We start from the raw sequence: 144179 nt of genomic DNA on the forward strand, positions 1-144179 counted from the left end.
AAAGGATTTAGAGGTAGAAGCTGAGATCTGTGATTATGTTTTTCCACTCTGCTTAGGATTATTTCCAGCCTTTCTTTAGAATGGGGCCTTTATTAGTGAAGGCATAGTAAGTTCTATTTTCATGGGGGACAGGTTCATGTGGGACTCATTCCCCCACCTGGTCCAGTCTACTTTGATTAATTCCATCCTCCTAAAACAGATTCATTTCTAGATATGAAGAAGAGAGTTACTAAAGGCCAAGTAAACCAATGGATAACTCAATCTATGAAAAGATCATTGAACATGAATTCACACATTTATGCATTTCTCAGAAGAAAGATTTGTAACCCGTAATGATATACTTTTAGTTTTTAGAGTTTTTATAAATGGCATATTTTACAAAGGGTATGTTCTGCAAACTTGAAAGAAATGGAGAGCAAATGTGTTCTTTATTCTTTATTATAAGATATTACAATAAAGAAATGGCTTGAGAGAAGACTGATCATGTGAATCAGATTCATAATTTCATAATTTTTAACAGGCATTTACAGGATGAGATAATGTCCATTCCCTTATATCCCGTGTAGCCCAAGGAATAAAAGAATGAAAACATAAAGAAAACTTAATATTGCTTTTAATACATGTATTTTAATTAACTTCAGTTAATTCTGAAGACTCTTATTTTTATGAATTATGTTGTTTCCTAAATAATTAAACAATCTAGAAAGCAGAACCTACATTATTCCCTTTTCTCCTCTTGCCCACAGCCGACATTCAGTTCCTTTAACAAATCCATCAATAAATGAAGTATGAAAACTTGGATGTGAAGTGGCAGCATTTTAGGACAATTTCCTAGTTGATATGGCTCATGATAGATAAACTTGTTCCTTCCCCAAACTATAAAACCTCTTCTTTACCAATCCCATATCACTTATCATATATATACATATTTCACTCAAATTAGAAATAAGGTCTATTTGTCTTTCTTTCTTGAAAGCATGGAATTTATGAGTTAATATCATCATACTCTTTACCTTAACATAAAAATCACAGTTGTTGAAAATACACACACAAGAATTTTAGAATTTGATGATGTAAGTGTATCTTATCCGTAAGATGAAAGTATTGACACTTTGGGGGAATATAGTATAATGAAGCATATTTAGGACAGCTAATTATGTCAACAAACAATTATGATTTTATTTAAGGATGTCCATAATTTTGCTTTAGATGCCTTAAACCAGAAAATGGACTACATTTATTTGGCAAAATTATACATCACTTTGGAATTTTCATGAAAATATCACTTAGGATGCCATTTTTATGTTGTTTTTATTAATCATGAAGAGCTAATAGACAATTTTTATTGCTATGTCAATAGAGAGCAAATATTGATTTTACATGTTTTGATTTTTCAGATATAGAATTAAAAAACACACTTTGTGCCCCTACAGGAGGTTCTTTTCTTTTCAGTTCTTCTTTGAGTAAACTTTTAGCTACTGGAACATCCCATTTGTACAGCACCCATTTGTTGAGTCATCATACCCACTCACCATTGAGTAGACTTGAGCAACAAAAATGTGACTGCTAAGCTACTGACTCACGTAGAATAAATATTATTCTTGTCCTTTAAGGACAAATCCTATAGCCTGCTTGGAAATCGTAGGCTACCCAAGAAGGGAAGCCCAAGTATTAGATGTCTGAAGTCCACGCTGCATGCTCGCAGCTCTATTCTTATAATAGGACAAAGAGATTATGTCCTTGATGCTATGATGATGGTAAGTGGAAAAACCTCACCCTGTTGAAAGCCCAGCAGCTATTTTAAGCATCTTCACTCACAGAATTTGGTCAAACGAACTAAGAGTATCAGAAAAGCTGATGTAGAAGAAGAGTTCATGGGCTTGTTACTTTTATGTGTTTGGCATTTGCCAATACTGGAAGGGCCTCAAAATAAAATCAGGGATATGTTTTCAGAAAAACGTAAATTATATATTTTTCGTAAACATTTTTATTAAGAGACACTTCTTTGAGCAATTTTATAGTCAATCTATCTAGTGTATGTATATATATATATATTTTTTTTTTCTGGACTTAAATTTTTCACTAACACTTTTCTTCTGTTTTCTGTGAATATGATCAAATTGTGACATCTACCTTAGACAAAATGTGTCACATTTTGTTTTTGGCTTTAACTTTATGTGTAATTCTCAATTTTCTGAACCATCTCCAGCAATGCCCCCTTTTAAACACACAGACTTGTAAACAAAATCAAGACACCTATAACTGATCTATGCAATGTTGAATGTTATTTCTGAAAAAGACCCTATAAGCTGAAATTGTTGCTTGACGTTAAATTACCTGGGTATGTGCCAAAGGAACACGCAAGTGACTGAGATTCTCATTTAGATTTGCTTTGCACTAAAAGAGATATACAATTTCTTAAATAGCAACACAAACTCATTATTTATGTAATTTTTATATCATGTATTCAGTTAGAGAGTTCCATTATAGTTTTTAAAGAGTGACCTTGGATGTGTATCAGAGTCGAGAATTTGAAGACAACTGGAGTAAATAAATTGGGGACAGCAGCCTTGGCTACACAGATGAATAAGAGGAAGAGGAAATATATAAGAAATCACAGAAATTGTATGTGTGTATGTTTTCACATATATGTACTTAGACATAGTGACTCTTAAAATCTATAAATAAGGATTAGGCTGAAATGAATATATGGCTGCTGCAGATCATACTTGCAATATTAATTTTGATAACAAGATGATGTTGGTCAGATTCTCTCTTTTGATGGGTTAGCAATGAGACCCTCACAAAATAAAAATAAGAAATAAGAATGGTAATAAACAGTTCATAATTGAGGTACCTATTAACTATGGTATTTCTACTATCTGTAAGGGAATGATTGATATGTGACAGATATGGTGGGAGCAACAGGGATAAGGGAATGTAGCACAATGGGAAGAGAAATGCCTGTCCTATGTATCCCATCCTTCCTTGCTGCATCGAAGATCTCCTTCTAGTCCTGCAATAATGTGCAAACTTCTTGGGTTGATATCAGTCAGGATCCAGTTAAGAAAATAGAAACTACTCTTTGTCTTTCACAAAAAGGATATTTATCACAAGTTGTTGATTACATAATTGGATTAGGTGTGTATGGTTTAATGCATTAGCACTTTCTTTTAAGAACATTGCATGATTCAATGCTATTTTACTGAAGTGGTGTTAGGAAGTTAAAGTTTGTCGTTGTCTTCCCTTGAGATATTTTAATACTATACGTTTGAGAATGATAACAAAACTTTTATTTATTTATTTTTTTGTGAGGAAGATCAGCTTTGAGCTAACATCCATGCTAATCCTCCTCTTTTTGCTGAGGAAGACCAGCTCTGAGCTAACATCTATTGCCCATCCCCCTCCTTTTGTTTCCCTTTTTCTACCCAAGGCCCCGGTAGATAGTTGTATGTCATAGTTGCACATCCTTCTAGTTGCTGTATGTGGGACGCGGCCTCAGCATGGCTGGACAAGCGGTGCATCGGTGCGCGCCTGGGATCTGAACCCCAGGCCGCCAGTTGCGGAGCAAGAGCACTTAACCACTAAGCCACGGGGCGGCCCCAACAAAACTTTTAAAGCCGATGCTTTTGTTGTTTCTTGAATGATCGACCACATATACTAATAATAAACACTGACAGCATGCATATAGACCTACTGTTACCAAAAATATTTTGTGGATATGTATATAATCTAAGAGCTTTCATGAATGAGGATGTTTTTATATATACTCACACATGAATTAGAAAGGCTCTAGAAATCAGTCAATCTTAAGAATCCCAATATAAAAATGAAGAAACTGAGAATTTCTTTTAAATATTTTAACCAATGTGTACTTTGATTTTTGTAATATCTGTCATCTCCTTGTCAAAATATATATGCATATTCACATACACATGTACATAGTCTTTGAGAGGACATAGAAATTTAAAAGCGTAAAACTAAAGCAAAAAATCTTCCCACTTTAAATCTCAAAAATCTCCAATATACTCTCTCTTCGTCATCAAATATAATCTATTTGAAATATATTCCAAAATATATATATTTGTATATAAACATAATTATATATAAATATGAATAAACAATATATTTCAATCTATAATATATATTTTGAAAGATTTAACAAATAACATCTAGAAAATATTTTAATTGTTATAATTTCAGAATGATAGCATACAATGTATATATCATGAATAAATAAGATACATAGCTAATTACAAGTATTTCACTTTTAATATAAGCAGGATTTCACAAGAAATTAAACTAATAACATAAGACATTTGATACTTCTCAATAACACATTGAACAATAAAGAAAAAAATTAAATTACTATCAAAATGTGTAAAATTCAAGTGATTTAAATGTCAAAACTTTTAAAAATATTTACTTTAGAATTCAGATATTTTCATTGTCTTAGACAAATAGTGTTATGAAATATTTAATGAAGTAAGAAAATCTTGTTCAAGGACCAAAATTTACACTCCTTTGCAAATATAATGAATGCTATTTTTCATTAGTCATATCTTTAATTTCTACTTTTCATTTGCCTCAATTTATTACTCTAAGTTTAGCTAGATTCTAACATTTTATATTTTTACTCAGTAGAAATACTTTTCTTTATCAATTCCTGGAACATAATAGTCAATCATCCTTGATTAAGTCTAATTTAGTGAGTTGATGTACTGTTTTTCTATATATGAAATAAGATCACTTATTTTTTCTTACAGAATAAATGGTATCATTGCTGATTTCCTACACATGTAAGAATTGAATTTCTTCAGATAAACCTTATGTTTCTTTTGTGCCCACAAAGACATCTGGATAGTCATCAGAAGTGTAAAAATCCCAACTAGAAGAAAAAAGAAATAGTTATCCTTTCTTTCTTATTTCTATGATGGTTATGGTAACTTATGTCAGAAAAAAAACTATCATATATAGCTCTTAAAATATTTTTCAAATGTTGCTTATTTCTCTATCAATTTTCTTTACTCATATTCATTGCCTAGCATAATATATGTTTAATCAATATTTGCCACATGGATGAATAAACACAGAAAACACATAGCAGAGATCAAAATAAATCCACATTTTTTATATCTCACTGCCACAAAATATTCCCAAATAAGGAATTTTTTAATCTCTTTGAATTTTTCAATAATAGTTTTCATATGCGTATAATATACCTGTACATACATGACAAACCTTATTAATTATTATTCAAAATTTTTGTACAGTGAAACAAAGATTGGATGAAATGGATATTATGCACATCCCTTCTAATACATTGAGTTCATTGCAATTCAACTTCCTTGTGTGTATTAAAATACCCAGCAGTCAAGACAGTACACTCATGCTCCCAGACTCCCTTTCACAGACACTCACGGACACTTGAAGACACAGCACACACACATGTCTATATACGTGCACAAGAGATAGATTTATTACCATTATTTATTAGCATTATTACTACTACTACTTCTGCAAAATCTTGTCGCTTAATAAATATATTCGGATGACATTTCCTAGCTGGAATTAAGTTGCAATTACATAGAGACATATAGTAAATAATGTTCCAATGTATGTTAATACTGCTAAAATATCCAAAATAAAAATAAAAATGAAAGCATAAAATCCTTTTGCAAACATGCAAAACTTACTACTATTGCAACTTGCTCTCAGAAACTACTTCTCCTAAAGGTGCATTTACTTCAATTAATTATCAACAAACCCAGATCTTACCTGGCAGTGTTTGTGTCATGACTGTGAAACTAATCCATGACCCAATCTGTTAGATTAAAACATAAATTAACAAATATCTATGGTTAATCTAGTAATTTGTTCATTCACCAATGAACGTTAAATAGGTAATTTGAAAGCTTACAACACAATGGAAAATTATAAGTAGAAATAAATTTCCCCAAAATAACAATTTTACTGTTAAACATGATAAAGGTATAAAAATCCCATAAAACAGTATCATAGTCATAGGAAAATGGAGAACAATGTTCCAAAAACTTTGATAAAAATTAAAATCCCGAAATATCTCAAGACATTTTATACGAAGATTATAAAAATGTCTTTAAATATAGATACATATATTTGCAAATATTTCCTTTTCTGCAGGGAAAATTGTGGTTAACATGTTCCAATTTCCTATGCCTATAACTTGAATTGAAATCTATATCATAATCTATATCTCTATCTATGCCTTTATCTACAGATAAAACCTATATATATATAAATCTATAATACATATAAAAACATAAACACATGCATGTAATACATCATCAAATAAAGTTCAATTATTTACAAGCATAAATAGTGTACCTCATAGGTGTAGTTAGGACATGAAACCAGGAAAAACATCCATGTGAAGGGATTATAATTTGGACTTGGAAAACAGGCATTATTTCCTTTTAGAAAGGAGAGCAGAATGTCAATGACACCACATATTGAAAATTTGATCATATACTTATTATATAATTTTAAATTCCCTAGAACAGTTATATACTGTATGAAATGTCATCATATATTTATAGAAACCTATTTCACAAATTTCTCAGAAGAGACCCAGTTTCAAACGTTATGACCTTTTGACTCAAATAGAATATCTGCCATTTTCTGACCATGTCTACAGCTATGTTGCTGTAAGATTACAGAATACATCATGATAATCATTTCCTTAAGATTTTAAATAACACAAAATATGTGTTATTTTGCATATCATAATATTTGCAGCAATATTGCATACTGAGATTAATAAATGCGTTTTAACAATTGCATGCCTCTTCCTATTCTCCTTTAGTGTCAAAGAAGATATTTTTGGTGGAGATTATTAAATACCTCACATGTCTCTTTCTATTAAACTAGTGAAAATCCAAAGGAAATTTTATAACAATGTCATTTATATCAAAAAAGTGTGAAAATCTCTCATAAAAGGATTACAATGAATATCAGTATAGTTAATATTTAGAAATACCACATAAATTATTTCTGCTCAGCAATCAGGATGGTTATTTACAGCTCTCATTATACTTAGCATATTGTCACTTGATTGTTGTTAATTTTCCAACTTTCAAATTTTTTCAAGAAATATTTAGATAAATTTACACTGATTTCAAGTTGCACTCTGAGCTGTGACATTTGTAAAAGTAAATACGAATTATAAAATTACTGTTTATTCTCTTTAGCAAGATTTAATCTGATAACACATCAACTAATCTCTTTTAGTTATAATTCTAAAGTCATAATGAAATGTCAATATGTTGTTTTCAACATTGTAACTATTGTTGAAATATCAAAGTAAAAAATATACTAGGTGTTGTGCAGATTTCATGCACTGCTCCTTTCAAGATAAGGATAAATATGTAAGCCATTTAATATTACCAATTCTCTTGGTAACATTTATGCAAACACCTCTGTGTAATCTTCATATATTCCTCAAAAGAAGGATAATTGAGGAACCAACCCACGTTATAGTAACAGAGGTGGAAGATGCACACAAGATAATCTGGGTTAAAGCCTCTGGTTTATAACTGTTCAGCCCCTGGAGGAAGTGGAATGATCAGGGCCCGCAAATACACATTTCTTCCAGATTCAGTTCGTAGATTAAATAGCCAATATGTCTGTGACACAGAAAAACATCTGCAGATAAATATTGTCTCAACTGTACATAGTTGCTGTTAATTGTAATAATATGTAAGTTTTGGTGTTACTAATTTAAGACTTACATTCCCATGATATGTTTTCTCAACCGATAGTTACTATTTATAATAGAGCTTCTATTAAAAAAAAGTCTGAAGGCTTTTTACATTACAATATTGTACCATCCAAATTCTACTTCATGCATAAAGTGTTTGTTCCACAGCTTCAAGGAGTACTGCTGGCAGAGAACCTTCGACCCTCAGCACCCCCCTATGAAGATTACTTGGCTGAAGGGAGCAACCATTTCCAAGGTCACACTCACTTTTTGGTTTAGCCTTAATGCAATATTTGATTAATATGGCAAATTGATGAGACTCAACTCAGAACAACAGTGATTGTTCATCCCAGCTTTCTTTCTTCCCACCTAAAAAGTCACTCCCAAACAAACTTCCTAAATGCTAATCTCTATCTCAGCATCTGCATCCCAGAAAACTGAACCTACAGTAGTTGACACCAAGAATGGCCCAAGAAGCAGATGCTGGAATGATATTTTAGAGTTGAATGAGCTCCTGAAGAGCCTGCCGTGAGTACCCATCATTGATGGTAGGTGCATAACAGATAGTTGCTGGTACAAGGTAGCAGTGCAAATGTAAAAGCTTTTACCAGTGGTGTACTGGTATGTTTTACTGGTGGAAGAGAATGCCTTATCAGGTTCAGTGGAATTAAGTGGTAATTACTATCAATGCTCTTGACAAAGACAGCTAAAACTGAAACTAATAATTGACAATTAAAGGCCAAGTGTGAAAACTAGAGGATCTCCTTGGTAGCATTCAAAGAAGTTCCTCCTGCAATGAGAGAAAGGCAGAGAAAGCTGAAGACCAGGCCCAGGACTTAATTGCAAGAGTAGCCAAGCTCCAAAGAATATACAACTCCAGTCTAAAGCAGATCTGCTAAGCCGAGGTCATTGTCTACAAAATCTTGGAATATATAGATTTTCATGAACTCCCTTAGCGTACAGAAGAGGCCTACTCCTCCTTATTTAAAGCTTAGCACATTTCCTCACTTAAAGGTAATACAGAGGCCTTTGTGTTCTAAGAAAATCCCCTCTAGGATCTTCCCAATGTCCCCTCTTAACCCCTATGCTATAGTTAAGATTATATCACAATATAAACTACCTGAGGTTGTTCTGGTCCTGAGAAGGAAAAAAGGAATTATGCCCCAATGAAGCTGTAGGACCCAGCCAACATGCACAAGAAAATTGTAGGAGAATATCTATGTGATGATTGGGTTCTGAGGCTGTTTGATAAGAGGGGCAAAATATAAAATTGGATAACAGTAGGTTTATGTTGTTGGAGCACTGTCCTGGATATAGAATTTAATGCCCTGCTAAGATAGTACAAACATACTAACATGTATCTGGAAGCATGAACAAGGCAATGGCCCACAGTGAGTGAGGAAGAAATGTTAGAATCCCTACAGCAGGCAGAGAAAGAAGGTATTAAATGGCTCAGATAAGTGGGGATCCTAGAGTAGACAGTCTATATGAGGCTGAAAAGGGAAGCCCCCTTTCCACGAGAGGAAATTTTTTCCGTGCTCCATATTTCCATGTTCTTTCCCATGTTACATGGAAGCATCTAGAGGATATACCATTTTCCAAAGCTTTAAGGAATGTGTTAATGAAAGGGCACCACCATCACTAAGATTAGTGTTGGCTGTCTGCAGTTCCAGGCTGACTGCTAAGTGATGTCATTTTAGAACTGGGATGACTAGCAGTGACTAGGATTAAAGGATCCCTCCCTCTCTCCCAAAGCAAAGCCAATTCCAGTTGCACTTAATTGTCATAAGCCAGAATGAGTGGTAAATTCAGAAGGGTTTCATCCACAGAAAAGCCGATCAAAAGAACACAATGTTTCTGGAGGCTAGATTGACACATACTCCACAATGCTATTTCTGAATTTAGGCAAACAAAATAAATTAGAAATGAATAGTGCAGAGACTTTGGGCAGCTAGCTCAATATAAAATTCACTATTCCTTTCCCAGTTTTTGGACTTGAACCAGTTGTAAGACACTAAACTCACTGACGGAAGAACAGTCTGGAACCCCAGGAAGAAATACCCTGAAACACCAAAGTAAGTAACATGATAATGATTCTCACATTCCTTTGCTAAAGAACTTCACTAAATGATATAAGGTCATTTGTTTGGAGAATTGTATACTAGTGGAAGTAGAATATCCCTACATTGCAAGGACTGTTAGACACAGTGCGTCCACCAGGTCCAAAGTGGTCATCTCCGCAGACACTGAATGAATAATTGGACTACACATACTTTGTAGTCTGCGCAACCTCCATGTTGATTTCTTGGCCTTTGGAGAAAGAGCTATTGCAGGTGGGACAGGCAAGTGGAAGTCTCTGAAATTTCACACGTTCTTCTGTAAATATAAGACAATACTATATCCCAGGGAGAGATTAGTGCCACACTTAAGATCTAAAGTATGCTTGGGTGATGTTCTCCATTATATCACCACTTAATCTAGGCCCTGCAAAAGCAAGATGTATTATGGAAGATGACAGTGAGACCTGCAAATTTGATCAAACATTATCCACCATTGCAATTGATTACCAGATATGGTATCTTTGCTAAAGCAGATTAACCCAGGCTGAGGTATATGGATATAGCCACTGAATGACAAATGTGTTATTTTCATCTCTATTGGAAAAGAATAGTTTACTTTTCCTTAAAATAGACAATGATATACATTTTCAATATTTTTCTAGGACTATTTTAATACTGAGCCTCTCTCATAAAATAGCTCAAGGAGACCCAGACTGGTTGGACATCTCGCTGAAAATCACACTTTTGCACCACATAACAACATTATGCTATTCATATTGGATGAGTAAGGAGTGACTAGCATGTTGGCAGCTTTATTAAGACACGCGTGGTGGGGCTAATATTAAGACACAGGAAGTGGTGGGGCTAATAAACACTACAAAGTTTTAGAGGCATCAGTAAAATGTTTTGAGGCCAAATGATTGTGGGCATCACCTTCAAAACAGGGGAAATGTATTGCAATTTGTACCTCTTACCATTAAGAAGAAAGCAAAATGCTTTGTAGGACTCTTCCGGTTAGAAAGGTATCACATTACACAGCAGAGAAATCTGCTTTGAACCATACACCACGTAGCACAAAAAGCTACAATAGTTTAGTAGGGCTTGAGGCAGAAACTTGCAGCAGGCTCAAGTTTTAGTGCAAGCACTCCTGCATTTGGGCCTTAAAATTAGGTAGACACTCTATATTAAACCTATCAGTGGTGGGAAAAAATGTGTAGAATTTATGGCAAGCCCCAGTGGGATAATCACAATGCTGAACCCTAGAATTCTGGTCAAGGCCAGACCATTTGTAGTGGAGAATTATATAGTTCTTTGAGAAAATAGTCCTGGCATGCTATTGAATCCTGATAAAGATTAAGACCCTATTCTAGGGACACCAATGACCATGTGCATCATAAGCTGAGTTCTGTTAGACATAGCAAGTCATAGGTCGAGTGAGACCAGCAATAGTCCATTGTAAGATGGAAGTGGTATATTCAGAATGAAACATAAGTAGGAAATAAGGTACAAGAAGCTGCATTAGCAGGTAGTCTAGAAAACCATGTTATCCGCCGTTGTTGAACCACTGTGTCTCCTTTGACTCACCCATATGGCCACTTCAGAGATCCATTAAGGCCAGCTGAAAAATGAGGAAGAGCCTGAGGATGGTTTAGAGATGAGTTGGCTAGTATGTTGGTATAAGCAAATGGCAGCTGCATTATAGTCACATTCAGGGGTCTCCTTAAAAGACAATAGTGGGGGGGGGCAGTGATTCTCCCAATGGGCAGAATTTTTGGAGTTGAAAGAGATGTATCCAAGTCTACAGTGTACACAGAATCACAGGCAGTGTCAAATGGACATACAAGTCAGGAATGTCCATGAATATAAGAGTGGACATGAAGTGTGAAGATCTTTGTATCACATTAATGCCCAACAAGGATTGTCTACGATGGAAGAGACAATAAACAACAGGTAGAAAAGATGACTCAATGTCAGCCAGCCTCTGTAATGGACTATTCCATTGCTGGAAAATGGGTGATTGAGGGGAGTATGGTGGCAGGAATGGAAGCTATGCTTGACTCCATAGCATGAACTCTCACTTACCAGGGCAGATCTACTACTGCTGTTGCCAAATGTTCAAACTGCTAGCAATAAAGAACAACAAGGAGACCATAACAAGGCACCATTGCTCATGGAGACTAACCAGTAACCTGATGGCAAGGTGATTTATTGGACTCCATCTGTTCTGAAAGGGGGCAGCAATTCATATTTGCAGGAAAAGACACATTGTGAATAGTTTTTCTGTTCTTTCCTTGGGGTCCTAAGTCAGTCCTATTATCCAAGGGCTTACATAATACATGATCAATTAACATATCCTCCATTACATACTGTTAGTTTAAGGAATCCACTTTTCAAAAAGGAGGTACAGGAGTGGGTCCATAACCATGGGAACTTCTCATATCAAATCCAACATCATCAAGAAGTTGCCAACCTGACAGATTGATGGACTGATCTGTTGAAAGTGATGGTGCTCAGGGCAAGCTACCCCAGGAGGCACCACCCTGGTATGTGGATTATTTCGAGCTGAAGACAATAAAGACTCAGAGAACTCAGGAAGAATATTTGAGTTTCCCCTCCCAAACTGCCTAAAGAATTTAAAACAAAAGATCTGTTTCAGGAAGGAGTTATTATCATGATGGCTGTAAAGATAATGTGGGATAAATGTTACAATAGGAAAGGCACCAAGCCCCTTTTATCAAAAAAAGCTCTGTCTCTCCCTGACCACATTATCTATAGATGACCCTGAAAAGAATTGTCTTCCTGGCCTCTGAAGTCCCAGACCACTACCCACCCCCAACACGTTCCTCGCCTTTAGCTGCAATACTTAAGCAAGCAGCTTAGACAGAGGGACGAGTTGCTCGTTTCTCCCATGTATACATGTTATTAAACTTGGTATTATTTTCTCCTGCTAACCTATCTTGTTAATTATTTGGCCAGCCATAAGAACCTTAAGGAAAAGGGCAGAGGGAGATTCTCCCTCTCTCTCGACAAAAGCATAGCTACAGTGCTGACTTAGGGGCAATGTACATCTTTAAATCAATGATAAACTGTAGCTCATAGTTGGATGGGGATCTTCCTGCATCCCATGACAGAACATTCCCCATTTAGGGACAAGGATCTTAAAACCTGAAGACCTTAGAGCTGTAAGGATGGAAGAACTACTGTTGACAGGGTAATTGACCCTGATCACGAAGAGAGGCACGCCTGCTGTTATGCAATGGGGTAAGGAGAATATATTTTGCCTCTAGTACTTGGATACCCCTTGGTACTCCTTTGACCCATGGACAAGGGCCACTTCCATGTCCTTATAAGGACATGGAGACAGAATCTCAGACTTTCAAGATGAAGGTCTATGTCATACCAACAGACAATCCCTGAGATGTTAAGTGTGCCAGTTGAGGGTGAAAGAAATCTAGAAATTGTGGAGGAGGAAAACAGTGCAAATCAGTTGTTATACCAAGACCACGTGCAGTGGTGACAGCTGTGTAATTTCCCACTAACATGTCTCTTTGAAATTTCCCCCAGAAAGAAAGGCCCAGTAGCATCCTGGTGGAGTTGCTCCCAGAAAGTACACAAAAAAATGGATCTGTGAACTAAAAGAGTGGACTGTGATGGATGCTGCAATATGCTGCCCAGATCACCATCAAGAATGATGGATTTCTTCCATAACCGCTGGGAGTGCTGGTAGCAGAAAGCTTTCAACTGCCAGACCTTCTGAGAGGATGGCCTTGACTGAAGAGAGCTCTCTTATCCCAGGCCATTCACATTTTTCAGGGAGACTCAAATCCAAATTACCGTTCCTCTAGTCATTCCAACTTAGGGCAACTCTAAAGAGTTACCCTAGCTTCAGATACCCCTGTAGAATTGACTGAGGCCACTCTTGAGACAACATCATAAACTCAATCTCCCACTCAGCACAATTCTCCTGCCTTCTTTCTTCTCCATACTTTGTAATAAGCTTCTTTTAAACTTATTCTATATCAAATTATGTCTCCTGGGGAACACATTTTGTGACACCTTGTTTAAACAATCTATTAAATGGTCTCCCTATGCATAACTCATGCCTAAAGTACAACTAAGAGACAGATATTACTACAGACGTCAATTAATATGTAAGTGGGGAGATAAAAATCCAAGAGTAGCAGAGACTCATTTAGAGCTGACACAGAAACTGATAGTTGGACAAGGATTTTACATAAGGAAAGAGAATGTACCGAGTGTGTAGGTATCTAGAATTCATGATCAAAAGAAGAGAGTCTACCTTGAGAAAAGGTCTGAGGCCTGATATGTCAGAACACTGGATGTGGAGAACTGAAATAAAACAATTTGAAAATAGTGAGGTCAGAGGTTTTTGTTCTAGAAGGCACTGCTTCTGAGAGAAAACAGTAGTATAGGAAGGCAGCTCAGATGGGGAAGACATTGCTTGGAGGCTTACAGGGGAAGAGAAAGAAGGAAGCGGTTCTGGGAATTAAGCCATTTAGAAAAACAAAAGAGTGTTTAGAGAGTCAAAAAACACAATGAAACCCCCATTCCTTCCAGAGCACACCTAATTTTTTAGAGACATCACTGTCACTTCAATCACCCCATCTGTAAAAACATTGGTTATTTTTCTTCAAGGACAATCTACGTACTTAAAAATGAAAATAAGTTGATCAGCATTCATATAAGGTTTCTATGTGAATAAAATAGAAAGTGAAAACCTTTTTTTGCTACTAATATAATTAACCGCCCAAAAAGGAAGCAGAAAAACAAGAGAAAAAATTTAATATAAGATGTCAAAGAACATAACCATTAGGAAATCCCTAAACTCAAAATAGATATGGACAAAACGGAAGAAAGAAACTGAGTGTTGGTTGTACTCAAGAAAGAAATTGTAGAAAAAGAAAAAATTATCTCAGTAACATGGAACATACTTCAATTTGCCTAAGGGTGGAATGTTCAATAGAATAGAGGATTTTAAGTCAATGAACAAAAACAGAAAAAAAAAAAAAGAAGAAAGAACAAACAGAGCTAAAAGTAGAGAGAAAGTGATAGATATATAAGATAGAGGCACATGTAACATATGTATAATTTAACCCCCTATCACTCTGCAATGTAATGAAATGAATTTTAAAACTGTAATAAAACTTTCTGGAACTAAAAAAGACATGAATCCACCTACTTGAAGATTACATCATGTCCCTGGGAAAATTGATCTGGGATTATCAACTCTAAGACATATGCTACAAAAAACAGACTTTAATGATGAAAAAGTCTTCTGAGTCTCCAGGCAAAAAGAGAAAAAAAAAGCCAATTAACAAAGGAGAGGAGTAGATTGTCATCTGATTTCTCAAGAGCACCATACAAAGCAAGATAAACACTGGAGTAAACACACACACACACACACACAGTATTTCTCACATGAATAATTTCAAAGTCATGTTTAACTTAAAATTTTCATTTTCAAAAAATGACACCTTCCAGATAAATAAATAAACTTGAGCAAGGTCATATTGTTAGAGGGTAAGAGTCAAGACTAAAATTTGTGACATTCATAACTTTGGCAATGTTAGTATTTTTATAGGATTGTATTGTGTTTTGCTTCTGCACTAAAAATAAATCAGACTGTCGGAAGTTTTTCATCCGGGGTTTCACATACCTCCAAAGAGAATTCAGTGGATCTGTGAATTTGGATCAGATAAAAATGGCATCCAATCTCTTAATGAAATGCATGTTTTACTTCAATACAAATGCAGACAACAAACCACAAAAGCATTTGATTAATCTGTTAACTTTTTTCAGCAAGAGAAAGTACAGATATTTTCAAATTATATTCCAGTTATTTCAGATATTGATATACATAGTTTATGGTCATCAGTACTCAAAAGTTTTAGTTATCACAGTGTTATTTAATAAGAAATATATTATTATATTACAACATTTTTCATATGTTCAAAAATATTCTAATATAATAAATTTCCTTTGTAATTCTATGTATTTTATTATAAGAAAAAATTATTCTGGAAAGTGTTTCATATGCTTCAGCAGCCTGCCAGAAATGTACAAGGCAAGAAAATGTTAAGAAATTCAGGTAGACATTAAAACACACTTGAAGAGACAAATGCACCTTTATATTTTCAACTGGATTGATAACAACATGAAGTCCAAATGTTGAACATTGCCTTTTGAAATGTATGATTAAAATATGTATCATTTATAATAATCAGCTATGAATCCCTACCTATAATTGAGCCTGAATGAGAAGATTGATTTACCTAAATATCTTTAAAAGATTTGGACACTAATTTTTTTCAAATACTTTTAACTAATGACCAAATTTCAAATGCTTTCCCAGGCATTGCTTGTATTAATTATTGTGCAAATTAGATCAAAATTGAGCACTAACCTAAGTAATTTGGATATTCATTGACGGATTTCATACTGCTTTACTTCCTAACCATATGTTTATTTTTTCACATATTTAAGTGAGATTGTTGTTTGGGGTATGTTGGAGGTGAGTGTGGGTGTGCACATGCATACCTCATTTTATAAAAACTATTATTAGGATATATGATTTGGTTTAAATATCTGGAAAGTTTAGGGATAAAAGGGTAAGGATTGGGGCATAGTTTCTTAAATGTTCTCAACTACGCTATTTCCCTTTTAAAAAATTTTTGACTTAAGGCTTTTTAAAATAATAATTAACATAATTCACTCTAGAGAAGATTAAAAGGAAAAGACTAACCTGTGTGATTGGGATGAGCCAATACGACATTGATGAAATGATTTCCAGCTTCACAAATCTGCAAAACATTTTAACCTTTTCAGTGTGATATACCTATGCCTGTTAAAAATGTATTCTGTATATAAATATCCATGTAATATATCAATTCCAAAGATTATAACTCAAATTGTAAGGAGAGGAAATTTTGTATGTAACAATGAAAGAAGCCATTTGTGGGCATATATAGAATCAAAATAATGAGTCATATTGAGCTAGAAATTCTGAAGATACTCCTGACCCCATTTGATAACTGGGTTCAAATTGCCTGGTTAATCAGGTTGTGCTGATTATCTGTTTTGTACTTGTTATAGTGGGTCAATTTTCATGCCATGAAGAGAAAAGTCATGTTGCTGTAGATAGACTTGGCATAGGTTTACATATTCTAAGTGTATTAACAGAGTAGCAACCCTTCTACTGCAAGGTTGGTAGTTTGGTTTCCAGCTGGTTTCTGCTCAGTTTAGAAAACCTATTGTAAGTAATACTGTCCCACATAGGCAATTGCTGCTTGTCCGTCATCTGACCCCTTGATCATGTACACTCCACTGGTTGTGCCTGTTAGCAGGCCGCTATGAACTTCTAAGAAGCTCAAGCCTTACCAGCATTTCCTGGGGCTGTTAATGCTCCCAATCTGCGACATGTGTCCTCAGAAGGTAGGACCTTTTAACCTTCGTCTGCCGTATATACCTTGTCTGGTTTAACACAAAGTATGTTTTCAACATATAAATACTATGCTATTAATGCTTATAATCATAAGATTAGGTTATCCAAAATCTTTACTGTTGAGAGTCATTCCATTTTTCACTATAATATATTCCCATAAGCTGAACACCCTTTTAATGTGGTGCCTTTAATGCTATTAATCTCTTAAAATATATTTTATTTTTTCTTTTCAACAAATTTGGTATGCATATAACAATATTCCTATAATTGTACAAGAGGGTCCTAGTTTCTCAAGTTATCATTAGGAATGCAAAGCTGAATTTTGCATTTTCAGATAATAATTTTACAGTTGAAATGATTTACATGTGAATGTGGTTAAGTGTGTCGGTTTTTGGTTGGATGGACTTGTGTTCAAATTCTGCATCTTTCACTTACTCCTTGTTACAGATTAAGTGTTTAGATACTTGGAATTTCATTTCTTCACCTAAATGCAAATATTAATTCCTACCTCATAAGTATTTTATGATGGTTAAATGAAATCAAGTGTCTGACATGAACTGCTCAATAATGTTATTATGATAATTTTAGTTACCAATGTCATCAATAAAAACTTCTCCAAAGAATTATCCTACATTGATCTCATTCCTCTAACTTTCTATCTCACACATGTCAACACTATACAACACTTAATTACCAAATTAATGATTTATTATATGTCTATTTGGTCTTCATATCTTCTGCTCATCTTTCAGTCCAGACACTTGTGTCCTACTTATTTCATCACTTACAGTGCCAAACACAAAATGGGATATATGATAAAAATATTTATCAATAAGCAAATTAACTTACCAAATCTTTGTGAATAAATCATATTTTAGAAATTATAGTTTTTCTTCTGGTAAAACATATTTACTTTGTGATTATCAGTATTTTTATACTTATTCAACCATAAAAATATTTTCTTTTCCCTACTTATCACAACAAAACTAAATATTAAAACATTGATCATCTACCCATAGTATGGACTATGAATCAAATGGCATTTTGGTTTCAGTTATACCAGAAGAGTAACCTTATACTAATGCCATAATTTTTCATTAGGTGTCCCTTCCCCAACCCAATACGCTGATGAAATGTTCATCTATATACATTCTGGGCGTGGGGAGAAAAAAATCACCAACTATATCTATGTGCTTAGAGATGCTTAGTTTATCGTCAACTAAGCAACCCCTAGTGGATTTTGAAGAGCAATTGTGACTGTCTGTAATTATCAGCTTAAGCTTTGGCTTTAAAACTCCAGGGAATAAGTGAATCCAATACAGTTTGCAGTAGTAATCGACCTAGATAAAAGTGGTTGATACAATCTCCTTTTGGGTCAGGGCTGAGTAAGATTAGAAAATTCCGTCAGTGCTATAAAACTCAATATACGGTTCTATCATTGATTAAAATTTCAGCGGCACATTAACTGAGAAACACTGGAACATTTCTCAGTATGATTTATACATTTCTTCTGGGTTGATTCTTATCCAAATTATTTGTCTTCATTTGGTATATTATATGTTAACAAAACAATTTAATACATAAAATTTGGGGCAGTTACTATCGTTAGATTTAATTTTACGTTACTTAAATTTTAAATTATTTTTGATAAAACATGTGGATGCTATCTACTACTAACTATGTATAGTCTCTATGTAACACAGATGGTAAAGACATTGTAGACAATAAGTATACAGAAATGTAAAACAAATACTAAGAAAATGTTGTCCAGATATCTTAAAAAAGAAATAATACTGAAATATTATATGTAATAACCATTTTTCTGCATTACTGTGGTGGAACAAATGGATTCGAAGTTATTTCATTTGGTTTGCTCATATACAAATTGATAGTTTCCAACAATTTCACTTTTTCCCCAAAAAGTTTAATCTAACAAAAAGGAGACTATACTTCCAAACACACTCACAGAGAGATAAGCAACTCTGAGACATTGCCAGAACAGCCTTAGTTGTAAAGAACAGCCTTAATTGTAAAGAACAAGATGGCTTAAATTTAAAAAGTCGCTAGGAGTCTGTTGCATTACAGTGTGAATGAACTTAACATTACTGACCTATACACTAAAAGTGGTTAAGACATATAATAACATACAAGAATAACATAAAGACACATCATAATAACATAAAATGCTAAATTTTATGTTGTTTTACAATTAAAAATAAAAAAATCACTAGGTATAACTGTTTTAAAGGAGAATGAGCTTTAGAATGGTAAATAATGAAAATTCAAATCGACTTCACATTTGAATGTATAGGTGTGGCTTAAACTAAATTTAAAAAAATATTCATTTGTGCTTCTTTTAGACAATCTTTATCGAATAATTTGACTACTTGTTGCCTCACACTGGCATTCATTTGAATAATATCAGGATGTTAATGATTGAGTAGTCCATTCTGGATTCCTCAATGTAATCATTATATGAATAAATAAGAAATACGAAATTGTCAGCTAATATAATTGAAAGAATCACAGTGTTTACATGCAAATATCATCTTTTCTTAAATGCTTTGATTTAGAAGGTAAATGGAACTACTCAGTTTTTTCAGCACCCTTTTTACTCTCAGTTCTCTGACATTTCAATTTTATTTTTAATCAGTACTACTAAATATTTAACAATGTACAGTGTAGAAAGTGTCAAATTAATAGCCTGCAAAGGACTTTAGTTAATATATTAGAAGTGATTTATCATACAACACATTGTGCTCTACAATTTTTACTGAAAATATCCCCCATTAAAGCCCACTGTACCCAGATTGAAAGATATGATTGGATCAGAATATACGGAATTTCAGTAGTAAAGATGCTTATTGTTAACTACTAGGTATATGCCTTGGTCAGTAGCACGTTGTCATGTGGCAAAGATGCCAATGACTAATGACCAAAACAAGAGATGGAGGGAAGCCAACCTAAAGAGATCCACTTTTACATAATTATTGTATTATTTTTCCTTACAAAATTTGTCAAGTTAAGCTTTCTCTCCTTTAAATAAGTGAAAGTGATGTTTCCATAGAACAACATTCAAACACCCTAATATGGAATTTGTAGCCATCAAGGCTCTATCATTTTGTCTTAGTGAAATCCTTTTGGTTTCCACAGGAAAAACAAGCAAGCTTTACTATATGATCTCATAATATTTTTACAGGAATGAAAATGATCTATCTGATTTCTGTATATATCTGTTCCCCCTGAGTTTTATATGCATTATTATTATTATTAATTATTGGCAGACCCAATATCTTATAATTTTATCATTTGAGAAATGTGATAATCATTTTATTAATTTCTTTGAAATATAGAATCTGCTATAATGTTTCTAACACTCATAATCTGGTTTGTTTTGAGTTTCCGCTACTTTTATTTTCTCTATTTATAATAATAATAACAACAATTATAACTTTTGTTTTATTTACTTTGCCTTAATCAATATTTCAAGAATAATGAAAATCCTGGCTAAGCACCTGAATACAGAAAGGTTCACCAGTGAAATGCATCAACTATGCTGATCTTGGGAAGTTAGTTTCTACTTTAAAGGATAAGGCGTATTCACCTACACTGATATAATATTTGATAATATAAGCCAATATTACACTGTATTAATATTCATAATTCTAACATAATTTATATTACCATGCTCATAAAATTATAGAACTTTATTCTATTCGTAATCTCTACTTATTTATTATGAAACCCACTTATATACGTTTCTATTAAAAAATAATAAGGATAACATGCATTCTGTTTCAGAATAAATATATTCAATATGTTAATAAAGGTTTAAGAGAAAATATATACACTAAACAGTACATTTTTTTCATTAAGACTTTATTTTTATATAGTTCAAAGCAAAATTGAGAGGAAGGTACAGAGATTTCCTGTATATCCTTTGCCACCATACATGCTTGGCCTCTCCCATTATCAAGATCTCCACCAGAGTGGTCCATTTGTTACATTTGATAAACCTACATTGACACATCATAATCACCCAAAGTCCTAGTTTGCATTATGGTTCACTCTTAGTATAGTACATTCTATGGGTTTGGACAAATATATAATGTGTATCTATCATTATGGTAGCATAGTATTTTCATTGCCCTAAAAATCCTCTGTGTTCCTCCTGTTCATCCCTCTTCCCTCAACCCGTAGCAATCATTGATTTTTTGTTTGAACTAACAGCTGTGCCAATCTTCCTCTACTTTGCATGTGGGACGCTGCCACAGCATGGCTTGATGAGTGGTGTGTAGTTCCGCTCCTGGGATCCAAACCTGTGAACCCCAGGCCGCTGAGGCAGAGCACACAAACTTAACCACTACACCACCTGGCTGGCCCTCACTGATATTTTTTACAGTCTCCACAGTTTTGCGTTTTCCAGAATGTGATATAGTTGGAATCATACAGTATGTAGCCTTGTCAGATTGGCTTATTTGACTTATTAATATACATTTAAAGTTCCTCCATATCTTCTCATGGCTCAATAGCTCATTTTTCTTTAGCACTGAGTCATATCCCATTGTCTGGATGTGCCACAGTTTATTTATCCATTCACCTACTAAAGGCCATCTTGGTTGCTTCCAGTTTGGGCCATTATGAATAAAGCTGCTATAAATATCCACATGCAGGATTTTGTGTAGACATAAGTTTTTAATTCCTTTGGGTAAATACCAAGGAGTGTGATTGCTGGACCATATGGTAAGAGTATGTTTAGTTCTGCAAGAAACCACCAAACTCCTTTCAAACTGACTATACCATTTTGCACTCCCACCAGCAATGAATGAGAGTTCCTGTTGCTCCACATCCTCTCCAGCATTTGGTGTTGTCAGTGTTCTGGATTTTGTCCATTCTAATTGGTGTGTAGAGGTATCTCATTGTTGTTTTAATTTTCATTTACCCGATGACTCATGATACAGAGCATCTTTCCATATGTTTATTTGCCATCTGCATATCTTCTTTGGTAAAATAGCTGATAAAGTCTTGGTCTATTTTTTAATGCAATTGTTTGTCTTCTTATTTTTGAGCTTTAAGAGTTCTTTATATATTTTGGATAACACTCCTTTATTAACTGTGTCTTTTGCAAATATTTTTTTCCCTTGTCTTCTCATTCTCTTGACATTGTCTTCCACAGGGCGATTTTTAATGTTAATGAAGAAGCTTATCAATTATTGCTTTCATGGATAGTGTCTTTGGTGTTGTATGCAAAAAGTCATTGCCATAACTGAAGTCATTAGGATTTCTCCTATGTTATCTTCTAACAGCTTTACAGTGTTGAGTTTTACATTTAGGCCTGTGATCCATTTTGTGTTAATTTTTGTGAAGGATGTAAGGTCTGTGTCTAGATTCCTTTTTTTTGAATGTGGATGTCTAGTCATTCCAGCACCATTTATTATGACGTTCTTTGCTCTATTTTATTGTCTTTGCTTTAACCAATACTTTTTACTTTTGAAAATGAGTAATTGTAGGATTTTAAGTAAAAGTTCAAATATTGCATTTACATTATCGCATGACATGAAAAATAAATTTTTAATAGTTCCTTTATGAATTTATTTGTTGCATAAAACTAATATTTTATTGTATAAACTTTGCTATAGGAGATGATATTTTCACTCAATAAATTGTAACTCAAACTATTTGCTTTTGGAATTGATTTAATGTTTAAAATAGTTTATCTTAAAAAATAAATAAATAAATAAAATTAAAAAAAAAAAGGGCCGGCCCCGTGGTTTTGTGGTTAAGTGCGTGCGCTCCACTGCTGGCGGCCTGGGTTCGGATCCCGGGCGCGGACAGACATACCACTTCTCCGGCCATGCTGAGGCCGCGTCCCACATACAGCAACTAGAAGGATGTGCAGCTATGCCATACAACTATCTACTGGGGCTTTGGGGGAAAAAATAAATAAATAAATAAAATTAAAATAGTTTATCTTTATATCTGTGGTCTACCTCATTACCACAATTTTGGAAATACCTGAATTATTTTTTTAATCCATAGATCTTTCATGAACTATTACATAATACAAGAATGTGCATTTACAGTGCAAAAATACAGTATAAGAATGGCACCAAACAATATAATTAAAAAATAAAGAAAAATACTTTACATATACTAATTCTGCAGTTATTATTAAAAAACACATTTGTAGTGATTGTCTTTCCAGCAATTATTTTTATATAAGCTTTGATATTATATATTTTAACAATGATAATTTCTTTGGTTATAATAGCTATTGATTTTAATTGAAAGCATCACTACATTAGTAGTAACTCAGTTTTAGCTGAAAAACCAATGATAATTATAACAAATTATAATAAAATAATAAAATATAATATCTGCATTAACTTTACATCATTGATTTTTTAAAATTAGTTTTCCAAATAAATTAAGAAGCAGTGACTCCAACCAAATTTAGGTATAAAAGTTAATTCTTATGTATATTATTATTTATAAGCAGATACTTCAGGGGATTTGAGAGGAAACTAAAATGGCAAATGATGAGAAAGCGAGTCCTAGATTTTAAGTTTTCAATGAAAAGTAAATGTAAATCTTTTTATTGGTGTCTATCAGTAGTAGGCGAAGGATCAGAAAAAAATTGTCACAGCCAAACCTGAGCAGACTGCTGAGAATGGAAACACTTAAATTTGGCACACTTCTCTTCCTTTGTTCATCTCATCCACAAATACCAAATATTCACAAGCATTTCCCTAGCCTTTCTGTGGTTTCCACAGCAGAGCCCCACTCTCCTCTACCTTTATTAAATGTTATAGTATATTGTCCCCAGCATCCTCTCCCTTAATCAAAAACAACTGTTCTATGCCCAAGATCCTTCTCAGCTAAATGTTACAAGAGAAGGTGTGACCACTTGATAAGAACATAATTTATTACTTTCCAAGAATATCTGCATTTTAGTAAAAAAATTTAACCTAAATGAGTGGATAACTAATGGTGAGACTGAAGACACAGAGGCAAAACCAGGGAGAAGAGTTATTTTCAGTACTTTGCAAATCATGTCTTACAAGTTATTATCTATTCCTCCCGTTTCCTACATTATTGTGGACAGTAAGAAAGTCAAGGAAAAAATTCTTTTTGGGTGAAATGCTCATTATACAGAGAAATGACAAACCATAATTGCTTCTGGAGAGTAAAAATAAGGTTGAGAGGAAGAGTAGATAAAGAAAACAGGATTGTTATTAATAAAATAACAAATTATTAAAAATTATATATTTGTTTTGCAATTGTGATGGTGTTTTTATTTGTTGCTTTGTGGGTGGAGTTGGGTTCAGAGGATGAAGAGGGGTCATAGAAATATGAAGAGGCTGGATTCTAGTGTGTCTCCACAATATTTACAGCAGAAAAACAAAGTTGTATGTAAAAGTTGTAGGGAAAGATATTCTGATGTCTTTATAAATTTGCCTACTATATTTAATTCTACTTGTTTGATTTTTTTCCTTGTAGATTTTGTGATACCAGAACATATTTGAGAGAATAGAGTTGTGTTTGAAGTCAGAAAGAATTTACAGAAAGGGAGAGGTGATACAATACTTTTCAGAATATAGTATAAACATGGCAAAACTCACCAAAAGAAAAGATTTTCCACAAGGAATTATTACCTAACTTTGGAATACATTAGGTATGCATTGTAAAGTGTATTGTTTTGCCTACAGGATATTTTGTTTAGAGTAGTAGGAAACTCAGAATAGCAGGAGAAAGAAAACACAGGGAGCAGAAGAGAAAATTATAATTGTTGACGGTTAGTCCAGAAAGTAGATGATTCATAAAAAATTAAGAGTTAACTATAATCACATTTGACATGGTTTAATATATAATCTTCTTACCAGGTGATAATCTCTCTCTACATAACAACTTTTTTTTTGGAGTAGGTCAGTTCTTTTCAATGGTAAGGATGAGAATGATGTTCCTTCCAACTCTGTGTCCCTTAATGAAAGGCAGAGGTGCTTCAGGAAGTGTGGTTTTCTGTGTAGTTTTTTTTTTTTTCAATGAAAAGAGAACCTTCTAACAAAGTACTCAACATAAATCAAAGGGGTAAAAAAACCAGAGTGCTGTAGATTAGGGTCCCAGCTGAATGCATTTTATGTTACACCAAAACACTCAAGTCTGAGGGTGAAATGTCTAGCAATTGCTTTGCTCAATTTAGAGAAACTCATGCCCATTGGGTTTGACGGTTGGATTAAATGCCACATACAACAAAAGAGTTTGCTCCTCTACAATGTTGAGAGGGGTCTCTCTGGAGCTCATTTCTTCTGCTTGAAGTAAATGAGATGTCCTTGTACAACAGATGTGCGCAGATCACCCCAAATGTGTCTGCTTCCTCAAAGGGCTTTTAGTGAGACTGGCTATCCCTTAGAAGTGATGAGAAAACACAGGGATAATTGTGCTATTTAATTCTCTACATTTTTTCATTTAACAAGCAACTCTAAAATTTTTACTTTGATTTTATTTTATGGTCCACATTTAAATAAAATTAAATTTATATGAGAAGGATGCTGATTGAATTGTTAATTATGATTGCCTCTACGGATGGAATTTTGCATTATTTAAAATTTGTATACCATTTTATGTTGCTTGGAATTTCTAGCTATTATTTCTATGATTAAAAAAGTAAATGGGCTAGCCTAGTGGTATAGTGGTTGGGTTTGCGGGTTCCGCTTTGGTGGCCCAGGTTTCACGGGTTCAGATCCCAGGCACGGACTATGCACCGCTTAGCAAGCCATGCGGTGGCAGATGTCCCACATATAAAGTAGAGGAAGATGGGCATGGATGTCGGCCTAGGGTTAATCTTACGCAGCAAAAAAAAAGAGGAGGATTGGAAACAGATGTTAGCTCAGGGCTAATCTTCCTAAGCAAAAAAAAAAAAAGAAAGAAAATTAAAAATTAAATAAAGCTATTTCATTATGGGAAAACAATCCAGTGCATCCTTTGAGGCCTACTTTATATGTACATTCTCCAGGAAACTTTCTTTGATTGACTCTCCATTCTACCCTCAGACAGGAATGGGAGCCCCGCCTCCTCTATAGCTCTTGCCATCTCACTATCTTTGTCATCCTCTTAAACTTCTGGTCTTTCTTTCTTTTTTTTTCTTTTGTTGGTCAGTAATTACTGAGCTAAACCAACTTTAAATGAATCATGCTTTTTCTTCTTATGCTGAGTACATAGATCAATAAATGAAGAGTAAGAAGCTTTGCAAACATAGCATTTTAATAGCAGAAAAATTAGCAGTTGCAATTAAAATAGACACTTTCTGGTTGAATTTTATATGATTGACTCATGAATTTCCCCTTTGTTCCCTCTATATAATAATTGATTCTACTATACACTGGTAATTTTGATATAAAATAATTGAAAATGCATTGGATTTAAAAGCAGGTTGCTTATTCTTTCCAAATCATTTGCACATGTATTATTTGTGGTAAACCTCAAAGGTAAACACTTATGAATTCAGCTATTATGAATGAAAAAAAATTAACCTTGAAATATAGGATGTTACGCTCACAAAGGTATGGTACGCATCTTCAATTTAGGTGATTATACACAAACTCGATCAACTCATTAGTTCTTAAATTCTGTATTAGGATCAATTCCCTAAAACTTATATCTTAATATCATTATTATTTGTAAAAATTGTGTGTTCTGCCTACATTGATTATTATTAAGGAATTCCAGGGCTAGCAGGCCTTTTTAATTTGTCATCACAATTTACAATTTTAAGAGTCACAGTGGCCCTTCTGTCTAATTTCTAAATTTCTATTTGCAATGGAATATAATTACATTCAAAATTTTGACTTTTAAATAAGCTTTTTCCATATATTCAATACTATTTATAATTAAAAGCACAGGTTATTCTTTTTATCTTAATTTAAGTCTATGACTGAAACAGACGATGTTTTTTATATGCTTAGAGATGTGGAATTAAAGTTATCACATTTCCCTACCATGTCTATATTGGACATAGTCTATGCTGCTATTTATCAGTATTTGCATAGTTTGGCATCTTGGCTCTTACAAGACAGCAACTGTGATAAAATTTTACTAGTCACTTAATTCTTCTTCTTCTTATTATTATTAATTTTTCCCCTGGGGACTGTATAAAATAGCATTAATTAATAAAGGCATGTGTGAAGAGGAGGCATTAGTAGCTGAATAAGAAGGCAGAGTTTTTAAAAGTCTTTGGGGGAAAAATATGTATTGCAAACTATTAGAATTTTGCTTGTTTCCAATTATGCTTCTTTTCACTTTTTAAGAAAAATATTATAGCTATTATGACACATAATGTTTTAAAAAGGTACAACTTTTCTTAAAATTTTTATTTTATTCTAGAGTCATGGATTCATAGCCATACGACATTTGACAAAATGAAAGAAATCAAGAATATTATATAAAACAGGAGCTGTGTAAATATTTACACAGAAATAAATAACAGTAAACAAGTTGCCAAAAAAGTAGTGGTTAATAAGTACGAGAAAAATGAGAGAAACAATCAGATATTAATCTAAAAATGTATCTAAATAAAGACCAAATATGTGGTTACTATTTTGTTAATCCATAAATTCATTTTTCCATGTGCTCAAATTAACTGAGTAGTTAATATACAGAGAACATTAGATTTGGTACAACATAAGTTAGCAATAAAGACACCAAAAGAAATAACTGCAGGCTTGCTGTCTATGAACAATATATCCATATGGAAAACTAAAATGTGGTGGTATATTTACAACATATTCGCTTAAAATATTCTAAATAAGGAAATGATTTTTGTTATTCATTCAAGTGAATAGTGAGCTCCTACTATGCACAAAACTAGGTGCTAAAAAAACTAAAGGATGACCTGCCCCCATCACAGCCAACACATAGACGATATTAAGTAAACTATTAAATATATATATATTTATATAAATATATATATACATTTATATATAATAATTATATATTATATATAATAATTATATATTAATTATATATTATATATAATATATAATTATTATATATAATAATTATATATTATATATAATAATTATATATTATATATTATATATAATAATTATATATTAATTATATATTATATATAATAATTATATATTAATTATATATTATATATAATAATTATATATTGTATAGTATAATATATTTATATATTAATATATTATATTTAGTAATATAATATTAATAATATATAATATATTTATATAATATATATAATATATATACACACACACGCACACATGCAAGAAAGGTTCATATGAGAGCTTTTTCAAAGAAGTGTGGTGTGTAATTTTGCCTTGTACGAAATTGTTCAATACAAACTTCACAAAGTATGTGGACTTGTTCATGAATCAGTGTATCAGGGGCAGGAATCATGGGACAGGAATGAGAGAAGAACATAAAGAATGAGAGCATGAAATTGTGTGGTGTATGAGGCTAAACATGTTTAATGAAATAATTCATGTATTTCAGAAATAACAAAGAATCTGTTGTACATAGTTTGATTTGGACCCAATTCAAACACTGCATATGTGAAGTTAAATAGAATCATCTAAAGAGCTGGACCGAGAACAATTAGGAAAGAGCCAGGTTTCATTAAAAAAATCAGACTTTGTTTTCACCCAGAATTAGTTAAATGAACAATTATGCAGAAGTGCTTTTTGGATGTCCATCTGTTAGACTTGTAAAACTTTTTGCTGTTAGAGGTTTGTAAGTTGGTAAATATGAACACAATAGGAAGAATTAGAGTATAATTTTTTCAAATTTTACTGTATTTCACATAACTCGAATCATCCTTTATAAAGGAGAACAGCATTTTGATTAAAATATTTAGAAAACTAATGACTTGATTATGGGAAGTTATTTGATTTATTTCATTAAATACCATTATGTATATGATATAAAAATAGATCATATTTTCTACATGGCAAATCCTCAAATGCAATCTGTCTTGCATTCTTAGTAATACCACAGAGCATGAATAACATAAATAATACATACCAGAAAATTGATAGCAGATACTATGACTTGCCTGTTTCCAAACGCTAGAAAGTAGGAAAAGAAGATGTTATGCAAACACTCATATTTTAGATTGTCACAGTAGAAATAATTTGTGCAAGGTTTATTGGATATCACTAGCCTCTAATCAAAAGTTCTATGTGGTATGTAATTGATCTTTTTGGGAAGATACTTTTGCGATCTAAAGAAATGAAAATATTTTTGCTTTCCCTATATACTTTTCTTTTAGTAACCTAATGATATTCAGAATACAAATGAAATCCATTTTTAGTTTGTATTATTAAACTCTTTGAAAGCAGATTTAATCTATTTTGTTTTTCACTTTAAAAGCACATTAATATGATGTAGCATATAATGGTACCCAATAATATCTTGTTTTTTAATATTTAAGAATAAAAAGAAAAATACTAATAATTTTTATTTCTGCATTGATGTTTTGTAACAGGTAATATTTTAAGTGTTTTATATTTTTTCATCATAAAAAAAAACATGAGGCAAGTATTATTGTTCTCATCTTAAAATAAAGAAAAATATAGGTTATATAATTTCCCAAATCTTATCAAGAGTAATAGACAAGGTAGAATTAAAAACAGTGTCCCAAAGTCATCTTGTTCCTGTTGGAGAAGCTGGAATATACAAAAGTATTCAAAAATAGAATTATCTGGTAAGCTCATCATCAGTATGAATAGTTCCATTCTTTTATTCTAGTTATATGTGTATGTACATGTAAACTGTATTTATTTATATAAACACATCTACAAATAAAAATTAATATAATGTCTCAGTTTGAATATTGCATTTTTATTTAAGAATATATTTAAAGACTTTTCCAATATTGTTAAGCATTCACTGTTAAAACTATAATAGAATCTGCATCATAATGTATGATGTGGTTGGTACTTGAAACGTTAAATATTATCCAGTTGCTGCAATTAGGATCACTTTAATTTTATGTATGATAAATAATACTGCCTCAAACATCTTTAAATCTTTTACTGAAGTTCTATTTCTATGGGCTAGAAATTTAAAAGTATAATTTAGTTAACAGTTACATAAGTATTTATGCTTATATATATGTATAAAGTACATGTATAAAACACGTGCTTGTATTGGAAGTTTTTCTTTTATAAAGTGCATTTATCTAATTGTAAAATAAAATACATTAATGGAGAAAATTTGATATATATATGAAAGTATAAAGGGAAAATAAAATGCCTTAAAAATCCCATCATCCATGGAAAACCAGTTAAAATTCAGATTTTGCCTTTGGAAATATACATTATTTGCTATATACTTTTTATAATATTTGATAGAACAATTTTATAATCATCTTTTCCCTTAACACTATGTTATACACATTTTGCCATATAATTAAACATTCTTCTCTAGCTAAATCATAATAATTAGGTGGTATTTATCCCTATCAACCATAATTTTTTTATTGGTGCCTACATCTGGACAAAACTTTACTCATTCAATGATAGTTATTAGGAATTTACATGACAGCACTACACGGTGTTCTTTTGATTAATTAATTACGAACAAAGCCAAATGCAACCCTTTATCTTAATAGAATTTACTTTCTGACAATGAAACAAATACTAATCACATGTTAACATATGGAAGTTTGCAACTTTGATAAGTGGTACTAAGAAGGATCTATGTAGTATTTAATGTAAGAGCGAAAAAGGATTTGTTGTAATCAGGAAGATCAGGGAGGGCTCTCTGAGTACATGATTGAGTTTTGATCTAAAAAATGAATAAATATTAACACAGAGAACAGAGAGGTTCAGAGCTTTTCTTGCAGCGGGATGGTGAAGATATGCCTTGTTTTCATTTTTTTAATGAGAATAAATAATGATGGGATAAAATAGGTACTGGGCCAAAGAGTACACTTTTGAAATATTTTTAATATTTATTTCTAAAAATCAAAGTTACAGATAATATAATTAAAAAAAAACTTTCTAGAAAAATATTAGCCATCATTAAAACTTGCTATAATATTTTTATAATTTGTATAATATTTCACATTTTGATGTGCTAAAAGAATAGGTCACTTTTCCTTGACTATTTTTGATACTAAACATTATGTATTAAGTTTTCTGAACATACTTACCCTGGTTTGTGGTTAATGGAATATTCCTGCCATAGGGAAGTTTTCAATTATGATAGAGTGTTTTGTTTATTTACTGTTAAGTGTTGGTCACTTAAATGACCTCCTTAATGGTATAAGTGTTGGAAATATACACCAATGTATTATTTTTCATTTGTGTAAATGTACATATGGTATTAATTTTGTGCATTCAAATCTGTTTCAAAGAGGATTATGAAAAAGATGAAACTGTTAGCATGGAGAATACAGAAAGAGGTGAAAAAAAAACAGTTGATGCAAAGGACAAAGAACAACAGTGTAAACTATGACAATATAAAAAGAACAGAAAAATAATAATCAGAGCTACAATGTAAGAAAAAATATCCTGAATTAAAGACTTGAGTATGTAAGTTGAAGGACCACATATAAAGTGACAGCACAGAAAAATGTGATGGAAAAATCAAACATACATAAAATCCAACCACTGTTAGTTTCCTTTTTCTAATTTTGAGGGTAAAATGAAGGAAAATTATGTTGTAAGCATGCAGATTTTAAAGAAAATTTTCAAAGGAAACAATGGAAAAAGTGGCTCAATTGTCTATTCTGCAACTCTAAGCACGTGAATTTAATACAGCACACTATTGGAGTAAAACATTTTAAAACAAAGGAATTTCTAAACTGTTTAATTAGTATGTTTGTTTCATTTTCCTTAAATATGATTATCTAATGAGATTATCACTATCTCACTGAAAACAGTTTTAATATGGACTGTTTCCTCTTTTGTCACTTTATCATGGTCTTCTGTAATATTATTTTTACTCTTAGATTCAATACTTATTTAGGAATGTGTTTTTAAGTATCTAGTTTAAAAGTTTTAGATTAAAAATAATTTTTTTGTATTTAACTATGCTTAAAGTTTATTTCATCACATCTAAAGATAATGTAGTTTGTACTATTTCTACTTCGGAGGGATAGCATTGAATATTTATGATCTAATATATGATCCATTTTTAAAAATAAAAACATTAAATCTATGAATTTTAATCAAAGAGTTATAAAGGGGAAGGAACAATTTTTAAAAATCTTAGGAAGAGATAAAAAATGCAAGCGAAGATCTTTTGGTAGCATAGCTACCAAAAAGAAAAGTGAAATTCTTAGAAAAAATAAAACCTAAGAAATGTCATAAGCATATGACATTAGATCTGTTGAATCCTATTATTTGCCTATAATATGGGATAATTGTCCTAGGCCCACATTACTATTGCTGTGTACTGAAAGGTGTCCCACAAAATTTATACGTTGAAGACCTAACCATCAACATGATGGTATTGGGAGATGGGGCCTTTAGGAAGTAATTAGGTTTAGATGAGGTCATGAGAATAGGGATCTCATGATGGGATTAGTGCCTTTATAAGGAGAGACACCAAAGATCTTGCTTCCTCTCTCTCTCCACCATGTGAGGACACAGTGAGGAGGCAGCCATGTGCAAGTCAGGAGGCGAGTCCTCACGAGGGAACAGAATCTGCCAGCATCTTGATCTTGGACTTCCCTACCTCCACAACTGTGAGAAATAAATTCCTCTTGTTTAAGCCACCCATTCTGTGGTATTTTGTTATAGCACCCAAAGCTGACTCAGACAGCTATCAATTTAAGAAATAGAAGTTTCTCCTGCTTAGATCAAAATGCAAGACCAAGTTGATGTGCTCTTTTTTTTTTTTTTTTTGGCTCCATGATAATGTCTATCCAGAATTTATTTGTTTGGCCAACTGGGAGATGGCTAGCCTTTTGCTCAGATTACTGCTTTCTGTGTCCAAACTGCAGATTCTGTTCGGTATTTGTTGGTTGTGAGTGAATTGAATAACGGGTGTGCAGTTACCAATCACCATCAGATGTCACTGATCACGACGTACACCTGTTATTTATAGAGTGCTATGTGGACAGAACAGCTAGCTGCAAAATTTGTACTTTATGCAATTGCAATTAACGTATGTGGTTACTGAGATTTGAAGCTTTGTTTTGGGGCTGGTACTATTGAACTAAACCGTGAAAATTGAGATCCATGCATATCAGACCATGTAAAGGGCAGACTGCCTATACAAGATATTTACTTTCCACTTGGTATCAGCTTTGAAATGCTATATATATTTTCACAGAAATTGAGTCGTACTTATATCTTATGCATTTAAAAGTCTTGAGCACAGTGAAATTAATTTTTAAGGCCTCATTTTCCTAATCTATAGTGGAGAATATTGACACCTACATAATGATGTTTATAATTATAAAAGAAATAGCAATTTTACAGTTCTTGACAAATATTGTTTTCAATAAATGTTTTGCATATATTAACACAATCAACCTTTATTATTTTGTATCAGATATGTGAATGTAGCATTTTTCAGAGGCTCTTCTTCTTAAACATACCATGGAGCAAAAATATCTATTCATTTGTTTATGTTCTGAAGTTAAAAAGTACATCTTCTGATAAAATATTTAAAAAATCAGTTAGAGTTATATGAGATAAAAACTTTTTTTCCTTCAATATTCTTAATTAATTCTTAGTATTTAGAAGAGTTAAAGCTTCGAACATTGCAGTTAGTTACTCTTAACCTAGCGTGCTTAACTAGATTCGCTGATCTTAGCAAAGACCTTGAACAACGTAATTCTCTGTATTGGTACTTCAGGTGAAAAACATTGTCAGTTTAAATTATTTTATAAAATCTAAAATAAAGCTTGAATATATCATTCATTTCCATTTATTTCAAACTTTATAAACACCAGAAATAGACCACAGAAAAGAATTGTCAATTAAATGTGAAGCCTCAACCTTTGCAGCCCTAGGGCTCTGCTGTGAGTGCCTTGTGGGCTGCAGCAAAAGCTGGAGAGAACAGTCCACAATGAATACAAGAAATGGAATTCTTTAATCAGGACAGGTGCTTTTTCCCCAAGATTAGGAAGTGAGGATTTAGGTTTGGTCCCGTGAGCTTTCCGCCAAATTGCTTCATTTGAGTCACTGGCCAAGGGCATTTAATAAAGTTATAAATAAGAAACAGTATGTCACAGAAAAAAAATGCCTCTATTTTTTCTCATGGAATCATATTTAAAAGAACAATTATTTATTGTTTATTTTTAAAATATCTGGTAGCTGATTGTATGTGATTATGTGATGATATAGAATTTTTCTTTTTGTTTCACTGTTTCATTTTACTATCTGTCATTTTGAAGGTTTACAAACAACTCATAGTTTTGCTGGGGCTCTTATAGAGAGAAAATAAGTCAAAATATGTCACTCAGATCTGGTTTTTTAAGCCTACAAAAAATGTAATGGAATATTATATGGAAACAATTTAAAATGGACATTTTTTCATTACTTGCTTATTCCTTTAAGTGTGCCATGTTGTTCATCATTTCTATGTAGTTTAGAAAGAGTTTTGTTGTTGGCAAATTAGTATGGAGTTAGTTAAGAAGAAATCTTACATACATGGTGGTGTATACCGTGGGTGATTAATATAGTAGGCCATCCAAGAAGTGAATCCCCAATAAAAGGCACAGCCCTACAAATAACACAAAATAAAAGTTAAGTAATATATATAATATATATCACATCATTTTAAACCACCCCATAGATTTATATGCCACACTGCAGTAGTTTTGTATAAAAAATGATATAAATTTTGTAAACTGGCTAAATGGAATGCTTCTTCACCCAGTAAAGTAGCATTTACTGGGTGAAGTTTTTGATATCACTAAAGAAATGCATTCCTTTACTCGACCCTCACTAATTTAATGGGTATTCAAGATATATAGCAAATGTAACACTGTTTTAGAAAGACTTTTCAAGAATGGTTTTTGAAAATCAGGTAAAAATATGAATGAATTAACAAATAATAAATTTTCTATTGCATTAAATGTACTAATAATCATTTTCCAACAGTAAATGAATAAGATGATGAATTATTTGCTCATCAGTAGTAATGTGTCTTAATTGATTAGAAAGAGCAATGGCCTGGTTTTAGAAGTCCTACTCTATAACGCTGATCTTGTACTGATCTGAAAAATTTTAATACCTTCCGTCAAAAGAGAAGCTAGCAAAATGATTTCTGAGTTTTCTCAGAGTTCTAGAGTTTACTGTTTCATTACAATGGCGATAGAATGGCTGCCTTGTTGAAATTTTTAGAAAACAAATATTTGCCAAAAAATCAGGAAAATTTTAGTAAGAAGATAGTTCCTATTGAAAATAAATTTTAAATTGAAAAGTAAATTTAAATAAATTTTAATTGGAATTGCAAAATTGAATTGCAGCATATTACCTAACATACATTTCCACTTCCATGTTTCAGAAAATTCCTCATTTTCTTAGTAGTTATTTGATGGCGAATAACTATTGCATTCACCATTTTTATGAAGAGCAAAGACACTGTCATCACACTGTCAATTGTCATAAATGTGGGGTATAGTATCATCTTTTTAATCACACAGATATTTATTTATAGGAGGGTTCATATATGAGATTCCTTCTCTTCAATTGGCACTTAAAGAATCTGAATTCTAAGTATTTTCATGCTAAGCATTTTCAAAATTAAAAGGTGCCTGAGCGTATCTAGCTTGTAACATTAAGAGCTTAGAAAATTTTTCTATGTAGAGTTATAGGTTGAGGGCAGCTCCAGTGAAATAGGTCACCCAGGAAATGGCATTTCAGGAACAGAATGTTTAAGACAGACTGATACAGTTGAACAGAAAAATCTAGGCTTGAGAGAAATAAACATAATTGAATTATTTTACAGATGATCCAATAAACAAAATTTCTCAGTAATAATTAAAATACAAAACATATCAATCCCCACCTTTATCAAATTTTTCAAAGGTGTATGTCCTGCAGAAACTTTGTGTACAAAGAAGGTTTCCAAAAGATATCGGATGTAGTGTATGCAGTGACAGAAGCAGGCCAAGCTAGAAGAAAATAAAATATGAACACATTACACTCCCTCCTAAAAACCTGGCTTGCCTTATGCATAAGATGTTTTATTTAATTTCTTTTTAGTTTACTGCAAGATTCTATTTATTAAGAAATATTGTTTTCAGTAAACAAAACACAAGTGTTTGTTTTAATATTTTTATTCTAGAAATTTTCTAAATTTATTTAATAACAAAAGTACTGTTACAACAGTCTCTGTAAATTTACTTCTGATGACACTAGAAATATTTCATAAATTATATGCTCACACCTGCTTCAAGAATATATATAAATATAATAATTGCAAATGTGCTCATATCAAAATGTCTCCAGATTGAAGCAGACAATTTAAAAATATCCAAAACCTACTTAGAATGCATTTGACATTTTATAATATTCAGAATAACTTTTTCATTGTCTACTTGTCCTTTAGCAAGTACCATAGACTGAAAAAGTTTGAATTTCATTTTCTATGGAATCAATACAGCTTTTGTTTTGTTTAGTCTTATGTTTGATTTTTGCCTACCTAGCATATTGCAATATTTTGTTTGTCTCTTTGTGTGTTTGTTTTTGTTGCTATTGTTCTAAGTTACCACCTCTTCTTGTCATTTATACAACTACTATCTCAAGCTCAATGTCAAATGTGATTTACAGAAGTATGTTTTCCTTTTATACTCAAGAAAAAATATTTTCCATTAAGATCTGTACCTATTTTGTTACAAATAAAAATGTAAAATTTCAAAAACTTTGGCTACTATTCAAGAAAATCAATATGAATCAAAGATTGCATAATTAAACCAATGAAGATTGAGCATAAAAATCAGCATGCGATTTACTCTACGTAAAATAAAACATTGAGTTTCCACTGGGAGTTTGTTTTAATAAAAGTGAATTAATGATTTCTGGTTTTAATAATAGTGACTTTAGGGAAGACAAACAAATAATCAAGCAAACACAAGGCAACCTGGCTAAATCATCAGGGAATTTAACATTATTCATTAATTCATAAATAAGTAATTGTGCACCTATTATGAGAGAGACATGTTCTGTTTGATGTATATATCTGTGAACAATAGACAATTTCTGAAAGATGTGAAAAAACAGAGTGTGGATATCTGGGGACAGAGCTTTCTAGACAATAAGACAAGCAAAAGTAAAGATCCTGATATAGGAGGTTGCCTTGGGGGTCAAAGAGCTGGTGATTGGTGTCTCTCCTAACTTGTTAGTTCTTTTGTAGAAGTGTTTATATAAATATCTGATTAATGAAATTTTCCATTTTGTAAGAAATCAGAAAAATTAGGTTATGTCCAGCAATGCAGCAGAGCCCTAAATGAGAAATTTTGGTTCAAGCTATGATACTTCCAAATTAGTTCACTTATTTATTTTATACCATACATAAGAGGGCATAGAGACCAGCATAGCATTTACTGCTATGCCTTAATATTTGGATATATGCCACTTTGCCCATTTTTGTTGTCACTTACCAAGTTTTATTTCATTTCAAAATATTCCTATTATATTTAATTTTGATTGACTTCTCTTCAAATACCAACTCTTGCTCTATCCTGTGCTAAACTGACTGAACATCCATAAACAAGCTTGTGCCCAATTCTTTTTCTAATCATGATATTTGAAAATATCTTTTTTCAAGTAAGTTTCAAGGTATGAGGGCTGTGGAAGAAGACACAGTCTCAACGTTACAGAACTGCAAGGGAGGCTGTGTATCAGGATTCTGTTGAGGAGGAAATTGAAGGCAATGTTCAGATGACAGGTTGGAGATTTAAGCGATTTTGCTAATTGCACAGGACACAGTTGAAGGATTCCAGGAGTTGGAGAGGACTCAGCGAAGGCAATATTGGAGGACTGTAGAGTTTATTAAGATGGAGTGTGTGAAATGAGGGATGACCTGAAAGTGTGGGGGTAATGAGGTTGGTGATCTAAATAGAGATATAGTGCCCAAATATCTAAATTAGTCTCTTCATTTAAGGCAGATAGTCAAACTGTGAATGTTGAGTGCAGGAAAGGTTTCTCTGGCTACTTTTCCATCCCTCATGATGCAGTTAGAAGCCCCAAGGAGATGTGGCCTTAGCCACAGTGCAGCTGGTTCACTGGATCCCTCTGGTGGGAGAGCCTGGGATACTTTTGAGTTATGTATGCTCTATCTTAAATACTGTTGATTGAATGAAGAACATCTGCATTACACCAAGCTGTGGACTGCCTTTTCGCTACTTGATGGGCATAGAGATCCTGCAGGAGATTCGGCCTTAGTCCTAGTGTGCAGAGGTTTCTAAGAGATTGAAAGAATTTCCTGGCAGGTCAGTCACATATAGATCTGAACCTCGCAGAAAAATACTTTCGACTCTGTGATGTGATTCAAAGCAGTTTTGGGCAATTAACATTGTAGTATGTGGCAAATGGATATGACATTTGAAAGTTGATCTTCTTAACTTGAACAATAACACCATCCATCCTGAAATTGAGTTGCCTTAGAAGCCTTGTGATTATTTTATAGATCTCTACTATGACACTTAAATTTCATAAGTCATTTGTGTGTATCTGCTCTGAAATGATTTCATATGAACTTAACATATTTGCTATTTTGGAATAATGTGGCACAAATACCTTTATCAGTGAGATGTTATAAAACATGTTTGAGTTTAAGAATAGTAACCATCTGTCAGTCAATTCCTTTGAGAATGTCACTAGGAAAAAAAGTGTTCTTTTTTCATGCTGTGCTATATATCTGGTACATGTTTTATGTTTGTTCTAAAAAATGAGTGCACTTACTTCCCTTATAAACTCTCCACCACCGACTCGTTCTAAATAAAATGGGCATTCCCTTCTCTTAAGAAAAAGGACGGATGTTAATGTTCCAAAAGACCCTGAACAACTTGCCCTATGCTGACCTGACCATCGTCCCCGAGAGCCAATCTCTGCTTCCTCTCTGTGCCTCTGCTCCACTAACTTTCTTTCTGCCCCTACAGAGCACCAAACTGCTTTGTACCAGAAACAATTTCCATATGAAGATTCCTCAAATTTACTAGTTAAGATCTGACTCATCTCTATAGAAAACAAAGAAAAAAGTTCAAATGCAACTTTAATCTTAGAGAAGCCATCTTGCAACTCCTATCCAGGTCAGGTTCCTTTCTTTTATACTCTAAAAGTGCCCAATGTCTAATAAATGTGCAATTGGTTCATCTATTAATTCATTCAAAACTTTTTTATTGAGTATGTCCTGTAAATCAGGTAATGTGTTACACAGTGAAGATGGACTGAACATCAAAGTACATCCATTATAGAACTTGAACTCTACAGAGGGAAAGACACAAACAAATGATTATGTGAATATATAATTTTAAAATAATAAGTTGTGTAAGGGAAAAATATTTTAGTACCATATTTATCATGGAAGGAATAAGAATGACTACCTCAGTAAGAAATATTGAGCTTCTAAGAGAAAGGTGACGAAGATGGAGGAAGAGAGATGGCATGTGTAAATGCCCCATGTGAAAGGGAACGTGTAGGCATCAGGGCAAGAAAGGAGGCCAGTGTGCTGGAGTACAGACATTAAGGAGAAGGGAAAGATTAATTTGAGATGAGAAAACCAGGAGTCAAATCATTCTCTATCTTCTAGTATCCATATGACCTAAATTTTGCTTCTTAATTCACTTAGAGTTTAGTCATATAATCAGGTTCTTTTTTAAAAAACAAAGTGCTAACCCTACATCTCAACGTAGCATCTTGAATAATTATTTTCTTTCTCCTTAATTTGTTATGCCGAGAGAGAGAGAGAGAGACAGAGAGAGACAGAGAGAGAGAGAGACATTATTTCCACAATATGCTACATACCATAGTTATATATTCTGCTGCGATAACTGTCCTGGTATTTTTTTTTTCCTGTCTTCAAAGGAAAATTTAATTTTGGATTTTGACTTACCAAAGATAACTTGTAAAAACTTTTTTATTAGTTAGGTCATTATGTCTTTCCCTTGCAATGTTACTCATGTTTTTAAAGAAGTGTTTGTATTTTGAGCCCTGTATATGGTGCTCAACTTGATAATTTTAAGATTCTTTTGATATTTTTAAATTTCCAGATTTCTCTTATTAATTAGGATCATTATTAAATTACCTCTACTCTAAAGTATATTTAACAGTTATTGTTTATAAATTTACAAGTTGGCATGTGTACGTTGTTTATGGTAACCTAAAATATATTTCCCTAAAATTGAATCCACTTTAATTAGGTTTATAAGCAAGCTTTATTAAGATAATATCTATGTACTAGTTCATCTTTTCCTTAATCTATAGGTACTGTGTGTATTACTTACTGTACCACTGGGTGGCGTAATCTTCTAGAGCTCTCTTTCACGTCATATATATATGGGATCCTCAAATAAAAGAGGAGATATATTAGCAGAGGTCCTGTGTATTCAGCCAAAAATACCTGAAAATAAGAAGGTGATTTAGATTAAGGAAATTTTTATAGATGTTACTAAGGTTTACTTGTGACTATAAGCATGTCCACAGACCTAGCCTACTGGAAGAACTGGTGAAATGGACAAGTGAGCATCTATTCTCCAAAAAGAATTACATTAGGTGCAAATAACAAGTCTTACTTGGAAGAACTATTCGAGAGTTAAGGAGAATGAAAATTATAAATAGTTAATTTAAAATAAATATGAAAATTGAACCTAATACAATGATTTTTTCATAAATAGTTCAAAGGAATTTTTATTTAACTAACCAAACTTTCCAAATAACCAAATATTTTTTTATGTCTCCCTAGCCCCATATACATTCCATCTTCTATATGAACTGTCCTTGTCACTAAATGGAATGGGCTATAGTGCCTATCTGTTTTTGTTTTTCTTTCGTATTTTTTCATGGCCACGTCATCTTAAACTCAATTGATTTGACCCTGATTCAAATTGAAATAACATAGTTCTCTCTTTTGGAAATTTTAGACTTTAATTCTAATGAGTCTGAGTGGGTAATTAAAAGGATTACCTTCTGAATTCTAGAGCTGAGGGACAACCACATATGTGGAGAGAGATATCCAATCTATAGAGAGACAATCTAAGATTTGGAAAAATAATTGGAAACAAGACCTTGTGATTGCAGAAAGATTAATTGGCTGATTGGTTTTCTGAATCTGGTGACTGTCCATTATTTGACTTTGTTTTGATACTAAAACCAGGTTAAAAGTCACACTGGAATTGTCAGACAGAAAGGGATAATAATTTTCCTCTAAGTGTTCAAAGAGAAGAGAAAGGATACAGACATGACAATGATAAATTCAACTGCCATTACTACTTTGCTTTGTTTTTGCCAATTTTCATCATTATCTAAGGAAGAAAACTTAAAGCTGCACATGTTTTACTCCAAGATGCAGGTGGGGACATTGATTAGAAATTGTGTTCTTATCTCTGGTGAGAATTTGGTATAGCTACATGCGTTAGAATATATGATATGCATGTTTTTATGTGTATATGCACATATAATAAATACATATACATATAAATATGTATACATACACTTATATATACATGCATATAATACACATATAAATAACTATTTATATATGTAGTTTTCTTCAGTTATAATTTTTCTTTTTAACAATTATTATCATCTCATGAGCCAAGAAAGACTTTTATGTGAAAGTAAAAACAATGCAACATCTGATAAATTCAATATAAAAGCAAGCTTTCTACTGAGAGACTATATTAATTTATGGCATACAACATGCCTGATTACTCAGATATAAAGAAAAAATATTTACCATTTTTGAATGTCTGATAATAGAGTCTAGTTAATACTCTAGAATAATGAGGAGAGTGATTGTCTTATTACAACAAAAAGTTTAAATTATTTATTTTAATGCCATCTGATCTAGTGAGGTCAAATTTGAGTAAATTCTCTACTAATATATCAGAAATGAAAACTGTTGTGAATAATAGTTAACCTGGACCAAATGTCACTCTTTATTAAATTAATAAAAAATCTACCACAAATATGAAGTTTCTTTGGATCAGAGGAAATTAAACTACAATCTTATCTCCATCATCTCCTAAAAATAAATTAGGAGAACCTGTTAGCTTATGGTAATATGTTCTAGGTGGCCCAATATTTTATCACAAATATCGTTCATGCTGAAACGTGGGAGTTAAAGCAATACCAACATATGAAAGATAGATCCTGAACTGACAGCAGCGGAGAATGATAAGAAATAACCTTTGTACAATGCATCTTTCAAAAAAAAAGTCTTTTTGTGTGCAAATAGAAGAAAGGAGGAGAAATGTTTTATTAAACTTAGAAAGTAATCAGAAAATAGTTTCAGAATAAATAAAAACTAGAGCCAGATCGATAAATACTAATAAGACAGCCTTCTGAAACAGGAATTGCTCTTCTTCTAAAAGGGAAAGAGTAAAGACAAAACTAAAACCAAAATAAACAAACAAATATGCACAGGTATACAGCCTAAGCAAATCAGATGAATTTACAAAGCCTAGGAACTCCACTGTAATCCAAAAGTTTAGTATTCTATATTCAAAATAGGTAGATATACTTTCTTTTTACTTTGAAGTTATATACTACTTTTAAATTCCAATATCAAACTATTTTCTTGCTTCTCTTTTATAAAAAGTTCTCTGTATTAAACTAATGTGTTGCTTTAAATGTAAAATGCACTACTTCTACTAGGCAAGCTAGGTAGTTGGGATTTTTTGGAACTTCTGTGGAGTATTCAACTTAGTATATATCTAAATTGAAAAGGGAAGAAGGCAATAAGCTGTTTTAGAAAATATAAGTGAAACACGTGGCTGCAATTGTTGTGAACTGATTAGGACCCTTGTGCTTAGAATGTGCGTAATACATTTCACCCTCTCTCAAAAAGAAAAAACAAAACTTTTTAGTCCTGTCGTTATTACTGTGGTGGCTTTACTTGTTTTTTAAAATTGCAATTGACAGTTGAAAACAAAACAAATTGCACATTTCACAGTTGTTGAAAATTACTGACAAAAATAAAGCAGTGCCAACTTTAATCTTCTAAAGATAGGAGAGCTACTATTTAAAATTTCGAGAGTCTTTCCCAGTAGTAATATCACTTTGTACTCAATGAGTGCTACTGAAGCTAATATGATACTAGAAGAAGCTGTTTTTTGTTTTTTGAATTTAACCATTATATGAATAACATATAATGGAGAATTCTATTCCAGGTTATTCAAACAAACAATCCTAATGAGATCAGCAAGAAAAATTGATTAAAATGTTTTTCAGGCTTCAAAGAGCTACTGAGTCATTGAAGAATTAGAAGGTCAAGATTTTTTTAAAAGGGGCTCCAGAGTAGTGATCGAATCTGGGATATGAAGCCTGATAAGAAGACCAAATCTTTTGAGGGTTCCTGAGAATAGAATGACAAAATTGTTGCTTGGTGTCTTTCAAGGATGAAGACTTTAGAAAACTTCCAGGATTTGGGTTAGTGACAGAGTTACACCCTATGAGTGTAGATGAGGCAGAAATAGATCTGTCCACACAGGTACTGAGGCTCAGCCTGAACTCATTTCTATCATTGATTGGATTAAACTGACCTGGACCCATTAGTGCTGCTAGTCCTCTGCAGAGTAATAAATTATCTTTGAAAGAAGATAACATCATCTTAGGCCTCAAGTTATCATAAAAATTTTTTCATGTTAAGTTTTTCTGCATTAAGTTATAAATATGCATGTATACAAGGAGTGACGATATTGTGACCAAAACCAAAAGAAACAGTAGACATTGACTACAGATAAACTGAAGATTCACATAACAGAATTATCAGATATATGCTTTTAAAAAACTATCTTTTAATGTTCAAAGAAATAAAAGACAAGGTTGAGAATTTCAGCAGATATTTGAAAACTCTAAAAAGAAAAATATGGAAATGCAATATGAATCCCAGAAGGAGACTAGAAAGAGAATAATGGAGAATCAAAGGATGAAGAGAGTATGCTAATTTTTCAAACTAAATATATATATCAAATCATAGACTCAGATAACACTATAAACTCAAAGCAGGATAAATAGAAACATAATCATAACTGTGAGCACCCAAGTCAAACTGCTGATAATCAAACAAAAGAAAAATTTAAAATAAGCCACAGAGAAAAGACATTAATTTCAAAGCAGTATAGATGACTTTTCAACAGAAACAGTGGGAGCCAGAAATCAAAATAATGAAATTTTGTGAAGTGAACACAAAAATAACTGCCAAGATGATATTATGTTTTTCAGCAAAAATATTCTTCAAGAATAAAAATTAAATAAATACACTTTAACATGAATAAGAATTGAGAGAATTCATTAATGATACAACTAGAATAGAGCACTAAAGGTGTTCTTCAGGAAGAAGAATAATGATACCAGATTAGCTCAGCATTAGAAAGAAGAACTAAATTGCAGTAGAAAGGATAAATCTAAATAAATATTGGCTGTATAAAATTATAGTAGTGGATTTTGGCTTTAAAATTTATAGACAATTAAAATGTACCACAACAATAGCAGATAAGTCAGAAGGAACTCAAATATCTTAATGTCATTTAACCATCTATGAAGTATCTTCACACTGGTAGACTTAAACAATTTATATCAGTGTTTAATATTTTAAAGACGTACATTGTAATCTCTTGAGTGACCACTAGAGTTAGTAAAAAAGAAGATATAACTACCAAAATAACAGAGAGGCTAATAGAAAAGAAAGTATGCCGATTAATCCAAAGGGAGCAAGAAAAAAACACAGACAATGAATTATAGAACACATGAAGCAAAATGAAACAAAATATTCCTTGCTGATAAAAAATAGATAATTCTCTATGATAAAAATAGACTATGATTAAAACGTAAAATGTAAACTATTGAACCATTAAAAGAAATCATAGGAAAAATACTCCTAGACTTAGAACTTGGCAGAGAGTTCTTACATATGACATATGACAGCGAAGGCGAGATCCTTAAAAGAAAACATTGAGAAATTAGGCTACATTAAAACTGAAAACTTTTTGCACAGCAAAAAAAAAAAAAAATCCTGTTAAGAAGATGAAAACACAAGTTAAAAACAGAGAGAAAATATTTGCAAACTACATATCAGAGAAAGTACTTATCTGGAATATAAAAGGTACTCTTAAAACTCAACCTTGTGTACTAGGTAAAAACTTATGTTCACATAAAAGCACAGATAGATAACAGCTTTATTTGTAATAGCAAAATTCTGAAAACCACCCAAATGTCTGACAATGGGTGAATGGGTAAACAAACTCTATTACATCCATACAAAGGAATACTACTAACCAATAAAAAGGGAACTGAGTATTGATGCATGCAACAACCAGGATGGATCCCAAAGCTACTATGCTTAGAGAAAAGTATATAACAATCTCAAAAAACTATTTGATTCTGTTTATATACCATTTGCCACATTTCAAAAATATAGAGATGAACAGATTGGTGGTGGTCCCAGAATAGGTGAGAGAGTATGTGGATATAGAGGGGTAACAGGAGGCAGTTCCTTTGTGGGAATGGACCGTTTCTGTATCTAATTTTGGTAGTAGATACATGAATCTACGCAAGAGATAAACTGCACAGAACTACAGGCACATACAGATGAATGTAAAAATGGTGAAAATGGAATATGATCTTCAGTCTAATTAATAGGATTTATATAATGAGGATTATTATGTTACTATATTAACCCTTTCTCCTAAGTCTTACAATAAGTTCAATGAGACAAGAATTTTCTCAATATTCTGTGACAATATAGTCTTACTTCATGAAAAATATTATTAAAACCTTAATTATGACCTTGCTAAATTAAAGAGATTATTATTTTTCTTTAAAACCTATGATAAAACTTTTATTATAAGAGCACATTTTAATATTTTATAAATGTACAAGAATGTTATGTGTGGTAAAATATTACTTTTATTGTATAATTTAGTTGATATAAAGTGAGTGTGATTGGAATATAATCTGTATATTTTAGCATTTAATAGAAGTGACTCATTCGGAGCAAAAGGGCGTTTGAACCATAGAGTTGATTTAAAAATATCCAGCCTATTTCCAGAGCTCTCTTTGTCACCTAAGTGACTTTCCTCTCAAACAAGCTACAATTTTCTAGTACAATTGTCATAGAATTCCACCTTAGCACTTTTTCTCCTCAGTGCTTATCCAAATGATGCAGCTGGAATTTCTAATGAACTCACAGTTAATGCCGCTCACCCTGACACAACTTCTGTAGACAGACTTCCCTTTTCACCATAAATGTGGACAAAGACTGAATATTTTAACCTTTGAAGATCAAAATCTGCTTGTCTAAAAATCTCTTTTAGCAAAGGTCTGTAGATATCACATTTAAGTATTAAACCCTTTACTTACACAATGCCCACATTAACAGGTTTTTTTATAAACATTATAATACACTTCACAAGGATTCAGAATATTCTAACCTCAGATTTTAGTGCAACAAATTAGTACTCAAAAGCTCAGCCAACTTTGGAAACTAAAGCAACTATTTAACCAAAAACACTAAAATATAAATAATTATCTAAATATGGGAAGATAATATATGTTAAAGAAGAGATTGCTAGAAAAATAAAGGATGTGACAATATTTTAATTAATGAATATAAGCTTCAATTTCTCTTTTTGAGAATTAAATAATAACGTATAAATTATCCTCTGTTTGTAATAATTTTGAAAATTCATTAAGTATAAAGGGAAAACTCAAAGCACTATGGATGATAATGATTGTTAATGCTGGCAAAAAGGAAAGCCATTTTGAACAGAAAATGTTAAAAGAGTAATCATATCACAAATATGCAATAGAATGTAATCAGAAAAAAAACCTTTGAAAAACTAAACAAGATAAATAAAATAAGTTTAATTGGAAAATAGAATAATTGCACTATTTGTATATCGGTATCAAAATTATTTACCAAATTAACTCTTTCACTGCCTGTCACTAAATATCACACAGTATTTCCTCTTGCTACTGAAGCTATCCCATCTATCTGTTTCTTTACTCATGAATAGTTCAGTACTTGTGAAATAGTGTCAAGCATTATCTCTGTGTTTTAGTCCCTCATGTCTTTTAATGTAGTCTTCATTCTTCTAATGCCATTGGATTCAGTTGCCAACACTTTGAAAGCTCCTCATCCAAGGCAAGCCAAAAGAACGCCCCTTTCCCCAAACTCAAAGAAGTCTCACTACTTCATTCTCAGTTTCCAAAATGTCCTCCCTCAGCCTTGGAACAGTTTTTATTGAATATTCTATTTCCCCTCTTTCCAATGTCAAAAGGGTCTTCATTATCCCCAGGATTTTAGAAGGAAAAGCTGAAGAAATATTGTATTACTGACAAGGCATAAGAGAAGCAGAAATGGGGCCATCAGTCATAGGACAGGTTGATATTTAAAAAGGAATTTATCTTCCTTCTTTCAACTGTGTATTTACATTGCTCCAATTCTTGAATGGAATTTTGGCCACTAATCATAGCAAGAATGGAAAACTTAAAATATCATTCAGTACAATATTTTGTTTCACTATGAATTTATTTGATAGAAATTGTCCTTCTGTCAACAAATTATTCTCATCAAAAAATGTAACATGTATATTGCATTTCAAATTGTTACTTACTGTAGTCCAGCTGACCTGTTGACCTAGATCTGTAAAATAGAGTGTGACAATGGAGGAGGCCGCAACACTTTGAATGGTTATGTAGTCCTTCAAAAAAGGCCCACCTTAAATAATAAAGAAATATTATTTTAATACAATTTCAAAGCATAATCAGAAATAATTTTTTAATGTGAAACCAGTGAAAGCTAAGGATGTATTTTACATAGAAATTTCAATGTACAATAAATCTTTAAGGTAAAATAAAATATGAATAAACATATTTTATAAAATATATCTATCTAAAATTTTCAAATGCACAATGGTTTCCCAATGCTATCTAAAAGTACAAATTACCGCTAGCTACCATCCTATTATGTTCTGAAAAAATGTAATATTACATAATATCATAATCAAATATGCTACAAGGTATTTTTAAAGTATAATTTTGAGTGTCATAGACATAGATCTCAACTGTTCTCTAAATGATTTTATTATAGGGTAAATTGGCTGGAGTAGATGAATTTCAATGGTCACTGCAGAGCACCAAGGGAATGGCATGACCTACCTTGTTAAAAGATCACTATGGATGCTGTGTGGAAAAGGGAAAGCAAGGAGATTACTTAGGAGAAACTCAAAATTTGTCAAGCAAGGTCTGATGTTTGGATTAAGGCAGCACTGGTGGAAATGTTAAAAATGCATCGATTCTGGATATATTTTGGACATAGAGCAGGTTCAACTTGAAAGGAGAGGATTCAGTGAGATAAAGGTATTATAATCTCCTTAACTGACATAAAGAAGACTGAGGAAAGAGCAGGAGTTGGGGGTAAAAATTAAGATTTCGCTTAGAGTGTGTTGAGTATGCGTGTGATATCTATTAGCCATTCAGGTAGGAGCTGTCAAGTAAGCAGTTTGGTAGATGTGTCTGTAAGTATTTGAAAGTCATTAATGTTTAAAGCCATGGGGCTTGATGAGATTCTTATACGTATTGAGATTGAAAAGAGGAGAATGGAAACTGAGACTGAGCTTTCTAGCACTTCAAGCTTTCCAAGTAATAAGAGAAACAACAAATACTGAGAAGGAGTTTCTCAGGAAATAGGAGGAAAATAAACAGAATTGATGTCTTAGAAGACACATACAGGAAATGTTCCATTCTTAAAAATAAACACTAGATAAGTCTGGCATGAGTGCACTGGAAGATACGTACAAAGATGTCCTTTTTAGCATTATTAGTAACAGCAAAAAAAATTTGTAAAAATCTTAAATGTTCATAAATGAGATAATGAATAAAGAAATTTTGTCTCATTCAAACAAAAGTATACCATACAGACAGAAAAATGAGTGGACTAGAGCTACATGTACCAACACGGATGAATCTCACAAGCATAATGCTATTACTGTTGCTGTCGTTGTTCTTGTTTTATTTATATTACACTTTATGCTAATCTATTTGTGATTTATATTATCCCCAATCATGAAAGTTGTCATTCCATTCTCTATTTTTGAAAGAAATAGTAAAGTGTTAATTTATGATGATTATTAGATGATTTTCAGAATCCAAGACATCATTTTATAATTATAGATAAATTAAATTTAAATTAATTTAAAGTAATATAAAAATATATAATTGTTATCTATTAATACTGAAGATAGTAATTTGATAAATCCAATATGAATATCATAGGCTACTACTTCCTTGATTAAGTTATATGGCTTCAAAAGAGAGAATATCCAAGTGGGCCTAATAACGAGTTCTTTAAATTTGCATGAAGAGGTCAGAAAGACGAATTCAGAGATTCAATGTACTAGAAAGATTCACTGTATCACTGCTGGCTTGAAGATGGAGAGGGCCCCATGGCAAGTAGTAATGCAGGTGGCCCCTAGGAACTGAGAAAGGCCTTTAGGAACTGAGAGCCAGTGAGGAAACAGGGACTTCTGTCATACAATCACAGCAAGGTGAATTGTGCTAACAACAAGAATGAAGATGGAAGTGCGATCTTTTCAAGAATCTTCAGACGACAAATTGAGCTCAGACGACAAATTGAGCTCAGCCAACATCTTGATTCCAGCCTTGTGATGCTCTGAGCAGAGAATCCAGCCATACTGTGTCGTCAAGCTTATAAACAAGCATTGTTTTAAGCTGCTAAGTTTGTGGTAATGTGTTACACAGCAAATGCAAATGTAACATGGAAGCTAATGCAACGTGGACCGAGGTAAAGACTTTGACATCTGGATGGTCAGTAATGTCATCGTGACAACATGTATAACAACGAGAAATGTTAATAAGGACAAAAATTTCTGATAGCTTTGTACCACTTAAATGTGTGCTGAAAATGTTCCAACGTACAGCTATTGACACATTTGGGGAGGAAATTCGTTTCTACTCCTCTATCACCCTTGCTAACTTCAAGGAAGAGAGCATTGGCATCGTGTTTTTAAAATGTGGTCCCATCAATATGACACTGGATAAAACAATCTGACAGAACCCAGACATATCACTAATCTTACCACTCTTAGACTCAGTTCAGAGACCCCGTCATTGGTCTTCCGTGCCTCTGTCCTTTTTCAAAGGGAGAGAAATATGTAGGGCCAAGAGAACATGCCTAACAGGAGCCCATGCCATCTCTTTCTATATCTTGCTCCAGCCATTTAAGGCCCCTGAATTTCCTGCCCAAACTAACTTAAGCAAAACATCTTACTTGGGTATTTCCTTCCAACAATGAGCCAGACACTGGGATGCATACCTCTAAACCTAGGGGTTTGTCAAGACTGTTGTATAAAAGGTGTGGATGGTTGGAACAGTGATGGGAAGAGAAGGTCCAACTCTACCTATTCTTTGCCTTTCTATTATAGAAATCCAATGATTTTAAGAATTAGAACTTCAACCCTGTACTTCCAGAACATTATGAAATATATTAATCACGGTAGAATGTAAGAACAGATTTTAGTTACCAGTTTGTATGACGGATTTATTGCAATAATGGCTGAAATTCTTCACCATTCTCATATCACACCATTTACAATATGACTTTTAATTCCTCCCATTAAGAATTGGTGTATATTTCCCCACCCCTTGAATATGGGCTAGCCTAGTGACTTGCTTTGGCCAACAGAATGTGGGGACAAGGGATCATATGCCAGTTCCAGACCTGGGCCACAAGAATTCTTGAGTCCTTATGCTTATTTGCTCTACCCCTGATTCCACCATAAGAATAAGCCCAGAATATTCTGCTGAAGCATGGGAGACCACATGGAGCAGAGAGGAGCGGCTGCAGTTATGGCCATCCAACAATCCACCACTGGAGTGCAGCTGCATGAGTGAGCCCAGCCAAGGAAGGCCAAGCCCAGCCCAGCTCAGCAGAACCACTGAGCTAAATGAATGTTTTTTACCCATAAAAATCAATGTTTGCTATTTTATTTATGTTTTAATGATGTCTTTTTGTGCGAGGAAACTGTAAAAGACTTTAAATTCACATGATGTCATTACTCATAGTACAATCATTCTAGCAAATATATTCTGGCAGCAAATATATGTAAATATTCAGGCTTTGCTTTTCTTTTGGTCTTTAGTTTTTTTTCCTTACTATTAAACCATGAATTAGATTCTTTATTGGCTCCACTTTACAGAAGAAGACTCTATAGATAGATAAGTAAAAGGATCAGGTCTAAAATTCCAAGCTACTCCAAATAACCCTTTCTTTGCACCATACCCTGCTTACCTCACTAAATTAATTGACTTTTTTTCAAATACATCATTACACGCCTATCCAAGGACACCAACAGGGCTACACTTTATTCAGACCACGCCTTGGTACACTCAACCAGGTAAATAAATGTGAGAGGAAAGTAAAAAGTTACATTCACCAGAAAGGTTGAACTAACAGAAATTCCCTAGTCATTTACCATGTGCTTCAAATTGCAATTACATTTGGCATTGATGTCTGTGGCATTCTCAGAGTCTTCTTTATATGAGTCAAGTGCAAAAAACAACACCACTATTTCATTTTATGTTATTTCAGCATCCATGTGTTGAAAAGGCATTTATGTACCTGGTACATACTAAGCCCTGTGGAGGCTAAAATAAACAAGATAATGATTCTTCTCTTTTAAACTTTAGCCAGATGGGAATTTTTTCTTGAACATCTGAGCTTGAAAGAATTTGAGACCATCAAGAAAGTGTGACTTCTATGAATGCCATGGATTCCTATGGTTTCAACACAGAAGTCTCAGAGAAAGACGGAGTGTTTAAGATAGAAATTTGAGAACAAACACAACATCTTAGACAGATCCAAGGAAATCATCATTTGTCCTTAAGTGAATGTGATATCTGAGAAATGACAGCCTGAATATTAGCCAAAGCACCAGAAAAAAATGCAGTTCACCATTGTATGAAAAATGTAGAGATTGAAATTCCTTAAAAGATTCCTCTCATAGATTTACTGTTATGGACTTTGACTAAGTATTCCTCCAAAATTTACATTCTACCCACAGCTTTTGCTTAACAAGTCCAAATTTAAGGTTAAGTTGATGTAATGTCAATAACAATGATTCTTAGCAGGACCCATTTTTAAGTGTATCTATTTATAAATTTTCTGAATGGAGAATAATTTGAAATTTTGAGAAACTCGAGGCTTAATAGTGGATATAATCTTCTCCCTAAAATTCATTCATTTCTGCTCCTCCTTACCTCACTCATTTTGCTCTACAACTGCAAAAAAAAAGGAAGAAAGAGCTAAGTTGTATCCCTGAGAATAAATTAGGAGTCAGCAGAATGAGGAAATACAGCAGTAAAAGCTTTAGAGACAGAAAAATGTTAGTTCAGATCCTGCCTCCAATACTTACTGACAGTGAATGTGTGAAAATTATCTCTTTAAGGCTAAAATTCCTCATCCATAAAAGTGGAGCACTAGCTTGCTGGGATGATCAAATGAGATGATATATTTAGAGCCACTTATTACAGTGCCTGCCATTTTAGTAAGAGATAAATGAATATTAGCGATTGACGACAGAAAAGGGATTTCAAATTAAATAAATAGACCAGTGAATATTGGTTCTTACCACGTTCTAGCTGCAGGCCAACTCGGGAAGGGTACCACTTTGGACCTATTCAATGAAAAATAATAACATTTAATTGTCAGCACAAGTGTAAACACACTTTAAAGTCTAGTAGTTTCCATTGGAAGACAGATTAGATCCTAAGAAGCGAATGAAATGGTTATTCAATGTCAGAAAAGGAGATAGCGGTTACCCTCAGCAGGGTGCCCAGGAGCAATGGTATATAGTTCTGAAAGAAAGCATAACAGGAGCTTTAGGAGTTGAGATTTTCTGCTTTTTGATCTGGGGACTGGTTACGTAGATGGGTTTGATTTGTGGATACGTGCCATGGTATGTGACCTATGACTTGTGCACGTTATGTAAGTTATTCTTCAATAAAAAGTTTAAACATCTTCATTTAAAACTGGAGAACTTTGATCTCATCTAAAATTTATAATATTGGCATGTGAAAGTGGGTTATTCTGTATCAGGAGTAAGGCACTCTATCAGAGTAATATGTATTATTGACTTTTAATATTATGGGTGTATTGATCATAGCAGAAACATCATTAATATCTTCTACTTATACTACCATTAGCAATAAAAAGTTACTAAAGAATTCTATCTGGATAGGCAAATCAAAACATCTTTATTATATATTGCCAAAACAAAAAATTTGGTTCACAATTTCCTGAATATAATTCTTTTCTTAATACAATTCATTGTATGTTATTATTTTAAAGTCTCTATTGAAAATTTAATTCTTAACTTTGAGGTCCAATTTTAAGCATATTAACTTAATAAATAATAAATTAAAAGAAGAGCATTGTCAAAGGAATATTCCACAATTTTGTTTTCAAATATTTTGTTTTCAAAACCTTGCTTTTTAAAGTGTCACTGAGTGATGATAGTGTGACATAACTAGACTACTGCAATCATTTATCTCTAAATTTACTTCAAAAAGACAACTTATACACGCAAGTTTTCATGGAGAAATAACTCATAAGTCAAAAAGTGTAATCACAAGTTAAAAGCTATTTAAGACTATATCTAAACAAAATTTAGTAATAGCATGGCAAACAAGGAAGGCACAAGTATTTAATTCTGACATTTGATACTTTTAACTAGAAAATATGCAGGTAAAGACTATTTTTCTTTTGTTTTGGTATTTACTAATACAATTATGATTATTTATATAGCCATTTGTTGGTCTGGAATATATGCTAACATTATTTGTTGAAAAATATTCAGAAATAGCTGTCCTTATTACCCAAAGTGAAAATCTGCTGCCAAAGAAGACATGATGCAAATGAATGCAACAGAGACTTCTACAGTTTTAATTGAGTTTCCAGTTATGGGTATTGGAGAAAATACAAACCTTACGAGAATCCATCTGTATTTGACAAATAGTCATTGAGCACCTATAATGAGTGTGCATAAGCTGTCAAATTCTGTCAATTTTAATAATATTCATGTAAGACATCACTTCCAATAGCACTTTATGATGCCTCTGACAGTAGAAATGTCAATACAAAACTAACTCTATCATTCTAAGCAAATAGATCTGTCTATGAACTAGAGGAGTGAATACTGGCTGAATTCACAATGATGAATCAGAGAAGTTAGAAGCTCTGAACACCTTCAGGGAAATCCATGTCCTTCCAACTCTCCCATTGTGGATAAACTATTAATCTACTTATGAAATAAACTTGGCATCTATAGGTTGTGACCCTTGCACACTGTCCTAGTGAAAGAGAGTTATTAACTGCCTATATAAGCCTTTACATGAGTTTCAGTCATCTTTTCAAAGAATAAAACACACGTTTGCTGAAATGCTCTGTGCTTGTAGGGGTGAGGTAGATTAGGCTAGAAGAGTGACAGAAAAAAGACAGTTTATAAAGGGTAAAGGACATATGTTGCATAAGGATTTTTAACATGTATGAACAGTCTAGAAGATTATTTATAATGCAGAGTACACTGAACTTGGACAACTGGCTCACAGCTGAATTATGACTATGTAATAAATCTAAGGCATCTGCCAGTATCTTAAATTATCTAAGATGTTGAAATTTGTATAGCTCCTATCATATTCTAACCATGCCTTGGAATTCTTTGCTTGATAATTGGAAGAGTTCGTATCATTATGTAATAACATTCTAAATAAGTAATGTCTGCATGTAATTCAAATATATTTATTTTAATAAGGTAGTGTTTTCCAAACTGTTGGTTGTAACCCATCAGTAAGTTGAAAAATGGAATTACTGTGTTATTCTCAAAATTGTAGAGAGGAATAGAAGAGAATAGAAATAAATTGAATTGAATAGAGGAGAAATGGATTGTCATGGTACTGGATACAATATATAGGAATAAATTATAGATAGACAAGTTAAGTATTGTTTTTTGAATATTAGTTTCAATAGTTTAAATTGTATAAATACGTTTGTGTTTTTATAAGACTAATATGCATTTCTTATTCTGAATCATAGTCAAAAAAGCGTGAAATCCCTGGGTCTAAAAATATATATATATTTAATTTCCTAAAACTATGCATTATAGAGCTGTCACATAAAAATTGGTTTTAGCAGGGCCAGCCCAGTGGCGCAAGCGGTTAAGTGCACGCCTTCCACTGCAGCGGCCCAGGGTTCACTGGTTCGGATCCCGGACATGCACTGATGCACTGCTTGTCTAGCCATGCTGTGGCGGCGTCCCATATAAAGTGGAGGAAGATGGGCACGGATGTTGGCTCAGGGCCAGTCTTCCTCGGGCGGTGGGGGAGGAGAGGAGGATTGGCATCAGATGTTAGCTCAGGGCTGGTCTTCCTCACCAAAAAAAAAAAAAAAATTGGCATTAACTATTGAATTAAATACTATTAAGATAAAACAGATGGAAGGGTTTAAATATTTTACTTCTTCAAAAAGATTTTTTTTTCTAATTTTGAATGATTAAGGAGGAGGGCAATAATATAAATTATATTGTTTATAAATCATCTAAAATATGTTATAAACCATATTCACTCAAGTACATATACCAAATGCCGGCCCTTGCTTTCTTTTAACCTAAGAACATGTTAATTGCCATCATTTTTATTATGATTAGAATTTCTCCCATAAGATATTGGTCAACAGTATAAATTTTACCTAAAATGCACCACTTGTGTTTCCAGAGATTCAATTTTAGTAATGCTAAAAGTCAGCAATAGACAAGTGAAATGTTTTATTCTTGACCTAGTGGTGGCATACATTCTATCTCTGCGTATATGAAAATATAGAGCCAATTGGTAGTCAGGACATACAGACTAAAGCATATATAGATTAAGTTATTTAGAATGGTTTAGTTTGTAAGACATTAAAAATTATTATTGATAGTTCTTGATTGCAAATGATATTAAATACTTAACTGAAACCTATGTGCCATGTTATTACTAAAAGAAGAGAACTTTAGAAGAAAAAATACTGGAGAAATTTTTTCAGAAATAATTAGTATCCTTTATGATCTAGAACTTTGACTTCCTCATTTAAAATTCTAGGTAAAACTTGTCCCCTAACCCCTGCCTTTTCTTGATGTCACCAATCCTACCAGGAAGGAGAAGTTCTGAGAGCAGTTAAGGATTAAATTAAAGAAACTTAATTAATGTCATGGAATCTTCATAATGGACCATGGAGATTTCAGTGAGAAAGAAAATGGTGATGAAGTTTTGTTGTTTACATCCTGGTTCTCTGTGGCTGGTGTGGTAAGATGGGATGAAGAGTAAATAGAAACAGAATAGAGTTCCAAGAAGTATGCTATGCAGAGCTGGCTCTGTTCAAGAGTTTAGTGGAAAAAAAGGTAAAACAGTGTTCTACAAGTTTCTACATGGCTCAGTTCAGTTCCTCAAGATTCCAGAACTTCATGTAGGAGAACATAAATATATTTGTTCACTGAGAACTGTCACTAGAAACAAGTGTGGCACTCAAGGCTAATCTGGGAGATAACAGTTCCAGAGATGAAGAAGCAAAGAAGGCCCACGTTTTCTAAATAATTGATATATACAAGATATTAGGAAATAGATTCTAAATGATCAGAAAGATAAATATGGTACTTGTCAACAAAACCTTTAGGTAGTAAAGCCCCAAAAAATAAATTTAAATAAATTTAAGGTATATCAATTATTATTTCCAATAACCAATTTGAAAAGAAAAAGTGAACAATTTGTATATATATTATATATATATAATACATGTTTATATATAGTATACATAGTCACTTTTTCTTTTCAAATATATGTGTGTGTGTGTATATATATATATATATATATGAGGATATACATGTATATATAAGATTGTAGCTTCATTTTAATGTTAAAAGGTAAAAACTGGAAAAAGAACATATATAGATGAATGCATAATCAGATATTATACAAAAGAATCATTTATATCTTAGAATTGCATTAAGAATAATAAAGTCTAACATAAACTGAATGTGTACAAAAAGTTAATATAATGCAAAATCTCTTAATTGCATTCACTGTATGAAAATGAATAAAAGAAGGCTATCACCAATAGTTGATGAAGAAGTTTTGATAGTAAATTGTGAAGCAAAGACAGTGCATCTCAACTTCAGTAGGCTTTTTTCTTACCAAACGAAATGTCACTAATAATATAAATGTTAAAATAAACATAGTTAGGAGGCCATTAAAATCCTAGAGGAGAGAAATATTTTTTAAAAGTCTCAAACTCATAAAATGAACTTGATTTAATCTAAAATAACTTCCTGAAATGATCCAAAACAATTGCAAATGTAACTAAAAAACAATTGTGAGCCTAATAGTTGCTAGGTGCATTTCAAATGGCATCTCAACTCAGGATAATCTTGTCAGGCAAGCAAATAAACCAAATGTAATGTGAGCAAACTAAAGGAACTACAAGCACTAGGTAAAATAAAGACATTAATTTTCCAGAAAAGAGATGGTAATAGTCTCCTTGTGCTTAAATTTCATGAAACCAGATCTGAGTTTTGCATGTACTTCTAGACTCAATACTTTGAAGGAAAGATAACAGATGGGAGGCCATCCATAGGAAACATCAAGCATGGTGATTTGTCTTGAAATGTTACTTTTCATGAGATGAGTCTGAAACATTGTATATATTTTATCTAAAGAAGATGAGATTTAGAGGAAGAATAAAGTAATTTTTAAAGGCTGGAAAAATTAACTGGAATAATGGTAAGATTATTCAAAAGAACAGCCCTAGGGTTAATTGGAAGACTTTTGTGCAAGGTGAGAATTTCATTATAATTAAAAGTAGTTAACAACTGGTTTTCTCTCACAGACATGTGTAAAGTGAATATTTAAAGGAAAGTGTAGCACAGATTCCTGTATTTCGTGGGAAGGTGGACCGAAAAACTCTTAAGATACCTATCACTTTTCAAAAAAGTATTTCATTCCATGTTATTTTAAAAAGAATACCTGAAACTTTTCATCAGATTTTGTCCATCATCCTAATATATATTTTTAATGCTAGTTAGATTAAATTAAGAAAAATGATTGGCATAATAAGCATAAACTACTATGCATAATATGCATAATGCTTATTAGGCATAATAAGCAGAAAGATAATTTTTCATCATAGAATATTCATACTTTAAAAGTCTTTGAAACATATCTACTATTAATCATATATTTTAACAATGAGAAAGATAAGTATGCATATGATGAAATTATTTGCCTAAATGATTTAATGGCTAAGCCTGGGCTAGCACCCAAAACTCTCGATGTTCAATTTATTGAACTTTCTAATATACCATGTTTTCTGATTGGTTTCAATCAGTAAATGGCATGGCAAGGAGGAGTAAAAGAAAAACAATAATAAGTGAATCAAAAGGACAAACAATACATGTGGCCACTCTTATTTCTCAGTTCCTTGATTGTTCTAAGACTTAACCGTGGTTTTTAAATTGTTGTTTCATCTCATCTTTATCTGTTAAGCACATTGTCTTTGAAAGTTAGACATTTCAGTACCAAATCTAAAAGACCAAAAAAAAAGAGAAAGAATGTAGATTCTAAATGATTTTAATGATTTATATCACTGTCCATATCACCTAATCTGTGAAGCAGCTCTACATGCCAACTTATTGCAAGTTTACCAAACAAATGATCATTTATCTGTCTTCTTGTTTATGTAGGAGTAGACATACACTATCACGTTATACACTATATTTACTACCTACTAAGTGCCCACTGATGTATTTTAGCATCTGTATGGCGTGATTACCATCCTTCAGTGTTCTACAAATTAAAGAGAAAACAACTGATGATGCAGAATGATGCAAATGAACGTACAGTGTCATTTTTAGGAGACGTAATTCAGAGCAGTCAAAGATGACAAAGGACTGGAAAAGTATTAGAGTATTTTGTAGAAAAGAGAGATCATGGGAAGAGCCTTTATTAACAGGTAATATGTGACTAATTAGAAGAAAATAGGAAAGGTCAGATGAAAAATATATGTGGGAAATTTAAAAGATACATTGAATCTTTTACCTTCCAATATGTGTGTTTGTGTGTGCATATTGCAAATACATACATTGAAGTAAATGTAACTTTCTAGAAGATATGTTATTTTCCTAAAAATAACAAATCAAAATAGCAAGTAACACTGCTGCTGGATGCCATTTAGTGATAATAAGCTCTGTGACTTTCCATAGCCAACAATTTTATTTGGTTGGAAATTATATTCCCATGATCATGATTCAATACATTCACATTAATAGCAAATAAACCCCCAAATATGGCTATGGTGTAAAAAGTCAAATTAATTCACTCATCATTAGTACTTAAAAAAATAATTTGAAATGCAGCATATAGTACAATAAATGTTCAAAGCCTAAGAATAAGTCCAGAGAACATCATATATATGAAGAGTCTCATAAAATTTATTACCTAAATTTATTACAAGACGATTGAAGTGGGGCTGGCCCAGTGGCGTAGTAGTTAAGTTCATGCGTTCTGCTTTGGTGGCCCAGGGTTCGCGGGTTCGGATCCCTGCTGCGGACCTACGCACCACTTATCAAGCCATGCTGTGGCAGGCGTCCTACATATAAAGTAGAGGAAGATGGGCATGGATGGTAGCCCAGGGCCAATCTTCCTCAGCAAAAGGAAGAGGATTGGCAACAGATGTTAGCTCAGGGCTAATCTTCCAAGAAAAAAACAAGATTATTGGAGATATAAAATAAAGAATCAAAAACATGAGAAAACAACACAGCACTATAAACATTCAGAGGATTATTTGACAAAATGGCAATTAAAATTTATAGAAATAAAACAATTTATTTATTTTTATTTTATTATTTTGTGAGGAAGATTAGCCCTGAGTTAACATCTGTTGCCAATCCTTCTCTTTTTTTTGCTGAGAAAGATTGGCCCTGGGCTAACATTCGTGCCCATCTTCCTCTACTTTATATGAGACACCACCACAGCATGGCTTGATAAGCAGTGCATCGGTCTCCTCCCAGGATCCCAACCGGCAAACCCTGGGCCACTGAAGAGGAATGCATGAGCTTAACCACGATGCCACCAGGACAGCACCAAAACAATTTATTTTTTTGGTAATAAAAATGTAATAGAGTGATGCTATAGCCAATTAGACCAGTTAGAAGAGAGAATTATGCAACTGGAAGATGGACCAGAGGAAATTACTCAGAAACTAGAAACAAGAGGATAAAGAAAATATAAAAAACAGATTAAAAGAAATAGGGGCTAAAATTGAATGATATAACATATATTAGGCATCCAAAAGTACAAGCAAATAATTCCATTAACTGCATGGTAAACTATGTATTCCACCCCATACCTCCTATTGAAGACAACGAAAAAAGTGCGGCCAAATAATTTATCAAAATCGCCATAGAGTGATTAAGAAAATGAAGAATTATGAAGCCAAGATCTGGGGGGAAGGGAAGCCCAGAAAGCAGAGTCCAGCAACTAGAGCCACACTCCCCTAGGGATACCTGCTGATATTGGAAGAGACAGCTGAGCAAGGCTTTCCACAGACTCACAAGCCTAAGGGAACACAAAGAGCACACTTTATGCCCAATCAAGGAGAAGCACTGGGAAAAGCCTAATATTTCAATTTGTATCACAAAAGAAGGACAAACCAGTAATAGACCAGTTCTTATAAGGAGTGAAGCCAAATTTTGAATTATCTCAACACCCACTTGTATTACAGTGATCTGTCATCTCCAAAGTCCAGCCCTACTGCTCAAGGAAGCAAAAGTAAATCTTCTCTGAAGAGAAAAAACTTCATCCAGAGTCTTTAATTGCATCTACATTTTCATATTTTCAAGTTTTCATGAATGGCAATTAGACTGTTAGCAGATTTCTAAATAACAACAATAAATGGTATTGGCCAAATAGCTTCTAAATGGAGTATCTTTTAAAGAAAATGTAATATAAGGACGTTATTAGACTGACAACTCTTACACTCAACAGAAACTTTGTATTAGTAGATGAACATCCCAAGGATCAACTTGGAGAAAAAGAAATTGATTCCAGGACTAACAGATGAAATAAACAATATTGAGCAAAGAAACTAGCATATATGTGGATAATTTTATATAAAATAGCAGACTATGTATATAATTTGATTATAATAATAATGATAAAGATAACAACAATTTATGTGCATATGTGATAATAATTTATATACATATACAAAAAAGATAAAATACTGGAAAATAGTAATATACAAAATGGAATGTATTCTTTGGATTTAAAGCATTCTGAATAACTTGTATAATTTAGGAAAAATATAGAAATATTGATTAATCTCAGATTTTGATTAAAGGATTTTTTTTAAAAATTCTTAAACAGTTTTATTAGTAAAACTTCATACTTCTATGGAGTCATATTTTTCCTTATTAACTTCCACCTATTTTCCTTGTTCTGGCATCTAAAGATGTGCACAACTTTCTCGTTTCTTGTCAGGCAAAAGCCCTGCTCCACTGGGAAGTTCTCATGTGTACAAAACAATATTAGGGGGCAGGAAATGTCAACCAGGGAATGGAATGCTACATAGGAAACGTGATGGCATGACAGAATATCCTGTGTTCATGGCATTATCACATTGGTTATATTGCTTTATTACTTAGTACTGTTATAACCTTTCCAAACGGTAGAAGACTACAAGTCTGAACAAAAAAACTAGGCACATGAATTTTGTTTCCTTTTCATAAGAAATAAACATCAAGTATTATTATCCAAAACTCTTCCTTGATGGACTAAAATACTGGCTACTGACTTACTACTAAATGATTCATTCAGTACAGTACCTCACTAGAACTAAATGAGCCGTTTTATTCCCTGTAAACCATTTCTTTGCAGACTTATAAATGCCGCCTACATAATGAAGTGATCAAGCTAAAATGGAATCAAGGGAGCCAGTAAGAAATGATATGTGTGATAGTGCTTCTGTATCTGAAAAATAAGAGAACCGTTTCCTATCTCATCCTCAACAACAACAAAAAGTTTTAACACTGAAACCAGCAACAACCAATGTGTATCATTTTGCTGACCTTGAAAAGAAAATGCATCTGTTAGAAAGTTTGCTGTTACAAAGTGCTCAAGTAAGAAAGACAGAGTGCTATAACACTGTATCATCTGCAATCGCAAAGCAAGGCTTCTGTAGGAAAACAGACATGGTTCTAAAAATGGAAAATTTAAAAGCTGCCGAAACAAATATTCAGAATTATAAAATAAAAAAGTATGAAAGCAAGAGGCATGAAGCAACAAGCCAATTCCACAGTGAAATGCAAGGCACAATGTAAGAATAATGTGGAACAGGATGAAGAGCGCATAGAGTACAACCAAACTACTTTATCCTCACTGGCTTACATTTATAACCAGTGTTAATCAGTTTGTTCACCTAATTACCCACCATACTTCCAAGGAACTACCAGGATTCATCATCATGCCTACATTCCCACTTACATTAGATACCATTAGCTATTCGAGTCTCCCAGAGCATCCAGGAACACAATGTCACTTCTCCCAATTTTGCTTTGCACAACCACTAAGCAGACCTGATCATTCACCTCTCCATGCCCTCTTAGAGTACTTTAGGGAACTCATGGTCTGTCATCAGAAAAACTTCTAGATAATCAACTTCCACTCAAAAAAATCCCTCCATCTTCTTGCTTTAACATGAAACTTCTCTGCATATTGTTTCAACTGGTATTTATTCTTCACACCAAGCCCATCAAATTGGGGGCATGAAAATATATTAGGAATCCTCCTTGCTAATAAATGCTCTTCCAAAATATTTTTTATCCACTCTCATTGTGGAATGCATATCCTCAGAGTTTACTATCTAATGTTATTTCGTCTTGTTGCCGTCTATGTTGGACTGGTCTTTCCACCTAAACCACTGATGATTTAGGTGGAATCACAGCTCAAACATTCTCTCCACTATTACTCACTTATCATTGTTGGTGATTTTAATATCACTTTAATTTTCTGTCCTTTGGTTCCATGATCTACTCAAATCCAAATATCTTTATCTACTCTCTCACTCTTTTCCAGAGTCTTATGTTCATCAATAAATGTGCCACTACCAAAGTACAAATTTCAAGCATCCTATTTTCTCATCACCGCCACGTTTCCTTCCTACTTACTTAAGCTAGTATTTCTTGTTCCAAATAATCTTTGACTCTTTAAGGATTTTCCAACAATTATCTTACTGTTTTCACTATGATAAGTTCCTTATTTCTCCCACATTTTCTTTCTTGTCTAGGCTCAATTCTAGGATTCATAGCAGTAATCACACGCCAAACAATGATCTTAACTGCTTTGTACAACTTTCCCTCTGTCTCACTACTTGGCAAACATTAAACGTTGTTATACTCAAATATTTCATTCTCCGTGTCTGAACCTGAGTTTCTGAATGACTCCCATACAGGGAGAATTACCCGGATACTCTCAGATGGAGCAGATCCCCATATTACTTCCCAGGTATTTTTTCCCCATTACCTTGTTTTTGATCTTCCTATCTGAAATTATTTAATTACCTATTAAGATGGTACAACTTACTTTTCTCTTTACTGTTGTGCAACCTCCATGAGAACAGGTAGCCATGATCGTATTTATTACCACCATATAGGCAGTGATTAGAATGACACAGAGGAATGTGTGTTTTTATGAGATTTGAATAAATATACAGCTTCTTATTGAATAAGAATTGATAGAAGTTATATATACACTATGCTTTTAATCAAAGGTGAGATTAGTTAGTTATAATAAATTCTTTCCCTTTACAAAGAATCTGTTTTATTGCTAGCTAGCTGCAAAGTCTGTGGACATTGACTGTCTAGGCCTAAATCCTGGGACTATAATCTACTAGTTGTCTTATTTATTTTGGGCAAATTACCTGTTTGAATCTTATTTTATTTTCATCTGATAAGCAAAAAAATGTTTTTTAAAAAAGAGGATGTATAACAAAGACATCTAACCATTAGGGATGTTGTGAGACTTAAAGGAGATAATGCGTGCAAATTACTAAAAGCTATTAAGAACACATTAAAAATGTATTAACTTTAGTTTTAAAACAAAACAATACAAAACATTTTATTCATTTGTATAGCTACAAGAATTTCTGCTAAAACATGATTTTGCCTTCTTGAAACACCTCTTCTGCAAAATAACACTTTGAAAATAAAAGGGATAGTGAAAAAACAAAGTTAGGGGCAGATTATCTAAAATTTGTACAACCCTGTATTGTGATCACAAAGAAAAACAGTAATAATCATAATAAAATACTAGTACGGTTAAAAAGGTGCTTTTAATAAATAAATACCACAGAAAACATAGGGCTTTCTCTTCTTTACAAAAAGTAAAAGAAAGGTTGATGGGATTGTGTGTAAGAAAGAATTGTGACTGCTGATATTAACAAAGATGAGGGGGAAATAGACAATAAACATGTCCAAGGCAGATCACATGGGCAAATTGAGCCAGGTAAGAAATAGATATCATGGTATAGTGTCTATTCATCTATGCCTTCATGTGTTCATGTTACGTATTTTGCATTCAGCTGCCGTTCCTTGACAGTGCAAAATGATACCATGCTCAGAAAAAAAATATGTATGAACAGTTGCAAATTCCACATTATGCTAACATTGTTCCCCTATTTATCAATCATATAAGAACTAATTAGTGTTATAGAAACAAATAGAGCAAATAAATAGTCAAGTAGGAATAATCTCACAATCAAAATACAGTTGCTGTTCAACAGGAACAAAACCAAGGAAACAGTCCACACCCCACACTTCAAATTATCTATTAAATAGATTTTTATTTGCTGCCACCAAGATACACACACACACACACACACATTTGAGGGCCTCATATGCCATAAGGAGCTTGAACTTGATGCTGGAGGTAGTAGCGAGAGGATAAAATACTAGGGCAGGTCGATATACGAGAAAATGTTCCAACAGGAGACTGTTATGGGTATCTAGATGAAAAATTACAAAGACTTGAACTGTGATTGTGAGAATTAAGGTAATGTGCAGATTTCAGATATACCAATGGCACAGAGTTAGTAAACCAAGTGGATAATTGGATATGAAGGAGACAGTGGTGTTTATAATGACCTGCAGATTTCAAAATTGAGTAACAACTGAATTATCATTCACTGAATTAGGAAAAATAAGAAGAACAAGTTTGAGAAAGCATAATGATATGTTTAATTTTGAACATGTTGGAAGCTGCAAAACATACAAAATATGGACTGTTTAATATATAGTCAAAAGTTCTGAGAAATACACAGTTTTGATTTCATTCCTTCATTAGTGGTATTTTCGAAACTTGGGTAATTTTGAGAGCACACAAAAAGAGAAAACGTAGAATTAAAAGGGAAGAATGCTGAAGATAGAATCTGAGACGTACTAACATTTAAGAAGCCAAAGAATGATGATAAGTCCCCAAAGGAGTCTGAGAATGAGAGGTCACAGAAGACAGAGAAAGTATAAATAACATCTTAGAATCACGTAGGCAAAGAGTTAAAATCAAGCAAACAAATAAAAGGAGTCAAAGACAAGAGTGGTGTACCATGTCAGATGCAATGGAGAGTTCAAATTACACATGACTAAAACTGACCCACTGCTTTAGCAAAAAAGAAACTGCCAGTGACCTTGGGTTTGCCATGCTGGAAAAGGAAAGTGTTCGAAGTGTGTGCCAAGTGATGGATAGAGGAAGGAATGACGATATTGCTATAAGTGGTTTGTAAGTTGGGAAATTCTTTATAAAAGAAAAAGAGGAAGCATTAGAAGATATAGAAAAAAATGAGACTTAAAGGAGTAAATCTTCTAAGAGTCTGGAGACAGGATTGCATAGTGGAGCTAAGAGTCTGATATGGATCAATCAGTAAGAGAGCAGTTTAGATAAAGTACAAAATAAAGTTTTAAGCTAGATAACAAATCAGCAAAAAAGGTGATGTTCTAGAGACTATATACCTCTGTGAGTTCCAGAAACTAGGAGTCCTGGAGCAGAAGAGTAAGACATTAAGAATGATAGATGTTCAAGTGGCTTTGTTGAGAGTTTCAAATATTAAAATTCAATTATAACTCATGGCAGTTCTCATGGTGTGGATAAGTGAGTAAAGAGCTAAAGTGGAGTGGAAGTGACAATTCCAGAAAAGCAAGTAATTTTGATGTTACCATATTGGATGTTTATCATTTTAGATGTAATTTTCAATGTAATTGAAATTGGGCTTAGAACGAAGGAGAAACCTATAATCCAGATTCTAGAGCCCTCAAAGAAAATAGAGAAAAGTTGGGTAGGTAAGTACAAAAAAATAAGAATGAAAGATAATATACTAGAATGACATGAATCTTATAGTAGGTGGAGTTGTTATGTGAGATAAAACTGAATGACTTAAATTTTAAACGTAAACTAGATGAATGATGCACTGTGGATTGTGACAAAAATATATCGATTTCACTTGATAAACATTCAATCAACCTCAAAATACTATAGAAATGCCTATCTAAAATATTCTGCCTAGATTAAATCTTCTACTCTTTTACATTATTTAGATATACCTTGGAAATGACTGACGCAAGCTTTTAGACTCAAAAGATACTGTAAGATGGAATTAAGATATTCTATTGTTAATAATATATAGCTGTAACAAGTTTCAACATGTTAATCATAAAATATTTGTAATATATACATTGTTTGGAGTTTCTGAAAATGTTTTCTGTACACTAAAGAAAGTTAGTCAGGAAAAATTTCTTAATTCATATAGATGCATTTGATAATTTTCTGAAAACAAACTTTAGATCATCTCTATATTTTCTCAGCTCTATAGTAGAAAAGGTAAATATTTTACTACGTAACTATACATACATTTTATGACAATGCCCTACCATATAATCACACACACACACGCATATACACACACACATACACGTACACATGTCTGAGGTCTGGTTATTAAAAAGGACGCAATTACCTATATAATACCACACAATACTACTCTATTATCTTTTAGATGATACTATGACTAAAAGCTTTGTCAATGTGGAGTTGTTCTATGAATACTTTAACCTATTTCAAGAGAGAACTAGTGCTTATTAAAATAAATGGTGGAAAGATAATGCTGTACAGGATCATATTTGGTAACTATTGGAAAATGAAAAATAATGGTATTATAAAAATATTTGGATTATAATATTTGAAAAATATCATGTCCCTGAAATTTGGAATTCAAATTTATGGAAGCCTAAAAAATAAATGAAAAAGATGTCAAGAAGTTATCAAAATGATCAACAAAAGAATAGAGAAATCATGAAACAAAATAAATGACCAATAAAACATTTTGAAAGTAGAATTAATTCTCTAAGATTTAGATATTGTTTAAAAAAGCAAAGAAAACAATAAATATATCTAAAAAAGAAAAAATAGCTGTATAAATTTATTAATAATCATATATGATTAGAATTTAAAATGATAAAAATGAAAATGATACTTAAATGGTGAGACTCCTGAACTGCAGTCCTTGTGCCAGGATAAATTCCAGATATTAAAAAATTCTTATGTAAAAAACAAAACTATAACTTACAAGTGTGAGAATGAAACATGTCAACATTTTTAAAGATTAAATAGGCCACACAAAACAGAAAATATAAAATAAATAATTAATTTGGATCTACAAAATTTATTTTTTCCAGCAAAAATGGAAAAAAGCATCTGTGACTTGCACACTAATTCATAAAGACCTTATATATTATTAATACAATGAAAATATCCAAACAGACAAAGATGTGGGTAAAGACCATGAACTGGTAATTTTCAGAAAAAAAGTATATATAAATCACAAATAGAAATATAAAAATATTAATTCACTTGTGATCCAATAAACGGAATCTAATGCTAAATAAATTTTTTCCACTCGTTAATTATCAAAAATTAATTAGTTGTTAATATCCAGTGTTATTGTGGAAAGGGAAAAATGACATTCTTAAGTACTGTACTGTTTTGAGTCTGTAAATTAGGAGAACAAATTGGGCAATACATGTTAGGTTTTCAAATGAGCTTATTCCTTATAACACCTTTTATTTTTATTGCTATTATTCTTACAAATATGACTAAAGTTCAGAAACATGAATTATCCCGATGAGTACGCCAATGCATGGTACATGGTAAATGTTCAATAAATATTTGTCAACCTTCAACAAATATTGTTGAATAAATAAGCATAATATTGCTTTATTATAAAAGCAATTAGAATGTGTATCCAGAAAATGTGTTTTACACATCCAATCAAAAGTGTAATATATCTCCAGTAATAGTGATCACATAAATCAATATGTATTTACACAAAAATATATCTAAAAAATATGTTAAGAAAAGCTAATAGAGAATAATGTGTAAAATATGTAAAATTGTGTATATAGGCATAGAGAGGTATCTCTCGCCTTTAGTGAAAATGTTAATAATAGGTGGATAATGCTTTATTCTTTGTAAGTTTTTGTATTTTTAGAAATTAATCTTCTATACTCATCATTTTATTATAGTAAAAAAATGAAGCTATTATTATCTTGCAAAAATAATTTCATTTATCGAATCTGACATTTTGCCAACAAAGTATATACAAACCAAACAAAAATATTGTACATGAAAACAATGCATTGGCACGCTATTATCTCATGGGATTATAGAAAATATTATGATACAATTTTGCACATCTGGATTTAGCAATGAGATTATTTATATTTTCAAGAGATTTATAACAGGATTTGAGTAACTATTTGAATATGACCTGTTTTATGAAATCTGAAAAATGAAAGATATTTTTAACCAACTAGATGAGAAAATGTATATGAACAAATAACCCACTTTATGACATTTTCTTGCAATAATGCAGTATCATTAATAAAGCATTTAAAATGCTCACGTGCTTGTTTTTAGATTGTTAACATAGAATTCCACTGGGATGCATTTCATGTTTTTCTGAAAAGTTCCTTAAGGAAGACAATCCCAGGGAAGAGAGAAGACTAGTGCTGCTTCAAGCTATGTCTTAATAGGCTGTCTTGCTTTATTATATTACTCATCATACAGTATTTCATAACCCTGTTAACAAATGCAATTTAATGAGAAGCAGTAGCTGCCAAAAAGCAAAAAAAGTAAAAGAAAAAAAAAGAAAGTAGAAGAAAAAAGGAAAAGAAAATTGCAAGTTCATTAAAATTTAAGAGGTGATCCTTGACCTTGTACCAGTGGATTTAGTGCTCTGTGTGCTTTCTGGATTCGTATTATTGAGAGCATTTCTTTTTAGAGCATAACCAGTTTCTCACTGTTCAGATATCTGCCTCCCTTGGAAATTTAAATGTTCTCACACAGTGTCATATTCAAACGTAAATAGGAAATTGATCATTTGCTATAGATAGACTATCTCTTCTAATATGTGGTGCATCTATAATGTAGGTACATCCTCCAGTCCAAATATTGCCAACCCAAACATTATGATGCTTGGGGATTGTAAAACAAAATTATTTTATCATATCAGGCTTGGGAAACTTCGGAAAGTCATGAAAGATGAATCAAAATAATCCTGACATTGCACAGCAATACACAGGTTTAAATGTACCATAAGGAGAGGCAAAACAATTTACAGACAGGATTACACCTCATGCACTTTAGGAATTGTCATTAGTTATGACAGTTTTATTACATGAGCCTTGACTGGCAAAACAGCCATCCCTTCCTAACAGTTTGATCTCCTAAGACTGTGCGAACAATCATATATCACATAGGTATATAGAATTCTCAACACATGTGAGTGTCCGGTGCCGTTAAGTATACACAGCAAAGTAAATTTTACCAATATTTTACAGTGGTCACAGTGAGAAGAGGTCCATTTTCAATACCTGGAACATCAATATGTGCCAGTGGGTTATATTGCGGTTTAGATTCAAACCACAAAGAAAACACTGGCTTAAGTAAGAAATTTGAGAGATGTACTTATAGCAAGAAATCATGTTTTGAACAATACATTATTACAATTTGTGATTTATAGTACATATATAGCATAATGAGATAGATTTGAATTGTAATTTTTTCTCAAAATGTTAGCTCAATATGTTTGCAGCTTTTAATATCATGTTGGGGAATGATATATTCTTTGTTTTGTTTACTTTAAGAGCAAATGAATCATCAATTTCCCTGAAATTTCAAGTTTAGGGAAGCCATCTTCCTCCCACATTACTTCTTTTTTAAGATTTGATATTTCTCTCCATTAATATATGTAAGTTGTTGAACTATTTCAAACTATGCTTAGGAAAAAGAAAGTTGGAAATATCCTGTCAACTAGTTTTAACAACCAAGAGAACATCTGTGACTATACAGAGAAATATTGATTAACATTAATGTAAAATAAAATTTCATGATTTTTAACTAATAGATTCAACAGTAATCAATTCTAGAATGCCATTCAATGTGTGTGTGTGTGTGTGTGTGTGTGTACTTTCATTTTTCTGTATGCCAGAAAATCTTAATGGCTATACCATGAATATTCTAAATATTCTTCTTTTAGTAGTATAGCACAGTACCTGATGATTTTACTTGATTATTTGTTGAATTAAGTTGAATTAAATAATTAATTTTTGCTACTCAAGTAGCAAAAAAAGGATTTTTTAAAGAAAAAACTGAAAATACGAAGAATTTTAATTATTATATTGTGAGAATCATGTGGAAATCTATAAAATATTTTCTGTAAAATAAAATTTTGTAATTGACTGAATATTATTGGGCTTTCAAAATTATAATAATCCTTTCTCTAAAACTGAAGAAAAATTAACAATATGTGGCATAAAATTGTTAAATGATGTATATAGGATGCTGAGTTAAGAAGAGATATTTTGAAAATTCTATTTAATTTTAAATGGGTGAAATATGATTCATGAAATTTCACTCTTTTTCATAAAATATTTTGTCTGAAGTCCATCAAGGATGCAGCTAACTGATGGATCTCTTTTGTTGTTTCCAGCTGAGATGCATTCACATAATCCAGTTTCTTTGTGTCCAGTGGGCATATTCATTAAAATTTCTTCAATAACTAGAACACTAACACTAACAGGTTTTATTATCTCAATCTTGAAATCTACAGGTAATATGAAAAAATTTATGAGGGGCTGGCCTGGTGGCGGAAGCGGTTAAGTGCGCGCGCTCCGCTGCCACGGCCTGGGGTTTGCGGGTTCAGATCCCGGGCACGCACCGACACACTGCTGGTCGAGCCATGCTGTGGTGGTGTCCCATATAAAGTGGAGGAAGACGGGCACGGATGTTAGCCCAGGGCCAGTCTTCCTCAGCAAAAAGAGGGGGATTGGCAGATGTTAGCTCAGGGCTGGTCTTCCTCACAGAAAAAAAAAAAAAATTTATGATATTGCTGCCCACTAGTAAAAGGGCCTTATTGAACCTCAGTGATTAAATTCCTAGAAGGTGAATAGGCACTTAACTCCCACAGCTTTCACAAAATGTAACCTTGACTGTTAACAAAGAATAAATAACCTGCCAAATTAGTCGATTTCTCCATCTAAATTATTGACCAGGCTCATAATTCTTTTCGCCAAGGAAACCGTTAGAGAAAGAATGTTAGCTACTTCTTGAGTTAGCAGTGGAGGGCTTTTTTAAGAAAAGCATTCTGCCACTTCTTTCCTTGGTTGCATTTATCATTTTTTAGCTTCTTTTTGTTGAGAGATCAGGGAATTCTACAGCTTTGTCCGGGAGGTTCCTTTCAGATTGCCTAGAGAATACTCATCATTCTATACTATATGCGATAAATCCTTCAGCTGTGCTATCTTTGTTTTGAGTTACTCTCCTTGAACCTTTCAAAGTTTAGCATTGTTTATATCCCCCTGGCCTTCTGGCAAAGATTTATATGCATTTCAACTGTCACAATAAATTATATATCCCTTCATGTGGCTGAAACTACAATTGGTCTGCTAATTCCATTGTTCCTTCTCTTGCATTTTTCCCAGGGCTTTTTCTGGGAACTGCAGAGATAACTAGTCCAATAGATTATAAACATCATTGAAACTTTTTATGGTGTTGTCAACTAATAGCGTGCAGGTCAGGGGCAAAATGACTTTCCTTTTCTTTCAGAAACCTCTTTTATAACACAGAGTCTGTGCACAAATTACACTTCAGCTGATTGTTATTCATTTTTTACTTCAGTTCATATACTACTAATTCTTAGATCAATTTCACAGGAGAAAATTCCATTAGCACTTTCAAGCCATATTTGCATTCTTTACTTCTACTCATATTAACTGTTGTTTTGAATTTAATAGTTGATCTTATAGTGCCATATGACATTAGACAGGGATTTTAGTTATTATAACCAATTGTGAACTATGCTTAGATTGAGAGCACTATTATTCGTTACATAATTTCCAAAACTAACTTTCAACTTAGTTCCCTGTTTGCAAATGGGGACTAATGATAGCCATTCCCAAGTAAAATAAACAGATATTATTTGGATTTCTGCCTGAAGAAATTAATGAAAAACATGACTCAGTAAATTAGAGGCAATGGAGACCAGTGGTTAGAGTACAGGGTACAGAATCATATTCCCTGAGTTTAAATTCCAGCACTGCCACTTAGCTAAGTGACCTTGGGTAAGTTATCTAATCTTTTTTTTAAAGACTTTCATCTGTAACATGAGAATTATCCTATTACTAGATGATTATAGAGTTACTGTGAGTATTTTAAAAAGTTTGCTACATGGAAATATCTTAGGAGATTCATGACACAGAGTGAGTACTTGATAAAAGTTGACTATATTTTTATCATTACAAATGTTAATGCAAGGTAGCTACAGTAGGACATGCAAAGATTTTAAAAGGCACAATATTTGATAGCAAGTACTCAACTTTGACATTGGCTATAATTTTTTAATTTAAAAAATGGGAGTATAGATAGGAGAAATCAGAGAAAATCTCACAGAGAACAAAAAGGCATTTATGTCTTGATAATCTACTAAAATTTTTTAAAGATAGAAGGATTATTTTAACTAGTGTAAAAAGGTGTGAGCAAACACAGAGGAGGGAATAGGAATACTCTGCCTAAAAAAGACATTTAAACTTAATGAGCAATTTTAAAGAACTGATTCAAATGTCCATGAAAAAAGAAAAAAATGATGCTATAATCATTGGAAGAAAAGATGGAATTTAACAAAGAAAGACTTACTTGAAGGAAGAATATAGATTTTAAGGATCAAGGGACAATTATGTAGAGATAAATCTTTTAGGTTTTGGAAATAGATTCTACAATAAAAGTAAATTTCTCCAGCCCAGGGATGCTAAATAAGGTTAGGAGAGTTATGTTTCTGAGGGATAATGTTTGAGGAGCACAAAGATACTAATAAATAGAGGCACCTAGATTTGAGGAAAGAAGGGAGAAAAATAACAAGACAAACGTCACAAAGAAAGAGCTTTTAGTTTTCTTTCCTCTTCATGGTTTCCTCTAATTTCTAAAACACAAATGTTTACCAATTTTGACAAATATGTTACTAGTCCATACAAAACTGTGAGTAGAAAAATTCCATAGAATACCATTCTAATTTCATGGTGGTATTATTTCTGATTTTTTTAAAAATTTAAGCATTTATTATGGGTTCTGCACCCAATTCCAATGTGTGTGTGTGTATATGGAGGGTTTCCCTCCACACCAACAAGAAATGATTAAAACACTAGCTGGGTATTGATAAGAAATTTTCACATTTTGAGGTCTATGGGGTAGCTATTCTGCTTTAAACCTGGTTTGGCCTGAATTAAAGAAACCTGACTTATGGCCTGTCAAACATACATTTTACATCTGCTTTAACCATTAAAGAATGTATTAAACATTATCACAAAGTGAAAGAATGTACTCTTTGAAGACAAGGATGCATACTTCCTTTCCTATGATGCCAGTATCCTTAACCCCAATATCAGTACTCCTGAAGGTGTTTCCTTTCCCAGATGTCAGGGTCATGTTGACCTGCTAAGCCGCAACTGAATACTCTTTGAAACTTTGACAAAATGTATCTTGGGCATATTTAATGTTTCTTCTTTGTTCTAAAAAGGTGTAAAACTGTACAGAGAGCCATGCTTCTCTGGAATGCTTTCTTCCTTCGTGGAGACTGCCTTCCCAGGCTAGTCCTCAGCTTGGCTCAGGTAAATCTCACCTTATCTCTTTTATCTATAGAATGGTTATTGGCTAAGTGCATCAACAGTATCCTGCAGTCTCTGAGTTCAGTTCTTACACTATTTACCTGATGATAGCATCAGATTCCTCAGATTAAGTGTTCAATCCTACAAGACTGCTGCCCCCTCCTCCTTCAGATGCCCATTGCAAGTCCAGGTTGTCACTTGTGCTTGTGACCAACTGGCTATAAATCAGAGGTTTCCATGACCCCCTCTCCTTGGGTTTGATTAATTTGCTAGAGTTGCTCACAGAAGTCAGGTAAACATTTTACTTACTAGATCACCAGTTTATTATGAAACGGTATAACTCAGGAACACCTGATGGAACAGATGCATAGGGCAAGGTATGGGGAAAGGTTGCAGAGCTTCCACACTCTCTCTGAGTTTGCCACTCTCCCTGAATCTCCACCTGTTAACCAACTCAGAAGTTGTCTCAACCCAATCCTTTTGAGTTTTTATGGAGGCTTCATTACATAGACATGATTGATTAAATCATTACCCATTGGCAATTGATTCCACCTCTAACCTCTCTCTCCTCCCCTGAGGCCAGAGGCTGGTGATGGAACTGAAAATTCCAATCCTCTAATTGTATGGTTGCTTCTCCTGGCAACCAGCCCCATCCTCAGGTACGGTCGGAAAAGTCACCTCATTAACATTACAAAAGGCACCTTCATAATTCTTATCATTTAGGAAATTCCAAGAGTTTTAGGAGCTCTGTGCCAGAAAAGGGGACAAAGACAAAATATATATTTCTTATTATAAATCACAATATGGCAGTATTGTAATTTATTTTGATAATTTAAAAAGAAACAAAATCTAAAAACACTAAAAAGCATTTACTGCTTAAAAATTTCTAAAAAAAAAGTATTAAAACTTTAATCTCAAATAAGGATCTAAAATATTTATGATGAATTATCTAGAAAGAAACTATTCATCAAATGTTTGGTGTATATGTTTACCTGAATCAAAATGTCACATGATTAATCTTATCAGTTATGTACAGGCTTTGATATGAGCTTTGAAAATATGTTTTGATATAACTTTGAAAATATTTAGTAAATGTTACATGATTTGTTACAACATCAAGACTGAATCTCATTCAATATTCTTCATTCGTTGGATTTTATATCTAACCTAATTTTAAAACTGTGATTTTAATTATAATTATAATATTTTCCTCCATTAGATATTCATAAAAGTGGTCATTCATAATTACTGGCTGGTGGCCAGTTTCTTTGTAGAGATTATGTGTGATATTAGAATGCCATTCAGGGCACCTTACCTTGTGATCACAAACCACCTTTAGGCACAAGACCAATAGAAGTTATAAAAAATTAGAAAAAAGTTTTTGTTTTTTTAACTATTTAGAAGAAATACTACCTTTATACAACTCCGTACAACAACGATATTTTCCAATTTTGATTAGAGATCCCTTGGCTTACGACAAGTAATAATACAGTTTTTGAAGAGGATATTCACTAGACTTTTGCTTTGAGAATTCTTTCAATTGTTGTTATTAATATATCTTCTATTTCATCGGAGTGAACTATTGTATCCATCCTTCTTCCATAGAGGTCCAGACTATAGGAATTTAAATAATTTTGAATATAATAAAACATAACGAACCTTTAACATTCAGGCAGAATTTTTTCACTGGAATTTATTTGTTATTCTGGTAAACATTTTGATTATTGATTAATCAAAACCACAAAATAGAATATATCATTATAGATTTAAATTCATACATACAGAGTTGATTGTGGCTTTGTGTAAGTTCTATTGTTTTCCAAAAATATTAACGATTATTATTCTAATAAAGTTATATTGTATCCCAAGAGAGGAATAAATTACCTTTAAAATAAAGAATAGTTGTTGAATTGAATAACATGAAATAGGATAATGCTTCTCAGCTAGAATATGTAGTAGTATACATACATGGAGTTTTTTTTAAAAAGTCTCTTGAAATCTTAGAAAATATTCACATAGTTTCAGTCAGAGTGTTACCCGGACTTGTATAATTCTTAACGTTTCAGCTTGGCTTTTACAAGAAGTTTTAATTCCTCTGTGCAACCTTTGTGAGAAGGTGAGAGTGAATAGAGCATGATATATAGAGACATGAGTGTGAAGACAGCAGAAGCTCTCCAGGAAAGACTTCGAGATACAAGCAAGAGCAATAATGACAAATGCTAGTGAATAAATGGACGGAGATAAAGAAAGATCAGTGGAGTATTGCAGCTGAGGGCATTTCATGCGTTTTTGGTACATTAAAAAAGAAGAGGAGAAATAGGTGAAAGTGTATGTGTGTGTATATGCGTGCATACATACAATGTATAGTTTTGTAGATATCTCTTTTTCATGAAAACCAGTGCTCTTTCTCTTTTGCCTTAACAGCTAACCATGTAATCGTAGTTTCCTCCCCTTTCTATTTCTTCACCAGTCTGATTGCTGTGGTGTCATCAGGGTAATCTATAAGATGACTCTTATAGCAAAGAAAAACTGAAAAATTATGAACCTTAGAAGAGCATAAGACAGTCATTTTACAGGACAAGGAAACTCACAGTAAAGAAAATTCTAAAATAGAACTAAGAAAAATGTAAAGCTGACACAAGTCAGAGAAATAGTGGCAAGACAAGAAATCAAGATCAGTCCTAATACCTAAGAGAACAAAGGATACAGATAAGAGACCTGCAAGGAGAATTCTCCACTCAGGAAAACTGGTCTTCTGATAAGAGTTTTTTTTTTTCTTTACAAGATTAACAATTCCTATTATAACTCTAGGGCTTGAAAATAAGCAGCATTAGAAATGTCATAATAAATACATAATATTGTGTCAGAAGGTAAAGAAGTAAGTTTGTAAAAATCTAACAATTATAGCTATATGTAAATGATTATTGTTCTTTGAATATATTTATGAAATTGATTAAAGTATTCAATGTTACCTGCTTTTAAAGTATGCTAGACAGATAAAATATTAAGGCATTCAGCACATAACTCGTTTTTTTGCCATTGTACATATAGTCACATGTTGTGATTGTTAGCAACATTTTCTTTGTTGCCTTTTACTATTTGGCAAATATATTAAACATAATGTCCAATTTAATTGACTTCTAGATACTTTTCTGTAATTTAATATAAGAAAAAATGTTTTTGTGTTTCTGTACTCTGTAAAATTTGAAGTCCAGTAAGTTTTTGAAATATGGTATAATAAATGCAAAATTGCCTGAATATTATTTTTAAGTGATGGATATACTTTCAAAGTAAGGGTAATTTTGAAAAAATGGAAAAGATTAAAATTTATGTTAAGTTGTTAAAGATTATAACTGCACTTAGGAAATTGAATAAAACAATAGTTGTCAAGAAATCTTTGTCTTGATATAGCTATTACAACTAACCATATTATTGTCATATTTTCAATTGTCCCGTTCTGAAACTGGATATTTCTGAGATTTTCCACAACCTGCTTAACTTCACTTTCCTAATTACTAGATATAGGCTCTGGAACACATAAATACAGAACCTTGGGCTCTAAAATTTTAAGATTCCATGTAATTGTTATGTATGTCTACATGTAATGCAAACTATCATAAAAGCAGTCATAGTCTGCACATCAAGGTGACTGCACATTCTTTCTACACATACATTAGCCTTTGATTCATTTCTTCATTTCCAGACAATAATAGAAATAATATATTTATTATACTGTCATTATTAATTTAAATGCAATCATTTTCTTTCATCTTTCTACTTTATAGTAAAAAAAGTCATTTTCAAATGTCTTCTCACTTAACTACTACAATCTAAACTTTCTGAAACCACTTTATTAGAGAAAATTGATCTGTCTTTCCTAAGGTGGCAACTCAATTACTAGTTTAACGAGATCCCTATGTCATACGAAGGTAGGAATAACTCAAAACAAATGCATTCAGAATGAAAATAAACTGGAAATGTCGCCAAGTAGGTGTCTGGAGAAACTCAAAGGTGGGTTTGGAAGCAATTAACTATTTTTCCAAGTTGTTTCTTTTCCTTTTGTGTGTTAAGGAGATGTAACCACCAACCATCCTGAAACTGACCAAGCCTTACCACAAGAGCTATGCCTATGACCTTTGCCTTGTTTTTAATGCAAAGATCTCTCCAGGAGGAGCTTAGGCCTCATCATTTGGAAGCATCTTCTCTAGCTGAGCCTGTACAAGCGAATACCCGCCTCTCCCTCTTGAATATTCATTCCCCAACCAAATAAAAGTTCCTGCTCCCCTTTGTTCTGGGACACCATGACTTTGGAAATGATTCCTCATGGCCTCCTATTTGCTGCAAATACACTTTACTTTGTGAGACAACTTCCACTGGTGTAGAGTCTTATTTAACTCACCAGGAGGCAAGCCACTTGATTTGGTTACAGAAATATTTGTGTAAATAACTAGGGTAAAATGGTTCACATAGACTTTGTAATAAGATACAAATTTGGAGTTCAAAAACTTTCAATAACTTAGAAAATATTGGCATAAATGTACAGACAATTTGCTTATCATGCTAAAATTAGAGAATTAATCCATGACAGATCTCAGCACTTCTCTTTTTTGTTCTTTTTTCCTTACTACAATGCTTTTCTGATTCTTTTCTGCATACCTAAATCCTACCTGTCTTTATGATAACATATTTGAACTCACCTTCCTCAAGAATTTTTAACTAGTGAATCATATTTCAAATTATTCTATTCCATCTTGTATATGCTATCTGTTCCTATTAAAAATTCTAAAAAGATTTTTCTCATAAATGTTTATAAATTTTAGGTACACTGACTGCTTGGGTTTTATTTTTATATTCATGTCTTCCTCATGACACTAATTTTTGAAGACTGACATCTTCTACCCTCATTTAGTCATTGTGCCTAGTTTAATGTCATATTTACAGAAAGTAGTCAGTAAATATTCTATTTTTTTCTAAAAAAAATAATGAAATAGTTCTACCTAGCTTACTCTCAGATATTATTAAACAGTTTAACGTATTAAATTGTGAGTTTTAAAAATATTTTCAAAAAAGAAATATTGTTCAACTGAATCCAAAAGATTGAAAATTCTTCCTAGCAAAACCCATAGAATGTACAATACCAAGAATGAACTCTATGTAAACTATGAACTTTGGGAAATAATAATGTGTCAACGTAGGTTAATGAATTGTAACAAATGTACCACTCTGACACAGAATGTTCAGAGACCATATGCATGTGTGAAGGCAGGGGGTGAATAGGTACTCTGAGTATTTTCTGCTCAATTTTGCTCTGAATCTAAAACTGCTCTAAAATTAAAATCTACAAAAAACTGCTCCCTAGTAATTATAGATATTTTCACTATGTTTGCTGTGGGTAAGCTTTATTGAAAAGTTTTAAAAAGAAAAATCTAAACAAACTTCATATAAATATTTCCAAGAAAATAATAATAGGAGATCACTTAATAAGGTAAATTTAGTTATTAATAAAATTAATCAGTGTAATTTCAATGTATTGTATAAAGAATTCCTATGTGGAAGAGATCTGACCAGTATAAATACATGGAGTAAAACTTTTGCTTAAATATGAAGAAATACTTTGTATCAATTGATGTCTTTCATATATTAGACGTTTCCTATTAGAATGAAAAATGTTCAGATATGAACTAGAAAGGAATTTCATGAAAAACTAAAAGAATGTTGTAGATTAAAGAATCAATTAGAAAGTTAGATATGAGAATGTTCATGGTCAAGAAGTGTTTATCATAGTATTATTTCTTAGTTCCATGTAAAAATATGGTTTCTGTATACTCTTTTCATCGTAATATTGAACTTATTCTTACAGATAAATTTGAACCAATTTAAGAAAAAAAAGACTGTAATAATTTAATAAATTCTAAATTATATACAAAACTTACATGCTTTGTGAAATTTTTGTTTAACATCATGAATAGTAGATGTTTGCATCACCTGAAACAGAAAAGAAAATAGAGAGAATTATAAGGAAAAAGTGTTTATTTGTTTGCTATATATTTGTTTAAGAAGAAAATATAATTTAATATGTTTAAAGTGTAAAATTACAGCCAGTTTGCTTTGTTTAGCTTTTCAGTCACTACTGCTTTGACAACCTTGAAACATTGCATCAATATACCCTTTTCTAAAATGTTATATTTATATGTAGCACTGATGGTGTTATTATGGGTGTTCACCCAAAGTTTTATCTCTAAAATATATTTTTGAATTTTCTCTGGCCATAATATTCAATTTCTGTTTGCCAAACTGGTGAGACAGTCAACTAAAAGTTTGAGTAATTGCACAAGATAGATAGAAGGTAAAACAGTGTCTAGCAGAGGAGCCTGAGTATATGAGATTGATTTATATGGACAAAGAGGAAAATGTTACTTCAGAGTATCATGAGAAAAAAATATTCCGTCTAAGCCCTCTAGTTAGTTATGTTATTAAAATTCCCATCCAAGAATGCTATAGGTCTATCAAAATCCACCTTAGATATATTATTTGCATTTTTAAAGTGTATAATGGTTTGACCAATTATTTGTTCCTAATCTACTAAAATTAACTCTTTATAACATTGGCTAAATGAATAAAAGAAATGTTTCTTCATCGAAACTGGAAAATTCATGAGGTTACGAGTTCTATCCAAACACCTCAAGCCATCACAATAATTTTTGACTTTCTAACTTTGTTCATGTCAAACTCACAAACTGAAATTCCCTTCCACTTCTGATCGCTGTCATTGGCTTATGAAAAACCCAATAATCCTTCAAAGTCTACAACAAAAAACATTTTTATAATCATGCAAGAAAAATATATTACCTTTCGCTAAACATGTATAGAATATTGTGCCCATGATTTATTTTATTATATTGCTACACTAAAATCTTCTTATAGCTATTTTGGGAGAGTGAAATGAAAAAAAATGCATAAAGGGATGACACATAATAATACCCCAGGCAGTTCTTATTAACATTATTATATTATGTTTAACATTTTATTGTATGTTAAAAGTATAACAATGAATAAATTTTTTTTTTACCATATTCCCCTCCCTGTTTAACAGAACTATAACCAACAGTGGGCTATACCATTTAGAAAAAGTGTTTTTTTGATTTCTTCAACAGACATATGATTTACCAAATAAGAAAGTTCTAAGATTTAAGCACTGAAGAATGATATTAATTCCCGTTTGTGTTATACTCTAAATAACAAAAGGAACCTAAAGTGTTCTGTTGGTATAACATTTTCAAATATTTCATAGCATTGCTCTTCTCTGGAAGATGTTAGGAAATATTTGAAAAACAGCTTTTAGAGAGAGTAATATATATACACTTGAACATATATGCATTTTAATTTTGATTATTGAAGTCTAATATTTGAATTATATTTTTAAAATGCAGTGGTTTGTTTTAACACTGTTCCTTGTTTTACCTCACTGTTACTTAATCACAAAACACATTTATATGTTGCTTCCTCTGATAGGGATGCCTAAAATCCACACGCTATTCTCTAGAGTAGCAAATATTTGTCCATTAGTCATTTCAAGGACCATCTAATTTGGAAAAACAAGTAATATTCATGATCAATAACTCCTCAGTTAGGGTTTGCTGTGTGCTTCACTTTATGAAGTCGTATTATCTTGTGTCTACTTGCTGGTTGTTCCAACAATCTTTGAGGTCCTTGAGGGCAAACACCTAGTATTACTGTAGTTTCTATTTCTACATGTACGCAATATAGCATATAATAAAGTTTTTTTTGTGTGTGTGTGTGAGGTAGATTAGCCCTGAGCTAACATCTGTTGCCAATCCTCCTTGTTTTTTTGCTGAGGAAGATTGGCCCTGGGCTAACATCTGTGCCCATCTTCCTCTACTTTATACGGGATGCCACCACAGCATGGCTTGATGAACAGTGAGTAGGTCTGCGCCAGGGATGTGAACCTGCAAACCCTGGGCCACCAAAGTGGAGTGAGCAAATTTAATTGCTACGCCACTGGGCCAGCCCTAGCATATAATAAAGTGTTAAGTCACTTTTGTTGAAGTCAAAAATAAAGTTGTAAGTGCAAAGACATGAAAACAAATGAAGTTCCTTAATCTGATATGAAAATTTTTTTAAAAGCAGATTTCTCTGGAAAAGCTGTATGCTTTCCTTCAATCTAGAATAATTTAAATGACAATCTTCTAATTTGACATATGCATGTTCTTCTCTGAATTTCCACTTTCAAGACTAAGATTATATTCCCCTGAAAGAAACGTGCATGTGGAAGTGGGTTGTTATTACAAGCTTTTTTTTTTTTTTTGTGAGGAAGATCTGCCCTGAGCTAACATCTGCCAATCCTCCTCTTTTTGCTGAGGAAGACTGGCCATTGGCTAACATCCATGCCCATCTTCCTCTACTTTATATGGGACGCCGCCGCAGCATCGCTTGACAAGTGGTGTGTCAGTGCGCGTCTGGGATCCGAACTGGTGAACGCCGGGCCGCCGCTGCAGAGCGCGTGCACTTAACTGCTTGTGCCACAGGCCGGCCTCATGTTATTACAAGCTTTTAACAAGGTTTTTAATTTATTTTTAATTTTTAAAATTACATTTGACTTTCACATGTTAGAAAAGTGCTGATTTTGAATAGATCTTTGAGAACTGCCCTTTCTGGAGCAATTTTAGTCAAATACAACAGAAAAAAAATAATTAACCATTAAATGATTCAGCCAGCATTGCTCAATTAGCCACAAGACTGTGCTTGATCAACTCTTCCAGTCCTTTAGTTGTACTCAGAGCACAAAAAGAAGAAAAGATGATAATTAACAGAGCATATAAGACTTTGATTACTAAGTTGATGTCTCTGTAGTTTCATCAAGAATTTTATTCATAATAACTTCTATTTTTTAGCCAGTTTTACAATCTCTTGAAAAGGACAAGCTATCATCACAATAATGTATTCATTTTTATGGATCACAATTAATTGTGCAGATGGGAGAGATAATTGTTCCTACATCTGAATTCCTGAAATTCTCTTCATTAATGTGTCTTTCTCACCAGAGAAAATTAATTTTAAAATGCTAAGTAGACAAGGTAAATGATTTTTGTTTCTTGAACCAAAAATTTACTTCTAAATTTCAACTGATAATAGTTAAGTTTTGGGATATTATTATTTTATCCAACTTTTAAGTTGATAGATTTAGAAAAACCTTTTCACATTCAAGTGAAATCTAGGATTTGCCTGTATTTGCCCCATACAAAGACTCTTCAGTATTTCACAAAAAAACATTTTTGTCCTGTTGCTACTATTTTATACTATACTATAGCCACTTTCTCAGGAATTCTTTGCAATGAATAGATGTTTCCAGAATACTGTTTGTCCTGCATAGAGAAATAAAAATTAAGTGGTAAGGCAAAACAACAACCACTTGAAATTTCATTGACAGAGTAATTACAATGTGCAAACCAAAAATTGTCAGTAAACTTTGTCTACCAGTAAAGATACGGAAAGAAATGGAATAAAAGATAAATCGGATAGAAATTATTAGATATAGAGGTGTGAAAATACACACTCACACACACACAAACAAATACAAAATATTCAGTGCAGGGTTCCTAACTGCCACGGGCTTTTTCTTCCTGCTTTTTTGAGACGCAACGGAGAGTACTAGCCTAGAGAATCATATTTTAAAACTGACTACTTCAGGAAAGTTCAAAAAATAGCTCTAAAAATTTCCCTTAGAAGGTTTTATGGTTACAAATAGAATATGTAGTTGCATATATTTTACTCAGAATGGACAGTGAGTTTTCTGAGTAAACAAATATTATTTTATTAGTAAGTGATCTTCAGATTGTAGCTAAAATATCAATAAGGGGGGCCTAGCCCAGTGGCATAGCAGTTAAGTTCCTGCACTCCGTTCTGGTGGCCTGGGGTTCACAGGGTCAGACTCGGGCACAACCCATGCACCACTTATCAAGCCTTGTTGTGGCAGCGTCCTATATAAAGTAGAGGGAGATGGGCAAGGATGTTAGCCCGGGGCCAGTCTTCCTCAGCGAAGAAATAGAGGAAGATTGGCAACAGATGTTAGCTTAGGGCTAATCTTCCTCAAAAAAAAAAATAATATATATATATATATATAAAAATAAGTGGGAGAGGCTCCAAGATGGTGGGTAGGAAGATCCCCAGTTCACCTCCTCCCTACATATTGATCATTTCCCTTTGAAAAAGATCTGAAAACTAGGTGAACTGCTCTCCACAACAAAGGATAAAAGGACCACATCGAGATGGGTAGGAGAGGCAGAGACAGGGCCTCGCAAAAAAAACCCGCCCCCAGCGTGGCGACATACAATAAGGAGGGATCGCACAGACGGGTGCTTCTCTCAGAGGAGCAAGGAGTTGGTGCCCCACATCAGGCACCCTGACTTCTGGGGTCTACACCAGAGAGAAGAGCCCTCAAAACATCTGGCTTGAAAAAACAACAGAGCTGACATCCAAGGGACTCCAGGTGCTATAGGAAACCGAGGTAACTCACTTAAAGAGTTCATATGTTGTCTTGCTCACCCAAGACCCAGAGAAAAAACAGCAGTTTGAGAAGTGCCTAGACTGTATGTGAAGGAGATTCATTTGCTGAACTAGGAGCCTCAGCTGGAGGGGCAAGAGACAGTTGAGGTGTTCCCCAGAAACCAAGGAACTGGGGGATGCTATTGTTGCGCTCTCTGCCTAGGCTGCTGGCTCAGGTGCGTGGGCTCAGACACGGCTCCCTCTTGCCGCCTAGCTAAGACTGTTGCGACTGGGGGTGAGCAGTCACAACGCTATCCCACTGTCTTACTCAAACCAGAGTGCCGGTGGTTACAACACTCCCCCATTCCCTGGCCAGAGCAGGAAAGCATAAATGGTTGGGGGCATTTTTGAGCTCCCTAGCTAAAGACTACAAGCCTGTAGATTGTGAAGCCGTCAGGGTGTTCTCCTACTCCTAGGCTAAAGCCAGTGCACAAAAAGGCACTGCATTGCTCAATGCTACAGGTGGGCGCAGTCAAGACATATTCTTGCTGCCTTCCTGAAGTCAGCAAGTGTATCCCACACCCTACACTCCCCAGATACCTTGCTAAAGCTCGTAGGTTCAAACCTTCCACACAAAGGACACCCTTTGATCGCCTGACCCTGGTGGTTAAGGTTGGTTGGCTGTACATGAGCTCCACAGGACTGTAACAATAGAGAAGACAGTTCTTGGCAGACCACCACTGCCAGGACACTACAAAGACAGGGGACTAAAACACAAACCCAGTCTTCCTGTGAGAAAGGCCTATTTACTTACCATGGAACCTCAGCCTGACAGAGAGGTTTCAAGTTTCTCACATACCTAGAGGCTAAGGAGGAGCTCCCAGGGAACATAAGCAGGGAGACACCATTTTTGCACACCCCTCTTGCTCTCACTACTGATTGATGAGATTTCCCAGAAAGGAGATTATACACTTATCTGGAGCTCTGCTTTTTGCAATGGTTGTCCAGGAGACACCTTCAGATTTCCCGGTCAGGAAGCCAGCAGGGATAACAGTTGTAGCCCCACAGGACTGTATTTGTTAGCATACCTTAAAAGCTGCTGCTTGAAGATCTGGCTCCCAGTCAGCCTGCAACTAGATGCTAAGTGAGATTCCTCCTCTTGGAACCCTGACAGATCTTGGTATACCCTCAACAATGGGGGCATACCAAGAATAAATCATACAGTCTGGACAATCACATGGGTTCAAGGGACAACCAAGACCTAGGGCAAGGTTGAACAAGAAGGATCATCACCTACATACACAAAGCCACTCCTTCAAGACTGAGAAAGTTAGCCATTTCTAATACATAGAAACAAACACAGAAAGTCAAGCAAAATGAGGAGACAGAGGAATATGTTCCAAATGAGACAAATCCGCAAAAGACATAAAGGATAGAGAGATAGGTAATATACCTGATAAAGAATTCAAAGTAATGGTCATAAAAATGTTCACCAAACTAAGGAGAAGAACGGATGAATACAGTGAGAACTTCAACAAAGAGATTGAAAGTATAAGGAAGTTTCAAACAGAAGTAACAGATCTGAAGAATACAAAAACTTAACTGAAAATTACACTAGAGGGGTTCAACAGCAGACTGGGTGAAGTAGAAGGAAGATCAGTAAGCTGGAAGACAAAGCAGTAGAACACACCCAGACAGATTAGCAAAAAGAAAAAAGAACTTTAAAAAATGCAGATAACTTAGGGGACCCATGGAACAACATCATGTGGAATAACATTTGCATCATAGGGGTCCCAGAAAGAGAAGAGAGGAAGGAACAGAAAACTTACTGGAAGAAATAATGGCTGAAAACTTCCCTAATCTGGGGAAGGAAACATCATCCAGGTACAAGAAGCCCAGATTGTTCCAAATAAGATGAACCCAAAGAGCTCTACACCAAGGCATATAATTAAAATATCAAAAGTTAAAGATGTAGAGAGAATCTTAAAAGCAGCAAGAGAGAAAAAAATTGTTACAGATAAGGGAAACCCTGATACTGGCTCAAAACAAGGTTGACATAAGGGAAGGCATATTGTAGAAAAGAAACCATGCTGTAACTATGAATGACCTCTGATTAACTGACATGCTCTGTGAATTTTATGGTCCCTCCCAGCTGCAATGAGTTGATAACTTTGTTCTTTTGAGTTCCTTAGGAATGTGATGAGCCCCGGGCAGAGAGTCTATGCTGATAGCCATCATCAAGGACAACTAAAAGATCAGGGTAGAGGATGTTGCTCTGGTCTCTGATGCATATCCAGTAAAAAAAAAAAAAAAAAAAAAAAAGACTATCAGGAACTAAGAACAGATGTCTGTCTCCATCCTGAGACCAGATGCCTCCCCCAGTCAGAGACCAGCCCCCTATAAAACGGGCCTGTAGTCTTTGTTCTGTAAGATGGTTCTTTCAGACATGAGTCAACCACCTTCCCTCTTGCTAGCAAGCTATAATAAAGTTCTCTCTCTCTCCTACCACCTTGCCTCTAGACTATTGGCATGTGTTGCGGTGGGCAGAAGACCCCCCTTAGGCGGTAACAAACCCTTAAGGCTATCAGCAGATTTCTCAGCAGAAACTTTGCAGGCCAGAAGGGAAAGGCATGACATATTCAAACTGCTGAAAGAAAAAAACTTTCCACCAAGAATATTCTACCCAGCAAGGTTGTCATTCAGATTTGAAGGAGAGATAAGGAGTTTTCCTGACAAGCAAAAGCTAAAGGAGTTTATCACCACTAAACTGGCTTTATAAGAAATATTAAAGGGACCCCTTTAAGCTAAAAAGAAATGGCATTAATTAATAACAAGAAAACATGTGAAAGTAAAAATCTCACTAGAGAATGTAAGTATATAGTAAAGGTAGTGGATTAATCACTTATAAAACTAAATAACTAGTTAAGGGATACATAAAATAAAAAGATATAAAAGATGAAATCAGAAACATAAAATGGTGGGAGGGGAGTAAAAATGTAGAGTTTTGGAATGTGTTCAAATTAAATTGTTATCAACTTATATATGTTATATACATATATATGCATATATGATGGTTATATACATAGGATGATATACGTGAACCTCACAACCGCAAAACAAAAACTGATAGTAACTATAAAAAAGAAAATGAGAAAGGAATAAAAACATAACTCTAAAGAAAGTCATCAAACCACGAGAGAAAAGAGAAAGAGAAGATGAAAGAACCAGAGAACTACAAAAAACAGTAGAAAACAATTAATGAAATGACAATAAGTACATACCTACCAATAATTACTTTAAATGTAAATGGACTAAATTCTCCAGTCAAAAGACATAGAGTGGTTGAATGAATAAAAAAATAAGACTCATCCACATACTGCCTACAAGAGACTCAATTCAGAAGTAAGGGTGTGTATAGACAGAAAGTGAAGTAATAGAAAAAGATACTCCATGCAAAGGGAAACAAAAAGAAAGCTGGTGTAGCTATACTCATAACAGACAAAATTGACTTTAAAATGACTGTATAAAAGGACAAAGAGGGACACTAATATATATATATATAATACATTAAAAAATTATATATATAATATATATATATATAAATTTATATGCACCCAATACAGGAGCACCAAAATATATAAAGCAAATATTATCAGACCTAAAGGGAGAAATTGACAGCAACATAATAATAGTAGGGGACTTTAGTACCCCACTGACATCAATGGATAGATCATCCAGACAGGAAATCAGTAAGAAAACATCAGTCTTAAACAACACATCCAACAGATGAATTGAATAAATATATATAGAACCTTCCATCCCAAAATAGCAGAATACACATCTTTCTCAAGTGCACATGGAACATTCTCCAAGATAAAACACATATTAGGCCACAAAACAAATCTCAATAAATTAAAGAACACTGAAATCATATCAAGCATCTTTTCTGACCATAATGGTGTGAAACTAGAAAACAATTGCAAGAAGAGAAGTAGAAATATTACAAACACATGGAGATTAAAAAACATGCTACTGAACAAATACTGGCTCATGGAAGAAATTAAAGGAGAAATTTAAAAAGCAGCTAGAGACAAACAAAAATAGAAATATGACATAACAAAATCTATGGAATGTAGCAAAAGCAGTTCTACGAGGGAAATTCACAGCAATACACTCCTACCTCAATAAACAAGAAAAATCTCAAACAAACAGTTTAAATTTACACTTAAAGGAATTAGTAAAAGAAGAACAAATGAAGCCCAAAGTTAGTAGATGGAAGGAAATAATAAAGATCAAAGTGGAAATAAATAAAATAGAAACTAGAAGGACAATAGAAAAGATCAATGAAACTAAGAGCTGGTTATTTGAAAAGGTAAATAAAATTGACAAACCTTTATCTAGACTCACCAAGAAAAAAAAAAGAGGGCTCAAATAAATAAAATGAGAAATGAAAGAGGAGAAATTACAACTGCTACCATAGAAATACAAAAGATCGTAAGAGGTTGCTGTGAACAGTTATACAACAACAAATTGGACAAACTAGAAGAAATGGATAAATTGCCAAGATTGAATCATGAAGAACTAGAAATCTGAATAGACCAATTACTAGTAAAGAGAATGAATTAGTAATCAAAAACCTCCCAACAAACAAAAATCCAGAACCAGACAGCTTCACTGGTAAATTCTACGAAAGATTCAAAGAAGATTTAACACCTATCTTTCTCAAACTCTTCCAAAAAATTGAAGAAGAGAGAAAGCTTCCAAACTCATTTTGTGAGGCCAAGATTGTTCTGATGCCAAAACCAGACAAGGACACCAGAGAAAAAGAAAACTACAAGCTAGTATCCCTGATGAACATAGATGAAAAATTCCTCAACAAATATTAGCAAACCAAATTCAACAAAGGATTATACATCACAATCAAGTGAGATTTATTCCAGGGATGCAAGGATGATTCAACATCCCCAAATCAATTAATGTGATGCACTACATTAACAAAATGGCAGCTAAAAATCATATGATCATCTAGATAGATGCAGAAAAAGCATTTGACAAAATTCAACATCCATTTATGAGAAAAACTCTCAATAAAATGGGTACAGAAGAAAAATATCTCAACATAATAAAGCCCATATATGACAAACCCACAGCTAATATCATACTCAATGGTGAAAAACTGAAAGTGTTTCCTTTCAGATCAGGAACAAGACAAGGATGCTCACTCTCCCCACTTTTATTCAACATAGTATTGGAAGTCTTAGGCACAGCAATTAGGCAAGAAAAAGAAATAAAAGTCAAAAAAATTGGAAAGGAAGAAGTAAAACTGTCACTATTTGCAGATGACATGATACTATATGTAGAAAACCCTAAAGACTTCACCAAAAAACTGTATGATTTTTGGGTACCTAAGTTTATCAAATTTAATTTTTGCATAGTTTTTATATTATTTTAACATTGCAGACATAAATAAAGACAATTTTAATAGCTGCTCTAATATTTGATTTTTGTAATCCTTCAATAAAATTAACAGTCCTTTATTGACTAGCATATTTATTTATAGTATTTACTACCAAGCCATTTCATCTTTATTTAATATGAAAGTAGTAAGTCTTTATATGTTATTTATTGAAATGGCTATTCCTATATGCTTGTTTTCTATCTTATAGCTTGAAATCAAAACATATTGAAAATATGAATGAAAATTTAAAACTGAAATGGGAGTTTGATACACTAACAAAATACAAAAAAAAAGAAATGTTTTAAAATTAAAAAATAAATTATATTTTAAGAACGCAAAACTTTCCATGATGAATACTCTTTCTAGAATACTTTTAGAATATATGTTTTACAGCCAATCTAGGTTGTAGAATATTTTAGGACTGAAGGGGATGATAAAGAGCACAGAGTTAAAAGTATATTTTTAAGAATAAAATAGAGCCTAGTGAAATTAATGTTTATGATTACTTCTTAGACTTCTTAATATTTATGATTACTTGCTTTCCTATTGCAAGTTTGTGAAGCCTAGAAAATAATCCTTGCACTCAAGAAGGTTTACATTTAATATGATATTAATGAAATAACGAAGCCCAAGCCATGTTTAAATGAAATGGTTTCTGTATCGATCCTGAAGGACCATTTTAAATAAAATAATATCATGTATGAGCAAACTAAGAAGTAATCATTTAAAGAAATCTGTTAAAAATGCTAGTGATCAAAGGCAGCCATTTTCCTTTCCAAATAGCCACAAGTATTATTACATGAAAATCGACTGCTATGTGAAGAAAGTAGTTAACAAATGAATGATATTCTATTACCATTTGATTAATCATTGAGCTTCATGATCATAAGAAAAAGACTTAAGTGTGTATGCATAATCCATATTAATTTATAATCATTTCTTTGAAAAAGGTGATTTTTCCATAATACAATTCTTCATCGATAATACAGTTCATTAAAACGTAAATGCAGGGCCGGCCCCGTGGCTTGGTGGTTAAGTGAGCGCGCTCCACTGCTGGCGACCCGGGTTCGGATCCCGGGCTCGCACCGACGCACCACTTCTCCGGCCATGCTGAGGCCGCGTCCCACATACAGCAACTAGAAGGATGTGCAGCTATGACACACAACTATCTACTGGGGCTTTGGGGGAAAAAGTAAATAAATAAAATCTTTAAAAAAAAAAAAAAGTAAATGCAGATAAAAATGGAGGGAAAAAAAGTCCATATAGTATATTTTAAATCTAGATTGAATTTTCTTAATTACAATGTGTAAAATATGTCAGCGTCCATATTAAGTGACATAATTGCCTAATGATGACCAGAATAAAAAGACTTTCTCAGAATAAGTAAGGATTTACAGTCTGTTGAAAAATTACTGATTAAAAAATAATTGGTTTCCACTTGTTGATTTGCAATGACAATGAGAGGGACATTTACCAAAGTCACTTTGTCTTCAGTTGTAAAAGGGAATATTTATCAGTAATAAAAGTGTACTTATTCTATGCTATTGTGGTGATTGCAAAAATAGCCACAATATTTTGCAGATCCTCCTGTCAAGAGGTAGAGTTTATTTCCCCAGACCTTAAATTTAGGCTAGCCTGGTGATTTGCTTTAATCAAAAGTATGTGTTAAAAGTGAGGTTGTACAAGTTGCAAATCTAAGACTCAGGAGGCTATTTCCATTCTTTCTGATAATACCCTTGATCAGCCCCAAGTAAAGAAGCCAGAGTTAGCTTCCCAAGTGACGACAGACACATGGCCCCATTGTTCCCTTTCATCCAGCTCACTCTTGGATCAGAGTCATCCAGCTACCTGGCAGCTGGTTGCAAGTGCTTGAGTAAGCCCCACAGAAGACAGCGGATCTGCTGAGCAGCAATAAGCTAAATCACCAATAACAGAATAATGAGATAAATAAATGGCCTTTGTTTTAAACTAAGTATTTGGGTAGTTTGTTGTCAAGTAGTAAAGAAGTATTAAAAATATTGATCATTTAGAGAGGAAAAGAAATATATAGCTCAGTCATTTCATTGTATAGATTACAAAGAAATTCAGAAGGGTGGTGTTTACTTTTTAAAATTTTACATCAAGATTGGAAATCACCTGAGGTGTTAACTCTGTTGTATAATTAATTTGTTTACCTTTTTTCCTACTGATGATATCAAAGGGATATGTTGATTAACTTTAACCTGAAAAAATACATTCAAATTTCAAATTCTATATTCAAAAATGAAACTAACATGGTACCATGTAAAATATTTCATGTATTTAGTTTTATAATAAATCTGAAAAGATTCATTACTCACATAGACATTTAACCTTAACAGTCAAGATACTAAATATTTGCTTTTGAAAGATGCACAATATAGTTAAGGTGAATTTCAAAAAAAACCCACATAAACTTATTATGCATTAAAACTTAAAAATTGAAGTTGATTCCCCTGGTGACTCAGGAAATCCCCATTCTAAGATACACAGCATCTCTTGGAAAACGAGTTACTATGGATAGCTGGTTTCCTAAAAAAGGATTTTTTAAAAATATAGACCTCTTTTAAAAAGAGGTAGGATTTTACCGACCTCTTTAAGCATCAAATATTTTAATCCACCCAATTTGAATCCTCTTCTCCCTAAAATATATTTATTGTCCTACTAAGAGATGAATAAATTAAATGGTTCTTAGAAACTGAAGATCTCTAGCAAATTAGATTATTTTAGCAAATATTTATTTTATTCCTCATCTCCACTTCTCTAGGAGGTGATGCTGGTTATGTTGAACTTGGATCTTTGGCTTACTTTGGACAATGGAATGTGGACAGAAGCAACAGTGTGTCCATTTCAAGTCTTAGGTCTTAAAACACATTGTGAGTTTTCACACATCCATCTGGGAGATACTGACTTCTACCATGATAAGCATATGTTCTGGAAGCTGCTGGTTCTTATTTCTTGGACTTGTCCCTCCACTTGCTTGCTACAAGTCTCGCTTGTTTTTCTGGCTCAGAAACCAGACAGCTAAGATTGTTCCAACTAAGCAAATCAGTTAATAGAATTTGAATGAGAAATTGGGGCTCTGTATATAATTAAAGTGAATGAACCTTAGCACATAAATTTTGGAGTAAATAACTTTGTTGCAAAGAGTCTTTGCTTACTCTGGTAGACTCGTAATTGTTGAAAATATTTGTTGTCCCTCCCTGGGCAGGCCTTCTAGAGGGAATATATCTACTATGTTGGATTCAAGCAAGGCACTGTTTGATTGACCAGTGAAATGTGAGAGGAAGCAACGTGTTTAAAGTCCAAGAGGAAACTTTAACAACCAGGGTATAGTTCACCAACTATTATGGACTGAATGTTTTTCACTCTCAAAATTCATATGTTGAAATCCGAACCCTCAATGTGATGGTATTAGGAGGTAGGAGACTTCAGGAGGTATTAAGTCGTGAGAGTGAAGCTCTCATGATGGAATTCGTGTCCTTATGAAAGAGACTCTAGAGAGCTCTTTAGCCCTCTAGATACAAGGAGAAAATGTCAGTCTGCAATCCAGAAGTGGATCCTAACCAGAATCTGACCATGCCGGCACTCTGATCTTGGACTTCCAGCCTCCAGAACTGTGAGAAATAAATTTCTACTGTTTATAAGCCACCCATTCTATGGTACTTTGTCACAGCGACCCAAACTGACTAAGATACCACATCTCTGTTCACTCTACTTGGAAACTGACAATGACAAGAGCTGCTTCATCAGCCCGGTTCCAGAATAAGGAGAGCTCAGAGCAAAGCCACAGCTCGTCCACGTTGGGCATGTCATATGAGTGAGAATTAAACCTTTTTTACTGTACATCATTGATTATTTGGAGCCATTACTTAGTCTAGTCTGAAAGGTACTGTTATTGATTGTATATTGTCTATATTAAAAAAGTGGTAGAATTGTATTTTTCAGATAACTAAATTAAATCTATTGATGTGAAGGGACTGCATATTCTAATCTCTTGATAGATACAGATTTAAAACGACTTCCAAAACATCAGCAATCACTTCAAATTTTGAAGTCATGTTCATACATTTCTTGTTACCTACTTCAAGATTTATGTTACAGTTTTTAAAATATGTAGAATATGAAATGAGTTTCAAGCAAAAAGAGTTAGAGAGGAAGATTACCTTTAGAAAGTTTATATTATTAATGAATTGTTTGACAACAAACCATAGAAATAGATGCTACAATTATTTCTGCCCCATTGGCTCACTGCCCTGTAAATGCTACTGCAGAGTGCCAGCTACCAAAAGTGGTTGTGTTACTTTTCAAATGTCACTATGCGTATTGCATGTTCACGGAAGAATTCATCCTCAACAATTAAACAAATTCTGAGTATTTTTCATCTGAGAACAATGAAAATTTTATTATTTAATGTGTCTGAAACTCTGAAAAATATTTGATGATTAAATGAGCCATGAAGCATCAACACCTTCATTACAACACTTTGGTGATCTTGTGTAAAAATAAGTCCTCTTTTAGCTAGAGACCTAATCTCATTCATTCCCATGAATTTGAATGCCATATGTTTTCGTACTCTCGAATGTATATCTCCAGCAGCAACTTGGTTTCATAGCTGTAAACTTACACATACAACCAAATATTTAACTTGTCTATATAGCTGTCTCACAATGATCACAAATTGAAATGGCCAGAACTGAATGCTGTCCATTAATGACACCAATATTCAAACAGTTTTTCAAACCAGAATCTTTATATCAACCGTGATAACCCAACTTCGTTATGTGAGAAATTGCAGAGTTCTATTAATTCAACCTCAGATATTTAGAATCAGCCCACTTCTGCTGCTTATTTTATTAAATATCACTGCTAGAAATCTTAGTATATACTAGGTACTCGTTAAACATTCATTGAAGGGATTAATACCCAGTGGATAGATTGAGTGCCTAATATAGTCCATTTATTGAATTACTTTTTATGAATAATGAAATATTTTATAAATCTTACAGTTTTTTGTTTGTTAAATTATTTTTAAATTATTTTTATTTTTTTAGCTTTACTGAAGTATAATTGTCAAATAAAATGATGACATTTAAAGTGTACAATGTGATGATTTGATATACATATACATTGTGAAAGAATTTCCCTATGGAGTCAATTAACACAGTCATCATCTAACATATTTACCTTTTTTAGTGTTTAGTGAGAACATTTCAGTTCTGCTCTTTTAGCAAATTTCAATTATATAATATGGTGTTATCAACATGTTATCACCATGTTATACAACAGGTCTTCTGACCCTATTCATCTTATAACTGAAAGTTTGTATCATTTTACCAACCTCTCACTTTTAAACCCCAGCCCCTGGGAACCACTTTTCTACTCTCTATTTCTAAGAGTTCAACTTTTTTTTTGATTTCATGTATAAGTGATAACATGCCATATTTGTTTTTCTCTGTCTGACTTATTTCACTTAGCATAATACCCTCCAGGTTCATCCATGTTGTTGCAAATAACAAGATTTCTTTCTTTTTCAAGGTTGAATAATATTCCATTGTATATATACCACATTTTATTTATCCATTCAACAGACATTTAGGTTGTTTCCATACCTCATTTATTGCGAATATACTGCTATGAACATGGGAGTACAGATATGTTTGAGACAATGATTTTGCTTCATTTGGATGTATACCAGAAGTGGGATTGCTGGATCAAATGGCAGGTCTATTTTTAATTTCTTGAAGACCCTCTATGCTGTTATCCATAGTGGCAGTACCAATTTACATTCCCACCAACAGTGTATAAGAAGAGTTCGCTTTTCCCCACATCCATGCCATCATTTGTCATCTCTTGCCTTTTGGTAATAACCATCCTAACAGGTGTGAGGTGGTATCTGATTGTGGTTTTGATTTGCATTTCCCTGATAATTAGTGATGCTGAGCATGCTTTCATATATCTCTAGGCCATTTGTGTGTCCTTGGAAAAATGTCTGTTTAGGTCCTTTGCCCATTTTTTTTTCTTTTTTTTTTTGTGAGGAGGACTAGCCCTGAGCTAACATCTGATGCCAATCCTCCCCTTTTTTCTTGAGGAAGATTGGCCCTGAGCTAACATTAGTGGCCATCTTCCTCTACTTTATATGGGACACCGCCACAGCATGGCTTAACAAGTGGTGCGTCAGTGCGCGCCCGGGGTCCGAACCTGCAAAACCCTGGGCCACCGCAGCGGAGCGCACGCACTTAACCACTTGCGCCACCGGGCCGGCCCGCCTTTGCCCATTTTTAATGCAGTTTCTTTTTGCTATTCAGTTGTATGAGTTCCTTGTACATTTTGGATATTAACCCCTTATTGGATATGTGGTTTGCAAATATTTTCTCCCCTTCCACAGATTGTCTTTCCTTTGTGTTGATGGGTTCCTTTGCTGTGCAGAAGCTTTTTAGTTTATCTAGTCCTGACTTACAGTTTTAAATGAAAGACATATGACATTGATATATCCGTAGAAATTCAAGAGGAAAAATTAGCAATAATATAGAAAACTACTTTCCCTCTCTGTCTCTTTGCTATAAATTTTTCTAATAATGAAAGGATCTTTAATAATGAATTGACAAAATCATGAAACTCATCTTTTTTTTCTTTTTGTGAGGAAGATCAGCCCTGAGCTAACATCTGATGCCAATCCTTCTCTTTTTGCTGAGGAAGATTGGCCCCGAGCTAACATTCGTGCCCATCTTCCTCTACTTTATATGGGACTCCGCCACAGCATGGCTTGACAAGCGGTGCGTCAGCGCGCCCGGATCCAAACCTGTGAACCCCGGGCCGCCACAGTGGAGCACACGCACTTAACCACTATGGCACCAGGCAGGCCCCTCATGAAACTCATCTTTAATTCAAGTTTCATTGAAGGCACCTGTCAGATTAGTCTAGGTTTTGCTGCAAAACTCGGTGGTTTAAAACAACACATGCTTATTTTTCACACACACTACATGTAAATCACAGATTGGGTGGATGATCTACTTTGCATTTTCCTCACTCTAGGATTCATATCGATAAAGCAGACATCATGTGGAACATTTCTGTTTCCAAGGCAGAAGTTAAAAAAAAAAAAAAGAGGTGGTGAAATTAGATTAAGTTCCCAAAGATTCCCTCAGGAAATAAATTCATGCCTTTCACCCATATTTCACAGCACAAAACAACCTACTTCAGACAAGTAGGTAAGTTTATTTCTACCATGCTCCTGTGTAAAAACCAGCAAAAAAAAAAAAAAGAAAAACAATAAACAACACTGATATTTACCAGAGTCTACCTTTCTGATCATCAACTATTTGGTCCTCCTTCCCTTACATATTCAAAATACACACGTCATTTCTTCATGGAAGCAGTGAAAAATTCCTTCCAGTTATGGTATCAATCTCATGTTTGGGGAACTAACAATGATTTTAAGGCTCATTACAGTCAGAGTCTCCAAAACACTTAAAATTTTATTTCATTATCTAGAATATTCTAGAAGACCATAAAACCAGGTACTATTCCTATCTTTTCTCTGCGTCTTAAGCAAGAATACACCATGCATGTTATTTTGATAGATATAGATATAGATATAGATATATAAATGTAATGTTACATATATATTTCAAACATTATTATACATATATACTGTAGTTGGAAATTTAGGTTCCTTCAGAGTGAGGGGATAGGATATAAAATATAATTCGCTTTCCCTGCTTCACACAAGATGTATGCTTTCCGTCCTTGACAAGGACATTAGTTTCCTGGGCACATGAGAGAAATAAAAATGGTCAGCTTATCAGATGTTAAATAAATATAAGGTCAACTATTTTATTACATGAATTATAAAGTTACCTCCATCACCCACATGACTTGCTGTGTATAGTATCCGTAAAATCATGAATGCAAATAATGATCAAACTTCCTTCCCCACTGCATGTGGCAGGCAGCTTAGTCTCTGCTCCTCATGGTCCAGAAGTAGTAACCATCAGGCATGATAACAGCATCATTCTCCTCATTGTTATTCAGCTAGCACTTTTCAAATAACTTTTATCAGTCTCTTTCAAAAGTAGAAAAATTAATCTTCAGTAGTTGTGCAGAACGTAAGCTTCCAGAGTGCATTCATCTCACAGGCTTAAATGTAGAAAAGGTAACCATAGAATTTATAGTCCCAGTTAAGATAATTTTAAATGTAAAAAGTTGTTATCAATAAATACACCAGGAAACAGAGATAAAAATATGATACAGATAGGGAGTTCCTCTTCTGCTCTTCTGAATGTAAAGTGTCCTAATATAACTACTATGGATTCATAAAGAGACTAAATGTTGTTGAATCCTGTAAGTCTGATCAATTTCAATGCTTGATATATGCTATATACTATCTTCTATTACTTTGATATAGATTAGAATTTTTCATCACTAAAATGAGTTTCGTGGCTAGTTTCACCTTGTAATTAAATTATTCATCTCATTTTTGTTTTAAGTTAACATGTGATGGAGAAATAACATTGGAGACCATTAAGAAAAATGCTAGTGATCATAACTAATGTTATTGAATGCTTAAGAATCCAGCACTATTCCAAGACCTTTACCCTTACTAAATAATTTAATTCACACACCATCCTTATGGCTGAAGATATATTATTATCTTGATTTTACAGACAAGAAAACTGTGACTTAAGTTGGTTAAGTAATTTATCCAAATCACACAGGTAACAAACTACAAGGATGGACTTTGAAAGCAAATAGGTGGTTCAAATCTTATACTTAATAGCCATGCTACATCTTACAGTGGAGGGGGAGGAACAAGGGGAGGTGGGAGGTAGAGGAGAATCTGTCGAGTATTTACAATGAAGCAGACAATACTTTAGGATCAATATAGAGAGTCACTTGGCCATTATAAACAGTCTTATGTACATGTTATTGAGACTCTTTAAAAAATGAAGAAATTGTGGTCATGAAATGTAAACATCTATCTAAAGTTACATAATTGATAAGTTAACTAAATGGATAAAAAACTTTTAGAAAGTGTTCACTATCCAGATGTGTCTTGCTGCTGCTAATATCTGTTTCAAGCATTATATCTTAGATCTTAACATAAACATGATCATTGTAATAAAATACAAATCAATCATTATCCAAAGGCTCCAAGCTAAACAAATATAATATGGTAAATATGTATGAGAGTTTATTGTTTCATTCAGAAATTTTAATTGAGCTCCAACTATGCACCAGTAACTTTTCTATGTACCATGCATATAGGAGCGGTACACACACACGGGCACGCACAAAGTTTTACTCTGTTTTAAAATAATCGACAACACTTAATAGTGTCTTCTACATACCAGGTGCTCTTCTAAACAATACTCCTAACAACCCAAAGAGTTAGGTACTGTTATTACCCCCAGTTGACAGTGTGGAAACTGATGCACTTAGATGTTAAGAGATCTGTGCTGTGTCACACAGCCAAAAGCAGCAGCTGTCAGACAGCTGCTGTCACACGGCCAGTACAAGCAGGCTTCTACCTGAATCTCACTTTCTAAAATACTATGGCACAATAGTATACACTGAATTAATATTCTAGAATAAATGAGACAGACAATAAAGAAATACTTATATTATATATCTGAGGGTAAGTTCTAAGAAGAAAATATAAAGGAAGTAAGAGATCAGAATGATGGAAAGAAGTATGATTCTGATAGGAAGGTAAAGATATATGAAAAAAGGCCTCCCCTAGGGAGCAAACTATGCAGATATCTTGAAGAAGATTCTTCTAGACAGAGGTAACATCAAGGATGGAGACCCTGAGGGATCACCACATCAACAGTGTTTGAGAAACAGCAAGCAGGCCAGTGTGCTTGGAGCAGAGTGAGTTGGAGACAGAGTGGTTCAATATATGATCAGAGAGATGAGAGTGTAGAGATAATGCACAACCTTTTAGAATATGGAGGAGGGGGCGGCCGTGTGGCTTAGTGGTTAAGTGCGTGGGCTCTGCTACTGGTGGCCTGATTCGGATCCAGGGCGTGCACCAACGCACCGCTTCTCCAGCCATGCTGAGGCCGCGTCCCACATACAGCAACTAGAAGGATGTGCAACTATGACATACAACTATCTACTGGGGCTTTGGGAAAAAAAAGGAGGAGGACTGGCAATAGATGTTAGCTCAGAGCTGGTCTTCCTCAGCAAAAAGAGGAGGATTAGCACGGATGTTAGCTCAGGGCTGATCTTCCTCACACACAAAAAAATAAATAAATAGAATATGGGGGAGAAGTTAGGGCTTTCTTCTCAGTAAGGTGTGTACCTTTTGGAGGGTTTTGATCAAAGGAGTGATGTGACATAACTTAGGTTGTAAAAGAATCAATCTGTCTTCTGTAAATTGAAGAGACTCCAGGTGACAATTAAAATGATAATGCAATAACAAAACCATTTCACCTGTAATAACAAATTTCAAATTCTATTTCACATGGTGATACTGTGGAACTTACATGGGCTGTAACCGCATCTGATAGAAACTATAGTATATTTATTCTGGTTTGCTTCATATACTGTGGGTGTTCCGTGAAGACTCATAGATCAGTCAATATGTTAGAGGTGACGATGATTTAAACTAGGATGGTAACAGTTCAGTGAAGAGATATATTGAGTATAGAATAAGATGATTTACTGATTGATTGGATGTAGTACAAATAGAAAGAGATTCTAGAAAGTCAACAGCTTGATAAACTAAGATGAGACTTTCTCCATTAGCTCATTAAAGAGTTAACTCCAAAGGTGAACTCTCTACTGATGGGGACATTGATGCCTCACAAACACTTGCTGAGTCTTGGAAGGGAGGGAAAAGGAAGACATTCAACTTCCCAAATGAATAACTGTGAGGCAACAGCATGGGCATATCTGAAAAAAATTGCACACTCTATCACATATACGCTATGGGTTATAGAACTCCACGCATCAGCCCCTCCTTTTAGGACTAATGAGATGGTGAATGGTGTGAGAAATTAGAAGACACATCATCAGGCAGGGGGGAAATGTGTGTCTTGGTTGCAGAAGCAAACCTAAACTTTGAGTCCAGATTTTTCTCTACTATAGCACAGTATAATCTCAAGAACAGTTAGTTTGAAAATTAGGTATTTTAGCCAAATTGTACTTAGCTACTTAAACTATGACATAGATGGACCATAACTTTAAATTATAGGGATTCAGTTACCAACAAAGCCCTAAGAAGAAATTGTGTCTATATAATGCCAGAAATACTGATTGAAAAGTAAACGTGAATAAGTAAATTTATGAATCTATTTTATATAATTATGAAAAAACCTATTTGATTTTTTCTCCCTACTTTGAAAGGAAGCAAATTTTATTTTAGCAATCAGCAGCTCAAGGTTTGTGGCTGTTTTTACTGTTTATGTTTTTCTTCTCGTATCAAGAATTAAAAGAATTCTTCATAAAGAAGCCCTTAAGATAAAAGTTTCTCAGGACTTTTAGAATGACAGATTTTTGAAATTTTCCCATTTTTAAAAATGGAGTAACCTATCATTTGAATGATTACCTCAGGATTCTGTGTTAAAGTCCTGATTAAAGTACATTCAGATTACAACAGGATTTTATTAAATGAAATTTATGAGAAGCAGATAATAAATCAATATTCAATGGCACACAGACGAGTATTGACAAATAAAGGGCTCAATTAGACAGCCAGTAATTCATCAAATGTTTGTTAAATGAAATTACTAATTATATTTTGATTTTTAAAAAATCAAATAACCAATAATTGCAAAGTCAGAAACACCCAAACTTGCAGCAATATTAAATGTGTATTTTGGAGACAGTAAAAATGTGTAATGAGAAAACAAACTGCAATAAGAAAAAAAGACAGGTAATAATTAATTCTCTCTTCTCACAAAATGATGTAAGAATGATGAGTTTATAAGAAGGCAGAGGTACAGCATTCCTTGATTTAAGAGTAAGATCAATTCTCAAAATATCTCTTATCTAGATGCAGTGAGTAGTTCAAAATAAATCTGTCTAAAAGAGAACTAACTTCTCGTAGGAAAATAAATGAGTGTGACATTCATAGGCTTTATGTGGCGACAGACTGGTGGGCTCAGGTTTCTCAGTGGAATCCCAGCAGATCAACAGGGATTCAAAATTATTTGATGACTTGTCAGTTTAAAAATCCACTAATAAAATATAATATACTAATGGTTCAGAGTCTGAAGAGTTTGCACTTTTGAAACTCTTAAGTGGGTAGGGAATTCATCTTTGCCTTCCTTTTTAAATTCTCCAGAGGTGTCTCTATAGCAAAATGCCTTTGGTTAAAGCCTGAAAGGCCGAGAACGTAAGGCATTTAGAGGAGATAATTTCTACTTTAGGAGATTGCCTTTTCCTGTTAGAGACATCCCCTTGATGATCCTTCAGTGTGCTGGGACTGTTTATAACTGGAAGAAATTTCTAAAGCTGCTCTCAATTTCTTCAGCAGAAAAGAAAATCATCCATTTGGGCTCGGTTAGCACCTTGTTCATGCCTCATTTTAAGCTTGTATTATATTATCTCGTGTTGGACTATCTACATGTGATTATCCGTCAAAATACCATGAACGTCTGAAAAGGAGGGAGCATATTTTGTTTGGTTTGGCTTGGTTTTCATGCTGGTGTTCCCAGGGTCTATAAGAGTGCCTACCAACTGGAAGATTGGTATTCTTCAATGAAGAAACAAACCAGAAAGAAAGAAAGAAGGAAGGAAGAAGGAAGGGAAAAGGAAGACAGCTGCTGTTTTAGGATTATAGCCCTGCAAGATATTCTCGTAGGTACTTGATAATAATCACTTGAAAGCATTTTAAGGGTAATATCACCTTCAGACAATGATTGCCTCTAAACCATTGAGCTCTTATCATGTAGCCCTGGAAATAGCACAGTTTTCACAGCAGAAAGTAAGATGCAATATAAATATATGTAAATCTATGTATAATTTAGGACTGTGTGGAGCTTAGATGCCGTCATTACACAAATTCTAGCAAAAATATAAATTTTATCACTACTATACTTCTAATAATGCAAACTTAAGACCCCAGGGAGCACAAATTTGTACCCAGAAACATGTGGTATGAGGATATTAAGAGTCTTAATGTAGATATAAATATCAGTTTTACTTGCTGCAGTATTGCTCCTTCAGACCTCTTTCCCTGAAGCCTTTAGATAATTTAAAATATAAAGTAACAGAATGTTTATTTCTTAACGTTGCCTTAAATTACTACTCATTTGTTAAATCCTAATTTTATGAGGAATAAGTTCAGGAAAGAAAGTTGTCACTAGATAACTGAGCACTAAGGTCAGTAAAAGAAACTATGATAAAAAAAACTTGGGTTATATTTAAGAATACACTAAGATCCCAGCAGCAAGTCGAGTAATGATTTTGATATTTCTTTGTCAGATTACCAAAATTACCAGTAAAATGTCAATCTGGACAAAATACATACAATTTTCCCTTAATTTCTAGAAAAAAGAATCAAACAAAAGCATGAAAAGGGCAGACAAAAACTATTTCCCAGAAATATATCATGTAAGTACAGTCTTTATCTCTTTTGTTTGAACTGTTAGACCATGGAAGAACTAAGAATTCCTTCATCCTGAAGTACGGCATGCGCATGTTAAGCTTTTGTCAAGATTTTAGCTAAGCTACACCATGGTATTGCTTTTTGCTTGCAATTGAACATCAGTTTTGTTTGACCAGATGGCCTACGGTGACCTTAAATTGGCACTTGCCCCTCAGGCAAGCACATGCCCTAAATAGCGTCAGCAGAGTCACAAGTAAGTGCACATTCCTGATATGACATCCCCAACAGCCCCTGTGATCAATAGTCTCCCCTGTCTCCCATTGCCTTCTCCTTGTGTGCCCCTTCAATAAGATCCCACTCGGGCTTACCAAAACCCCTCACTTATGGTTTAAATTGACTAATCTGGCCTTAGACTGGGAACCCCAAAGCACTCTACCCATGGGCCCTGAAAAAGACATGTGCCCTAGGTCCTACCTCTGTCCATGCTTTGACCTCCCCATGTGGCCCCTCAAGGCCACCCCAGGACCTGTGAGTAATAAGCTTCTCTACTTCAATTTCTCTTGTGGTCTGTTGTTGAACTATGGCTCACCATCCAGCACCCTGTGCTCCACTTACCAAGAGTTAATTTGACAAATTCATAACAGATTTACATATAGAGAGATTGCCTTAATTCATTGCAAATACAAACAGTAAATTTCCAGTTAAACTAAAATTTAATTGAAATAAAATGGTAATGGAATATCATATGCCTTTCACCTATAATACCACAGTCTATTCTATTTCATCTGGATATATGCATTTATCTAACCTGTGTGGGCTGTAACTACATTTGACAGAAGCTATGGTATATTTATTGTGTATTTATTCTGTTTTGTTACATACATGGTTGTTCAGTAAAGATTAAATTAGAAATAAATATAAATGTTACTTAAAATTTCACGTGTGTTCTAAAGATATACCACTGATTTATATTTAATTTGAATTTTTTATAATTACTCCCCAAACATGGATTATACACACATACATAAAAGGAAAAAATAATTTAGCTTCAATATTTTTATTACAATGTGAAAACTTCATTAAAATTTTCTTCATGTTATAGTTCTTTAATATATTTAATTGATGTGAGAATTTTCATGTTATTAATAAATTTGTAAATTTTAACTTGTTAGCTATGTCATACTTTATTCAAGGTTCTGGACCATAGTCATTTCCTTACAGAAATTCCTTATGGAAAGTGGCATTTGTTCAAGTGCCTACAATAAGATAACTTGTATCAATAAAATATAAGGGAAAAGAAAATAAGGACATTGCCCAGAGTCATAAGCTGGTTAAGAGTGAGAGGTGGCTAAGTATCTTCAAAGCCTAAGCAGATCCATGATATCATGTGGCCTCCCAAATATGGCGGTCCAGAACAGGTTCACAAAAGATTTGCTTCTGTGTTTTACTGAATTCTCCGTCTTCAGTCTTTCTCCTATCCATTCTATCTTTCACATGGATGCCAAATTTAATTTTCTGAACGGCAGATCTGGAGCTATTATCCCCCTAATTTGAAAGAACAGAAAAAGTCCAAATTCCTTAGCCAGGATCACAGTCTGAAACACAAGTAAGAGAGCACTGCAGTGGAAGTGGATTTAAATGTACCTTGAGGAGGTCTATTGGAGAGCTGGAGGGACCCGTGAGGTAAATATCAGGGTAATGGTTGGGGAACAACAAACGGAGCATCCACACCAGTCAGCCCCTTCCTGTCTCCCCACTTGGACCAAGCAATGAAGTGTAGAATTATCTGTTCTTGAGTCCAGAAGTCCAACTACTGCATTCAGGACCCAGCAGCACATCCAACCATACCATCTATTCTCACTTTTACTCCATTCTGCAACATCACATTGTGAACCTAAGGATATCAGGCCAGAAACCTTGCTTGTTACTTTTCTGCCTCTTTGCCTTTGATATGCTATTTTTTCCTGGGATGCTCTCTCTACCTCATCCAGACTAATGTATTGTACTATATCTTTTTAAAGACCCTTTTGAGGTGCCTCTTTCTGCTGAATTCAGCTTTATTTCTCATCCTTGAGTCTAAACCACTATCAGATGCAAGTACTCTTTCCCCAGCTTTCTTACTATAGTTTGTGTTGTTTAACTCATATATGCTATTTACTATATTCTAATTTGTTTCAAAATATGTAATCTGTCTTTCCAATTTGACTCATGCATACCAACATAAGTAAATATGTTTGATTTTCAACCCCATGTAATCTAAAGTATCATAGCCACTCATAAAGTGACTGTTTGTCTAATTTGAATAGCAGTAGGCATAGCCCTCTCATCTCCACATGTCTCTTGTGGACATCTCATTCCTAGGTCCTTACACAGAAAATGATATCTCTTATGTACTTTTTTAAACACGCATTTCTAACTATTAACTTTCTTCATTTAATTTTAGTAGGAAGCAGGTTCACTTTTAATTGCTCTATATGCCCCTTTTAATTTTCTTCCTATAATGATTAGCATTTCTGTTTTTGCCCCATCTTTAAATTTATAAGGAAAACAAGCTTTATTCACTTTCATTGGTCTAACAATTAAAAATTAAAAAATATAAGTTTTGTTCTGTATTTGCAACACAAACCTGAGACAGTTATTATTTTGGCTTGCCTGACAGGAAAGTGCAACCTCAGAATGAAATCCAAGAGGAGCCTGGATAGGACACATTCTAAATTTGCATCCAAGTCATATTTAGGTCATTAGATCTGTTTGAATCGTGGCAATATTGGTAAGGTCCTTTCCATGTCATCTAGTTCAGTGCTTCTCACACTAAGTAGAACAAGGTATCATTTTTTAAAACTTTCTACTCTGTCACAGACTGATATATTGGTAAAATACAATGAAAATAAATTACTAGAAAAAATGAAATACTGATATACCAAATACAAGTCTCATTTTTAAAAAATTCTTTGAACAAACATAAGGTTACTCTTTCATATTGTTATGATAGTTTACAAATGCTCATGCCCAACTACTAGATTATGTAATGTATATAATGGAGATTTGAACCAACTCTTACTGGGACAAAGAACACATCTGCTTATAGGAGATCATAAATGGCACACAAAGGGTTGTTACCTCAGTCGGACCATGAGCAATGAATGTGATTTGGACAAATTGTGACAGAACACTCCAAGCAGAGGAATCAAATTTGACCAAGACTCAAAGAATGGAAATTACAAGATGTGTTTTGGGACTGGTAAGTAGCGTAAAATGTTGAAACATGGAGTATTAGAGAAGGAATAGACAATACTCTCAAGTATGTGAATCAGACTACATAAGCATCGGTATACAATGGAAGGATGAAGAGCTTGGGACAAGTACATTTTTCAAGACTTTTACTACCTACAAAAGAAAGGTCTTCCAGGAAACTCAAATTTCTTATGTGCCATTGGTTGTCATCCCCCATTCTAGACTGGATTTCCCCCCAAATCACTGTACCTAAAGTGTTATAATTAAATTCAGCAATCAACACTACAACATTTAGTACAAGGAATACTTATAGTATTTCTCTGTGCTTCTTAGCTGCATTTGACACTACTGATCTCTTCCTGCTCACTCAATATTCTTTCTTAGGCTTCTGTGATGTAACATTTCCCATATTTCTTCTATGTCTCTGGAACTTTCTCCTTATTTTCCTTTTTTATCTACCGTTTATTTAAGACCTTTACATGTTTTGATTCCTCAGATTTCTGTAGTTGGTTTTTTCTCTTCTTATGCATCACTCTGTTCTTTTCAAATTTTATCTTACCTACTCCAATAGCTGCAAGGACCTCCTATGTGTTTTTAATTCCCAAGTCAACATATTCAACCATGGTTACTCCCCTCAGTTCTAGATCTTCACACCCAGATGCCTACTGGTGATCTCTATTTGGATGTCTCACAAAGATCTCCAACATAAAATGAAGAAAACTGAGTGCTTGCTTCCTTCTTGCCTCTCTACTTGTCTGAACCAAAAATAAGAAAGCAAACAAAAACCTCACAAAAAGGACTCAGTAAATTATATCGTCCCCAAGATCCGCGGTTGTTCGAACAATTTGACATCATACTTGCATCCTCCCCTTCCCTCACCTTTGACAACGAAACATGCCCTGTTGTTTCTATCTCTTAAGTGTCTATCACATCCCTCTATTTCTCTTCAACCTACTCACTATCCAGGCCACAAATAAACATCACTTCTCTAGGGAGATTTTCCTTTTCCACAGATTATCTTCCTTTGTTTAACCACCCCAAATTACCTTGTTTTTCCTCTCACTGTGTAGATATATTTGCATCTAAAATTACTTCTACACTGTCTTCCACAGGAGAGGATAAAATCTATGAAGATAGAAATTGCATCTCTTTGAGTTAATGCATTATCTCAAACACCTAATAGGGCAATGGACGAGTATCTCAACAAATCTCTATTGAATTAATAAATACTTGATTTTGACACTATAAAATGGCAAAATAAAGAGTTGGAGAACCACTGAATCTGCTAAATTTCAACTCGTCTCTTTCTAGTGCATCATCTAAAACTTATTCATCTGTGTTGACCTTCTAAATGGAGTATCATTGCATCTCATACACTAGGAGATAGAATAGCTTCTGTATAGCTTAACCATAAACAAAAACAGTTTTCTTATGTGGTGATATAGTTGGAAAATGGAAAAATATAATCTGTAATAATAGACATAATAATCTATATTTGTTTTGTAAATGTTATTCATGAATAGTTTTTTAGAGTATATATTTTTTTTCTCTACTATTACACTGATGTGCAATGCTCATATATCCACTGGCATCTTTCATGGTATATCATGGTGTAAGTAACCGATGTATATTATTTGGAGTATGAGTTGGATATAGAATGCTAGAAACTCATGCTGCAAAGATGGTTCCTGTGACTAAGCTTTCTACTTCTAATGCTTCCTAATCATTTTAGAAAGGGATAATAACGACTATCATAAAAAAATACCCAAATTTTTGCAATTGTAATAGAAAAGTATTAATTCAATTATGTTCCTACTTCAGTGTAATAATGATATTTCTAATATATTGCCACTATCAAAAATATAACATTCATTTACAGAAAACTAACCACATCGCAAATGTGGTGCTACATTCTACATAGAAATATAGAATCTTTAGATACTCCTGAAAGATAGATATTTACCCTACTTTGATTTCATATTTATCCTACTTGGAAAACCGAGAATCACAGTAGTTAAGTAACATGTTAAGATGATAAAACATTAATAATTTGCAAAGCTCAAATGCAGACACAAATACGTCTGACTTCAGAGCATAAACCATTGCACCACATTGCCTCTCATGACATGTATATTTGTTTAATATAACAAGTCTACCTTTTCTGAGAGACTCTAAGTCAGGGAAGATAATAGTAAACAAAGTACACTGAAGTTTTTGAAATTAGAACTGCATGCTGTATTATGGAATTCCCAAGTACATCCAAGAAGAGGAGTGGGTGTTGAGACTCCTCTGGGTTCATAGAAAATGATTATGTTAATTACCTTTATTGGAAGGAACCACTCATCTCAATTTCATAATTTTTAATTATGTAAACATTTTGAACACATTTTGTTCCTAATTTATTATTAAAGGGACTTTAAAAATATTTTTAATTTCTAGGTTTGAATGTTAACTATGCTATTTTATATCTAGATATACAAAATGGAAAGAATGTTTAAGAGCTTTCCTTTGTCTCAAATGGAAGGGCATGTAGCTATTCTTCAAAAACAGCACCTCTGTCCTGAAACACAGTGGGTGTATGGGAAGTCAGACATGCCAATCATGAAATTAAACAGAACATGAGAATTTTGGCTAGTAAAAGTCATGAATATCTGTCAAGTGGTAGTGTATAATAGTTAAGAGCAAGACACAGATCATTTATTGGCTGGATTCAAAACACACGCTAAGTTCTTTGTTTCAACTCTGTGTCACCGTTTCTTCCTCTGTAAAGGAGAAGAATAATACTTTTTAAATCCTTTTACAGGAAAAGGTAGTAAGGAGTAGAGATATTGGACCGTGTCCAAGGAAAAAGAAAATCAGTCAGATTTATTTTAAAATTCTGATCTATCTGAATCCAAAGCTCATAAGCTTTCACTTATATCATGTTACATAACAAGAAGTGAGACGAGGGCTGAGGATGAGGGAGGAAAAAAGGGACAGGGATGGAAGAAAGACATGAAGGATATAGGAGGAAAGGAGGAAATAAAAAAAAAAGAAGAGAAAGAGGAGGAAGAAAAAGAGGAATGGAAGAAAAAGAAGATATTGCCATTTGCATACGCATGAAATTCTGAAAACCGTCATGAGGCCATTTTAAGGCCGGCGCCCTTCTCATTTTACAGGTGAACATATTGAGGCATAAGTATGCTAAGTAGTATGCTCCAGATAAGATATTAAAAGTAGCAATGTCAGAAAATAAGAATTCTTAAAATTTCTAACTGAAGTATTAAAAGTACAATTTTTATGCATTTGTACAATCCCCTATAGTTCTCTCTTCTGTTTTCTGGTGAAAATTGGTATTTTTACCATTAGAAGGATTGGGGGATTATTGAGTGCTTTGTTTTATTAGTAGGAAGTCTTTTAAAAAGCTTTTGAGAGTTTTGACATAGAGCAAACAAAACAATAGGAGAAAGACAGCTCTTGAGGTCAAGTTCTTAGGAGAAGAGATTAAAGAAAAAAGAAGGGGATGATATTGGAAACATTTATCAACTCTAGCTTTCACAGTTCTGGCCATGCTCTTGAATCATCTACTTATCACAAGATAAGCTTCTGACATTTTACAAAACAGAAGCAAGACAGGGATAGTTAGCAACTAGAAATAGTTCCTTGTAAATTTTTAAATTTATTTTTCCTATACATTTTTTGATGTTCCAATAAATACTTAAGTGACATTTAACAATATATTTTAAATCTGCTCTCCATCTTATAATCCTCAATGTCATATTATTTTAATCATTTATGCGAAATAATAGAATTAGTTAAATAAATATTCCTATCTGCATTGTATTCTTTATGAAAAGCTTGTTAGCTTTTGTAATCAAAACTTGACTATTTGTTAGTAAATTATACATAAATACAAAGTAAAATTCTATACATGCTTGCTGGGAGCAAGCGAGGAGGAGTTTGGGCATTCAGTGGTGTGGTTTAATTATATGTCTTTTTCTGTAAATATATTTACGTTTATTCCAATGATGATTTGGTTTAGAAAATAGTAAAGTATTTTAAAATGTCATAATCCTCCACCCCAAAACTATCACTGCTAAACATAAGTGCATTGTCAAATCCACATATCTTTTAAACAGGCATAGATTTGTTCAATACATATTGGTTAAACACTTTCCTTGGGCCAAAAGCGTTATCCTAAATGTTGAAAATACAGGACCGAAAAAATCCCCAAATTCCTGATTTTATGAAGCCGGCAGACTAGGGGTAGGCCAAATAATAAACAAAATGAAAAAGGTAATAAGTGCTAGTAAAGAAATAGAACAGGGAAGAGAAATAGAGAATACTGGCAGATTTTGCAGTTTTAAATAGGTAATCAGGAAAGGCCCCAAGGAAAAAGTGATAGTTAAGTAAAGACCTAAAGGAAAACACTGACTAGTTGTGAGTAGGGAATGATATTATCTGACATGATTTAACAGGCTAGTTCTGGTTGCTGTGTAGGGCATATATTGAAGGTGCTAAGGACAAAAGCAGGAAAGATTGAGGAGTACTGGTAGTAGAGGTGTTGAAAAATTGTCTAAGTCTGGATATATTTGAAGGTATCACTGTGAAGATGGATTGTATGTGGGGTGTGAGATTAAGAGATGAGTCATGATGCCTCCAAGTGTTTGGCTTGAGCTATTGGAAGGATGTGGTTGCCACTTACGGACTTGGAAAACTCTGTGGAAAAATTTAGGGGGAAGATCAAGTGCTTAGTTTTAGATATACTAAGTTTGAGATGCCTATTAAATATCCAAATAGATAGATAGGTGAATTGATATATATATAGATAGATAGCTAGAGAGAGAGAGAGATACATACATACCTACATACACACATACATATATCCATAGCTACACACACACATAGATATATAGATAGATACATAGATAAATGGATTTGCAGTTCAGAGGAAAAGGATAAGCTATGGTTACATGTTTACGAGTCATCAATAGGCAGATGATATTTAAAGCTTCCGTACTCAATAAGGTAAATGAATAAAGAGGAAGAGAAGTTCTGATAACAGAGTTGTTGACAGTCCACATCTAACAAGTCAGGTGATAAAGAAGGATAAGAGAAAAGGAGGAAGCCAAGAAAGTAGGTTTAAAAAAAAACAGTGTGTGTTATCCCAGAACTCAAATAGCAAAAGTGTTTCGAGGAGGAGGATGTGCTTAACAGTGGCAAATGTTGCTGATACACTAAGATAAAGCATGAGAACTGACCTTTGAATTTAGCAAGGTATTTACCACTGCCTCACTGGCGGCCACAGAAAGTTCACATTCTGAGAAGTGTGGAGGCAAAGGTCTGGATGGAGTGGATTTAGGACAGAAAGAGAAAAGGGAAATGTGGGCAGATGATATGAACACGAAGAACGTAATGAGAGAAATGGGGCAGAAGCTGGAGAAGACAGTGAAGGCAAGAGAAGGCTTTTGTTTGTTTGGGGTGTGTGTGTGCGTGTGTGTGTGTGATTAAGTAAAAGAACACGATTCAATGTATTTTCTGTAATCTCAGGAATTCTCTCAATGTTTTTGTCTGATGAATCTCTTGAGTATATACTTTTGTCCATTCTGAAATTTAAATTATTTTTTAATTTAATACATAAATTTTAACTTAACATAAATATAAATTAAATTAAATATATCTAGATACAATATCTAGATGCAAACTAAATTTCTACTAGAGCTCAGCATACATTGCTAAAGTACATACATCCCACTCGAGGTATTTGAAAATTTATATCTAACCTAAGCATTATAACAAATCATGTCAATGGGTAATAAGAAGTCAAATTTAAATTCTGTGCCAGTGTCACAAGGCTCATCACTTATTTTTTCTTGGATGTTTAGACACATTAGATTTATCTCTCCAAATGATTATTAAAACTAAAAAAAATTATTTTGTCCCTCTAGGCTTTAAGGCACTATGCTAAGCATGTTACATATATTATTTTTACTCTTCATTATAAGCTTACAAAATAGATTTTAGTAAACTATATTCTAAATAAGGGTCCTTCGGCATCAACAATTCAGTGACTTTCCTGAGCCTTGATAGATGTGATTGATGTGGTGGGGACTTGGTCCATAAATGCTTAGTTCCAAAGTACATGACCTTTACCTTTTACTACTTAATAACACGCTTAGTCCCTTACTGAAAGACAGGGCCTAAGTCATAAGCAACACTTCTTTTGTATACTGGATAGAGCCAAGTGTAATGAAAGGCACTTAATATGACCTTACTGTAAATATAGCTGTTAATTTGTCTAAGAAAAACAATACCTTGAACAACAAACAAAATCAATCTTTTTCATGTTTACAAATTTGCACTGTTAGGAATCATGAAGCAAAAAAATGTAAATTAATCTGGATTTTTTTTTAAATTTTAAATGTCTTGCCATCACTGTGAGACAATTTATTCAAGTACAAAACTAAAACAAGACAAAACAAAATTCAGTTTTACTGACAAGTCAAATATTTGGATGTGGTAAGTTGCACATCATATGGTGTTGATTGTGCAATAAAAGCTGGTGAGGAATCCAGACTTAATCCCCTATTTATCCTGCTGAGTTTTCCTAAAGGTTTGCCACGGGAGATGCAAATACCAGGATTCTTATAGTTCAAATATGAGATTCCTAAGCAAAATTTTTATCTCTCAAGAATGCTGGCTTTCCTCATGCTTAAATTTTTGGCTATTTAATTAGAAATGTAACTCTGGAAATGTAAAGCTCCATGTCTTAGCTTCAGATAAAATCTTAATAACAGAAAATTTAAATGTTTGAGGAAAATAATTAGGAGCCCATCAGTTCCCCATTACTTTTAGTTGGATTTTGTGTCAAGGTTTAGGCACATATAAAAAAGAACACAATAACCAGTCTCATTTTAGTATCTTGGTCTTTGGAAATCATTGACCAATTTAATATCCATTCCATTCACTGCCTTGTTCCCCTTGATTTAATTATATTTTTCCTATAAGTTTTGAATTTTTGATATTGAGATATTGCAAACATCAGCAACTTCTGAATAATAACTCTTGTTTTCAGATTTGTCTTATTCCTGTATGATATAAAAAATCTAAAAACTTCATTGACATACTAAAGTAGAAGTAAGTTATAACATGCATGAAATTCATGTTGAAATTCTATTATGCATAATAAATATTCATCATTTATATATGGCCCCAGTGATACTATAGAAAAAGAAAATGATTTAAAGTCGCATAGAAATGGTTTTGAATCTCTATTTCACTATGACCTGTATAAACTTGTTCAAGTTTTTTTATCTTTAATTTTTCATATGTAAGTAAAAGTTATATTACCCAACCAATAGGCTGGTCATAGTGTTATAATTACTGAATAAGAAAGTATATATGATCTTGGTAATTGAAAGCAATAAACAATTTCTTCTCTTTCCTTCTTATTTAGAAACACAGCAAAAGTATGGTTAAACGGAATCACTGATTAAATTTTATTTTTAGAACAACAGTAAAAACCTTATTTAACAAGTTTGTAAAGCAAAATAAATGAAGATGTATTTTTGTTAAAAATATCCATCTTTCTGATAATAAATTAAACTACAGGTGTATTTTTAAACTTTTGAGAAACTGAAAATGTTTGGAATATTGTACATACATATGTATATCTACAATGTACTCATATATTTGTGTGTTAATTTTCCAGCCTTTGAAGTATATATTTTACCTTTTCTTAGTGAAGCATCTGTGATATGAATATAGATAGGTAACATATTAAGCAAGACACTCTTTTTAGGACTTTGAACACTGTGGTTTTGAAATAAGTAAACTTTTCATAAAAAGTGAGATGTGCATTTTTCAAGATAAATAATTAAATCAATTCTAAATACTTTTAAAATGGCTAGCTTTGATCATATACATTAAGTATCATTTTTACTAACTTCAGTGGCTTTTCCTTGCCATTTTCTACACTATTAAAACTCTATGATAATTTAAATATGCAATAAAGTTCACGAAGAGAAAAACCTAGAGACGTTTTGTCGTGTAGGCTGAGAAGCTGAGCTCTGGAAATTTTAGCTCCTGACAATGGTCAACGTTAGCAGGAAATCCAGAACCTAGTAATTGTTAGCTACCATTTAAATTGTGTATGAAAGATGCAGTGAATATCTACTACTGAAACAATGTATAAAGTATCTATCTACTCATCATAAAATTAACATTAAAAGCCAGGAATATCTTTTAGTAAAGCCAACATTTAATCACATGATCAATGATCTTTGGGTCAGATAAGAGAAATTTAAATAAATGAATAAAACTCACCTTATCCACAATACATATCTGCTTTCTTGTTTGAGCATCAAGTATTTCAACCTCAAAGTGAGCGGGTTTTGAGTGTTTAACTGCTGGAAGTGATTTTAGAGGCCCTGCTGAGAGGATAAGTTGAGACAAAAATTGAAAATTTCTCATATCATTCTTCAGTGTGGACCGTGCTCCTTGCGAAGATAATTCTCTCTTGCGTTCTGAAGCACGGGTCTTGTGCCTTTTGAACATTGTGTGAACTACCAGGAGAATCTCTCATGTCAACGGGAGACCCTTGCAAATGTGTTCCCTTTGCACCAGTTAAATACTGCTGGTGAAAGCCAGAAAGGTCAAGTGGCATGCCATTCCAAGAGTTCGGTTTTATTTAGCAGGCTTGAAAACAATGACTGATCTTATTTCTATATATAACATGCTATTGTGAATTGCTGCAATGTGGAAGATTTCTTTACCAGCGCTCGGATTATTTCTTGCTTTCTTCTTTTTTCTCTGCCTCTTAATATGACCACTACTATCTGAAATTCCACGGCAAGAAAAGAATTGATAGGGTTTTCATTATCTCTGAATTCTGGATGCACTAATCTTCAAACGCATATATTACTATACAGGAGATGTATTTAAAATTAGCTATTACATAACAAAATTTTTTATATGTCCTACCTAAGATAAATATTTGTAACATATTTTATATATGTGTATATATCCTTATATATGTGTGTATTCTTCAATGCATACAGGAAATAGAAAGATGGCAAGTCCTCTATAAGATTGGAAAATGTAGAGAGCAATTTTATATCATAAGGAAAAGGCAGTAAATTTTATCTTAACATTTTGACACGTTTTCTATCATTGGGAAATCATTGAAATTAAATAGAAAAGCAGTACTACACATCACATTTACCACAACACTGAATTATGGTAAATTCAAATAATCTCAGAATGAGTAATGCAAAATGATAAACAACCTGAAAAGAGGGGTTTATGAAAAAGACTCCAAATACTCTGAGTACTATAAATCTGGTGAAGAAACAAGTAAAAAAAAATCCAAAATATATTGCCACTGATTCAAAGAGATAGTACAGAAAAATATTCTAGGATGTTATTTTCAATGAAAAGGAAAATGACTAAACTTATAGAGGGGGATGTCTATGTATCTATATGAGGTTAATCTTTCCTTTTATAATTAAATAAAATAATTTTATTTATTTTTAATTTTGACTACACATTATGCACTGGAGATTCATTTGCACATTGTTCAGTTATCATTTTCATACTCCAGGCCACTATTACACTCATTGTTTAATATTTTAAAAAAACATAGAAGACAGGAATATATGTGTGTATATATGTGTTTGTGTACCTGAGTGTAAATCATACACAAACACACACATACATGTGTTGTAAAATTTCATCACCCCAGTTGTTCAGGACGTTAAACTTGAAATCATCCTTAACTTCTCTCTTTCTCTCACACCTCAGATCTAATCCATCAGAAATCCAGAACACAATCTTCTCACCATCCCCACAGCTACCTTTAAAGCATCAGTCTCACCTGTATTGCTTTTCCAGACTGGTCTCCCTGCTTCAACAATGGCCAATCTATATAGTTTATTTTTAATGCAGCAGCTAGAGTGATCAGGCTCTATACTAAAGCAGATAATGCAATAATCTGCTCAACACACTGCAGGGGCTCTCTATTTTAGGTAGAGAAAAAGCCAAAGTTCTCTGCAAGGGTCTACAAGGCTCTGCACCATCCAGCACCTTGTTATACCTCTGATCTTATCTCCTAATCTGTCTACAGTACCTAGAACAGTGACTGGCACACAGTAGGTGCTGAATAAACACGTATTAAATAAATAAATGAAAAATCACTAAATGCATCTTGAAGGTGTAAGTAGAACGATGTGATGCTAATTGCATGCTGAGTAAACTGCTATTGTATTATATTAAAAGGACATAACTACAACCCACATAATGTCTCTTCAGAGATAGTTTATATCTAAAAAAAGAAATAATCAAAAGGACACAAGAGCCAAACTGAAAGAGCTCCCATTGCCAAAGTTGGAACAATTCAAGTAAGAAAACCAATACTGATGATAATAGATTCCAACTCAAAGAACGATATAAATATCCATGTGCCCATACTGTTATAAATAAATGATTGAATAAATGTTAAATAAATCAACAGGGACAAGGGATGGATTTTCCTTGACAGATTTACACAAGAATTCCAAAGAATATATGTAGATGCTCTCCCCTTGAGTGTGGGTTTCACTTAGAGACACATTTGCAAAAAAAAAAAAATTAATAGAAAGGGAAAAATAGAAACTTGACAGTGAAAAAAACTGGAAGGCAGACAGCATTCTAACCAAGAGGTCAAGTGTAAATATCACCATGAGAAGTCATGTTGATATCAGGTACCAAGTGATATCATGAGATGAGGACAATTCACCCCTGTGGTATTCTTCCAAAAGTTCATTACCTCAGTCTAACCATGAGAAAACATCAGACAAACACAAATTGAGGCACATTCTACAAAATACGTAATATTCTTCAAACTGTCAAGACCTTGAAAAATTTAAAAAAATTGAGAGACTGGGACAGATCAAAAGATACTGTATGGAGACATGACTAGAAAATGCAGTGTGATATCCTGATTATTTCCTGGAACAGAAAAAGAAATTAGTGGACAAACCAGTGAAATAAGAATAACATCTGTAGTTTTAGTAATAGTATTGTATCAATGTTAATTTCTGAGTTTTGATAAATATACCATGGTTATGCAAGATATTAAATTAAGGGAAGCTACATAAAAAGCACACAGAAAAACTTTGTATTTCTTTTCAATGTTTTTGGAAAAATATTCCAAAATGAAAGTATAGAATAAACACACTGCCACCAAAAAAAAAAAAAAAAAAAAAAACGGAGAAAGAGAAAAAAATAGGAGTAAAAGGAAAGGCATTTAGAAGGGGAAAATTGTAGATTGTCATCTGTGCCAATCACCGAAGTTAAAAATTTTGGAAGAGAATAAAAAATATTTCAGATATTATGCTATTTATTATTTTATTATGTACTTTTGAGGTAGTTTTTTAAATAAAATATTTTCTATTTGTTAATGTGTTTTTATAAGTTTATTGTTAAATATATCATAATGAAAATAACACCCTTAATATTTGCTTAATACTAGACTAAGGACAGCACTTTGTAAACTAGACTGCAATTTAAAATATATTTAAAATAGAAAAATATTATAAAAAAATGCAGTCCCAAGTAGGAATCTTTATTCTAATTGCACTTATTTTTAGTAAAATATGAAGGGGGGTTAGAATATGTGCTCTTACCCTCACATGTTTGTAATGTTTTGACAGAAAGCATTCTATTTCAATTTATTTTCCATTTGACAGTTCTACTTTCAAAGTAGTACTACTACGTCTTCTTAGATCATTTAAACAAATTAATGGACTGATTTTTTAGAGTAGTTTTTATTTGCAGAAAAATTGAGCAGAGAGTACTGAGTTCTCATATACTCCCTTCCCCCACCCCCAACACACAATGTCTCCTACTATTAACATCTTATATTACTGTGGGACATTTGTTACAAATGATGATAGATATTTATTAACCAAAGTCTGTAGTTTATTTTAGGGTTTAGTCTTTGTAATTTATAGTTCTTTGAGCTTTGTCAAGTACATAAGGTCGTATATCCGCTATGGCAGTACCATAAAGAACAGTTTCACTGACCTGAAAATGTCGTGTTCTGCGTGTCCACCCCTCCTCGCTCCTCCTGAACCCCTGGCAGCCACTGATTTTTTTAGTCTTCACAGTGTTGCCTTTTTCAGAATGTCACTAGTTGGAATCATATAGTATGCAATGTTTTCAGACTGGCTTCTTTCATTTAGCGATATGCATTTAAGTTTCTTCTATGTTTTTTCATAGCTTGAAAGCTCTTTTTTTTTAAATCACTGAATAATACCCCATTGTATGGATGTACTACAGTTTATTTATTCATTTATCTATTGAAGGACGTCTTGGTTACTGCTCTAAACATTCATGTTCAGGTTTTTATGTAAATACAATTTTCAATTTGTTTGGGTAAATAACTAGGAGTGTAAACACTGAATTGAATGGTAGGCCTATGTTTAGCTGTGTAAGAGACTGTCAGACTGCCTTCCAAAGTACCTGTACCATTTTGCATTCCCACCAGCAATGAATGAGAGCTCCTGTTGCTTCACAACCTCACCAGTATTTGGTGTTGTCAGTGTTCTGGATTTTGCCATTCTAATAGATGTGACATGATATTTCATTGTTTTAATATGCAATTCGCTAATGACAAATGATGTGGAGCAACTTCTCTTATCCTTATTTGCCACCTGTGTATCTTCTTTGGTGCGGTGTCTGTTCAGATCTTCTGTCCATTTTGTAATGGGTTGTTTGTTTTCTTATGTTGAATTTTAAGATTTCTTTGTATGTTTTAGAAAGAAGTGCTTTATCAAATATGTCTTTTCAAAATATCTTCTTCCAGTTTATGACTTGTCTTTTCGTTCTCTTACAGAGTCTTTTGCAGAGCAAAATGCCTTAAGTTTAACAAAATCCAACTAATCATCTTTTTCACTCATGGATTGTGCTTTTGGTGTTGTATCTAAAAAATCGTCACCAAATCCAAGATCACCTAGATTTTCTCCTATCGTATCTTCTAGAAGTTGTGTAGTTTTACATTTTACATTTAAGTCTACAATCTATTTTGAGTTAATTTTTGTGAAAGATGTAAAGTCTGTGTCTAGATTCCTTTTTTTTTTTTGCATGTGGTGTCCAGTTGTTCCAGTGCTATTTGTTAAAAAGACTATCCCCTCTCCCCTGAACTGCCTATAATCAGTTGATTATATTTGTGTCTATTTCTGGGCTCTCTATTGTGTTCCATTGGTCTATTTGTCTATTCGTCTGCCAACCCACGTTGTCTTTATTACTGTAGCTTTGTAGTAAGTCTTGATGTCCGGTAGCTTCAGTCATCTAACTTTGTTCTTCAATATTGTGAGGGCTATTCTGGGTCTTCTGCCTCTTACTTCAGTTTTTATTATAGATACTCCATTTGTTTCCAAACAACCTGGGAATGGGTGAGTGAAAGAGAGAAAAAAAAAAACAAAAACAAAGACAAACCACTTGTCCTGGACATTATCTTGTCAATGCTCAGAGAAAATCTTATATATTAGGTACAAAGAATTGGAATTTAGGAAGCTAAGTCATGAGCAGAATGTTAAATATACACCAAGGTACACTATTCTTGGACCTAGGCAAATATGTAAATAAGTAATTGCATTGTGGATTTTCCAAATCATAGTTTCTCAAATTTGAATATTTGCATGTTAACAACAACTATTCTCATAAGATTATAGTATTGGGAATTTTCTGATTTTTGATTGATCCATTCTGAATCAATGGCAAAAATGCAGAAAATATTAGATACACGATTATTGGCCCTTCCCCTAGAGAGTAGTTTAATTCTCTACACTTTCATTTTTTCATCAATAGTCTAGTCAAGTAATGGAAATTGTAATCATCTGTACATGTTTGTAACGTTTAACCAATGCCTGTCTCACACACCAGACCATAAGGTCCATAAGGCAGAGTTCAGATATAATTTTGTCCATCACTGTATCTTCAAGTCACAACATAATTCCTGGCATATAGTAAGTACTTGATATTGTTTGTTGAATGAATAAATCACCACATGAATGAATTTTCCTCTCTAAGCTGAGATATTCATCAATAATATCACAATACAGTAGTCACTGGAGTTTAAAAACTTTTTTTTTGAGGAAGATCAGCCCTGAGCTAACATCCATGCCAATCCTCCTCTTTTTGCTGAGGGAGACCAGCCCTGAGCTAACATCTATTGCCAATCCTCCTCCTTTTTTTCCCTTTTTCTCCCCAAGGCCCCAGTAGATAGTTGTGTGTCATAGCACATCCTTCTAGTTGCTGTATGTGGGATGCAGCCTCAGCATGGCCTGACAAGCGGTGCCTCGGTGCGCACCCGGGATCCGAACCCCGGCCACCAGCAGCGGAGCGCGTGCACTTAACTGCTAAGCCCCGGCCGGCCCCAAAGCTTTGCTTTTAATTTGTTCTAAATCGTGGAAGACACCGAACTTGGGAATGGGTGGGTGAGAGAGAGAATAAAAAAGCCCAAGACAAACCAGTTGTCCTGGAGATTATCTTGTCAATGCTCAGAGAAAATCTTACATATTAGGTACAAAGAATTGGAATTTAGGAAGTTAAGGCACGAGCTGTATATTAAATATACATCAAAGTACACTATTCTTGGACCTAGGCAAATACATAAATAAGTAATTTGTGTCTAGGAAATAGCATTGTTTAGTGGAAATAGTATGGATTCAGGAAGTTCCTTGTAATTAAATAGCTACATGATCTCATGTCTTCCATTATCTGTCACATTTTGATAATATTATGAATTTCACAAGACTTTTATGAAATCTCATAGAACAATGCATATAAAGTAAATAGAGAAGTTTCTGAAAAGTAGAGGACATTCAATATATACATACAATTTACTTTCTCAGTGTTGGACTCCAACGTCAGATCTATGTCTCCCAAGATCACATCTATGACTTTCTTCACCCCATCACCCTACTCAAGCATTCAGATTAGTCCTGTTCTCTAGTTTTCTAAACCTAAATGGTTATAATACTAGCTCACAGGAAGACGAAATTTACTCATAATAGCCACGCTAAAAGGAAGACAGAGTTCTAACCTAGTTCAGTTGACTCCCCAAAATATCTGCAAGTATATTATCCTCTTCCCCTACAAAGATTAGATAGTCTTATTTTTTTCTCTAATTTTCCCATTTTTAGTGATACCAAAGAACTATGAAATGGGCTCTAAATCAGCAGGCTAAAAGCAAATAGAAAGGACCTAAGTAATATAAAAATAAATTATTTTCTGAGTCTCAAGAGGATATGCGTTTTCTCAAAAGAATATTTTATTTCCTGATCTGTCACACAAGCTTCTGCAAGTCCAGAAACTACTAAGTGGTTACAACCACTAATGTTAGCATTTCAACTAATACATAATAATTGAAAAATTATACATAATAATTGAAAAATTATTTTGGTTACATAAAGTATATCCTTTGTAATAGCAGGAAAGCCATAGGAAGGAAAAAGAGGTGTTGTCACCATGACAAAGTTTCTGTTTTGCATTTTTGACAAACAGATTAGGATTGCTGATCTAACATCAATCATCAATAAGAAACAATGATGAATCTATTAGTTCGGATTATAGATAAATGAGAATTGCTCTGTTAAAAAAGACAGTGCAGCTGCAAAGTAGGGGAAAGAGCTCTGGAGTTAAAGCCAAAGACGTAGATTCTTGTTCTAGCTCTGCCAATGTATGCTGTGTGATATTCGATAAACTGGGTAACCTCTCTTAACATCTGTTACATTGTTCATGAAATGAGTGCATTCTCAACACGATATCTAATGACCCTGCTAACTATGATATCCACATAATGTTTAAAAGTTTGTTTCCTGTTTAAATCAGTCATAACAAAAAAGCAGTATAAATACAACCTGCCTAATATGCCTCCCCTCACAAAGTTTGCACAACTTAAGTAACATGTGAAAGTGTACTATGAAATCCTATGACATTATTATTAATTAATAAATCAGACTAGGGTAGAAGTCTCTGTAGTTCACCAAGACTATGGAGAAATTAAATGGTTTCCTGAAAAGCACATCAGTTGGACTGAGATTTAATCTTTTTTTAAGAAAATCGAGCAAAGCATAGTCTCATCTTGTGTGTATAAGTTTCAGGTTTCCTGTAAAATTAAAATATCCACGGAGGAGGAAAAACAAAGAGGAGGGAGCAGAGCACACTTCATATTCAGTTTGAACCAGACTATGTATTTCTGTTTATCTTGATAGACTTTATTTTTTTAATTTTGATTTAAACATTTACTAAGATCTTTTCTTTGAACCATTTATGCAATTTACAAACTCACCACAAACCATTTAGTCTCAGTCTTTAACTCAGCTCCTCTGGCTTCGTTTTCCTTAATTGCATGCTATGCTTTTATTAGGGCAGTTGGCTAGGAGCTCTCTTGTGCTCTGTGAATCATCCCTGGAGAGCTTCCAGATCATTCAGGCTGCCCTTCCCCGGAGTCTGTCTTGGGATTCCAGTTGTTCTCCGATGTGTGTTGGCACACGCTGCCCTTTATTTTTGGAGCTGAGGCCGTGCCTATTTCTCCTCCTCCTTTGTGGGATTTCTTGCCATGAACAGTGTGGCGTGTAGAGCTCCTTTATCAATGTTGAAGGAAGAATTTGGAAAATAAATCTCACTGTTTATTGTTAGGGATCTATATATTTAGAAACAAAATTAAACACTTCCGATGAGGTTTTGTCCCTAGTTTGGTAAGTTGTGGGGAAATCATCGTCAAACTAAAAGTGAAGGTTCAGTTTGAAAATCAAGAACTCAGTTTGTTTCTTTTTTATTATATGTTGCTGCTTTTTTCATCGGGGTTGATGCCAGTGCATTTCTGCTGTTTCCTAGATCTTCCAGAACACTTAAAACACATTGGAGAGACAAGAATGAGAGTGTACAAACAGAGTGAGGGTGTTAACTCTTCATCCTCATAATTTAAAAATCAGTAATTTTACTTTTATTCAGATTTTTTATGCACATTTCAAAGAATTTAAGTGACAACCTGAGATGGTGGAGGTACGTTGTTGTCTGGAAGCAGAGGGATTGGCTATCGGTATTTGAAATATCATCTTGTCCTATGAGTCTCTGGGATAGTCATGTTGTTTTCATTTTGATATATATTTTATGTCATAAGATTTACATGTTTTAATCTACTTAGAAAAAAATAAAATTTATGTCTACACTGAAGTACTTGGTATTCACAAAATCTTAACAATACTCATATGAAGCTTGTTATGGTCCAGGCAACCTACTCAGTGCTTAGCCACATAGCAACTCTGTAAGATGGTTTTTATTACAGATGTGGAAACTGAGGCACAGAGAGATTAAGTAACTTGAACATGTGATACAGTCAAGCAGTAGCATAACTGGTCACAAACCAGTTTAAGTTCTTAATCCAAGTATCACCTTTAATGGCTACACACATACACAAAGAGAGTGAAATATACATGTAGATATCTATTACTTATCATTACATAGTTAAAATTATTCAATGTAGATATATGTATATTCTATTAAAATATAATTGTGACTCCAAAATGGTAGATACACATCTTTCATTGGTGAACTTTCAAAACCTAGGGATCCTTCACACACAATTTCATCTATGTGTGAGTATGTTTGTGCTCATAAATGTGTGTGTGTGCATGCAAGTGCAATAATTCAGAGCAATTAGTGTTGCTCTTTGGGGAGCTTGTTCTTTTTTTTTTTTTTTTTGTGAGGAAGATCAGTCCTGAGCTAACATCCATGCTAATCCTCCTCTTTTTGCTGAGGAAGACCGGCTCTGAGCTAATATCTATTGCCAATCCTCCTTTTTTTTTTCCCCAAAGCCCCAGTAGATAGTTGCACGTCATAGTTGCACATCCTTCTAGTTGCTGTATGTGGGATGCAGCCTCAGCATGGCCCGAGAAGCGGTGCATCTGTGCGCGCCCAGGATCCAAACCCGGGCCACCAGTAGCAGAGCGCACGCACTTAAGCGCTAAGCCACTGGGCTGGCCCCAGGGATCTTGTTCTTAATGAAACAGCAAACATAACGTTCCTTGACAGATACACAAGATCATGCTTCTCTAGCCTTCATTCACTCTAAATTTGCCCCATGAGTCACTTTTCCTGCCATTCCCTCACCCCAGCCACTCTGGGATTTACTTGGGTCGTAGTGATACCTCGAGTTACACAATTTTTTTAAGAACTGAAGTAGGCCACCAGAGGATCATTATGTTTACTCTAAAGGAAATTAAACTGCGCTGTGCTGAAAAGACAATTTACCTGGTCATTTGATTTGGGATATTATGCAGTTTTTCTAGAAGAATTATATTTTCTCTAAATTTCAGAATTTATCTTGTTAATCTATTTTTGAAAGAATACAGCATAATACTAGTTTGTAGTATGGCACACATTCAATAAAGTTTAATGAATAAGTGAATAAATGGCAATATAAAAATTATGCTAAAGACAGTATAATAAAAAGATGATAAAATGTAGTTTTATGTTAACAAGTACAGCGAATGTCATTATTGGGCTAAAGTGTATGTGGGACTGGAAGATTCCTTTGATTATATTAAGAAAGAAAGATCCAGTCAAGAACAGTCATACTCAAACTCTGCCACGTCTGTCTCCTGGTGCAATGGACTGATGATAGATGAACTAAGAAGGATCATATATCAGAAAGATATAAAATTCAGGTATTTTTTTGTATTTCCTGTTTTATTGGTCTATGCAGTCACATAAATAGTGAAGCATGGCAATTCTTTACAGTAGAATACCAACTAATAAGAAATAATAGAATCACAAAGACATCATTTTGCTACCATCACATTAAAATTTTTTCAGGCAAGCATCTTCAGTGGACGACAAAACAGGATATTTGCATAGTTTCAAAGTGTATTCGCATAAAATAATTACTAATTACGGAGGGAAAATGGTAATATTTCATTGAAGAAAGCTGGGAGCCATCACCATTAGTGATCTATGTTAACATCAACAAAAAAATGATAAACTGATATCTTGTGTCTCCTGGTATGATGTACTGAGAAGGACATAATATTAATTCTGTAGTATTCCTTCCAAAAATAATTGTTCACTCTAATCATAATGAAATAGATAAAAATAAACAAGACATCTGGACTAAATTCTTCAAAAGTTACAATGTAAAAGAATCATTAAATAACTGTTCTAGATGAAGAAAGACTAAAGAAACAAAAGCAATAATTAATATTTAATTCTCAATTTGATGCAGGATCAGGTAGAAATTTCTGTAATGCTATAAAGGATGAATTTGAGATAATTGAAGAAACAACTGTATATTAAATAATGATATTATAAAAATATTTAATGTACTAAGTTGGATAATTTTATCATAGTTATATAAGCAAGTGTACCTAGAAAATAAATGTTGAATTATTTAAGGAGAAAGGACAATGATGTCTGGGACTAACTCTCAAATAGTTTAGGCAAATATAACAAATTCACACAAGTCAAAAATGGTAAATCTGGGTTAAGTGTATTCTTTGTATTATAATTGTTACTCTTTTTAAAGCTTGTAATTATTTAAAAATAAGAAGTATTTTTGTTATAAATGAAAAGATTATGAAAATTAACATTCAAAAGAGCTGAAGGATAAATATATAAGGCTACAAAACTTTGATCATTACATCATTTATACTTCAGTGCAATCTACACATAAAGGGCACTCAATAAATTATAGAAACTAATAATTACCATATAATTACTATGAAATTCACATTTAACCAACTACCTTATACCAAGAACTATGAAAAAAATGCCATAAAAATAATTGTTGTTTTTCTCCTATTTCTCATGACTCTTTTTTTTTTTCCTGAGGAATACTCTCCCTGAGCTAACATCTGTGCCAACCTTCCTCTATTTTGTACGTGGGTTGCCACCACAACGTGGCCACTGACAAGTGGTGTAAGTCCGTGCGCAGGAACCGAACTCTGGCAGCCAGAGCAGATCACACCAAACTTAACCAGTAGGCCATGGATCCAGCCCCCAGGATTCTTTTCTTTTGTCTATAAATATTAGTAAATCTGCAGGATGGTTTTATAAACACCCTGAAATTTGGTTCTAAATATTACATAGGTCATCTGTTAAGTGATGGATATTAATATGCTTATTATTTAACTCCTGATTGATATAATACAATTTAATGTATTTTTACAAATATGTATGTTTATTATTATTTTAACTCTATTCAAGCTTGTATACCAAAGAAGTATTATGTTTATTAACTCTTTTGTTAATAAATCTTATTATTATGCCTGTTAACCTTAAAAGCACTTAAGCTGAAATAAGTCATTGAAAATTAAATCAAAACTTTTGAAGGTTAAGTGTTAATTTAAAAAAGTGAATATTTTTACATATATTAATCTATAGATAGAAAAATGATTTCTTAGTAATAAAAGCTAACAGAAAATTTTTGTGTGTTATAAAATCATTTCTTTTCTGTCCAAAATGTATAAGAAGAGCATTTGTTTGGAAAGGGCTAATCTTTAGACTTCACCATCTACTCCCTGAACATCTGTATTTAGTTGAACATATCTGAGTGTCTGATAGTTTCTCTTTTTCCTTGTTCTTCCAACACTTTTACCCTGCTCCTCTCTCTCAACTGTTGAATTTTCTTCACATATCAGTGAGAAAATATAAGCAGTGATAAGAGAAATTCCACATTTGTCTATAAACTTTCCTCTGTGCCTATGTATTCCCACTTCTTTGGGGTCATCATATAAGACTGACCATTCTCCCGCCTAAGGTCAAGCCTCCAATTGTACACTGACTCCCATTTCCTTTTGCCTGGTTAAGAACGTTTTTCCTGCAAGTACCCCACTCCATTCTGTATCATCATTTTTTAATTCCTTTCACTGTACCATTAATATCAACTTATAAATGTCATAAAATCACTATATTAAAAAAAACAACACCTTCTCTTTACCCCCTATCTTCCTCTAGCTAGCTACTCCTTATTTCTATGTTCCTTTCAGTACAGAAACTCTTACAAATTTTATCTGGAATTCTTATCCCTTTTTCTTAACTCCTATTTCCTTTTGGCCTCATTTTAACATGTCTCTTGCTCATATCCACTTGTTCTTAACAAGATCATCAGTGAATTCCATTCTTGCAAATCAGATTTTCAATTCTTACTCTTTACTTTTCAAACCAGTCTGCAGCATTGAACCTAATAAGTCACACCCTCTAAAACATCGTCATCAGTTGGCCTCTGGGCCCCAGCTATCCTGGTTCTCTCATCACTTGCCTAGTCTCCCAAGGATTGCTTTCTAGAATTCTTCCTGAACCCCTAAATACTCCTGCTCTTCTCTTGGGTTAGTCCAAAAACTCTTGTTTTCTTCTGTAAAATCACAGTCTAAATATCCTTATCCTGTTTTATGGCTTTCCTTTATTCAACAAATATTTATTTAGCACCTGTTACATGTTATGTACCAAGCACTGTACTGGGTCATAGAGAAATATCAATGAACAAAATAAACAAAGATCCTGCCCTCCGGGGTGCACACTCTATTGAGTAGAGAGGCCTGTAATACGTAGCGAATTATACAGTGTATTAGAAAGGAGTAAATATTATGGAGAAAAGTAAACCAATGCTAAGAAAAGTTCTGCAATTTAAAATAGGGTTGACATGGAAGACCTTGAGGGGAGGGTGGTATCTGAGCAAAGGCAGGAACAGAGTAGAATAGTAAGCAATAGATTCTCAAGAAGTCATATAATTTTAAATATGGCTTATGCATGAAAAAAAATCTCAGATTTATGGCTCCAGCTCTGGCCTGTACCATGAACACCACATTCTTATATCCAATTACCTACTTACATCTCATGTGGATAAATAACCTTAGAGGCATCTCAAATATAACATGTCTAAAAACAAAACATATTTTAAAAATCCTAATTTTCTCCAGCAACATTCTCTCTGTAATCATTTTTTTCTACTTCATTTTTTAAAATTTTATTGCAGTGACATTGGTTTATAATATTATATCAATTTCAGCTGTACACCATTATACTTCTATTTCTGCATAGACTGCTCTTTGACATCGGTCTTAGCAACATATTTTCAAGCACCATGTCTGACTGGGCAAGAGAAACAATAGAAAAAATAGACAAATGGAACGACATCAAACTAAAAATCTTCTGCACAGCAAAGGAAACCATCAACAAAATGAAAAGACAACCTAATAATTGGGAGAAGATATTTGCAAACCACATATCTGATAAGGGGTTAATCTCCAAAATGTATAAAGAACTCATACATCTCAACAATAAAAAAAACTAACAACCTAATTAAAAAATGGGCAAAAGACCTGAACAGACATTTCTCCAAAGAAGATATACAGATGGCCAACAGGATGTGAAAAGATGTTCCACATCATCAAGTATCAGGGAAATTCAAATCAAAACTACAATGAGATATCACCTCACTCCCATCAGAATGGCTACAATTAACAAGACAGGAAATAACAAGTGTTGGAGAGGATGTGGAGAGAATGGAACTCTCATACACTGCTGGTGGGAGTGGTAACCGGTGCAGCCACTACAGAAAACAGTATGGAGATTCCTCAAAAAATTAAGGATAGGACTACCCTACAATCTAGCTATTCCACTGCTGGGTGTTTATCCAAAACATGAATTCATAAAGATACATGCACCCTTGTGTTCACTGCAGCATTACTCACAACAGCCAAGACTTGGAAGCAGCCTAAGTGGCTGTCAAGGGATGAATGGATGAAGAAAATGTGGTATATATTGTAGGGGAAGAGGGAGAATCCCCCTCTGCCCTTTCCCTTAAGGTTCTTATGGCTGGCCAAATAATTAACAAGACAGGTTAGCAGGAGAAAATAATACCAAGTTTAAGAACATGTATACATGGGAGAAACTCAGAAATGAGCAGCTGGTCCTTCTGTCTAAGCTGCTTGCTTAAGTATTGTAGCTAAAGACGAGAAAGTTGTTGGGGGTGGGTAGTGGTTTGGGATTTCAGAGGGAAAGAAGACAATTCACAAGGAGATAGAAATGCAAATGTTTGTCTGACAACTCTTTTCAGGGCCACCTATAGAGAATGTGGCCAGGGAGAGACAGAATTTTTGATAAGAGGGTCATGGTGCCTTTCCTATTGGAACATCTATTTTACATTATATTATAGCCATCATGATAATAACTCCTTCCTGAAACAGATCTTTTGTTTTAAATTCTTTAGGCAGTTTGGGGGGAAACACAAATGTTCTTCCTGAGTTTTCTGAGTCTTTATTGTCTTCAGCTCAAAATCATCCGCATACCAGAGTGGTGCTTCTTGGGATGGTCTGCCCTGAGCACCATCAATATATACAATGGAATACTACTCAGCCATAAGAAATGATGAAATCCGCCATTTGTGATAACATGGATGGACATTTAGGGTATTATCCTAAGCAAAATAAGTCAGAGGGAGAAAGTCAAATACTGTATGATCTCACTCATAAGTAGAAGAAAACAACAACAATCAACAAACACATAGAGACAGAGATTGGTTACCAGAGGGGAATGAGGGAGGGAGGAGCATGAAAGGGATGATTAGGCACGTGTGCGTGGCGATGGATTGTGTTTAGTCTCTGTAATCATTTACATTACAGCAAATGTCAATTCTTCTCATTTTTCTGGCAAAAATAGACATATCGACCTTACCTCTCTCTTTTCCCATACCCCATAGCCATCCATATGCAAATGCTATTGGTTTTACAGTTTAAAAATATCCGAAGTCTGAGCATTTTCACAACCTTCATAGAAAATTCCTTGAAGACATCAGGTCTCTCATTTAGAACATGTCAATAGCCTCCAAACTGCTATTTTTTGTTCTAATCTTGTTTCTCAAAAGCCAAGCCCTGCATAAACCAAATTGCTCTTATCATCTCCCTATGAAGTAAGCACAAAGATAATATCATTCACTACAGAGTCTTGTATTGCGGGAGCCCCAATCTCCTGTTGTTTTCCCTACTGTTATCCTTGCTAATTCTGTTCCATCACTCTGGCCTAGATGTTTCTAGAAAACACCATGCATCTCAGTCTTCTCAGGTTTGCAATTTGTCTTCACCCTTCTTGGAATGCAGTTATTCAGATACTTGCAAGACTACTTAAAGAAATTTTTTTTTCAATTCTCTTTAAATATCACTGTTTCAAAGAGGATGTCTCTAACCATTTCATCTCTATTGGCCACAAGTATGCATCCTATCCTCTTTCATTTCTTTTTAGTACATATCACAATTTGACACATTAAATATGTGTTTCCACCTCCACTAGAATATAAGCTCCACAGAATAGGAATTAGTCTGTTTTGTTTACCATTGTATCTTCAACACCAGGAATAATTGTCAGGCATACCGTAGGTGCATAAGAAACATTTATTGAATGTATCTTAAATGAATTAAATATGAAGCAAAGAGACAGTTTAAGTGTGCTGTAGATTACTGTAGCTGAAAATAGTCTTAAGATTTAGTTGTTTTGTAGCTACCAGAATCAAAATGGACAAGGGACACTTTAATGTGTATGTGTGTGTGTGTGTATATATATGTATATTCTTCTTTACATGAAGAAAAACTTTTAGACCAGAAGCTATTCCTTTAAAACCTCTGACTTTTCTTACAAGAGTTCCTAGGATATTTTACTTAATTTCCTCAGGCAGACTATATTATGCAAGAGAATAGTATAGAAGAAGTAATATTTCTTGTCTGTCAATCTAACTGTATATCTTAATATTCCATAAATATAACTGAGAAAAAGCACAGATATAGACCATCCTGGTTATGAAAATAAACACTGACTAGTTAATGCATTCAGCAACAGTTTAAATTAAAAAAAAAATGCTTATGTTATAATTCTTTAAAAAAGATTTTTAGTGGTTATAAAATTGTCCTTTCGACTAAATTAGGAATATTGTATTTAGTACCCTATCTCTGCCAGCCTCTCATTTTTCCCTAATCCACTTCATAATTACATAGCAGTATTTTCATCAAATTTCTAAATATTCATTTTTCTCTCATAAAAATCAACCTCTGTCAGTCTTTAGTATTTGGTATCCTCCACGTTGATGCTTATTGGATTGGCAAAACTAGGTGATCTACTAACCCAGTTACTCTGATAAAGAATAATATTGAATAAAATGTTGACATGAAAAATATAGATCCACTATACAATGGAAAAGAAATATGCTACCTGATACAATAAGAAACACATGGGGAGGGCCGGCCCCATGGATTAGCAGTTAAGTGTGTGCACTCCGCTACTGGGGCCCGGGTTTGGATCCCGGGCGTGCACCCATGCACTGCTTCTCCGACCATGCTGAGGCCACGTCCCACATACAGCAACTAGAAGGATGTGCAACTATGACGTAGCCCCAACTATCTACTGGGGCTTTGGGGAAAAAAAAGGAGGAGGATTGGTAATAGATATTAGCTCAGAGCCCGTCTTCCTCAGCAAAAAGAGTAGGATTAGCATGGATGTTAGCTCAGGGCTGATCTTCCTCACACACACAAAAAAAATAATAAAAGAAAAAAAAAAAAGAAACACATGGGGACATGAAACTATTCCCCAGCACTAAGAAAAGATTGCTTATATTTTGCCGAGTGACAATTATATTTTTGGGGTAAAAACTAGTACTGATGGCTCCTTCAGTAAACTGAGATTTGGAATTTTCTCTTTCAAATTGCTCTGCCTTACGTGCTCACTTTACTGATTTTATGGTATATACTGGTATGTTACATAAAGTGCTCAAGTTTTCCGTTGGTAAACAACATATTCATCACAGATGTATGCTGCTCAGAATCACACATTCTTTCTACAGTACTTTTCATTTAGACTTTATAAAGTCTGGCTAATTTTTAAGGTATTCTCTTTAGATTGCTAGAGCAATTAATATTCATTTGTATTGTTTTTCATAAATTCATAAATTCTGTGGCTGAAGAGATTTCAGCAAAGACCCTTCAATGTCACAGGATCTTAATCTTCTGATTCAAATTTAATTAAGAAAAAACTAAGCTCATTTAAAAAATATTGTTTAACCATCATATTTGATTGTACATTCTAGTTCACTGAATATACTTTTGCAAAACTAAAATACATATTTTTCTGATTTTCTACTTACTAATTACATACTTTAATTGAAGATCCAATGCCAACACGGAACAAATAAGCTGACATTTTTAATAAGTTCTCTGGCACTATCACCAGTCATAATCTTAAACTGTCTGTGGCAGGTCAAGTTGCACTTTGAAAGCTCCATTGTGTGGAAAAGCTCCTAGCACATTGTGTTATTTTGATTGTGTCATTATTAGTTTAGCAAATGACTAAGTCCTATGCTATGAGATAAAGCTTGTTTTTAATATAGAAGGAAGAAGAATAGCTGTGTTCTTGTTTCAAATTATGTGAAAACAATTTTAAAATGTACTTCAGAAAAGCACATAGGTCTGTATACATGTTGCTGAGGTATCCCAGTGTTGGAAAACCAACAGCAAATAAAATCCCACATTTTTGTAATGTCATTTCATTTACTTTCAAATAATCTTAGTTGTTCCTCAAAAAAATCACGTGTAATAGGTTTTATCTTCATTAAATAGAACTGGATAGGTTGGTTAAGCAATTTGACAAAGTTATAAAGATGCACACCAGTTCAACCCCAAGTCTTCAGAGGGAAATTTAATGACCACCTGATAAAAATTATATCAACCCAAAACTTTGTTCAGTAGAAGAAGAGAAATGAAAATATTTATAAACAGAATGGAGACAGTTTTCCCGTATGATGGAAGATGTATGTTGAGGTTTTGACCGTAATGGGCTCTAATCTTTGTGTTTGTGCATGTTTATATAGATACAGTGGGTATTATGTAGATATAAAAGGAATATGCATATTTAAACATATGATTGAACATGTAAGTTTTGATCATTTTATTTTTGAAATAAATCATGAATACAAAATACTGCATAGAACATAGCCTTAAAGTTTAAAGTGTATTAATAAAACAAAAACTCAAGTATCATGCTATAGCATTAAAAAAACAGCATTTCAAGTTCTCCTTGTGCCCCTCCACAAGAGCATCTTGCCCTCTCCTTCAGTTACCCTTTCTCTGAATTTTGATTTATCCCTAAACAATGTATTGTGTGGGGGTTGAGTGGCCATTTTTCGATATTTATATAAGCAGTGCTTATTCTGTGATTTGCATGTTCTCCCAAACATTCTACTTTTGAGATTTAGATATATTCATTCATATTGTCAAGAGTGGTTCCAACAGATGAAAATGGTCACCAATTGTTAGACTAACATTGTCAGATTATATCATTCCATTTTTTTGTATATAGTAAAATATATTTAATTGTGATTAGACACAATATTTTTTATTATACATTTGTTAGGGTTTTGTTTTTTGTTTTCAATTTTTTTTTTCTTTTAGGAACAATTCTGCAACAGAAATATATGTATAGTCATATACATATCTTGATACACACATGAAACTACTTCACTCTGTTAAACACCCAGAAGTACAATGGTTGTGCAATAGGTGCAGGCATGTTCAATTGTGCTAAGAAATGAAAACTTTTCCAAAATTGTTGCATAAATTTAAACATTCAGCAGAAATGTCTAAAATTTCCATTGCTCCACAAGCTTTCTGCACTTGATATTGTCATATACTGTACTTCATTTTTTCCAACATAGTCTGTAAAATGGTTTTTCACTGTGATCTGAATTTTCATTTCCAAGATTACTCATGAAGTTGAACACATTTTCATAGGTTTTTTTTGATGATATGCTTTTCCTTTTTTGTAAAATCAGCTCTAGGTTTTTGTTTCTATTTTCTATTGAATCGTTTGCGCCTTCAAATAATTTGTAGAGATTCTTTACAGTTTCTGTGTTTAAAGCCTTTATTGATTAGGTATATCATTAATATCTTCCTCAAACTTTTGACTTGTCATATCTCACTCTTTATAGTGTGTTTAGTGAAACATAAATTCTGTATTTCAAGGTAGTCTAATTTATCAGTTTTTTTTCTTTGGCTTAACTGCTTTTGGATCTCTAAAACTTTCTACTTGCTGAACTGATAAAGATTTTCTTTTGTATTTTCTTCTAAAGGTTTTCCAATTTTGCCTTCCAAATATATCTCCATAATTCATTAGAAATTGTTTTTTTATGTTAAAATGAGGGTTCATATTTTTTTTCAACATAGATAACAAATGGACCCAGTAACGTTTATTTAATTGTCCACTATTGCCCTGCTAATCTACAATACCAGCTCCGCATATGTGAAGTTTCCATATACATAAATGAAGATCTGAATCTGTGAATTGGTGAAGTGCCCATTCCTACACCACTACCACAGTATTTTTATTACTATAGCCTTTTAAGTAGCCATGATATAAAGTAGGACAAATCCTACCATTTGGTTCTTCTGTAGGTGTATCTTGTATATGTTTGGCTCTTTTCTCCTTTATACTAATTTTTGAATTAGCTATCAAGTTCCATGAAAAACTGTGTAGACTTTGTGATTAAAATTTGGAGAAAATAACATTATTAATTTTAATAATTTTTCTATGATTGGTATTTTGTTCTCTGAATTATCCACAAATAATAATATTTTGAGTCCTCACATTGCTTTTCTTTATTCTTATTTTGCTGGTTAGAACTTGTAACTCATTTTTAAAAGAAATGGTGAGAGAGACGTCAGCAAGCAGGTGGAATAGGAGGGTCCTGACTTTTCCTCCTTTCATGGACATACTGGATACACAGTTACACATGAACCAATTCCCTCTGAGAGAAATCTAAACACTAATTGAGTGTACTCCTACACATTGGGCAACGGGGAAAATGCCCATGGGTAGGAAAAGCTGAGATACACGGTACCATAAACCCCACTCCTAGTGCAGAGCCTCACAATCAGGAGGGAACGCCCAACTCCCAGCTTCTTCCTGAGGAGCAAAGGGTTTGGACTGAACATTTAGCGCCCCAACTTTTACGGCTGCCACCCAAGAGACTGGCTCCGGAATCACCTAGCTCTGAGACCTGAGGAGGCTCTGCATTTGCAAGTCCCCCAGGGACCACCATTAAACAAAGAGGCAGTTTTAAACAGAACCCTCCACCCCAACCCCCAACCCCCCAACACCACCAGTGCAGAAGGAACAGGGAAAAAGGCAAGGCTCCCAGTTTCTCCCTGAATGGGGTTGGACTGCCTACACTCCCAGCTGCTGCCGGAGTGTCAAGCTTCTAATTAGCCTGCACCTGGGAGCTGACTGGGATCCACTGGGAGCCTGAAAGGGCTTGTGGACACTTTCTCCCCCTAGCTTCTCCTCCCAGCTCATTCCAGCAGTAAAACAATGTCTCCAGCTTCTCTAGGAAAGTAGTATGTGCACTCATCTAGCGCCCCAACTTTTAAGGCTGCCACCCAAGGGACTGGCTCCTAAGTCACCTAGCTCCGGGAGCAGAAAGAGCTTTGCATTTTCCAATCCCCCAGGACACGGAGCACAAAAAGGCAGTTTTATGCGGAGGCAAAAGCACTCCCAGTGGCTATTCCCCCTGGCTAAGCACAGAGCCAGTAGGCAAAAACCACCCAGCTCCCGGTTTCTCCCTAAGAGGAGCTGGACTGCATATCTAACATCCTGACTTTCACAGCTGCTGCCTGAAAGTCTTCCCATTAGCCCGTATCTGAGAGCTGACAAGGCAGGCAAATTAGTTCTCCGGGAGCCTGAATTGGCATGTGGGCATTTCCCCACCTTTGGGACACTGACTGAACTTGGCACACCCTAATCTCCTGGAGGCCAATAAGAGCAAAGGCAGGCCTTTGGAAAAGCACAAAGGCTTTAAAGGCATCAGAATCTCATAACAAGCTGAGGATTTTTGCATGTATACTCATCAGGGATATTGGCCTATAGTTTTCTTTTCATGTAATGTCCTTACCTGGCTTTGGTATCAGGGTAATGTTGGCTTGTAAAATAAGTTTGGAAATGTTACTTCCTACTCAATTCTTTCAGAGTTTGAGAAACACTGGCATTAATTCTTCTTGAAAAGTTTAGTAGAATTCACCAGTGAAGCTATATGGTCTTGGACTTTTCTTTATTGGGAAATTTTTTAGCACTTCTTCAATCTCCTTACTTATTATTGGTGTGTTCAGATTTTCTATTTCTTCATGATTTAGTCTTGATAGGTTGTATGTTTCTAGGAATTTATCCCTTTCTTTTAGGTTATCCAATTTGTTGGTGTATAATTATTCATAGTAGTCTCTCATAAACCTTTGGTTTTCTGTAGTATCAGTTGTAATGTCTTCTTTTCTCATTTCTGGTTTTATTTATTGGAGTCTTCTCTCTTTGTTTTTTTTTTCTTAGCTTAGCTAAACACATCAATTTTGTTTATCTTTTCCAAAAACCAACTTTTAGTTTCATTGATCTTTTCTGTTGCCTTTCTTGTCTCTATTTCATTTATTTCTGCTCTGATCTTCGTTATTTCTTTCCTACTACTAGCTTTGGGCTTAGTTTGTTCTTTGTTTTCTAGTTCCTTGAGGTACACAGTTAAGTTGTTTGCTGGAGGTCTTTCTTTGTTCTTAGTGTAGGCATAAACCTCACACAGAACTGCTTTTGCTACATCCCACAAGTTTAGTGTGTTGTGTTTCCCTTTTTGTTTGTCCTAATATGTTTCTTGATTTCTTTTTTGATATCTTCTTTGACTCATTGGTTGTTCAGGATTTGGAGTCTGAATACTCTCAAGTGTCCAAATTTGTCGCTGCAGCACCATGTGACAACCAAAATTCTGTTAGTTTCTTTTCCCACCAGCAGTAACCTTCTGCCTGAACCGAGCTCAACTTTTCACATTCTTGGCCAAGCCAAGAATTAGAAAAAACTCCAATAGATCCAGAAGGTAAAAGTCATCAGTTCAACTCTGAGAGTTTCTACAATCATTGAAAATACATGTCTTCTATTCCTCTTCATTCCCTTTACAAATATGTAATGCCTTTAAACAAATGATTTTTATATTTTAAACTGTTTTTCTGATTGTCTTTACTGTAAGAATTAGTCTGTCATAGTCTGTACTACTGTACTTTGAAGCAGAAATATCAAATCTGATTTTTTAAATCAACTCTGATTATAATTTTCTTTAACTAGAGAATTTAGATCATTTACATTTATCACATATTTCTTATATACCAATATGATGAATACAGATTCATTTCTATTATTTTTATACTTTTCTTGCCTATTCTGTCTTTAACCACTTTCTTGAATGGTTTTATACGGCATTCTTTACTTTGTTTTTTGTTAGACCCGTTTTCTTTTTCCTTATTGTTTTTTCTTTGGGGATTTTACACTTACTTATATTCATTAGTGGTTTATCTTAAAATTTTAGCACACATATTCAATTTAAAAATGGGAATGCTATTTGATAGATTTTCTCAGTTTTGAAGCAATATAATGAACTTTAGATTATTTTATCTGATTAATTTCTTAACATTTATGCTCTTGTTATCCAGTATGTTTATTTTATATTGATTTATTTATCCCATATATTTGGTATAATTATGCAGTATTTCTATAAATAATCAATAATTGTCTAGTTTTCCAAGCATTTAGTATTTCCTTTAATCACCATTTTTTTCTCAGATTTCTTTGATGATTTTTCTTTTTCGTTGAATTCATCTTTCAGTTTTCTACAGATGCTCCGCTGGAACTAACCTTGTATGTTACTGTATACCTGGAAATATTTTCCCCCTTTTCTTCTCAGGAGAGAGTTTTATTAGGTATGCAATCAATATTCAGTTATTTGAAGATATTGTTTTGTTGTTTATGCTACCATTGTTACTACTGTTAAGATATCAGCTGACAGTCTATTCTCATTTTTCTCTAAGGAATACATCTATCCTCCCCGACTCCTCTCTTTTCCTTTCCAGATGCTCTAAAGATCCTCTCTGTATCTTTGGTTCCGACTTTCACTAAGATATATCTGGCTGTGGATTTTTTTTTTGAATTTATTATTCTTGGGAGTCCCTGGGTTAATAGACTGTGAGAATTGGTATCTTTCAATTACATATCAGTTTGGGCCATTTTCTCTTCAAATATTCACCTTAGGATTGACTTTCTTTGAAAATAATGTGTATTTTTTATTTACAGTTATAGTTCAGGTTCATCTTAGAATTTTATAGTATATGAAAAGTTCAAATAAGACTTTCAAATACAACTCCAAAAAATGATCACTGCCTACATTGCAGTGTAGGCAACTATTTTGTTTATGATTTATTATGACATAAAAAATATATCATAGACAATTTAATACAAAAGTATTTCATAGACTATTTCCCAAGACTATAAATATTCTTCTACAACAAAATTTTAGTGACTCCATGGTATTATATATCAAAACCAATTTAAATATTATATATTAAAACCGATCATCTGTCTTTTAAATATTTGTTTCCAACTCTCCACTCTTATGCTTTTTCATTAGGATATGATAGTGATAGAAACAATAAAAATCTTTGCCCTCAGAGAATTTTGCAGTCTACTTGGTGAAAATCAACACTAAATAACAGAATGGTAAATATACAGTATTCTGTATACATTTATGTCATACATTTATGTCATACATTTATGACATTATACAGTAATGTCATAAATGCTGAGGGAAAAAAACATAGAGTGGGAAAGGCAAATACAATTATCAGAGTTTTCTGTGTGAAATATTAGAATGTCCAGTAAAGGTTTCTCTGAGAAAGTATTTTGATAAAGGCATAAATCAGAAACCAGTCATGTGGATATGTGGAGGAAGAACATGCCAGAAAGAGAGAACAGCAAGTACAAAGTTGCGAAATGGCAGCGTGCTATGGGGAGGAAGCCAAAGTGCTGGATTGAAGTAGGCCTGGGAGAGTAGTCGTGGATGATATCAGATGGTAGCAGAGGGTCAGGTCATGCTGGATTTTAGAGGTCATAGTGAGGATTTACCTTTTACTGGGAAAGAAACGAGAAGACTTTGGGGGATTCTGAGGAAAGGAGTTGCATGATCTGAATTAATAGTATCATTGTGACTACTTTGTTGAGGGTTGACTGAAGAGTGGACAAACACGGAAGCAGTGAGACGAGTTAGGAGGTTGCTTCAATATTCCAGGCCAAAGACGGGACTTATACCGGGGCGGCAGCAGTGAGGATCACGTGATGTGTTGAAATTCTGGAGCACGAGCAGGAATCGCTAGCAGGATGAACAACAAAGGCTGCAGAAGGAGAATGTTAGGAATGGGACAGGGACTATCAGGAGGTCATATTTGTAGGTAAATATTGTGCATATCTCTACTCATTGAATTATAAGTCCCTGAACATGAAATCCTGCATCAAAAGATATGTACATTTTAAATATTGTTCTATCTATTGTCAAATAACTTTCTAGTGTGGTTTTTACTAATTTATGCATTCCTGGGCAGTGTATGTAAGTATTTTCCTTCACATTCCTGAATACTAATATTATTATTTTTTGATTGCTGTAAATTTTATGCATAAGTGGATCTCAATATTGATTTAATGTACTCTTTAAGTACAATAAATCAGATGGGTTTTAAGCAAACAATTAAAAATACTGAAGTAAAAACACCACAAGATTTAACTTCTCCATGCTTCCTATTTTATTCTTTATTATTACTTACTGTCTACATTTTTAATTTATGTAATAAATAGGGGTATGGACATTTGTCATTTCTTTCCTGTAGGATATTTGAATCCTCTTACAGTTTTGGGAATTCTCTATTATGCGTCTTGGACATGGGGATCTGAAAGGGGGAATATTCATCTTATTTCCATTTTTTGCAAGACAGGATATTGGTAGGTAGCCTAGGCTTATGCAAAAAGACTCTCCTGTCAACAACTTAGGTTCTTCGTTGAGTGACTCAATTGGAAAGAGAGAGTAATTGTAATTTTTAGAAGTGTCCTGCAGCGGTAGCTGCATCCACTGGCAGTGCTAATGTACAGGAACGGGTGAAGTGCCTTGACGGACTGTTCTTAATTATTAACTTCCGCATTCTGCTAGCTTGGCCCTATCTAAAACGTACTTCTCTAGCTTTTAGTGACCCTGGCTCATCCTTCATAACTCTAAAATAATTCCACTTTTTGCCTACATTGGCCGGAATTGAATTCTAATGCTTATAAGTAAGAATCCTGACTGACTGCAATATCCTATTAGGCTCAAAATGGGTCTTGCAGATTGTTGTTGCTTAGTACTTTAGAATTCCTCTTGGTGAAAACGTTGTATGTACTGGGAAAAAATATTTCGTTAAGCCACTTGGAACTGAGAATGTAATCCTAACTAGATGATTAATCATAAGACAAAAAGAGAATTGGTCTCCTCCTGAGAAAAATATATGAGACAGAATGTAGCCAGTGAGATGGCATAAGGCTATGGGCTGGACAATTTGATTTTTCCTTATTAAAAGCAAAAAAAAAAAGAATTAAAATATTAATATTACTATCAAAATTGGAAATATGGGACAAGTGGGAGTGGTGTCTATCATAGCAATAAGTGAATATATAATGACTCAAGATGATTATTCAGAGGTAATGTTATATGCATATGATTAATAAATACACAAGTAACCCTAAAAGAAACTAAGAACCCATAATGTATTACATTTAAAGACTACTTTTCAAGATTTTTGTCTTGTCACTTACACTCTTTACTATTACAAAAATAACTAAGACATATCAGAATCAAGTTTTTCCTTCTGGAAGTTTCCTTTGCTTAGATTATTTGAGTGCATTCCTCTCTCTTTTCAATTACCGTTTACTCATTCTGAATGCTTCTTTTGAGATATATGGCATATGTATATGGAAATTTGGGGTAGAAATTAGAATTAGGTAATATGGTTCCTGTGGATCTGAGTATGCCATTCTGTTTTTATAAAATATTTCTTCCCAGTATAAAAATGTTCTATCCTCGGGCCGGCCCCGTGGCTTGGTGGTTAGGTGCTCGCGCTCTGCTGCTGGCGGCCTGGGTTCGACCCCGGGCGCGCGCCGGCGCACTGCTTCTCCGGCCATGCTGGGGCCGCGTCCAACGTACAGCAACTGGAAGGATGTTCAACTATGACATGCAGCTATCTACTGGGGCTTTGGGGGAACAAAAATAAATAAATAAATAAAATTATTTAAAAAAAAATTTTCTATCCTCTATTGATAAGTACTACTTCAATTGTAAGTGACTGAAACCAACTTTTACTGTGATTTAAGTGTGAAAAAAAAAAGTGGGGGAGGGAGAGAGATTTATGGTTGGGACACTGGGGTGTTTCATGACATGTAAGGGGAAGTTGAGCAAAAAGCCTCTGGATGAGCAGCCTTGCAGTGGGGAATTTGATAACCAGAATTAGGGCTAGAGAGCATTTGTTTGGTTTTGGGGTTTTTCTATCCACTTGTAATCTCTATTCCTTGCTGCAGATCTGTTTCATTCTCCCCTTTCTTTCTACGCACTAGCTTCCTACATGTGATGGAAAATTGGGCTACCAATATCTGGCGATATTTAGATCTTTAGCCACTTTGAGGTACACATAAAACCAACTATCCCTTGGTCCTCAAGTTCAAAAATCCTAAAAAAGGGACACATTCTACTTTTGGTTAAAAAAGACCATCTGCATATAAAATGTCTTTTGAATTCGGAAATTATCTATAACTTAGTAAATCCAGTAACAATTATATTGCAATCACTGTTAACTTATAGTGTCTCCAGCACCATAGTGTATCACACATGCTGTGTATCCTAGGCAGTACCTCAGTGTGGATTCTCCAATAGAGTAGTCACAAATACAATTATATGAAATAACGTACATTTTATTCTTTTGAATCTTATAAATGACTAATGCAGTGTCTAGCACAGAAAAAATTCTCAACAAAAATGTATAAAATTCTGAATATGTTTCACTCAAAATCAACTCTCAGCACAGAAATAAAGACTGTAAGCCCCTCTTACAAGGTCCTGTCAAATTTTTTATGAAAGCTTCTGAAAAAAGAAAAATATATTCTTGGACTCAAAAAGAGAAATGCACATGTCAGATTTCAACAGAAATTCATCCTGTATTTCTTGATAGTGGGTAAAAATTCACTCTGTATGCAGACTTCCTCCCACCCAAGTCCCAATTTCGTTCTCTCAGTTTGAGTGGCCACAAAGTCCCTCATCTGAGTTCATCCATGCTTCAGGTCAGCAGCATAAACTGACAGGTCCTTACACAATCATTGAATTATGTAAGTTTATTCATTATATTTATGTACTTTGTTCCAACATAATTGAATCCTAAAGGATTAAAGGAAGATAACCCTATACGAGAAATGAGCAAATTTAAAAATGGAAATAAACACAAAAAACCAAAACAACCCAAACAACAATACCTTATAATCAGTATTTTTATTTGGAATAGAAAGGATTAGATAAATATTTATATTCATAATTACATATTATATCATTAGAATTAGAATTTGAGACATATGAGGAAAGAAATGCTCTTGGGTGAAGCACGGAAACTCCATGCCCTTTCCCCATGCCTTGTCCTATGCATCTGTTCCCTCTGGTTGTTCCTGAGTTATATTATTTTACAGTATAGTAATCTGGTAAGTAAACTGTTTCTCTGAGTTCTGTGAGCTGGTCTAGCAAATTAATCAAACCCAAGGAAGGGGTCATGGGAAACTCCCATCTATAGCTGGT

The 144179-nt window shown here is 33.6% G+C and overlaps 1 protein-coding gene across 1 annotated transcript; it reads right to left on the minus strand.

Annotated features, from left to right (window-relative positions):
- Positions 1 to 4760: 4760 nt before the first annotated feature.
- TECRL (trans-2,3-enoyl-CoA reductase like) lies at positions 4761 to 116053 on the minus strand. Its single transcript, XM_004419101.3, has 12 exons — positions 115784 to 116053; positions 80642 to 80693; positions 53058 to 53102; positions 48024 to 48127; positions 40692 to 40807; positions 36254 to 36359; positions 34891 to 34963; positions 29303 to 29346; positions 16562 to 16619; positions 6367 to 6452; positions 5779 to 5824; positions 4761 to 4888 (listed from the first exon to the last, which is right to left on the minus strand). The coding sequence occupies exons 1-12, from the start codon at positions 116012 to 116014 to the stop codon at positions 4761 to 4763; spliced, it is 1089 nt and encodes a 362-aa protein (XP_004419158.1). The 5' UTR covers positions 116015 to 116053.
- Between the last annotated feature and the right edge of the window lie 28126 nt (positions 116054 to 144179).

This window comes from Ceratotherium simum, chromosome 8, assembly GCF_057802395.1.
Source record: "Ceratotherium simum simum isolate JZ-2026a chromosome 8, ASM5780239v1, whole genome shotgun sequence".
NCBI classification, from domain to species: Eukaryota; Metazoa; Chordata; class Mammalia; order Perissodactyla; family Rhinocerotidae; genus Ceratotherium; species Ceratotherium simum.

Bases quoted from the DNA above. Each gene is read 5' to 3' on its own strand.
- TECRL (XM_004419101.3), bottom strand. From the start codon at position 116,014: ATGTTCAAAAGGCACAAGACCCGTGCTTCAGAACGCAAGAGAGAATTA. The intron at 48,128-53,057 runs GTAAGAACCAAT...TTATTATTTAAG, and splicing joins TGGCCTGCAGCTAGAACGTG to GTGGGCCTTTTTTGAAGGAC. The intron at 16,620-29,302 runs GTATGTATTATT...AATGTTTTGCAG, and splicing joins TATCTGCTATCAATTTTCTG to ATTTGTGAAGCTGGAAATCA.